Source organism: Oncorhynchus mykiss, chromosome 24 (genome assembly GCF_013265735.2).
Source record: "Oncorhynchus mykiss isolate Arlee chromosome 24, USDA_OmykA_1.1, whole genome shotgun sequence".
Lineage (NCBI taxonomy): Eukaryota > Metazoa > Chordata > Actinopteri > Salmoniformes > Salmonidae > Oncorhynchus > Oncorhynchus mykiss.
The window spans coordinates 18,045,893-18,190,071 of NC_048588.1; the positions used below are offsets into that span (position 1 = coordinate 18,045,893).

Here is a 144,179-nt window from a genome sequence, read left to right on the forward strand (position 1 = left end):
TATGACATACTTTCTGATATATCGCACGCCTTACTTGTTTCCTCCCTGCATTAGTAAAATCTTGATTATGCCTCCACTGCCATTCATTCCAATTAGACTGGTTTGGATATCTCCCTGACCAATACGGCTGCCAGTTTCACTCCATTCTAGAACTTTGAGGGTGTATGACAAAGCCGCTCTAGTAGATTAATAGAATCTCTATGGCATTACAATTTTCATTAATTCATATTTTCACGTTTCTACCAATGGTTTTGACCTACAGTATATTTACACATGGTATTGCAGGTACCAAAAGTCCAGACTATTCCTGAGCATCCAGATGAAGACATGATGTGTCAAGGAGGAGTCAGATGCGCCTCCTCATCAAAGCTCAGAGACATCACTAATACAACCCTGCTTGACACAACGGAGAGAAGATGAGTGTTGCTTGACAGTTAATGCATTTTTTTTATACATTTCTTTGAAATGTTACTTCTGTCAGTATATGTTTGACCTTATTGCCCCACAGTTTATATGATTGCTCTTTCCCCCATCCATAATCAATTTATGATGTGTGTGATAAAGTTAAAGGGGTTGCTGTTACATAAAAAAACGCAAAAGAGGGTTGGTTCACTCACCAAAAGTGGTTTTGCAGTCTTAATAACTTTCGAGTTAATGAAAATGAAACATTCTTAAACCAAAGTATAAGTAAGAGAATTTAGGCTGAGACCCAAATTACCCCATTCTCCTTCCTCAGGCACTTCGGGTCTCCATTTGCTTGTTCACATGCCCCCACCATTTGCACAAATGTCCCAAAGCTGAGGGAGTGAAAATTATTGCATGTGTATGGGCTAATTAGGCCCTTCGATAGCCTCTGACCAAGCCAGCAAGGCTGCAGGCTCCAAAGCAAAATGCTATCCCAACGGCAGGGATAGTGGTTAGTGGTTAGTAGTGGTTAGAGTGTTGGACTTATAACTGAAAGGTTGCAAGATCGAATCTCCGAGTTGACAAGATAAAAATCTGTTGTTCTGCCCCTGAACAAGGCAGTTAACCCACTGGTCCTAGGCTGTCATTGAAAATCAGAATTTGTTCTTAACTGACTTGCCTAGCTAAATAAAAAACACAGAAATACACCCCTTCAATTTGGTGGATTTGGCTATTTCAGCCACATCTGTTGCTGACAGGTGTATAAAATCCAGCACACCGCCATGCAATCTCCATAGACAAACATTGGAATTAGAATGGCCTTACTGAAGAGCTCAGTGACTTTTAATGTGGCACCGTCATAGGATGCCAACTTTCCAACAAGTCAGTTTGTCACATTTCTGCCCTGCTAGAGCTGCCCTAGTCAATTGTAAGTGCTGTTATTGTGAAGTGGAAACATCTAGGAGCAACAACGACTCAGCCGCAAAGTGGTAGGCCACACAAGCTCACAGAACTGGACCACCCGAGTGCTGAAGCGCGTAGTGCGTAAAAATCATCTGTCCTCGGTTGCAACACTCACTACAGAGTTCCTAGCTGCCTCTTGAAGCAAGGTCAGCACAGTAACTGTTGGTCAGGAGCTTCATTAAATGGATTTCTATGGCCGAGCAGCCACACACAAGCCTAAGATGTTTAACTGTTACTGAGATGTATATCTTGTAAGGTTCCCCTCCAAAGACATTGGAACTTTGGGAAAATCGAAAAAAAAATCTCACTCTAGTGTAGTATAACTGTTTTATACAGCATTGCAACCAATCATTTATACCAGCATTTCTTTAGAAAGTTTACACCAATACTGGTATGTTCAAAGCTATTGTGTAGAGTACAGGCCTTATTAACTATATTTCAAAAACAATAACAAAGACAATATTATTTTCATGTTATATTGTGATGATTATCTATCAAGGTCAGCAAAGGTATTTTATGTACAGTTTAAAATGCATTACATGAGTCTGTTATATTCTTAAAGCTTAAAACCTTAACTTCTATGAATAAAGACATTTCCCGTCTGATAACTAATGTAAAACATAGTCTTGTATGCCATTGTGACAAAGCGTATTCACATTGACTGCTTTAGAAAACAAGCACACATAAACACCACAATTACTACCATCTGACTGTTTCCTAAAATGGGGGCATTGATGAGAAAATTCATAGTATAGTGTCACATCCACCACAACAACCCCCATGCATTGCCAGATACTGTAATGACAGGTATTTCTGAATTGGAAGTTATTTATTCTCAAATTCTCTTTCGTACTGGCTTATTATTCAGTGCCCCATGAAATAACACCATATATAGATTATACAGACCCTACTGAGTACATCCAATCCCACTTTTACATGGGCACAAATCATGTTTTTTTCACTATAAGCCAAAATATATTTTATATGCAGTGATTTGCGTTGTGTCCTATGGAATGGGTCTAGTAAATTATGATCTTCTTGGCATTCCTTTGACACCGGGTGCTGTAGATGTCCTGGAGGGGAGGCAGTGTGCCCCCGGTGATTCGTTAGGCTGACCGCATCACCCTCTGGAGAGCCCTGCGATTGCGGACGGTGCAATTGCACAAAGTCATCATAAGTATCTGGGGATTCAATGTTGTTTTCCTTGTTGGTCAATGAGAATGTTGAATTTGGTTAATAAACATGTAATGGTTTATTTGCTTGGTGTGACTTATTCGACTTATACGTTTCCTAATGCTTAGGTTGTTACGAGTGTACTGATATAATTAGGATGCGTGACATCCTGACAACTTTGAGAAAAAACACTTTATATCAGAGTTGTGTCTGTCGTTCACATGCATATCAGCCATCTCATTGGCTAGAATGGACCCACCTGATTTGGCCTAGTCTCGAATGCCTTCCATTTTTAAAGAAATGTATTTCCGTTGTTAGAGCGTACACATGAGTATCTGGTCAATATAACAGACAATCTGTGTGCAAGATAAACACAGCATTCCATTGGAAATAATTGTACTTTAGGTGTACCAAAACACAATGACGTTGTCGGTCTGATCGAGGCGTCACCCTCTGAGTTTTGACAGCAACACATGACAACGTAGGACCCTCCAAGCGAGTTGGTAAGGGAGAGGGGGGTTTGGGATCATAGAGATAGATAGAAGACTCATCTTTATATCTGTGCTATTATAGCATATGTGACAGCATGGGCAGAGCCACAACCCATAGGAATCCCCACCAGTTGACTACTTTGATTACATTAAAATGGTGGAAGTATGGTGGAAGCCAATGGCGCTTCCCATGCCAAAACTGCCTTTTGGCCACTAAAGGCTTCTATCCTTATCTATGTTTGGGATTCACCAAAGTTATTTGTACGCACAGTATCTTCACATATCCACCACAAGACAGCGTTGTAAGTCTATTTAAATATTAATGATTAAAGCTGTTTGAAACATTTGTTAACTTTTAACAACATTATAGCATTAGAACTATTGAATAATTTTTGTTTTTTGTTTTATCATTACAAAAAAGCTAACTTTCAAATATCTTAGCCATATTTTAGAGTAATCTTCTGTGCTAATTGAGCGGAATACACCATATTATTGCAATAAAGATGATATTTTCATTTTAACCAATCTTGTTAACTTTTGCTCCAATTGTGTATTTCATTTAACTAAGGAGACTACATGTGAATATTGATTCTGCAATCTAAAATGTGTCTTGACATTGATTTAAACTGGATTAGGACTTTTCATTCAGGTTGCATTAACAATATCAGGGTCTAGCGCTAATGATAATGAGTAGAGCTCTGTAAGGCCTCCATGTTAGTATGTACTCTGTGGCATGGTCTACACATTGGCACACTCCCTGGAACCTGATATGGGTGGCCAGGTCAGCAGACAGATTCACAGCCCAGGCTCCTCTGCCTCTTTAACTGTGTGGACTGTTACTACAAATGGACGCGTTGGCTGTTCCAACAGACAGGGGGAAAGGCTGGTACCTTTCCCTAATGGCACCAAACACCAAAGGACCAACTTTTGCCTGGTTGGACCCATCAAGACTCTACTGTAATTCCCAGGTACTAGTGATATACCTTTAATTTCCTGGTCCATTTGTCCAAAGAAGGTGAGAGTGAGTGTTGAGTGGCTTTTAGCAGTTGTATTTCTCATTTCTGGGTCAACAAATTCTTGGGATGTATTCCCCAGGAGAGTACTTTTGCCTTTCAAGAGGGATTAAAAGATGATGTGGTAACTGAACAATACAGTGGGTATCCTAAGTATTCACCCTCCTTGGATTTCTTTACATTTCATTGTGTTACAAAGTGGGATTTAAGATGGATTTGTCCATTTTTTGTCAATGATCTAGCCAAAACATTCTGTCATATCAAAGTGGAAGAAATATTTGAACATTTTCTAAAGATTAATGAAAAATATAACACTAATACTGTATACCTTGATTAGATAAGTATTAACCCCCCTGAGTCAATACATGTTAGAAACCCCGTTGGTAGTGATTACAGATGCAAGTCTTCTTTGCACACCTGCATTGTGCAACTCATTATTATTTTTAAAATTCTAGCTCAGTCAAGGTGTTGCGGATCATGGCTAGACAGCAATTGTCAAATCCTGCCATAGATTTTCAATTAGATTTAAATCACAACTGTAACTTGGACACTCAGAAACACTGTCTTCTTGGTAAGCAACTCCATTGTTGATTTGGCCTTGTGTTGTAATTTATTGTCCTGCTGAAAGGTAAATTCCTCTCCCAGAGTCTGGTATAAAGCAGACTGAAGCAGGTTTTCCTCTAGGATTTTGCCTGTGCTTAGCTCCATCCTGTTTCTTTTTACCCTGAACAACTAGCCAGTCCTTGCTGATTTCAAGCATACCCATACCATGATGCAGCCCCTGCCATGCTTTAACATAAGGAGGCAGTTACTTAGTCATGTGTTGCGTTTGCCACAAACACAAGGCTTTGCATTTAGGCCAAAAAGTGTATTCCTTTTCGGTGTTTTTTGAAGTATTACTTTAGTGCCTTGTTGTATATGCACAGGATTGTTTAATATTTTTATTCTGTAGAATTGTATTCTTATTTTTAACTCTGTAATTTAGGTCATTATTGTGGAGTCACTACAATGTTGTTGTTGATCTATCCTCAGTTTTCTCACATCACAGCCATTGAACTCTATAACTGTTTTAAAATTACCAATGACCTCAGAGTGACATCCCTGAGCATTTTTCTTTCCTGTCCTGCAGCTTAGTTCAGAATGACGACTGTCTTTTTGATGTCTGGGTGGTTTAATACATAAATCAACAGCATAATTATTAACTTGACCACGCTTAAAGATATATTCAATGTATGATTTGTTATTGATAACCATCCACCAATCACTGCCCTTCTTTATGAGGCTTTAGAAAAGCTCCCTGGTCTTTGTAGTTTAATCTGTGTTTGAAATGCAATACTTCACTGAGGAACCTTACAGATAAAATGTATGGGGGGCATAGGAAGGGGTAGCCATTCATAAATCATGTCAACCCCTATTATTTCACATCCCGAGTAGCGCAGCGGTCTAAGGCACCGTGCTTGAGGCATCACTACAGACCCGGGTTTGATCCCAGGCTGTGTCATAGCCGACCATGACCGGGAAACCCATGAGGCGGCGCATAATTGGCCCAGCATCATCCGGGTTAGGGGAGGGTTTGGCCGGCTGAGATTTTCCTTGTCCCATCCCACTCTAGCTACTCCTTGTGGCGGGCCAGGAGCCTGCAAGCTGATTTCGGTCACCAGTTGGAAGGTGTTTCCTCTGAGACATTGGTCCGGCTGGCGTCTGGGTTAAGCAAGCATTGTGTCAAGAGGCAGTGTGGCTTGCTACTGTAGGGTCATGTTTCAGAGGACACATGGCCCTCGACCTTCGCCTCTCCGGAGTCCATAGTGGTGTTGCAGCGATGGGACAAGATGGTAACAACCAATTGGATATCATAAAATTGAGGAGCAAAAGGGGTAAACATTTTTTTTATGTTTTGTTATATATATGTATATATTATTTCACACAGAGTGAGTCCCTGTAACTTATTATGTGATTTGTCAAGCCAAATGTTACTCCTGAACTAATTTAGATTTGCCTAAACAAAGGGGTGAATACTTATGCAACAACTATACACTCATCAGCCAGTTTATTAGGGACACCCATAGAGTATCAAATCAAATCACATTTTATTTGTCACATACACATGGTTAGCAGATGTTAATGCGAGTGTAGCGAAATGCTTGTGCTTCTAGTTCTGACAATGCAGTAATAACCAACGAGTAATCTAACCTAACAATTCCACAACTACTACCTTATACACACAAGTGTAAAGGGATAAAGAATATGTACATAAAGATATATGAATGAGTGATGGTACAGAACGGCATAGGCAAAATGCAGTAGATGGTATCGAGTACAGTATTTTCATACGAGATGAGTAATGTAGGGTATGTAAACAAAGTGGCATAGTTTAAAGTGGCTAGTGATACATGTATTACATAAAGATGCAGTAGATGATATAGAGTACAATATATGCATATACATATGAGATGAGTAATGTAGGGTATGTAAACATTATATTATGTGGCATTGTTTAAAGTGGCTAGTGATACATTTTTTTCCATCAATTTCCATCAATTTCCATTATTAAAGTGGCTGGAGTTGAGTCAGTATGTTGGCAGCAGCCACTCAATGTTAGTGGTGTCTGTTTAACAGTCTGATGGCCTTGAGATAGAAGCTGTTTTTCAGTCTCTAGGTCCCTGCTTTGATGCACCTGTACTGACCTCGCCTTCTGGATGATAGCGGGGTAAACAGGCATTGGCTCGGGTGGTTGTTGTCCTTGATGATCTTTATGGCCTTCCTGTGACATCGGGTGGTGTAGGTGTCCTGGAGGGCAGGTAGTTTGCCCTCGGTGATGCGTTGTGCAGACCTCACTACCCTCTGGAGAGCCTTACGGTTGTGGGCGGAGCAGTTGCCGTACCAGGCGGTGATACAGCCCGACAGAACGCTCTCGATTGTGCATCTGTAGAAGTTTGTGAGTGCTTTTGGTGACAAGCCACGCAGTCGTGGGTGAACAGGGAGTACAGGAGAGGGCTCAGAAAGCACCCTTGTGGGGCCCCAGCGTTGAGGATCAGCGGGGTGGAGATGTTGTTACCTACCCTCACCACCTGGGGGCGGCCCGTCAGGAAGTCCAGTACCCCCCAGTTGTACAGGGCGGGGTCGAGACCCAGGGCCTCGAGCTTGATGACGAGTTTGGAGGGTATACTATGGTGTTAAATGCTGAGCTGTAGTCGATGAACAGCATTCTCACATAGTTATTCCTCTGGTCCAGATGGGTTAGGGCAGTGTGCAGTGTGGTTGCGATTGCGATTGCGTCGTCTGTGGACCTATTGGGGCGGTAAGCAAGTTGGAGTGGGTCTAGGGTGTCAGGTAGGGTGGAGGTGATATGTTCCTTGACCAGTCTCTCAAAGCACTTCATGATGACTGAAGTGAGTGCTACGGGGCGATAGTCGTTTAGCTCAGTTACCTTAGCTTTCTTGGGAACAGGATTAATGGTGGCCCTCTTGAAGCATGTAGAAACAGCAGACTGGGATAAGTATTGATTGAATATGTCCGTAAACACACCAGCCAGCTGGTCTGCGCATGCTCTGAGGACGCGCCTGGTGATGCCGTCTGGGCCTGCAGCCTTGTGAGGGTTAACACGTTTAAATGTTTTACTCACGTCGGCTGCAGTGAAGGAGAGTCCGCAGGTTTTGGTAGCGGCTGTGTCAGTGGCACTGTATTGTCCTCAAAGCGAGCAAAAAAGTTATTTAGTCTGTCTGGGAGCAAGACGTCCTGGTCCGCGACGGGGCTGATTTTCTTTTTGTAATCCGTGATTGACTGTAGACCCTGCCATATACAGTGCCTTGCGAAAGTATTCGGCCCCCTTGAACTTTGCAACCTTTTGCCACATTTCAGGCTTCAAACATAAAGATATAAAACTGTATTTTTTTGTGAAGAATCAACAACAAGTGGGACACAATCATGAAGTGGAACGACATTTATTGGATATTTCAAACTTTTTTAACAAATCAAAAACTGACAAATTGGGCGTGCAAAATTATTCAGCCCCCTTAAGTTAATACTTTGTAGCGCCACCTTTTGCTGCGATTACAGCTGTAAGTCGCTTGGGGTATGTCTCTATCAGTTTTGCACATCGAGAGACTGACATTTTTTCCCATTCCTCCTTGCAAAACAGCTCGAGCTCAGTGAGGTTGGATGGAGAGCATTTGTGAACAGCAGTTTTCAGTTCTTTCCACAGATTCTCGATTGGATTCAGGTCTGGACTTTGACTTGGCCATTCTAACACCTGGATATGTTTATTTTTGAACCATTCCATTGTAGATTTTGCTTTATGTTTTGGATCATTGTCTTGTTGGAAGACAAATCTCCGTCCCAGTCTCAGGTCTTTTGCAGACTCCATCAGGTTTTCTTCCAGAATGGTCCTGTATTTGGCTCCATCCATCTTCCCATCAATTTTAACCATCTTCCCTGTCCCTGCTGAAGAAAAGCAGGCCCAAACCATGATGCTGCCACCACCATGTTTGACAGTGGGGATGGTGAGTTCAGCTGTGTTGCTTTTACGCCAAACATAACGTTTTGCATTGTTGCCAAAAAGTTAAATTTTGGTTTCATCTGACCAGAGCACCTTCTTCCACATGTTTGGTGTGTCTCCCAGGTGGCTTGTGGCAAACTTTAAACAACACTTTTTATGGATATCTTTAAGAAATGGCTTTCTTCTTGCCACTCTTCCATAAAGGCCAGATTTGTGCAATATACGACTGATTGTTGTCCTATGGACAGAGTCTCCCACCTCAGCTGTAGATCTCTACAGTTCATCCAGAGTGATCATGGGCCTCTTGGCTGCATCTCTGATCAGTCTTCTCCTTGAATGAGCTGAACATTTAGAGGGACGGCCAGGTCTTGGTAGATTTTCAGTGGTCTGATACTCCTTCCATTTCAATATTATCGCTTGCACAGGTGCAGGTGCATTTATACGGAGACTTGATTACACACAGGTGGATTGTATTCATCATCATTAGTCATTTAGGTCAACATTGGATCATTCAGAGATCCTCACTGAACTTCTGGAGAGAGTTTGCTGCACTGAAAGTAAAGGGGCTGAATAATTTTGCACGCCCAATTTTTCAGTTTTTGATTTATTAAAAAAGTTTGAAATATCCAATAAATGTCGTTCCACTTCATGATCGTGTCGCACTTGTTGTTGATTCTTCACAAAAAAATACAGTTTTATATCTTTATGTTTGAAGCCTGAAATGTGGCAAAAGGTTGCAAAGTTCAAGGGGGCCGAAAACTTTCGCAATGCACTGTACCTTTTGTGTCTGAGCCGTTGAATTGCGACTCTACTTGGTCTCTATACTGACGCTTAGCTTGTTTGATTGCCTTGCGGAGAAAAAAGGTACATTGTTTGTATTTGGTCATGTTTCCGGTCAGCTTGCCCTGGTTAAAAGCAGTGGTTCGCGCTTTCAGTTTTTCGCGAATGCTGCCATCAATCCACGGTTTCTGGTTTGGGAATATTTTAATCGTTGCTGTGGGTATAACATTGTCAATGCACTTTCTAATGAACTCCCTCACCGAATCAGCGTATTTGTCAATGTTGTTGTTGGACGCAATGCGGAACATATCCCAATCCACGTGATCGAAGCAGTCTTGAAGCGTGTAATCAGATTGGTTGGACCAGCGTTGAACAGACCTGAGCGTGGGAGCTTCTTGTTTTAGTCTCTGTCTGTAGGCTGGAAGCAACCAAATGGAGTCGTGGTCAGCTTTTCCAAAGGGAGGGCGGGGGAGGGCCTTATATGCGTTGCGGAAGTTAGAATAACAATGATCCAGGGTTTTACCAGCCCTGGTTGCGCAATCGATATGCTGATAGAATTTAGGGAGTCTTGTTTTCAGATTAGCCTTGTTAAAATCCCCAGCTACAATGAATGCAGCCTTAGGATATGTGGTTTCCAGTTTACATACAGTCAAATAAAGTTTTTTCAGGGCCATCGATGTGTCTGCTTGGGGGGTAATATATACGGCTGTGATTATAATCGAAGAGAATTCCCTTGGTAGATAATGCGGTCGACATTTGATTGTGAGGAATTCTAAGTCAGGTGAACAGAAGGACTTGAGTTCCTGTATGCTTTTTATGATCACACCACGTCTCGTTAATCATAAGGCATACCCCCCCGCCCCTCTTCTTACCAGATAGATGCTTATTTCTGTCGGCGCAATGCGTGAAGAAACCAGCTGGCCGCACCGACTCCGATAGAGTCTCTCGAGTGAGCTATGTTTCTGTGAAGCAAAGAACGTTACAGTCTCTGATGTCTCTCTGGAAGGCAACCCTTGCTCGGATTTCGTCTACCTTGTTCTCAAGAGACTGGACATTGGCGAGTAGTATGCTAGGGAGTGGTGCACGATGTGCCCGTCTCCAGAGCCTGACCAGAAGGCCGCTTCGTTTGCCCCTTTTACGACGCCGTTGTTTTGGGTCGCCGGCTGGGATCCGATCCGTTGTCCTGGGTGAAAGGCAGAACACAGAATCTGCTTCGGGAAAGTCATATTCCTGGTCGTAATGATGGTGAGTTGACGTTGCTCTTATATTCAGTAGTTCCTCCCGACTGTATGTAATGAAACCTAAGATTACCTGGGGTACAAATGTAAGATATAACAGAAAAATCATATTGTATCATACAGTACCCCCCCCCCCCCCCCCCCCCTCTTCAGGGCGTGGATGCTACAAGGTGTCGGAAACGTTTTTTGCTCAATTGGTATCAAGGGATCTAACGTGTACCAGGGAAACATTCCCCACACCATTACACCACCGCCACCAGCTTGTACCAGCCAGGATGGGTCCATGGATTCATGCTGCTTATGCTAAATGCTGACTGTCATCAGCATGGTGCAACAGGAACCGTGATTTGTCAGACCAGGTAATGTTTTTCCACTCCTCAAATTGTCCAGTGTTGGTGATCGTGTACCCACTGGAGCCACTTCTTCTTGTTTTAGGAAAACACACAATCTCAACCAATCTGGTCATGTGTTGTTGCTGAAGTGTGGCTCTATGCTACTTACTTGATACTCATTTTATTTCATATCCAGCAAGCTCCACTGAAAGGGCAGGAAACCTAACCCCCTTGGCAATGACACTTAATTTAGGGGTAGTACACATAGGTCCTGCTTGGAGAATTGCGTCACCAAGGACACACTTTAAGAGTACGATATCACACCATGCAATTCAAAATAAAAGCCTTGCTAAATCAATCACAGTATGTGTGAAATGGATCTGTATGCATTGATCTATGTGGAATGCTGCTGTCACTTCAATCACTTCAATTTCTTCTGAGAGAAAATTGATTGGTGAAATGAACTCACAATCTCATCAATACAATAACAGTGCATCTGTGCTGTTTCTAAGATGTCATTTTTATCTTGGTGGTTTTCAGGATCGGCTGTGGCCACCACCCTTGGAAAGGGCTTTCTGGCTATCTGCAAAGCAGGACACCTGCGCATACAAACCCAGAGCCAAGAGTACAGTGACTACTCAGACAGAGAGAAGATGGTGGAGGTTCGCCTGGATGTGTTATTAAGGCCAGGTGAGTCACCATCACAGTCTGACAGGATAGCTTTCCTTGGTGAATAAGTCACAATTTTGAGTCTATGGCCAATGAACGGACACTACTCGTCTAAGGTTTCAAGAGTCCTGCCTTGTTTGTAGAATCTTGAGGTGAAGGCTAAAGAGACATACTCATTAACATGAATGTAGCAATGGACAACATACAGTGTGATAGACAAGCTCAATGAACCCACAAGCAAAGAGGCAGTATGGCCTGTTTTGGCTCTGACTTTGTATTTGTTTCAATGAATGCAACCATGGCCTCATTCCCTCCAGACATAACCACTCTTATTTCCTGTGACATAATGCCCTCTAGTGTTGGTGCAGGAACCAAGGGCCCTACTCTGTATAGCAAATATTTAAGGAAACATTTGCCCTTCAAGGTGATTATCTGAATGTGTTTTGTACTGTATCTCAGTAGGACTGCCAGTGTGCATACTGTGAGTTAGGAGTTTGAATAGAAATGCGGTGTAGATCCCAAATGGCACACTATTCCCTTATTTTGACCAGTGCCCATAGAGCTAGTAATGCACTATGTAGGGAATAGGGTGCCATTTGGGACACAACCACAACCACTAGTTGGTCTGTCTCTGTGCTTCAGGGCTCCAGGTGCTGATAGTGGACCAGTGGATAGAGACCGGAGGAACCATGAAGGCTGCTATAAAACTGGTGGAGCCGCAGGGAGCGACTGTTGTAGGTCAGTGTGTAATCACAGTGCCAGACAATGTGTCTCATTGTAGGTAGGCTAGACTTGATGTAACTTGTTGTACCACTGAGAAGTGCAAAAAATACATACTTTAATCACAACGGTATACTTCAAAGTTTTCTTCTACCTTAATTATTATCAAGTAAAAGTAATGCATATTTGCAGGTGTTGCTGCTGTGGCCATTGAGAAGAGCGAGGGAGTGACCAGTCCCATGATCGCCACGGTAAGCACGGGGAGATGGCTCAGGTCTCCAACCTGACTCTGCCACACTTCTTGTGTGCCCCCAACATTTTTGGGGGGGCAGCTGCCTCTCGGGCTTCCTTGCCAGCAGTATTCCCTCGTATCGCCGGTTCCCTTTTCCTGCTGCCTCCGCTCTCCTGGCTGTTCCCATGGGAGGCGATCCCTTCCAGCCTGGATCTCCTCCCATGTGTATGATCCCTTACCGTCTAGAATGTCCTCCCATGTCCAGTCCTCTTTTCCACGCTGCTTGGTCCTTTGGTGGTGGGTAGTTCTGTAACGGCCGTTGGTGGAAGAAGGTGAGGACCAAGGTGCAGCGTGGTACATGTTCATCTTTTATTAGTTGAACTGAACACTGAACACAACCGAAACAGTTCTGTCTGGTGCAGAAACAAAAACAGAAAGCAACTACCCACAAACACCCAGTGGGAAAAAGCTACCTAACTATGGTTCTCAATCAGAGACAACGATAGACAGCTGCCTCTGATTGAGATCCACACCCGGCGAAACACACATAAATAGAAACACATAGAAAAAGAACATAGAATTCCCACCCCAACTCACGCCCTGACCAAACCAAAATAGAGACATAAAAAGGATCTCTAAGGTCAGGGAGTGATAGTTTGTTAGGATTTTTAAAAAAAATGTAATGTAAGCATAGCCCATTACATTACCTCAGTCTTCCGAAAACCTAACCCTGGGATTAAAAAAATTACCCAAAATGTAATGCCAAATATGTACAGAATGGCCTTCCAGGAAGTGTTGACTGTTTCTAAATAGTCCAGTCTCAGTCCTGACTTAAATCTGTTTAAAGAAAAACAAGGCAATGTTTGAATATTGCTGTCCATCAATGATTCCCAACCAAATGTACTGAGCTTGAGCAATTTTGACAAAAACAATGGATATACAGTATGTTACCCTGATAGTTGTGTAAGGTTGGTAGAATCTTATTAAAAATGATTTACATCTGTAATAGCTGCCAAAGGTGCTTCAATCAAGTACACTCAGCAACAACAAAAAAACATCCCTTTTCAGGAGCATGTCTTTCGTAAAAATCCAAATAACTTCACAGATCTTCATTGTAAACGGTTGAAACACTGTTTCCCATGTTCAATGAACCATAAACAATTAATGAACATGCACCTGTGGAACGCTCGCTAAGACTGAGGGCTTGTAGGCCTGTTGTAAGGCAGGTCCTCACCAGACATCAGCGGCAACAACGTCACCTATAGGCACGAACCCACCATCGCTGGACCAGACAGGACTGGCAAAAAGTGCTCTTCACTGATGGTCGGATTCACATTTATCGTCGAAGGAATGAGCGTTACACCGAGGCCTGTACTCTGGAGCGGGATCGATTTGGAGGTGGAGGGTCCGTCATGGTCTGGGGCAGTGTGTCACAGCATCATCGGACTGAGCTTGTTGTCAGCATGACAATGCCATCAGCCATACTGCTCATTCTGCGTGTCATTTCCTGCAAGACAGGAATGTCAGTGTTCTGCTATGGCCAGCAAAGAGCCCAGATCTCAATCCCATTGAGCACGTCTGGGATCTGTTGGATCGGAGGGTGAGGGCTAGGGCCCTTCCCCCAAGAAATGTCCAGGAACTTGCAGGTGCCTTGGTAGAAGAGTATGGTAACATCTCACAGCAAGAACTGGCAAATCTGGTGCAGTCCATTAGGAGGAAATGCACTGCAGTACTTAATGCAGCTGGTGGCCACACCAGATACTGACTGTTACTTTGAGTTTGACCCCCCCTTTTTTCAGGGACACATTATTCAATTTCTGTTAGCCACATGTCTGTGGAACTTGTTCAGTTTATGTCTCAGTTGTTGAATCTTACGTTCAAACAAATATTTACACATGTTACGTTTGCTGAAAATAAATGCAGTTGACAGTGAGAGGACGTTTCCTTTTTTTGCTGAGTTTATTAACATACAGTATGCAATCAATGCAGATTTGACACCAATGCTCCTCATAGGACACATCACTGCACTCTAAACTCCTGTAAACTGGTCATCTCTGTATTCCCGTCGCAAGACCACTGGTTGATGCTTATTTATAAAACCCTCTTAGGCCTCGCTCCCCCCTATCTGTGACATCTACTGCAGCCCTCTTCCTCCACATACAACACCCATTCTGTCAGTCACATTCTGTTACAGGTGTAATGAGTATGATGGGAGACAGAGTGCTGGTTTCAAGCGCAGGGCACAGCAGGTGCTTGTTTAATAAAGGACGACAGGAGAAGGCAGGTACCATGATCCAGGGAAGGTCAAACACAGGGAATCCAAAAGGGCAACAGTACAGGCAGGGGGAAAGGCTAATAACATAGTCCGGGAGATTAGGCAAGAGGTTGATGACAGGAAATCTGATAGGCAAAAGTATAGGCAGAGAATAGGCAAAAACGTTGTTAGTGAGGACAGCCAAAAACTACGTCACACGGGAGGACTAATATGTCCATAAACAGCACTCCGACTAGACTGTGGACAAAATCAAACAATATCTCACAATGATGGGGTGCAATGAACTAAACTAAATAGTGTGTGTAAATGACATACAGGTGTGTGAACAGGTGATCAGAATTCAGGTGATTGGGATCTGGATAGTGAGCTGCGTTCAGGGGATCTATGTGTTTGAGAGTGTGAGCTGAAAAGTGAGCTGTGTTCATAGGATCTATGTGTTTGAGAGTGTGAGATGGAAGCAGACATTATAAAAGAACACACATCCCTGGGTCGCTCCTCTTTTCAGTTCACTGCAGCTAGTGACTGGAACGAGCTGCAAACACTCAAACTGGACAGTTTTATCTCAATCTCTTTATTTCAAGACTCAATCATGGACACTCTTACTGACAGTTGTAGCTGCTTTACGTGATGAATTGTTGTCTCTACCTTCTTGCCCCTTGTGCTGTTGTCTGTGCCCAATAATGTTTGTATCATGTTTTGTGCTGCTACCATGTTGTGCTGCTGCCATGTTGTGTTGTCATGTGTTGCTGCCTAGCTATGTTGTTGTCTTAGGTCTCTCTATATGTGGTGTTGTGTGTTTTGTCCTATATATACTGTATACCTATTTTTTCATATATTTTTTTAATCCCAGCCCCTGTAATAAGAATGTGTTCTTTTTATTTAACCTTTATTTAACTAGGCAAGTCAGTTAAGAACAAATTCTTATTTTCAATGACAGCCTAGGAACAGTGGGTTAACTGCCTGTTCAGGGGCAGAACGGTTACTAGTCCACCGCTCTAACCACTAGGCTACCCTGCCGTTCTTAACTAACTAGCCTAGTTAAATAAAGGTTAAATACAACAACAATACTAATGTTGTATTTCTTAGTCATTTAGAAACAACAACAAAAATAACTTTGAAAATGTGGAGTAGGTCGTGTAGATTGACAGGAAACAATATTTAATTGAATAAATGTTTTTGTATTTGTATTTTAAGGAAGCAAAATGTGAAGATTGTGCAAAGGGTGTGTAGACTTTCACTAGCGACCTTATGTATTATTGTTTCATATTAAGAGTCCCTGGCTAATATGACAAACAGTTATAAAACTTGAATAACAGACTAGTGACTCATCCTATATAGGACTTTTAATAATAACTTTGAATTAGTCTAATTAAAGGTAAACAGCAGTTTGATTTGATACAGAGCAGTGATTTTAAAGCTTATATCTTATAGAGCTAAGTGTAGCAGTTTTTCATACACAGTATATCTTTATAGAGTCAAAACTTACATCTGCAATTAAACATATTAGAAAAAAAACGTAAATAATCTTTATTGTCTATAAAGGACAACTAGACATATGTATGCACATTTCACTCTGATTATGATATTCAACTAGAGGGATAATATAAGATCAGTCATTCAAATATCGCATATAATTGAAAATGAATAAATCTCAGTTATATTATTGTCTATAACGTAGATGAGGTACATCTGACTAAAACACATCTCTCATATTGTATGAACGCCTCTGTGCTGCTAAAAATAGGACTATCCAAACAATGAAATCATACTCCTTAGCTAGCATAATATAACCTCCCAGGGTGGAGTCATGAGTTTCCATCTATGCTATAGTTACAAATTGTGCAAAACACATATAGCATGCAAACAACACTAGACAAAACACTGTAAAAACTCGAATAGGCCTAATGGTGGTGTCTTACAAATATCCATATTAGGTATTTGAAGACATCCATGATTGTCCATACTCCATAGCCATTTAAGCAGTGACGCGATAATCTGTCAACACTCAAAAACTGGAATTGTACAGTATGGAGTGCAATGACATAGAGGAAATTCTATTCCGAAACAATAGATAGGCAAAAATAAGCCAAACACCACAGGAATCTACATCCAACCAAGGAGCTGTTCTTTCTGGGCCAGCAGAAATGAAAATCAAATGCACGTGGAAGCAAAAGTCTCTGTCCCGTCTGCTAGCTCTCACTGCAAATTCCATGTGTCTGGGAGTGGTCCGTGGTCCTCAGTTTCTCTTCTGAGTAAATTATGCTTTTTGCTTTGGTACCTTTTAACTGTAGTATTCACGTGCTTGTCTTCATTGACAACAGTTTGACTGTTTCTTCTTTGATGTTGCATACACGTTGTTTGAATTACTGTTAATTTCTGAAACAAACAAATAAACTTGCATGAAAAAAGGCTCTTATGTGTTTCTTATGTTACTCATACAAGGGCCTGTCTGTAACCTAGTTAGGGTTAACATGGTGAGAGAAGTGATGTTATTAATGTTACATACAGTGGCTTGCGAAAGTATTCACCCCCTTGGCATTTTTCCTATTTTGTTGCTTTACAACCTGGAATTACAATTTTTTTTTTGGGGGGGGGGGGGGGGGGGGGGGTTGTATCATTTGATTTACACAACATTCTTACCACTTTGAAGATACTAAATATTTTTTATTGTGATACAAACAAGAAATAAGACAAAAAAAACAGAAAACTTGAGGTGCATAACTATTCACCTCACCAAAGTCAATACTTTGTAGTGCCACCTTTTGCAGCAATTACAGCTGCAAGTCTCTTGGGTATGTCTCTACAAGCTTGGCACCTCTACCCACTGGGATTTTTGCCCATTCTTCAAGGCAAAACTGCTCCTGCTCCTTCAAGTTGGATGGGTTTCGCTGGTGTACAGCAATCTTTAAGTCATACCACAGATTCTCAATTGGATTGAGGTCTGGGCTTTGACGAGGCCATTCCAAGACATTTAAATGTTTTCCCTTAAACCACTTGAGTGTTGCTTTAGCAGTATGTTTAGGCTCATTGTCCTGCTGAAAGGTGAACCTCCGTCCCAGTCTCAAATCTCTGGATGACTGAAACAGGTTTCCCTCAAGAATTTCCCTGTATTTAGCGCCCTCCATCATTCCTTTAATTCTGAACAGTTTCCCAGTCCCTGCCGAAGAAAAACATCCCCCACAGCATGATGCTGCCACCACCATGCTTCACTGTGGGAATGATGTTCACGGGTGATGAGAGGTGTTGGGTTTGAGCCAGACATAGCGTTTTCCTTGACGGCCAAAAAGCTCAATTTTAGTCTCATCTGACCAGAGTACCTTTCCCCATATGATTGGGGAGTCTCCCACATGCCTTTTGGCGAACATCAAACGTGTTTGCTTATTTTTTTTCTTTAAGCAATGGCTTTTTTTCTGGCCACTCTTTAGTAAAGCCCAGCTCTGTGGAGTGTACGGCTTAAAGTGATCCTATGGACAGATGCTCCAATCTCCGCTGTGGAGCTTTGCAGCTCCTTCAGGGTTATCTTTGGTCTCTTTGTTGCCTCTCTGATTAATGCCCTCCTTGCCGTGAGTTTTGGTCCGTGAGTTTTGGTGGGCGGCTCTCTCTTGGCAGGTTTGTTGTGGTGTCATATTCTTTCCATTTTTAAATAATGGATTTAATGGTGCTCCGTGGGATGTTCAAAGTTTCTGATATTTTTTTATTACCCAACCCTGATCTGTACTTCTCTACAACTTTGTCCCTGACCTGTTTGGAGAGCTCCATGGTCTTCATAGTGCCGCTTTCTTGGTGGTACCCCTTGCTTAGTGGTGTTGCAGACTCTTTGGCCTTTCAGAACAGGTGTATATATACTGAGATCATGTGACACTTAGATTGCACACGGGTGGACTTTATTTAACTAATTATGTGACTTCTGAAGGTAATTGGTTGCACCAGATCTTATTTAGAGGCTTCATAGCAAAGGGTGTGAATACATATGCTAGCACCACTTTTCCGTTTCTTATTTTAAGTATTTTTATTTCACTTCAACAATTTTGACTGTTTTGTGTATGTCCATTACATGAAATCCAAATAAAAATGTATTTAAATTACAGGTTGTAATGCAACAAAATAGGATAAACACCAAGGGGATGAATACTTTTGCAAGGCACTGTAACGCTTGTTTCTATATTTTAACAGTGTATAGCTGTATACTCACTGATAACGTCCCCAATGTGCCTTGATCCACTCTTCTCTAGCTCTGCCAGAACGTTGGCCTCAAATGCCAATGATGCAATACGGAAGAAAAATTCCCTCACATTTTCCCCTACAACAAAAATAGGTGAAAAACATGAAGTCACATTTGTTCCTTAGATGTTTAAACAATTAGTTTATGATAATTGATAATACCGCTTTACAAACAAGTAGGCTGCATCCTATCATATTGCTACCAATCTCAACATTGATTTGATGTATTAGCCCACCCACCAGTCAATGATGACAAGGCCCAATATTCTGCTTTGATTTCCTCCGCCAGTTCGATGGCATCCTGTTCAATCTGAGAGTACTGAGCAGGAGACTGAGGAAATAGCATAGAGAAGAGGAAAATACAAACCCAATAGAAAAAAACATCATGTATAATAATAATATACAGTATTCCATGCATTTTATACAGAATCGTTTTCAATATCTTAGTATCCAGTATATAGTCTGAACTTTGACTTCTGGAAAAATGCATTCCTGTGGTACGGTGTTTAATAAGACATGGATACTTGATGCCGTTGGCCTTTATCCAAAAAAATCCACATTTGACCTTCCCCTAAAGCAACAACATACCACTGGAACAGAGGTGAATACTGGAACAGTGGTTAAGAAGTGGCTAAGTTGTATCCTCATCGTGAAGTATGATCTTGAAATGGAGAGACTAAAACGGATCAATTGGGCCTCTGAAGAATGTATATCAAAAGAGTAAACACATACACTTAGGTCTTTCTTTGTGCCCACCAGGAAAAGCTGGACATTGGTAGGATCATTCTCCTTCAAGGCATCTTCAAGCCACTGCCTGTGGATAAACACAGTGACATTCAAATATGTTAAATAGAGTTCACAGAGCACACGTGCAGCTGAAATGCACATCCATAGTCATGTCAGGTGATTCTAATGTATTTTACCTTGCATGGCCCAAAGATGCCACATCATTTACATCGAACACAATAACGATAGCTGGAAAACAAAATGACCTTCATTAGTAAACTCAATCCTCCTCACATCTGTCCCTAAGAACATGGCAACACGTTATAGGTCATAATGAATGATGTGGAAACATAAAAACTGTTCAAAAGAGAAACACCCCTTACTCTGAGCTCCCCTGTAGTATGTGGAAGCAATACACTTGAACCTCTCCTGCCCCGCAGTGTCCCACCTGTAGAGGAGAGAGATATTGGTGAGGGAAGGGACACAGGTTAGCTCTGGGGATTAATACTGTAGAACACACCAGTAGAAAGAGACTCACAACTGTAAGCTGAAAGGCACCCCCAACACTTCAAACCGCTCCATCTCAAAGTCGACGCCAATGGTCGCCTTGTAGTTCTTGTCAAATGCATCCTTGCAAAACCTAATGATAAAAGCGTGAAATATTAGGAAAATTGGCTGACAATCTGTACTTTACAAACAACCTAGAAAAAATACAACCTACGGTATTCAAGTTTGCTGTACGCTGTGCATTCCATCTGGTTATTAATTCACCAAAACTGCCCAGTTGACTCATACTGCAATCAAGTACTACGCATCAGCAGTATCCAAGCTTTGCTTACCTATTAATCAGACATGTTTTTCCCACAGCCAGGTCACCAACCACTATGACCTTAGCAATTTTAAACCTACTGGAGGAGAAGGAGACTTTTACAGAGAGACAATCAAAGATTCCAATGAGACACAACATACCACCCTCATCCCCATAATGCCATAAGGTATATATCTAACCTGTATAGCTTGAACATGAAAAGGTTTTGTGGCCTACCCACCCTACTGTGCCAGTGCGTTGCTCCTGGCAGGCAGTCTTCACTTTGGAGTTGAACTCATCTTTAGTGTGCACAGCAGCCTTCTTACTGTAAAACTAGATTAGAACATAATGAACACAGCTTTATGAGATTGGTGGCTTGGTAACACTTTACTTGACACCCAGTGTCATAGCACATTATGACATGGCCATAACCATGTCATAATGTGTCATAACAGCTGACATAACCTGTCATAACACTGTCATGACCCATATATTTACACCTGTTGTGACATATGTTGCATTATTTTATGGCTGGTTATGACACCTACATAAGAGTGTCAAAACTCACATTTATTCAAATTAGTTTTGCCATGCCAAGACATTTCCTTTCGTTTGAAAGTTTGTTTCTTAAATCCTTAGTTTCGTTGATGTTGTAATGAATTCTTCAGTCATGTTTTTTTCATAATATTTTTAATAACTTGTAGAAAATGCACTTTATGACACTGTCAAGAAGCATTATGACCATCATAATCATATAAGCCAGATAGGCCTATCACGTACTGTACATGCCCTTATGTCAGTTATTAGTCTAAAAGTGGGTGTCGGGTCTTGCTCCTGAAATCACCTCCTGCATTCATCCCACTCATCAGCAACAGAACATTGGGGTAGGTGAATGTCTGACATCAACGTGTGCGCAATTACAATGACAATTTAATATGGTCAATTGCAAAAAAACGTATATAACATAAACATACTGTTGACACATAGGCTATGGTGTAATATAATGTTTGCCTTGTGTGGTAGGTTTTGTGGGTTTTGACACTCTTATGTAGGTGTCATAACCAGCCCTAAAATAACACAATATGTCACAACAGGTCTAAATATTGTCATGATAGTGTTATGACCATATTGTTACAGGTTATGACAAGTTATGTCAGCTCTTATGACATGTTATTACATGGTTATGACCATGTCATAACGTATTATGTCGCTGAGTGTCAAGTAAACTGTTACCGGTGGCTTTGCAAGCTCAGACAAGGTTAACACATTCAAATGATTGTTTTACTGCTAGCATGTAAGATGCTTACCTGAGGAAGCTGGGCAATGATGCGGTCCCTTCGAACAGGAGGCAGCACACTCATGGATGGCACCCGGACAGACATTAGGCCAAGATAACAGTGATCAGAGAGACCTACAGGGTAAAAAACAAATAAGGGGAGAGAGAGATTTAGGTTTTATTAACATGAAAATTATTAGCAAGAGTAGCCTATGCCACGTGGTATGACAAGCCACTACATGTAACTCCTACATTCTGGAGATGATCCACTAATCTCTGTTTTAATCCTATTGTTCTGTGCACAAAGACAAATATTTACTGGAAGCTATTTACAACAATATAGCTAGTTCATATTGAACCGAGAATAGATTGCAAAAAATAGTCTTGCTGCTTTTTTATAATTGTAATCATGCTCTCCAAGAACCAAAACACGGGGACACATTGAAACATGACCCCCCAAGATGGTTAAACCAAACCGAAGTTGTCTACAAAGGCTAAATAAAAAAGCTGCTAACTGCAACAGAGTCCAAGCGGGGATGTCACTGGACTTACATACCTTGTAACGGGACGGGACGAAGTTCTTTCGTCACGGAGCAGAAACCGTTTTTCAGTCAATAAAAACAATGCTTTGACTTTTAGTCTGGTTTCTAGATTTGAGGATTTCACATAAATTAACCCCAATCTTTCCAAAACACTCAACGTATTTGCTTACACCAAATAGACTCGATCTACGGAAGTGAGTGGGGAAAAACGTAGTCTGCAAATGATTTCGTTTTTTAGGCGGACCACTGACTCTGACTCACCTCCAGGTTCGAGTTGGAATTTGGGAAGTATGTTCAGCGCGGGTCGAGTCCCCCTGGCGGCAGATATCTTTGGACACAGTGTAGCACAAACAGGCAATTTTATTTGCAATATTGTTTATTATACAGAATCATGTAGGCTACAAACCAACATTAAAGTCATTGGCACCCTACTCCGATGATAGAACGCTGGGTTTTCTGACCTTTGATAATTACTGTAGACCTACGTTGCTTTGCCACTTTTTCTATATGCTATGCTCATCGACACTTCCTGTCTCGTGGATACAGGGAGGTGACTGTTGTCTTACCAGTAGTAGCCAATGGAAAATTACAATTAGGCAGGATTTTAACTCAAAATCTTGCAAAACACAGTACATTTAGTTTTGAAGCTTCATTTCTGGAGGTGGTCTATTCGTCTTGCATTTGCACCAGCATTCATAAACTATTTAGTTCAGACTTTCTTAAAGTGGGTCGCGACGAGTGAGAGTAAATGTATAATTATTTCATAAATTATTAGAATTGATTTAGCCAAGTGCATCTGCGCTCTCTGTTCGGTGCGCTCTCTGCTTAATCTTAAACAGGAGGTCTTTGCTCAGTTTGGCAGCTGCGCGAGTGTGCTTCGCGGTTTACCGGATCTTTTTTTCTGCTGTATTCTTGAAGATCACTCCGCGACACACACGATGCAGCGCTGTGGGTCAACAGCAGATGATGCGCTGTCTGCCATCGACTTGTCATTCCCACTCGCCATCACTCGCCGCTGTCATCAAATGGACTCATGCTAGCTACAAGTTCTGACTTACTGAGCTCAATTGTCATGAAACGCATATACAGCGATTAATTTCTTTCTCTTTCATACAAACGTATAACGAAGAGCGCCTACATTGTGTTTTGTGTGTGGAAGGGCTTAGTAATGAGTCTCTTCACGAACAAATTAATAAAATGACACGTCTTGACCATACATTCACAGCATGATGGTAAACTGGGAGTTATTTCAAAACGGCATAACGTAAATTCACGTAAGCCTTGGTCCGTACAATTGCCCTTATTTTAGCGCCCCAAAAACGTAATACTTCCAGATCAACTGTAATGTCAATACCATTGTAAAGCACAATTTCTCCCCTTTCCAACAGAATCAATTACATGACCTAAACGCTGCCCGTTTCTGCATAATTCAAACAGGCAATGAGCCCGTTGGGTCTTTTTTTAAATGGCGGGTGGGGAAGCGAAACTAATGTGTGATAGTGAGAAAGAGAGATGATGTGTGGGAAAATTGCTTTTTTTCCACTGAGCTGTCCAACTTATCACCTTATCGCCTCTGAAATGTAAATATAACACTATAAAGAGTTTATATAATGTGTCATTACATACCTATTTGAATGTTTGTGTCAAATTTGAAACGGGTTTTTAGGGCGGTGCTAAAGTGATCTTCGAAAGTAAACAGCGGCTTTGAGAATGATGATCGCATGCAATGATGACGAAAAAAATTACTAGCTATCCCCCCCTTACCCCCTTCACTGTCCATTTCTTGTTTTTAAAGGGTGATATAAGTGCTACACCTGGTGGAGAGAGGCTGTAAGACAGAATTAGTTGCCTAATGCGTGCTGTATGTTACGACATGAGACATCAAGATGTAACGAAGGGTCAGTTTTTTCAACTTTTCTCCAATACTATAGAGCCATTACCATTTCGATCAACGCTTGAATGGAAACCTAGTTCACACCCCCGATTTTGACGTCAACACAGTCGCTACAGTCCCATTAGTTTTCTTTGTAGCCTCATTTGAATGTTGCGGTTGCGCACATTTGTACTGAATGGGGTGAGTTTACATTAATGCTTCAGGAAACAGTGCTTCGACAGTGGAAAAGTAAGTTAGCTAGTAAGCTATTGCTGTCATTTTATAACAGGTGGTGAATGATAAGCAGAAATAAGGGAGTACTAACTAACTCTCATAGTAGTAGATGTGAGTTTCTCTTTCAAACAATCCGCTGGCCTTGTACACAGCTAATAGCCAACATTCACCAAAGCAAGCTAGCTACTGATAGTGTAACCCTAGTAACGGTACAGATGAAGATGAAAGATGATAAGGCCAGTACATCTTACTGTATAAATTATTGTTGAAAAGTACTCTAGGTTGGAACTGTTGCTGTTAAAATACAATAATAATTGTTATTCTTAACTGGAATTAACTGATTGAAGCAAAATGCTTTTGAGGCAAACACAGTTCTGGGTTGCTCATCTACAGCAGGAAGCGGTCTCCTGACTGACTGAGAAAGCAGTATATGTATATGTTCTGGGCCAGTTTGTCACCACATATAGTTGAAGTCGGAAGTTTACATACACTTAGGTTGGAGTCATTAAAACTTGTTTTAGTTAAAGCTTGATCGCAAATGGGTCTTCCAAATGGACAATGACCCCAAGCATACATCCAAAGTCGTGGAAAAGTGGCTTAAGGACAACAGAGTCTAGGTATTTGTATGGACCATCTCAAAGTCCTGACCTCAATCCCACAGAAGATGTGTAGGCGGAACTGAAAAAGCATGTGTGAGCAAGGAGGCCTACAAACCTGACTCAGTTACACCAGCTCTGTCAGGAGGAATGGGCCAAACTTCACCGAACTTATTGTGGGAAGCTTGTGGAAGGCGACCCAAAACCTTTGACCCAAATTAAACAATTTAAAGGAAATGCTACCAAATACTAATTGAGTGTATGTAAACTTCTGGGAATGTGATGAAATAAATAAAAGCTGAAATAAATCATTCTCTATCCTATTATTCTGACATTTCACATTCTTAAAATAAAGTGGTGATCCTAACTGACCAAAGACAGGGAATTGTTACTAGGATTAAATGTCAGGAATTGTGAAAAACTGAGTTTAAATGTATTTGGCTAAGATGTAAACATCCGACTTCAACTGTACATATGCGAGTCATGGTTCTCAACTCTAACATACTTTTAAAAAAACAAGTACACAAACAGTTTCAAGGCTGAGCATAACCTCAGTGTTGTACTGTTACTTAGGGTTGCACTATCAAAAACTGAGCCTGTGTGTGTGTTCTGTTTTTCATCTGTGTGATGTGATCAATCCGTTTATTCCAGTACAGATTGAAAATGATTTATTGTATTTTAACAGCAACAGTTCCAACCTAGACCGATATGTAAGAGTGTTTTTAATGGAGGAAAATAAACATTTATAGATATTTATATGGATATTTAATTTCATTGTTGTTCGTTTTTGACTATATTGCATTTGTTTTAGGCATACGGGCAATGAAATGTACCAATATTTATGTATAGTTGCATATTTTCTTAAACTTGGGTCCCAGGAAAACACTGAATTTCTCACTTGGGTCCCAGGCTGAAGTTTAAGAACCCCTGCTTTAGTTCATACAAAACAGCTCTAGAGGGCAGCATAGATCCATGAAGTATTTTATCTTTATGAATGGGACTATAATTCAAAACAGTTAGGCAAAGTATTCCTTCCTTAACAAATTGTCTTTATTTGTTTAACAGATCATAAAGTTGCATTCAACAAACAAATGGCTTTTACAAAGCTTTAATAAGGTACATAAAATAAACAATTAAAATCAGATATGTAATCTTCGAGTCACTCAATTACTTTATAATTTATTTTTTCTTAAGCTACATTAGACTTTTTACAGTAAGTAACCGTAAGGCATGTTCTGTAAATGTTCACGGCATACCATTACATTTCAACATCTGTTTGGTTGTATTCTGCAATGTTTTTATTTTTTTTACTATTTGGAAAAAGCCCATATAGCTCTTCAAATAAAAAAATAAAAAGGTATTTATTTAACCTTTATTTAACTAGGCGAGTCAGTTAAGAACAAATTCTTATTTACATAGACGGCCTACCCTGGCCAAACCCTAACCCGGACGAAGCTGGGCCAAATGTGCGCCACCCTATGGGACCCCCAATCACGTCCGGTTGTGATACAGCCTGGAATCGAACCAGGGTCTGTAGTGACACCTCTAGCACTGAGATGCAGTTCCTTAGACCGCTGTGCCACTCATGAGCCCCCCCCCCCCAAAAAAACAGGCACTGACCATTTATTGTACACAGTTGTTCTACATATATTTCTGTCCACATCATTCAGTCCAGCCAGCCCAGAGTCACATCTATACAGTGTTTGGGAGTAGTGAACTAACTATACTGAATAAAAGTATAAATGCAAGATGTAACAATTTCAAAGATTTTACTGAGTTACAGTTCATATAAAGAAGTCAGTCAAAATAAATAAATAAATTACAGATACCTTTAAAATTAAAAAGGCACTCGCACATTTGAGTTATCTTTGTTGCAGGTGCATGATAACAATTGAATAACATGAGAGAAAAAAGAAGAAACCTGCACACTGCTCTTGCTTGTACCACTGCTCTTTATTAAGCCTTACGTATCAGCTTCATCAGAGCTTTTGTGAGTGTTTTTAATTTGCACTCTTATGTAGACATTGCTCCACCCACATCCGTTCAATGCATACCTTTAAAAAAGGCACGTCAATGGTACTCTGGATCTCGTCACAGTATTTCTGTGCATTCAAATTGCAATTGATAAAATGTAATTGTGTTCGTTGTCTGTAGCTTATGCCTGCCCATACCTTAACCCCACCGGCACCTTGGGGCACTCTGTTCACCACATTGACATTAGCAAACCGCTTGCCCACATGGACATACTGCCAAATTCTCAAACAAAGTTGGAGGTGGCTTATGGTAGAGAAATGCACATTATATTCTCTGGCAACAGCCCTGGTGGACATTCCTGCAGTCAGCATGCCAATTGCACGCTCCCTGAAAACTTGAGACATCTGTGGCATTGTTTTTTGTGACAAAACTGCACATTTTAGAGTGGCCTTTTATTGTCCCCAGCACAAGGGTAATGATCAAGCTGTTTAATCAGCTTCTTGATAGGCCACACCTGTCAGCTGGATGGATTATCTTAGCAAAGGAGAAATGCTTGTTAACAGGGATGTAAACAAATTTGTGCACAAAATGAGAGAAATAAGCTTTTTGTTTGTATGGAACATTTCTGGGATCTTTTATTTCAGCTCATGAAACATGGGAGCAACACATGTTGCGTTTACATTTTTGTTTAGTGTACATGTAGTTCAACTTGTAATTTAACTACATTTTGCAGCAACTTGGTGGCAGTCAAATCTATGTAGTGTTTTCAGTAGTTTATAACTTTTTTGCCATGTAGCGGTGCAGCTACAGTTGAAGTCGGAAGTTTACATACTTAGGTTGGAGTCATTAAAACTTGTTTTTCAACCACGCCACAAATGTCTTGTTAATAACAAACTATAGTTTTGGCAAGTCGGTTAAGACATCTCCTTTGTGCATGACAAGTCATTTTTCATCAATTGTTTACAGACAGATTATTTCACTTATAATTCACTGTATCACAATTCCAGTGGGTCAGAAGTTTACATACACTAAGTTGACTGTGCCTTTAAACAGCTTGGAAAATTCCAGAAAATTATGTCATGGCTTTAGAAGCTTCTGATTGGCTAATTGACAATTTGGGTCAATTGGATGTGTACCTGTGGATGTATTTCAAGGTCTACCTTCAAACTCACTGCCTCTTTGCTTGACATCATAGGAAAATCAAAAGAAATCAGCAAAGACCTTAGAAAAAAAAATTGTAGACCTCCATAATTCTTGTTCATCCTTGTGAGCAATTTCCAAACACCTGAAGGTACCACGTTCATCTGTACAAAGAATAGTACGCAAGTATAAACACCATGGGACCACGCAGCCTTCATACCGCTCAGGAAGGAAACGCGTTCTGTCTCCTAGAGATGAACGTACTTTGGTGCGAAAAGTGGAAATCAATGAAAGAACAACAGCAAAGGACCTTGTGAAGATGCTGGAGGAAACCGGTACAAAAGTATCTATATCCACAGTAAAACGAGTCCTATATCGACATAACCTGAAAGGCTGCTCAGCCAGGAAGAAGCCACTGCTCCAAAACCGCCATACAAAAGCCAGACTACGGTTTGCAACTGCACACAGGGACAAAGATCATACTTTTTGGAGAAATGTCCTCTGGTCTGATGAAACAAAAATAGAACTGTTTGGCCATAATGACCATCGTTATGTTTGGAGGAAAAAGGGGGAGGCTTACAAGCCGAAGAACACGGGGTGGCAGCATCATGTTGTGGGGGTGCTTTGCTGCAGGGGGGACTGGTGCACTTCACAAAATAGATGGCATCATGAGAAAGGGAAATTATGTGAATATATAGAAGCAACATCAAGACATCAGTCAGAAAGTTAAAGCTTGGTCGCAAATGGGTCTTCCAAATGGACAATGACACCAAGCATACTTCCAAAGTTGTGGGAAAATGCCTTAAGGACAACAAAGTCAAGGTTTTGGAGTGGCCATCTCAAAGCCCTGACCTCAATCCTATAGACAATTTGTGGGCAGAACTGAAAAAGCGTGTGCGAGCAAGGAGGCCTACAAACCTGACTCAGTTACACCAGCTCTGTCAGGAGTAATTGGTCAATATTCACCCAACTTATTGTGGGAAGCTTGTGGAAAGCTACCCGAAACGTTTGACCCTATTTAAACAATTTAAAGGCAATGCTACCAAATACTAATTGAGTGTATGTAAACTTCTGACCCACTGGGGATGTGATGAAAGAAATAAAAGCTGAAATCAATCATTCTCTCTACTATTATTCTGACATTTCACATTCTTAAAATAAAGTGGTGAATCTAACTGACCTAAGACAGGGAAGTTTTACTACGATTAAATGTCAGAAATGGTGAAAAACCGAGTTTAAATGTATTTGGCTAAGGTGTAAACTTCCGACTTCTACTGGAACTATATACTACTTTTATTTGCAAAAATATAAGATTGCCTACTTCACCAATCATTTACTTTCTTTTTCAGAATCAGACCTGCCTCATTCACACTTGAAACATGGTTGCGTTTAATGTTAAATTACTCTTTGTTACCATATGACCCCAAAGTGATAATCTGTTCTTGCAATTTGTAGAGTCTATGGCATTTCAAATTTACATAACTTCATCTAAACTACTTCATGAAAAATGTACTTAAGGGTAGCTTTAGTCTACCTTAACTTCTTCTAATGTGAAGTAATTGGTGTCTTCTCCAACACTGCATCTATAAACATACTGTAAGGGCTATCTAGGGAAGGTTGTTGAGAAGGAACTGTGGTATAGGCACTACTATAACTTACCAAAACCCATTGCTAACCCATCCTCTGGACCTGTCTGTTTTGGTTTGGTTCACTTTGATAAATAATTCAAAGATAAATATAAGTGATTCTTGTAACCTCAAGAAAATGTAGACCTGGTCGTACATTCAGCTACTTTCAATGGGATACATGCATTTCACTATGTTGGATTTATGGAATGAATGGTCGCTGTTGTAAGAATGCTGGTCACCCACGTATTGGTGTTGACCTGTTGAGACCAAGCAGGGAAGAATGAAAGTTTGTTACAATGTCAAGAATATTGACTGTACTATAGTTATGAATAGTATATATAACTAAATCCTATTAGTGGAAATTTCAATAAAACTATGTTGCTAAGCTACAGCTGACAGAGTTTGTGGGGTGGGATGTACAACACCAAGGTGATGCCTGATATATCTTTGGCAGTTTGTTTCTCTACTGTATATATTCACAAAATTATGTTTAAAATGTATAAGTATTTTTTCTGTTAAAGAGCATTCCACATGAATCACATACAGTTATTTAAAATATAAGAATGTATTAGCCATGATCAGAAGCAAAAGTGGCACAGTATCCTGGAGGTAAGTTAGTAGGATTCTCCCAGCCAGTGTGAATGGACCAGTCTCTAACTCTATGCTGCCCTGTTTGGGTGTCTGTGAGAGATCTTCAGCCACAGTGGGCATAATCATCAGTAGAGAAGCATCACTATAGTGAATGTACCACTGTCCCCATCCTTTCCTGGCTGCCTCTCACTACAACACGAGCTGTTGAGAGACAGAGCTCTGTTATGGTTGTTGTTGTGAAGACACAGCTTGACAATGCAACCAGATGAGACGTCTTGATGAGGAATGATATCAGTAAGCGAACAAAACAAAAGGCAAACACAACCGTCAGTTTACAGCCATCTCGCTCTCGGTGTCAGTCAGTGAGGAACTTTTTGACGTTGTTGTAATGGGTGCCATTTAGCGCCATGCTAGGCCTGCTCCGGGGGAAGAAGTCGGCACGGAGAAGACGATAAAAGTAGATCAGGATCATGGTGTTCATGAGGGTCATGGTAATGAGGAAGTAGCCTCCTTTGTCCATCCAGGAGTAGTTCTGGACGATGTAATACGTGAGGTAGAACTGTGCGCTGAGGCGGAAGACGACATATGTGAAGACGTTGAGGAACTTGTTGATTTGGTACAGAGGGGACGACTGCTGCGATGCTAGCTTCAGCATTAGCCTCAAATGCAAGGTGACACTGTTAACCTCCACAAAGAGAGCCACCACAGCACCGGCCACGTAGAGGTGCGAGTACAGAGAATACAGGAAGCACCAGAGCACCTGAGGAAGGGAAGGACAGAGAGAAAGGGGGTAAAAATATATACCAATGGCACTCTGCCACCTTACAGCAGTAAGGCTATTGGGATACCGTAATCTTTGCAATAGTAAAACTGGGGGGAAAACTATTTATATTGAATTTATTGAATATATTGTATGTTTAATGGATCGCCAGAAAACACTATCAACCAACTAGTGGTCTTTAGGTGTTCCAGTATGTGCCATGTTAGAGAAGTTGGGACATACATGCCCACTGACTGATCAGAGACACAGGGAAGCGCAGCTCAGTGTGTGCCTCTGATCAGTGGCAAGATACACTGTGTTGAACACAACACAGATCCCCCCCACACAATGGTGGGTGTTGTTCCCCTGCAGGGGACAGGCACACAGGAGCATTCATTTAGAATAGGCCCTCGCTGTGGCACCTTTAAAATTCCACTACTGACATATTAAAATCCCCCAAGGAGGAGTGTGATATCTCTTAGCACCATACAATATTAAAATTCCTTCACAGCTCACATTGTTTCACTTCCATAGGAGTGAATTGAAACAAAGTGTGAGCGCAGCGATCAGTCTGGTTTCACAAGGCCATAAAACAACATTTAAATACTGTTTTTCTAACCTTCATACACAATCTACCAGTAGCTGCTATAACAATTTACCTATTGTCTCTTTTTTTAAATTATCTTACCAGGTAGTAGGTACAAACTGAAACAATAAAAAGTAAATTATCTTACCAGGACATGATGAATTAAGAACTCCCAGGATCCTCTTGCGTGTCCAGTTAGGATGATGTCACCTGCATCCTGAACAAAGTATCCTGTCAAAGGAGAGTAAAAATCAATGCTTCAGTCTCTCTAGGCCTTTTGGAGTGCCCTAAATCAAATTTTATTCATCACATAAACAGGTGTAGACTAACAGTGAAATGCTTCATTATGGGCCCTTCAAAAAAATTCTGAGAAAGAAAATGGAGAAACAATAGAAAAGTAAAACGTGTAATAATAAATACACAATGAGTAACGATAACTTGGCTATATACTGTACATGGAGTATCAGTACCAAGTCAACGTGCAGATATATTACATAGCTCTTAGATACAGTATCTAATCTTAGGCCACGTTCCAATGTGCATACCAGCATACCCATTTGAGTGCATGCCCAATACATTGCTTCAATCCAAATTCTATGCAGTGTAGATATTGGAACAGAGCCTGAGATTCTATTTCTATGGATTACTTATCAAGGTCCAAACAACGGATGAAGGCCATCTAAATGGTTGATAACAGTGGTACCAGAAAGAAATGGTCAGGACTTCCCTGTCCTATGTACATCAGTGTAGAGAAATATATTGAACTGTACTGGCATAGTCCATCCTAGTTATCATATGTATTACACTTGATAGGCAAACACAGAGAAACCGCTTTAGACTGGATTTCAAAATGAGTGTTGTGTGAACCTCTATACATGCCAAACTGTCTCAATGGAACGGAAGGTTTGTGGTTGTCAGGCTGGCTCTCCTTAGACCTGCATGCATGCGAGACACACAGAATAATAACACCCAACACTAGTCACATCTTGTCATCGCATCTTTCAGCAGTGCTCTTGACTGCTGGGTCTTTAGGGGATTAGTTTTGGTGCCCAGAGCGATCTGAGGGTGTGGCCCATCCCCTATTTGAGCCCGGTGAGATGGGCGGATCTGCATTGTTCATTCTCTCAACCTGGCTGCCACTTAAATGTGGGAGAGTATCTAGTTTCCCAGGATATACCAGCTTTTACTAGAAAAAAAGGGAGGGAGGGAGATAGTATAGTATGTTCTGTGTGAGCAAGTGCTCCGAATTCATTCCATGCCTTTTAACTTATTTTTTTTATTTGATCAAGCCAGACTGAAGCCTTTTAACAAAGTTCAACATTGGAGTGAGAGTCTCAAAATAGCATGTTTACAGATTCTCCACGATGAACCCTACTCTCCCATGCCAGTGGTGGTCAATGTTCATAGTTCAATAAAGGTGAACTGGGAATGAATGAACTATTTCACACACAGCTCTTTTAGCAGCCATCTTAAAGGGGTAGTGACTGACCTGATGAGATGCAGATGAGTATGTAGGCTGGGGCCGTGTAGAAGGAGTGAATGTTGGTTGCCATCTCAGGCCAGATAAATACACTGGAGAGGACAGGGATACATGGTTATGGACAGTTAGGTCTGAGTTCTTCTCATTCAGACGCACATGGCTCACTCCTGTAGCAAATGGTTTCCCAAACTCAGTCCTGGGGCCTCCCCTGAGTGTAAAAACCAAAACGTGCATCCAGGGGAGGCCCCAGGACCAAGTTTGGGAAACCCTCCCGATGAAGCACACACTTAGTATCACTATCTGGTAACATATTCTCCTGCTTCTTTATGAGATGATACATGCCTTAACAAGGTCTATAGCAAAGTCTATGGTAAGACATAACATTCCCTTGTTATTGAGTAACCTGGTGCTTTCTAGCAGGTCAGGGTAAACATGTGTATGGCAATAATCAGTGAACTACATGAACAGCTTGTCCAAGCAGCTTGTTGAATATAGCTGCTTTCACTTTCTTATGAAACAACTGTTGATACATCTGTTAGTACACTATATTGTATAGCCTGCCAATGTATGTATGTGTTGTAGTCAGCTAGCTATACAAGTAGCATAGCTATAAAAAAAATATTTAAAAAAGAATGTATACTTGTACTACAAAAACAATGTGTGTAACAATTAAATAACAGCTTTTACTACAGTCTAGCCAGCAGGTATTTCCAGTTCACCTACTTGCTCTCTTTGAAATAGGCTACTTCACAAGCTTATGATTGAATCGTAAAAATAAAAAAAATGTCTATGGCGTGACACTAAGGTAGGCTAATTGACTTCGGTGGATTCTCAAGAATTAGGCTATTTTTCTAATGTCAAAACAGATGTGCTTTCTAAACTGCCACAATCTGAATCTGATTAAGGCGCCATTGTTGCTGACTCAATATTTGGCTAACCTCTGACACATATTGATAGTTATTAACTACAAAGGGGAACATTTACTGCCCTAATCAGCTACTCCAAACTACAAGCATGACATTAACACATCACCATGCTCATCTAGACCACAGCCTGTCGTTTTCAAATGGTAACAAATTAGTGATAGTGGGCAGAATAAGCAAGGAGGTGGGCAGAGCCAAGCACGAGCTAGCGAGATCCTACTGGTGTGTTCTAGCATACATTTGCATATTTCCATTAGGGAATGCTTTCTCTGTGAAGTGCGTGTGTGCAATAACTCAATTAGCCTTTGCACTCATAACTAGCACAATTTCTAAAACCTTTGGTAAAGTCTACAAAACTCAGTCCACTCTGTTCGTAACAGATTCTAGTTTTGTGAAAAGAAAACTGTAGAGATCAAATGTTTCGTCGTTGAGAAAATTTGCACAATGTCGGACAAAATCCATCTCATTCCATCTTCCATATTTGGTAGTGAGTGAAAACGCCAAGCGGATGCTTCACATTTATATATCTGTCTCATTGTTCTATCTGTGGTATTGCAGAGCTCAACAAGTATTTATTTCCCGAGGATGCCATTTTGTAAACTGTACTGTGGTATTTAACTCCCCACTTGAGAATGCCTTAGTCTCCCCACCCCTTCCCCGGTCTCCCCCATCTCCCCCGCCAGTGAGTGTTACTGCTCTGCACCACACACCCTTAAATAACACAACATCATGTGGATGCACTGTGAATGAACAATGGTGTCCCAGTGCAGAGAGTGACTCACCAGGTCACAGCCCAAGTCCCTGTCAGGAGAGAGTGAACCATAGAGACCGAGAGGTTCCTCCACTTCCAGGAGCGGAAGTCATCCACTGCCACCACTTTGGGAACAGGCAGGTTCTGTAGTAGTCGGTGGGCCACCCGGAACATCAGAGCGCACACCAACACAGACAGTCCAGGGTGCCGCTGCAACACAGGAAGCAAGGCCTCCATTTTCTTCTCCTATCCCTCTCTCTCTTTTTACTCTCTTCTTCCTTGTTCTTCGTTTGTTTCACGTCAGCTGCTTATCGCCACGGCTCTTCTAACACCTCCACGGTCGTCCGTTGGCGAGTACGTGTGAGGGGAGATTTCTCCTCAGGACAGTCACAGCTCCAGGTGTTTGAAGGGAGTCAATGTTCTAGATATGGTATTTCCCCCTTGTGCTTTCAGAACTACTCACAGAGAATAGGTGCAGCTTGTCTCACGTTTCACACTTCCTAGGCTCAGAGGGAGGCAAGCTAGGGCTCCCTTAAACAGCTCATTCCAATTCCACAGATTTGTTCCCCCTCTCGTAGTGTGTTGCCACTCAACCAGTCTGTTCGTGTCTGACTGTGACTAGAGGGAAGGGGGAGTGGTGTGGGTGGTGGCCTACTTCCAGAAAACCAGAGAATCAAGGGAGGGGCCACTCATCTTACTTCACAAAACACAAACAAGAAGATTGAACTATATGACAGGGCTAAAAACATTATCAGGGTATATATTGTTAACTTACTATGAAACAATGTTCTTTGTTTCTATGGAAAATTATCACCATCACAGATCAGGCTGTATAAAATGTCAATTTATGAGGTTTGATACAAAGAAGGAATTTCTCAACTTCAATTTAATTTGTTAGCCAATGAGAGCACAGATCTGAAACAAAATAATTTCTCACTAAAATGTAAATACAAATCCAGCAACTAATTTGTTTAGACTAACAGATAACTTTGAAAAGACTGAAACTCGATTAGTGAGAAACTGTGCTGCTCCATAAACCACTGTCTTGTTCTCCCACCACTTTTTCTATAAACAGAGCACACACTCCCCACAGCTGGCCTCTCTGGCCCCTATGTGGGAAGGGGAAATGGAAGTGAGGAGGAGGGTAGAACAGTGGCAACATCCCAGGGCATGCACACTCAAATCAAATCAAACGTTATTTGTCACATGCACCGAATTCAACAAGTGTAGACCTTCCCGTGAAATGCTTACTTACAAGCCCTTAACCAACAGTGCAGTTCAAGAAAGAGTTTAGAAAATATTTACCAAATAAACTAAAGTTAAAGATAATAAAATGTAACAATAAAATACCAATAACGAGGCTATATACTGGGGTTACCGGTACAGAGTCCATGTGCGGGGGTACAGGTTAGTCGAGGTCATTTGTACATGTAGTTAGGGGTGAAGTGACTATACATAGATAATAAACAGCGAGTAGCAGCAGTGTACAAGACAAATGAAGGGGGAAGGGTCAATGTAAATAGTCCAGTGGCACATTAATTGTTCAGCAATTGTATGGCTTCGGGGTAGAAGCTGTTAATGAGCCTTTTGGTCCTAGACTTGGCGATGTAACTTTTGCGATGCGGTAGCAGAGAAAAAAAGTCTATGACTTGGGTGACTGGAGTCTCCGTTAATATTTTGGGCTTTCATCTGACACCGACAAGTATTTAGGACCTGGGATGGCAGGAAGCTTGGCACCAGTGATGTACTGGGCTACACGCACTACCCTCTATAGCGACATATGGTCAGATGCCGAGCAGTTGCCATACCAGGCAGTGATGCAACTGGTCAGGATGCTCTCGGTGGTGTAGCTGTATAACCGTTTGAGCTCTCTTCACGACTGTCTTGGTGTGCTTGGACCATGATAGTTCATTGGTGATGTGGACACCAAGGAACTTGAAACTCTCGACCCGCTCCACTACAGCCCCGTCGATGTTAATGGAGGCCTGTTAGGCCCACCTTTTCCTGTAGTCCATGATCAGCTCCTTTGTCTTGCTCACATTGAGGGAGAGGTTGTTGTCCTGGCACCACACTTCAAGGTCTCTGACCTCCTCCCAATAGGTGGTCTCATCATTGTCTGTGATCAGGCCTACCCCTGTTGTGTCATCAGCAAACTTCATGATGGTGTTGGAGCCGTGTTTGGACACGTAGTCATGGATGAACAGGGAGTACAGGAGGGGACTAAGTACACACCCCTGAGGGACCCTGGTGTTGAGGATCAGCGTGACAGACATGTTGTTGCCTACCCTTACCACCTGGGGGTGGCCTGTCAGGAAGTCCAGGATCCAGTTGCAGAGGGTTTGGTCCCAGGGTCCTTAGCTTAGTAATGACCTTCGTGGGCACTATGGTGTTGAACGCTGAGCTGTAGTCAATGAACAGTATTCTCACATAGGTGTTCCTTTTGTCCAGGTGGGAAAGGGCAGTGTGGAGTGCATTTGAGATTGCGTCATCTGTGGATCAGTTAGGGCGGTATGCGAATTACAGGCCTCTCTCATCTTTTTAAGTGGGAGAACTTGCACAATTGGTGGCTGACTAAATACTTTTTTGCCCCACTATACATATGAGATGAGTAATGTAGGGAATGTAAACATAAAAGTGGCATAGTTTAAAGTGGCTAGGGATACATGTATTACATAAAGATGGCAAGATGCAGTAGATGATATAGAGTACAGTATATACATGTACATAATCTAGGGTATGTAAACATTATATTAAGTGGCATTGCTTAAAGTGGCTAGAGATACATTTTTTACATCAATTTCCATCCATTTCCAGTATTAAAGTGGCTGGAGTTGAGTCAGTATGTTGCAGCAGCCACTCAATGTTAGTGGTGGCTGTTTAAACGTCTGATGGCTTTGAGATAGAAGCTGTTTTTCAGTCTCTCGGTCCCTGCTTTGATGCACCTGTACTGACCTCGCCTTCTGGATGATAGCGGGGTGAACAGGCAGTGGCTCGGGAGGTTGTTAGTCCTTGATGATCTTTATGGCCTTCCTGTGACATCGGGTGGTGTAGGTGACCTGGAGGGCAGGTAGTTTGCCCCCGGTGATGCGTTGTGCAGACCTCGCTACCCTCTGGAGAGCCTTACGGTTGTGGCCGGAGCAGTTGCCGTACCAGGCGGTGAAACAGCCCGACAGGACGCTCTCGATTGTCCATCTGTAGACGTTTGTGAGTGCTTTTGTTGACAAGCCAAATTTCTTCAGCCTCCTGAGGTTGAAGAGGCGCTGCTGCGCCTTCTTCACAACGCTGTCTGTGTGGGTGGACCTATTCAGTTTGTCCGTGATATGTACGCCGAGGAACTTAAAACCTACTACCCTTTCCACTACTGTTCCTTCGATGTGGATAGGGGGGTGCTCCTTCTGCTGTTTCCTGAAGTCCACAATCATCTCCTTTGTTTTGTTTTGTTGACGTTGAGAGTGAGGTTATTTTCCTGACACCACACTCCGATGGCCCTCACCTCCTCCCTGTAGTCCATCTCGTCGTTGTTGGTAATCAAGCCTACCACTGTAGTGTCGTCCGCAAACTTGATGATTGAGTTGGAGGCGTGCATGGCCACGCAGTCGTGGGTGAACAGGGAGTACAGGAGAGTGCTCAAAACGCACCCGTGTGGGGCCCCAGTGTTGAGGATCAGCGGGGTGGAGATGTTGTTACCTACCCTCTCCACCTGGGGGTGGCCCGTCAGGAAGTCCAGTACCCAGTTGCACAGGGCAGGGTCGAGACCCAGGGTCTCGAGCTTGATGACGAGTTTGGGGGGTACTATGGTGTTAAATGCTGAGCTGTAGTCGATGAACAGCATTCTCACATAGGTATTCCTCTTGTCAAGATGGGTTAGGGCAGTGTGCAGTGTGGTTGCGATTGCGTTGTCTGTGGACCTATTGGGGCGGTAAGCAAATTGGAGTGGGTCTAGGGTGTCAGGTAGGGTGGAGGTGATATGTTCCTTGACCAGTCTCTCAAAGCACTTCGTGATGACGGAAGTGAGTGCTATGGGGCGGTAGTCGTTTAGCTCTGTTACCTTAGCTTTATTGGGAACAGGAACCATGGTGGCCCTCTTGAAGCATGTGGGAACAGCAGACTGGGATAAGGATTTGAATATGTCCGTGAACCCACCAGCCAGCTGGTCTGCACATGCTCTGAGGACGCAGCTGGGGATGCCGTCTGGGCCTGCAGTCTTGCGAGGGTTAACACGTTTAAATGTTTTACTCACGTCGGCTGCAATGAAGGAGTGTTGCTTGCCTCGAAGTGAGCATAAAAGGCTTTTATCTCATCTGGTAGGCTCGCGTCACTGGGCAGCTCGCGTCTGGTTTTCCCTTTGTAATCCGTAATAGTTTTCAAGCCATACCACATCCAACAGCGTCAGAGCCGATGTAGTAGGATTCAATCTTAATCCTTTATTGACGCTTTGCTTGTTTGATGGTTCGTTTGAGGGCATAGCAGAATTTCTTATAAAGGTCTGGATTAGTGTCCTGCTCCTTGAAAGTGTCAGCTCTAGTCTTTAGCTCGATGCGGATGTTGCCTGTAATCCATGGCTTCTGGTTGGGATATGTACATAAGGTCACTGTGGGGACGACGTCGATGCACTTATTGATGAAGCCGATGACTGAGGTGGTATACTCCTCATGGCCATTGGATGAATCCCGGAACATATTCCAGTCTGTGCTAGCAAAACAGCCCTGTAGTGTAGCATCCGCATCATCTGACCATTTCCGTATCAAGCGATTCACTGGTACATCCTGCTTTAGTTTTTGCTTGTAAGCAGGAATCAGGAGGATATAATTATGGTCATATTTGCCAAATGGAGGGCGGGGGAGAACTTTGTATGCATCTCTGTGTGTGGAGTAAAGGTGGTCTAGAGTATTTATTCCTTTGGTTGCACATGTGGCATGCTGGTAGAAATGAGGTAAAACTGATTTATTTTGCCTGCATTAATGTCCCCGGCCACTAGGAGCGCCGCTTCTGGATGAGCAAATCTTGATCCATAGAATTTGGACTAAAGTACACTGCCCCTACTCTCATCCTCCTTTCACAGAATAACCTTCACAAGGTGAACGGGGGCCTCCTGAATGGCCAAGATTGTGTGCACAAGGTAGGCCTACTTAGAAGCCCCACCCTTAATTACAATTGCACACACCTGCTGCTTACAGGGCAACAGATGTGCATTCATAACAGATTTTATAAGGGCAAATAAAATAAAACCCATAGAATAAAAAGGAAAGTTGTACATCTTCCTAAGTCTGAGGGTGTTTTCAACCTTCCAGACATGGAATTGTATCAACTCCCTACCCAAGGCTTTTATTTGCGACATTTAGTTAAATGCACTAAAGAGGAGCAATGGGTACATATTGAAGTTGCTCATGCTCATCCCCAGAATCTTTTCAAGTGTCTATTTTCAAAGGATAAAGCTCTGAACATTAACAACTTCATAGTTAAGAACAGTGTAAATAATATGGATGAAAATTAAATGTATTCTACAAGAACCAATATCACTCCCTAAAAACACAATCCTATGGAACAATCCTTGGAAAGCTTTTCAGAATTCACAGATAAATTGGTCTGCATGGAAAACTAAAGGCATAGAAACCATAAATGACTTGGTAATATGAAATACATTTATTTCCATGACAGAATTAAAAAGCATTTTTTTTTATTTTACCTTTATTTTATCTAACTAGGACTGACCAATGTAGATATTTCAAAATACACGCAACCTAAAAAAGTTTCATATCAAGACATCAGAAGAATCTGAGGTTATCTTATTTGAGTCAGATAAGGATAATCATGTGATAGGTCAGATACGCTGTATATACAAAACCTATCCAACAGACAATCTCTTAGAAAAAAAAATGATTGGAACCCAGACCTAAAAAGAACTGATATTGGCATAAAATGGAGGGAATGTTGGAGCATGACTAAAGAAAGTACAGTTAACATACATGTACGCTTAATCCAGTGTAAACTAATGTATAGAATTTATTACACAAGAGACAAAACTTACAAATTCTACAGCACAACGGCAGTCATTCCTTAACTGCCAAACTAACAATGACTCAATAATCTATGCTTTCTGGGAATGCTATGAAATCCAAAACATTATGGGCAGAATGGAACAGAAAATGTAAATATTGACACTAATACTTTATTGTTCAATTTGAACGAGTGCATTAGGTCATTACATTGATAAGCGTTATACGGGCCCAGGTGACAGCAAACCCACAAGTGACGCAAAGTTTGAAGGGAAGTTGTTGCATTGTGAAGAGGATGCCGCTGAACATGGATAAATTCGGAAATGAACCACTTGGGGGCACTTCATGCTTATGTCTACAGGACAAATATTTTTTAAACTCACTTTTAGAGCTTTTAGGCTTAGAGGAATCCTTTTGACAGGTATAATTAAGTGTTGTTATCCATTTTTACATCAAAAAGAGGGCATGTAATAAAACAATGCAGTTATGTTTTTATTCATCTTGTTTGATCAAGGTCTACTGTGTGTCTGTCTGATGAGGCAACCCCACACCTGTCCTCAGTCAACTTCATGGATGAGCGTGCCCTTCTCCAATCGAACAGTAGGCCTAATCTGCGCCTCTCTGTAATTTTGTCAACAAGGACAAATAAATGTTCGAATTTTCTTGCATGTTTTAATTGAGAAGTCAATGCGTTTTTATCAAAAGGAATCCATTTTGCATGGGAACAAAACAATAGTGATTTCTACAAGTGCTTAATTACATCACTTTTGTTTTGAGACGACTTCCCAGTGGGTTTTGAAATGGGCATCTGGCTCACACCTGGGAGTCAGCCCGGTTTGGCAGTTCCAAATCGCATGCAAATGACCTTTCAGACAATGCATAACAAGCCTACACGGGCGCCCGGACTGGATTAATCGACCCCCACCATACTTAATACAGGCTCCAGTAATGTAGCGCAGGGCCAGGATAGAAGTAAGGTAATGTGGTGCCCACAACATGCTCATAGTCAGGAAGGTACAGGAAGCAATTGATTAAGTCGAGTTGTGGCGATTTCATGTTCTCAAGAGAACTCAGACAGTGTTGTTTACCAGGAGGAAGGTGAGGTATGCTTGAGATTAAATGGGAGAAACTTGGAGAGGGTGGGGACCTTCAGGTTTTTTGAGGTATATTTTGACACTAGACGTTCTGGGCAGAACACATCGAGAGAGTGGTGTAAGAAGGTGCTAAATGTGATGTCTGACGGGGAAGGAGAGGGGGGCTGGGCGTTCCTAATTGAAGACCATGTATGTTGTATTGATCTGATCTTTAGTAGACTATGGCAGTATAGCGTATGGTTCTGCAGCCCACACCTCATTGGAAAGGCTAGATGTCATACAGGGGCAGGGACTCAGAATATGTAGTGGGGTGTTTCAGGCCTCCCCAGTGGCTGCACTACAGGTGGAGATGGAGGATATGCCATTGCTGATTAGGAAACATCAGCTGGCAATTAATTATTGGGTCAAACTACAGTGACATGCGGTGTCTCTTCCTGCGAAAAGGATTTTACAGACATGCTGGGAACATGAGCGAGGACAGAACACAAGCTTTGGGTGGGTGGGTAATACTCAGGCGAGGGGACTGTATGGAATGGAGTTTAGTTCAACAGTAGATATTCCTGTAAAACCACCATGGCTACTCCTGCCTCCAGTAGTTGATCTAGAAGTGTTGTAAAGACTACAGAAAGATAGGGAGGGTGTTGATCCATCTGATTTGTTTAATAGACACCTGAATACTGTGCATCAGGATTTTGTGGCCATTTACAAAGATGATTCAAAAGATCTAAGGACATGTACTGGGTCAGTATTCGTAGTGAAGGAATGTGAGATAGCAGTCAGGAAACGTATTACAGATTATCTGGCTGTATATATGTGAGAATGTTATTCATTGACTACAGCTCAGCGTTCAACACCATAGTGCCATCGAAGCTCATCAATAAGCTAAGGACCTTGGGACTAAACACCTCCCTCTGCAACTGGATCCTGGACTTCCTGACGGGCCGCCCCCAGGTGATAAGGGTAGGTAACAACACATCCGCCATGCTGATCCTCAACACAGGGGCCCCTCGGGTGTGTGCTCAGTCCCTTCCTGTACTTGCTGTTCACTCATGAGTGCACAGCCAGGCACGACTCCAACACCATCATTAAATTTGCAGACGACACAACAGTGGTAGGCCTGATCACCAACAACGACGAGACAGCGTATAGGGAGGAGGTCAGATACCTGGCCGTGTGATGCCAGGATAACAACCTCTCACTCAACGGGATCAAGACAAAGGAGATGATTGTGGACTACAGGAAAGAGAGGACCGAGCACGCCCCCATTCTCATTGACGGGGATGTAGTGGAGCAGGTTGAGAGTTTCAAGTTCCTTGGTGTCCACATCTCCAACAAACTAACATGGTCCAAGCACACCAAGAGAGTCATGAAGAGGGCAGGACAAAACCTATTCCCCCTCAGGAGAATGAAAAGATTTGGCATGCGTCCTCAGATCCTCAAAAGGTTCTACAGCTGCACCATCGAGAGCATCGTGACTGGTTGCATCACTGCCTGGTATGGCAACTGCTCGGCCTCCGACCGCAAGGCATTACAGAGGGTAGTGCGTACGGCCCAGTACACCACTGGGGACAAGCTTACTGCCATCCAGGACCTCTATACCAGGCGGTGTTAGAGGAAGGCCCTAAAAATTGTTAAAGACTCCAGCCACCCTAGTCATAGACTGTTCTCTCTCCTACCGCACGGCAAGCGGTACCGGAGATACAAGTCTAGGTCCAAGAGGCTTTTAAACAACTTCTACCCCCAAGCCATAAGACTCCTGAACATCTAATCAAATGGCCACCCAGACTATTTGCATTGCCCCCACCCCCCCCTTTACACCGCTGCTACTCTCTGTTGTTATCATCTATGCATAGTTACTTTAGTAACTCTACCTTAGTACATATTATTAGTACATATTACCTCAACTAACCAGTGCCCCCGCACATTGACTCTGGTACCCCTCTGTATATAGTCTCGCTATTGTTATTTTACTGCTGCTCTTTAATTACTTGTTACTTTTATTTCTTATTTGTATTTTTTAAACTGCATTGTTGGTTAGGGGGCAATCCTCAGACACTCTAGATGGTAACCAAACGTGTTTCATCATTCTACATTATGGATTGGCAACACGTCAATTAGCCCATGAAGGTCAGCCATCATTACGCACCACTGAGACGAGCGGTGTTCACTTGATTGACAGTGTCTTGGTCCAATGAGCACCTATCGTTTTGAAACATAGCTAGCTAGATAACCAATGAGCTGGGCTTTCCAGCAGTATGTGAACGACAAACAGCCATCATGCTAGAGCTGTGCTCAACAGTGTACATTCTCAGGTGAAAGGAAACAGGAAGCACGGTAGTTTACGTTACACAGCAGTTCCTTCTCTTCTACAAACTTTTCTCAAAACTGATAAAGTAAAACATGGCTACTAAGAGTGGAAAAGCTAAATCGAAGTCCAAGTATACAAATTTGGAGGAGATTATTGCAGATATTCACTGGGAGAGTGACCCATGAATGAATGGATGAGGACTCTGAGTGAACACAGTTTTGATTCCAGCGGGGAAGAAATGTTTTTGGAAGGAAAATATACACTTTTAGATTAGTAAGTAAAATATGTTCTTGCTTCTCATGCTAATGCAGTTGTTTAAATGGTTGCATATTCATTTGAGATTTTTCTTTGATATCTATATACTGTATATAGGCCTGAGGCATACAATGTATTAGCATAACCTATGTATGTGTATGTTATGTTGGCTATGACATGCTGTGGGTGTGATTTTTGAGTGTCTTAATGCCTATTGGTCCACATATTTCATTATAGTGATTGTGTTCCCCGTACTTGGGTTCCCGAGTGGCGCAGTGGTCTAAGGCACTGCATCTCAGTGCTAGAGGTGTCACTATGGTTTAATTCCAGGCTGTATCACAACCAGCTGTGATTTGGAGTCCCATAGGGTGGTGCACAATTGGCCCAGTGTCGTCAGGGTTTGGCTGGGCTAGGCCGTCATTGTAAATAAGAATTTGTTCTTAAAACAATAAATATAAGGTGCCTTTTCAAGTGTGAGCAGCCGTGTAACCTGATGCTTGAGTTTCCTGCTTCAGGACACTCCCTTTGTCATCAGCCTTCACACAGCGAGAACTGCAGTATTGCTCAGGGCAGATCTCACACTGATAGTATCACCGAAACCTACCGGTGCTGGCTGTCTGTCTGTCTGTCGGCGCATTTCCATACAGGATTTACCCTGTTATCGTTACTCAATGTGTACTTTTCTATTATTTCTCCATTTTCTTTCTCTCAGCATTTTTGGGAAGGGAAGTGGCTGCAAGTAAGCATTTCACTGTCAGTCACAAAGTATGTGATGAATAACATTTTATTCATTTTTTTTTATTTAAATCGGCTTATGTTTAACATTTTAATGTCACATGCACATGTAGAGTGAAATGCCTTTATTGCATGCTATTTTACAGCAATGCAGTAATCAATAAGAGTAGTGCTATGAAGTAAAGTAGAACATAAACATACAAGAAATAGAATTAAGAATACAAGAAACCCAAAAGGCTCAACACTTTTCTTTTTCCATCTACGCAGGCCAGCACTCGTGTCTCACTGGGCCAGTGAGACCTGCTCTGACTTGAAGCCAAAGCCAGGCCACTGGTACTTTTCAGCTTTCATTTACTTAACAGGGGCTCCTGAGTGGTGCAGCAGTCTAAGGCACTGCATCTCAGTTCTAGAGGTGTCATTACAGACCCTGGTTTGATTCTAGCCTGTATCACAACCATCTGTGATTGGGAGTCCCATAGGGCGGTGCACAATTGGCCCAGCTTCGTCCGGGTTAGAGTTTGGCCAGGGTAGGCAGCCACTGAACATCCAAGATGGTGTAGCAGTCAGATGTCTTTGTGCTGTCTTGTCCCGTCCCATGGATAATCGTTTTCTTCATATATATTTCTTATATATTAAAAATCGAATATACAAATATTAAAAGTCTCAACATACTCTCCTGCAACCTGCCTCAACCAATGTGGTATGGATCTGCTATTTTTTATACTTTAGAACCGGAACCCCAATCAGCAGCTAGCCAGCTAACTAGCTACTAGCTAGTAGTCAGTTAGCCACTGCTAGTGGTCATCACCGTTAACTGGGACATCAGCCAGCCTTTTGTCACGAAGCAAGCACCAGTTAAGCCTGGAGCTAGGCCCATCTCCCGGCTAGCCGAAAATATCCATCAGACAATTCCTGGGTTTCAATACCTCTTTTATCAATTGGCCTGGACCCTTTGCTGCCGACACGGAGCCCACCGATCCATCACGACTGGTCTGCCGATGTAGCCATTCGAGGGGGTTTCAACAGGCTCTCCAGTTGCGATGTCACCCTGAGGCCTGCTAGCCCCGGCCTGCTAGCTGTCTGAATCACCATGTCTCCAGCTCGCCTAGCTACTCACTGGACCCTATGATCACTCGGCTACACATGCCTCTCCCTAATGCCTTGTCTATTGCTGTTTTGGTTAGTGATTGTCTTATTTCACTGTAGAGCCTCCTGCCCTGCTCAAAATTCCTTAGCTAGCCCTTTTGTTCCACCCCTCACTCATGCAGTGACTTCACCTGGCGTAAATGGTGCCTCTAGAGACAAAACCTCTCATAGTCACTCAATGCCTAGGTTTACCTCCACTGTACTCACATCCTACCATACCCTTGTCTGTACCCTTGTCTGTGCCTTGAATCTATTCTTCCACGCCAAGAAATATGGGCAATTTTACTCTCTGTTCCGAACGCACTAGACAACCAGTTCTTATAGTCTTTAGTCATACCCTTATCCTACTCCTCCTCTGTTCCTCCGATGATGTAGAGTTTAACCCAGGCCCTGCAGCCCCCAGCATCACTCCCATTCCCCAGGTGCTCTCATTTGTTAACTTCTGTAACTGTAAAAGCCTTGGTTTCATGCATGTTAACATTAGAAGCTTCCTTCCTAAGGTTGTTTTATTCACTGCTTTAGCACACTCCGTCAACCCGGATGTCCTAGCAGTGTCTGAATCCTGGCTTAGGAGGGCCACCAAAAATCTTGAAATGTCCATCCCTAACTATAACATTTCCCAACAAGATAGAACTGCCAAAGGGGGCGGAGTTGCAATCTACTGCAGAGATAGTATGACAGAACTCTGCAGGCTATCCAGGTCTGTGCCCAAACAATTCGAGCTTCTACTTTTAAAAATCCACCTTTCCAGAAATGAGTCTCTCACTGTTGCCTCTTGCTATAGACCCCCCTCAACCCCCAGCTGTGTCCTGGACACCATATGTGAATTGATCGCCCCCCATCTATATTCAGAGTTCGTACTGTTAGGTGACCTAAACTGGGACATGCTTAACATCCCGGCCGTCCTCCAATCTAAGCTAGATGCCCTCAATCTCACACAAATTATCAAGGAACCTACCAGGTACAACCCTAAATCCGTAACCATGGGCACACTCTTAGATATCATCCTGACCAACTTGCCCTCTAAATACACCTCTGCTGTCTTCAAATAGGATCTCAGCGGTCACTGGCTTATTGCCTGCGTAACGTAATGGGTCCACAGTCAAACAACCACCCCTCATCACTGTATAACGCTCCCTAAAACACTTCAGTGAGCAGGCCTTTCTAATCGACCTGGCCCGCATATCCTGGAAGGATATTGACCTAATCCCGTCAGTAGAGGATGCCTGGTTGCTCTTCAAAAGTGCTTTCCTCACCATCTTAAATAAGCATGCCCCATTTAAAAAAAAAATGTAGAACTAAGAACAGATATAGCCCTTGGTTCACCCCAGACTTGACTGCCCTTGACGAACACAAAAACATCCAGTGGCATTCTACATCAGCATCGAAGAGCCCCCGCGATATGTAACTTTTCAGGGAAGTCAGGAACCGATATACTCAGCCAGTTAGGAAAGATAAGGCTACAGACAGAAATGTATTTCCTGTAGTACTAATTCTAAAAAGTTTTGGGACACTAAAGTCCATGGAGAATAAGAGCACCCCCTCCCAGCTGCCCACTGCAATGAGGATAGGAAACACTGTCACCACTGATAAATCTACGATAATCGAGAATTTCAATAAGCATTTTTCTACGGCTGGCCATGCTTTCCACCTGGCTACCACTACCCCGGGACAACATCTCACGCCCCTTGCAGCAAAATTGGCAGTCTCTGGCAGTCTCTATGGGGGTGCCATAGGGTTCAATTCTCGGGATGACTCTTTTCTCTGTATATATCAATGACGTTGCTCTTGCTGCTGGTGATTCTTTTGATGAAGAAGTTGGTGGTGAAGTTTGTGAGTGCTTTTGGTGACAAGCCGAATTTCTTCAGCCTCCTGAGGTTGAAGAGGCGCTGCTGCGCCTTCTTCACGATGCTGTCTGTGTGAGTGGACCAATTCAGTTTGTCTGTGATGTGTATGCCGAGGAACTTAAAACTTGCTACCCTCTCCACTACTGTTCCATCGATGTGGATAGGGGGGTGTTCCCTCTGCTGTTTCCTGAAGTCCACAATCATCTCCTTAGTTTTGTTGACGTTGAGTGTGAGGTTATTTTCCTGACACCACACTCCGAGGGCCCTCACCTCCTCCCTGTAGGCCGTCTCATCGTTGTTGGTAATCAAGCCTACCACTGTTGTGTCGTCCGCAAACTTGATGATTGAGTTGGAGGCGTGCGTGGCCACGCAGTCGTGGGTGAACAGGGAGTACAGGAGAGGGCTCAGAACGCACCCTTGTGGGGCCCCAGTGTTGAGGATCAGCGGGGAGGAGATGTTGTTGCCTACCCTCACCACCTGGGGGCGGCCCGTCAGGAAGTCCAGTAACCAGTTGCACAGGGCGGGGTCGAGACCCAGGGTCTCGAGCTTGATGACGAGCTTGGAGGGTACTATGGTGTTGAATGCCGAGCTGTAGTCGATGAACAGCATTCTCACATAGGTATTCCTCTTGTCCAGATGGGTTAGGGCAGTGTGCAGTGTGGTTGAGATTGCATCGTCTGTGGACCTATTTGGGCGGTAAGCAAATTGGAGTGGGTCTAGGGTGTCAGGTAGGGTGGAGGTGATATGGTCCTTGACTAGTCTCTCAAAGCACTTCATGATGACGGATGTGAGTGCTACGGGGCGGTAGTCGTTTAGCTCAGTTACCTTAGCTTTCTTGGGAACAGGAACAATGGTGGCCCTCTTGAAGCATGTGGGAACAGCAGACTGGTATAGGGATTGATTGAATATGTCCGTAAACACACCGGCCAGCTGGTCTGCGCATGCTCTGAGGGCGCGGCTGGGGATGCCGTCTGGGCCTGCAGCCTTGCGAGGGTTAACACGTTTAAATGTCTTACTCACCTCGGCTGCAGTGAAGGAGAGACCGCATGTTTTCGTTGCAGGCCGTGTCAGTGGCACTGTATTGTCCTCAAAGCGGGCAAAAAAGTTATTTAGTCTGCCTGGGAGCAAGACATCCTGGTCCGTGACTGGGCTGGATTTCTTCCTGTAGTCCGTGATTGACTGTAGACCCTGCCACATGCCTCTTGTGTCTGAGCCGTTGAATTGAGATTCTACTTTGTCTCTGTACTGGCGCTTAGCTTGTTTGATAGCCTTGCGGAGGGAATAGCTGCACTGTTTGTATTCGGTCATGTTACCAGACACCTTGCCCTGATTAAAAGCAGTGGTTCGCGCTTTCAGTTTCACACGAATGCTGCCATCAATCCACGGTTTCTGGTTAGGGAATGTTTTAATCGTTGCTATGGGAACGACATCTTCAACGCAAGTTCTAATGAACTCGCACACCGAATCTGCGTATTCGTCAATGTTGTTATCTGACGCAATACGAAACATCTCCCAGTCCACGTGATGGAAGCAGTCTTGGAGTGTGGAGTCAGCTTGGTCGGACCAGCGTTGGACAGACCTCAGCGTGGGAGCCTCTTGTTTTAGTTTCTGTCTGTAGGCAGGGATCAACAAAATGGAGTCGTGGTCAGCTTTTCCGAAAGGGGGGCGGGGCAGGGCCTTATATGCGTCGCGGAAGTTAGAGTAACAATGATCCAAGGTCTTTCCTCCCCTGGTTGCGCAATCGATATGCTGATAAAATTTGGGGAGTCTTGTTTTCAGATTAGCCTTGTTAAAATCCCCAGCTACAATGAATGCAGCCTCCGGATAAATTGTTTCCAGTTTGCAAAGAGTTAAATAAAGTTCGTTCAGAGCCATCGATGTGTCTGCTTGGGGGGGGATATATACGGCTGTGATTATAATCGAAGAGAATTCTCTTGGTAGATAATGCGGTCTACATTTGATTGTGAGGAATTCTAAATCAGGTGAACAGAAGGATTTGAGTTCCTGTATGTTTCTTTCATCACACCATGTCACGTTGGCCATGAGGCATACGCCCCCGCCCCTCTTCTTCCCAGAAAGATGTTTGTTTCTGTCAGCGCGATGTGTGGAGAAACCCGTTGGCTGCACCGCTTCGGATAGCGTCTCTCCAGTGAGCCATGTTTCAGTGAAGCAAAGGACGTTACAGTCTCTGATGTCCCTCTGGAATGCTACCCTTGCTCGGATTTCATCAACCTTGTTGTCAAGAGACTGGACATTGGCAAGAAGAATGCTAGGGAGTGGTGCGCGCTGTGCCCGTCTCCGGAGTCTGACCAGAAGACCGCCTCGTTTCCCTCTCTTTCGGAGTCGTTTTTTTGGGTCGCTGCATAGGATCCACTCCGTTGTCCTGTTTGTAAGGCAGAACACAGGATCCGTGTCGCGAAAAACATATTCTTGGTCGTACTGATGGTGAGTTGATGCTGATCTTATATTCAGTAGTTATTTTCGACTGTATGTAATGAAACCTAAGATGACCTGGGGTACTAATGTAAGAAATAACACGTAAAAAAACAAAAAACTGCATAGTTTCCTAGGAACGCGAAGCGAGGCGGCCATCTCTGTCGGCGCCGGAAGTACGTACATACGCACATACTAAGTGATTTAACGTCCGTAGTTTCGGTGTGCACCCAACACTACACCTTCAGATAGTGCATTCCTGGACATTGACATCCATCCATCCAGTGACACACACAAACACCCCCAGTGATAGCACACAACTCAAAACAAAATATGTCACCCAGCAGGTCAAATATGTCACCCAGCAGGTACAGGTAGTGTGAGAGAGAGTGCACATTTCAGTTAAGCAAGGTCAACAAGCAGTGTAAACAGACATTGATTACAATGATTTTCACCAGTGCCAAGGTACAGTGATGTATAGTTTAGATCAGCATGTGGTGTTGGAAGATGAACCTGAGAATAAGCAGAACATTTGCTGCTTCAAATGAGGGCTGTGATGTGTAACCAGCACATTACAGACCTGACAAGGCCTTGTCAGAGAGACTACAATATGTTTGTTATGGCCTGCATTAGAGCAGAGACGGAAGCAGAAGGGACAGGAGCAAAGCTTGCCAGCTGCCTGCTTATCTCAGCCAAAGGGAAGGCGCTCCATAATTACATGCCGTCTAGACACTGTTATCTACAGCCCTACCTAGGAGAGAGATAATATGGGAACTAACACTCACTCACACACACACACACACAACAGTATTTATGATGACAATGTCTAACTTAGTAAAATTATATGAAGGAGCATTCAATAATAGCCTACAACAAAAAGCCTTTGTGTAACCACAAATTGCCCTAGACTCAAGGCTCAAGGAAAACAGAAGAAGCTCGCTTTCAGACTTGCGTGCCTTTTGTCCCTAGTTGATCTCTATAGGAGCAGAGGAAGTGTTACCTGGAGACGAATTTGGATGTTTTTTTACAGCCTTGTCTTTACAGAGATGGAGAAGTATGAGAAAATCAAAGTGGTCGGAAGAGGAGCTTTGGGGTAATCCGAAAGAATTAACTTTTAACTTCTTGATGAAACTGCATTGCTAAGGCACAGTACTCTTATTCATACTGTAATGAAACAGCAAGGAACAGGTCTCGACCCCCAGGTCGGGTGCGCTATCGACTGTACCGCAAAAGCATGCTCGAGCGGCAGAGTCGATTTCCGCGCTTAAAAAGCCAGGGTCACTACTCCCTCCCTTCAAAGAGCGCGTCCTCGCACTAGCTTGCGACTCTACGTCTTACAGGAACGCGCTCACTGTCGTGGATGCAAGGTCCGATCACTTCTGATACCAATGTAATGAAACAGGCAGGGAGCAGGTCACGAACCCTCGACCTTCTAGCCCGAGGTCCGGCGCGCTATCGACTGTGCCGCAAAAGCATGCTAGAGCGCAGAGTCGATTTCCGCGCTTACATCCAAACCCAGGGTCGTTACAATACTTTGTGATGTTTAATTTCTCTTCCTGTCAAACTTAAATCACGGAAAGCATGTACATTGGTTCAGGCGCGCCCATCTTTAATTAAATGTCCGGCGCTCATAGAATTCGAATTATGCGCTCATTGTATTTCTATCGCGGCCCTAATCAATATTGTACAATACTAGTACATGACGAGTGCAAAGCTACTGTGTTGTCTTTTTAGTCATAACTAACTGTGATGTGTAATGTTATTTGCCCATTATATAAATTGTCAAATTCTAGTTCTAATGCCCACATGCATGAATGCATTCGTATTTATTACCCCATCTTCCTGGGGTCCAGCAAAATTAAGGCAGTTTATACAATTTTAAAAACGTTACAATACATTCACAGATTTCACATTACATAGCAATTTTCAATAACATCTGCTAAACACATGTGACAAATACAATTTGATTTGATTTAGCATCCATATCAGTAGCAATAATGTACAATAGCATACAAGCAAGTAGGCCCACTGTAAGGGGATAGCCTACACCAGAACACACCAACTCCCAACTCTTCACCACGCCACTCATTCTCCAACTTCCCATGTCATGTGTGACAGGATAGTGCACCTGTGTCGCCTGCGCAGTGACGGGGCCTTTGTGATCCTGAAGGAGATCCCAGTAGAGTAGATGTTCAGTGATGAACGCCTCAATGCCCAGAACGAGTGCCAGGTGCTAAAGCTGCTCAACCACCCCAACATCATAGAGTACTATGAGAACTTCCTGGAGGACAAGGCTCTGATGATCGCTATGGGTCACATTACCCCCCCCCCCCCCCCCCCCCCCCCCCCACACACACAATTGTTTGTTACATAACACATAAGGTACATAGCTCACTGTTCTCATGAAAGTCTGACACCTATGCTGTAACATAGGGTGTCATATGTTTTGCTTGTCAGATGTTCCCCATGAGGTCTCATCAGATGTCAGTCCCTGTTATAAAGCTTCAGGAGATACAGTGCCTTGCGAAAGTATTCGGCCCCCTTGAACTTTGCGACCTTTTGCCACATTTCAGGCTTCAAACATAAAGTTTTAAAACTTTTTTTGTGAAGAATCAACAACAAGTGGGACACAATCATGAAGTGGAACGACATTTATTGGATATTTCAAACTTTTTTAACAAATCAAAAACTGAAAAATTTGGCGTGCAAAATTATTCAGCCCCTTTACTTTCAGTGCAGCAAACTCTATCCAGAAGTTCAGTGAGGATCTCTGAATGATCCAATGTTGACCTAAATGACTAATGATGATAAATACAATCCACCTGTGTGTAATCAAGTCTCCGTATAAATGCACCTGCACTGTGATAGCCTCAGAGGTCCGTTAAAAGCGCAGAGAGCATCATGAAGAACACGGAACACACCAGGCAGGTCCGAGATACTGTTGTGAAGAAGTTTAAAGCCGGATTTGGATACAAAAAGATTTCCCAAGCTTTAAACATCCCAAGGAGCACTGTGCAAGCGATAATATTGAAATGGAAGGAGTATCAGACCACTGCAAATCTATCAAGACCTGGCCGTCCCTCTAAACTTTCAGCTCAGACAAGGAGAAGACTGATCAGAGATGCAGCCAAGAGGCCCATGATCACTCTGGATGAACTGCAGAGATCTACAGCTGAGGTGGGAGACTCTGTCCATAGGACAACAATCAGTCGTATATTGCACACATCTGGCCTTTATGGAAGAGTGGCAAGAAGAAAGCCATTTCTTAAAGATATCCATAAAAAGTGTCGTTTAAAGTTTGCCACAAGCCACCTGGGAGACACACCAAACATGTGGAAGAAGGTGCTCTGGTCAGATGAAACCAAAATTGAACTTTTTGGCAACAATGCAAAATGTTATGTTTGGCATAAAAGCAACACAGCTCATCACCCTGAACACACCATCCCCACTGTCAAACATGGTGGTGGCAGCATCATGGTTTGGGCCTGCTTTTCTTCAGCAGGGACAGGGAAGATGGTTAAAATTGATGGGAAGATGGATGGAGCCAAATACAGGACCATTCTGGAAGAAAACCTGATGGAGTCTGCAAAAGACCTGAGACTGGGACGGAGATTTGTCTTCCAACAAGACAATGATCCAAAACATAAAGCAAAATCTACAATGGAATGGTTCAAAAATAAACATATCCAGGTGTTAGAATGGCCAAGTCAAAGTCCAGACCTGAATCCAATCGAGAATCTATGGAAAGAACTGAAAACTGCTGTTCACAAATGCTCTCCATCCAACCTCACTGAGCTCGAGCTGTTTTGCAAGGAGGAATGGGAAAAAAATTCAGTCTCTCGATGTGCAAAACTGATAGAGACATACCCCAAGTGACTTACAGCTGTAATCGCAGCAAAAGGTGGCGCTACAAAGTATTAACTTAAGAGGGCTGAATAATTTTGCACGCCCAATTTTTCAGTTTTTGATTTGTTAAAAAAGTTTGAAATATGCAATAAATGTCGTTCCACTTCATGATTGTGTCCCACTTGTTGTTGATTCTTCACAAAAAAATACAGTTTTATATCTTTATGTTTGAAGCCTGAAATGTGGCAAAAGGTTGCAAAGTTCAAGGGGGCCGAATACTTTCGCAAGGCACTGTATATGATATAGGGCACTGCATTATGTTATAAAACTCGGTGGCCTGAGAGCATGATCTATTCGACTGTAACTATTATTTCCCTGCTTTCTTACTGTAGGTGGAGCCCTAGCCGACTACATTCAGAAGCACTGTAACTCCTTGCTGAATGAGGACATCATCCTGTAGTTCTTAGTCCAGATCTTGCTGGCCCTGTACCATGTGCACAACAAATCCATCCAACACCGCAAGCTAAAGACCCAGAACATTCTGCTTGACAAGCATCAAATGATTGTCAAAATAGGCGACTTTGGAATCTCCAAAATCCTTGTCAGCAAGAGCAAAGCCTACACTGTGAGTGGACATGATCTAGCATTGGTCACCTGACTACATAGTAACAGCAAAATGCTTACGCTGATGATAAGCATAGTCATAGGCAGCACTGGCAGTAGAGTTTATCCTTTGTTTTATTTCCATTCAGGTGGTGCTGGATCCATGCTGCATCTCTCCGGAGCTGTGTGATGGAAAGCCCTATAATCAGAAGAGTGATATCTGGGTCCTGGGCTGTGTTCTATATGAGCTAGCCAGCCTCGAGAGCTTTTGAGACTGCTGTACACATTTCTTTCAAATGCACTTCGTACATTGCCATTACAATTTCAGAAACTGTCCTTGCACAGGATCCAAAAGATCAAAAAATAGCATTAAAGTGAATCATATCTCACATTAGTTTTGGAAGCACGTATCTTTCCATCTCCATGTAAAATGTATTTAATTTGTTGGATGATGCATAAAGCTTACTGGTCCAAAAGTAAACCCATAAAGAAATCAAGGCATTAGCATTGTTTTAATATTTCATTCCTCAACTTGGGCTTACTCACTCTTCCTACTTTTACAGAACCTACCTGATCATGAGCGGTACCTTTGCCCCCATCTCAGACCGGTACCGTCCAGAACTCAGGAAGTTCATAATGAACATGCTCAACCTGGACCCATCCAAACGCCCACAGCTCAATGAGATCATGACCCACCCTGTTTGCATCAAACCCCTGCTCAACCGCTTCACTGATATAGGCAACGCCACAAAAGTCTATCCCAAATGGCACACTATTCCCTATACAGTTTACTACATAGGGAATAGGATGCAATTTTGGACTCAGACAAAGCCTCTAGCTTCTAGTCACCAGACTCATCGTAAGAAAACAACAATTTATCTCATGTATACATATACATTACCATTGATGGAAGTGTATGTATATAATATTCAAATACATTTTGATTTCTGGTCCATAATTGAGAAACCACTGTCCACCGTGCAGTCAGGAGGTCATGGTAAACCGGGAGGGCGAATGACCGGCACAAGGTCATTCAGAGGTCAGTGACATTCCTGCCACATCTATGATTGAACCGGTTCTGTAATAATTAACACCCTTTAGTATCATGTTTTGTCCTGTACTAGACAGACAGATGGGAACAGGAAAATTGCACTCCCTCCCGCTGTCATCAGTGTACACATGGGGCAGTGGCATCCCTGCGTCTGCCCATGCTCAACACAGAGGTGCTGCAGGTGGCCCTGGGACGCACGCAGAAGATGGGCGTCACCAAGTCAGGCTGACTTATCACCTAGGAGGTCAGATTGGATTTCTTGATACACATTTCCCTTCTCTGTCTGAATTAGCCTTGTCAACCTCAGTTAGGTTTCATAGATAAATATTGCCCGTAACCATCTAAGCTACTAGCTGCCACTTTAATACCCTCAGATTATGCATTAGAATGGTTACAAGATGAAGGATTTGTTTTTAACGATATGAGAGTGTTAGCTGGATAGTCTTTAGTATCAGCAGTATTCACACATTTCCTAACCACATCCTAATGGTACGGTGCCAGGCGATGTCAGTAGGAATTGGTGAGCCCACTCTGCCTGGTGCAGTAGAACAGATGCAGCTGCAGTTCAGCTCTCGCTTCCTGGAGGGACAGTCTGGAGTCACCATCAAGTCTGTGTCCTGTGGGGATCTCTTCACCACCTGTATGACAGGTACAGGCCATAATAGCATCTCAACTGGCACCCTATTCCCTATATAGTGCACTAATTTTGACCAGGGTCAATAGGGCACTGGTCAAAAGTAGTGCACTAAGGGCCCATAGGGCTCTGGTCAAAGTAGTGCACTATATAGGGAATAGGGTGCCATTTGGGATGTACGCCATCGCTTATTGTTTCCTGCTGGGGGGCACAGCATCTGTGTCAGGTCAGCCTCAGTAGGGGAGCTTCACTATAGGAAATCAATATTTATTCACTGTGTGTTTTTGCTACCGCACACACACACTGCAGTATATAGTACTATCATAAAGCACTGGACCAGCATTGGAATGTAAGCTGCACTTACAAAAGTGTGGATGTAATCACCTCTTTTACAGAACATTCATCAGTGTTTGTCCTCCCCTACAGAATGTAATCTCCACACTGCTGACCTGGCGTTTAGTAGGTATACTTTCTCTAACTGGGATACACCGTTAGTCACAGTCATAGTCTTGAGTGAGCTGTCATTAGTCCAAAACCAAAAGCAGATAACACAGGATTAAAGTCCCAGCTTTATTTCCTGCTCCCTTATCACCATTTATCACTGTGGTGGAGCAGATTAGTATTCCCTTGTTAGGGATTAAAACACACACTATGCTATAGCCACACCCATCAGCTCATCGTACCTATAATCTCCTCTATTTATTTTCAATTAGCAGAACGAGGTGTTATTATGACGTTTGGAAGCGGAAGCAATGGCTGTCTCGGACATGGGGAATTTTAATGATGTAACACAGGTAAATGTCTATGATTTTGAGGTTTATTATAAACGTTGTCAGTCGTTCTGGGGGAAAGCTTGATATTATTTCTCTATATGTATTTATGCCCAGCCCAAGATCGTGGAGGCCTTACTCGGATACGAGCTGGTCCAGGTGTCATGTGATGCTTCCCATGTGCTTGCTGTGACCAATGACAGAGAAATATTATTCTGGGGAAGAGGTGACAATGGTAAATGAGCAAGTTTATTTTGGGGGTCGTCAATCACTCTCTGTCTTCTTTGATTATGTCAGCAGTGGCTGTGGGAGAGCTTGGCATTCTAACAGAATGTTTTGCTTTCTGCACCCTCATGTTCCCTATCTGTTCCCCTCTGTGGCAGGTCGCCTGGGGCTGGGCATCCAGGACTCCCACAACTCTCCCCAGCAGGTGTGTGTGCCAGGGGAATTTGAGGCCCACAGGGTGCTGTGTGGAGTGGATTGCTCCATGGTTATCAGCACCCATAACAGCATTCTGGCCTGTGGCAGCATCGGGTAAAGTTACCTTCTCTTATAGGCTACTTAGTAGAATATTTGAGTTCCAATTAACCAGTAAACAAAAATCCTCTAGTAGGATCAAGATATGAGCTACAATGCATGTAACAAACTAGTCCACATTTAAAATCAATTTCCTCTTCTGAACAGATGCTTGTTTTCTAGCCTAAATATTGTGCATTCATTAGGATAAACATTCCCCTGGAATGTAGTAACAACATAATGAACATATTCAGTCATTGCATGAAAGTGCTGTGAAATTGTACTGGCATTCCACAGAGGTTACTATTAATGCGAGCAATCCTTTTCATTAACAACTCACTAAAGAGCAGCGCTCACGTTAAAGGTGAAACATGCCCTTTATTTCCACTGCACCAACACCCTGCTTGCTTAAGCACTGACATAGGTCTTCATTGACATGCTTTTTTGTGTTACACTAATGCATGGGTTTATAGAGGTGGTGTATGCCATTTTCTTCTGGGCCAATATCCAGTGAGGCAGCATTCTCTTACGGTGACAAACACTTTCTCTAATAGTTAACCCATCTACCAGAAATCCTCATGGGCAGGAAGCAGGGTTCTATTAGAGCGAGGTTTAGGAGAATGAGCACAGTGCTATCTGATCTGGGTTCAAATACTATTTGAAATAATGTCAAATACTTGATCTGTGCTTAATTGAGTTTGCATGGTTTAATGGTCCAATATAATATTCTCAAAACTGCTAACCTTGCCTATCTGTCACTACAGACAGGTTAAAGCTTACAGTCATAGTATTTGAAAGATTTCAGATAGTATTTGAATCCAGGCCTGCATAGTGTGATGCTGAGTGGAGACAGAACTGCCCAGATACCTGTGGTTTACCTACTTCCTGCCCTCCCTAACTCTCTTACTCACTCTACTCCGTACTGAATATTTTCTCTGCCTTGAACACAGAACAAGAAACTCCCCCTCAATGAATTCTTACAGAACATGACACAGCATTTCTTCCTTACACTTTTGTAGTGTGAAATTGTAGAAAACACATTTCAGCTGATAAGGTCAACTGGATCTAGTTTACTTTTAAGATATCAATGTTTCCCTTTTGATACGATTCAAACATTATTTTTAATTAATTGACCAGAATAGTAGATTGATATTTTCTTCTAAGGCTGTGTTTACACAGGCAGTCCACTTCTGTTAGTTTTCCAATAATTGGGTTTGGACCAATCAGATCAGATCTTTTGCATGCCAATAATTGAGCAAAAGATCAGAATTTGGCTCCCCATTATCATTTACATTTAAGCCTATAAATGTGTTGCCGTGAAAACAATTGCGACTCCTCTAAATGTGCTTGGTTAGGTTCAACAACCTGCGGTTGGATAAGATCAACGCTGCAAAGGAGCCAGCCCCCTGTGACCAGATTGAAGAAGTCCACTCGTTCAGTCTTGTCCAATCAGCACCACTGAACGTGGACAAGGTTGTTTACATTTACAGTGCCTTGCGAAAGTATTCGGCCCCCTTGAACTTTGCGACCTTTTGCCACATTTCAGGCTTCAAACATAAAGATATAAAACTGTATTTTTCTGTGAAGAATCAACAACAAGTGGGACACAATCATGAAGTGGAACGACATTTATTGGATATTTCAAACTTTTTTAACAAATCAAAAACTGAAAAATTGGGCGTGCAAAATTATTCAGCCCCTTTACTTTCAGTGCAGCAAACTCTCTCCAGAAGTTCAGTGAGGATCTCTGAATGATCCAATGTTGACCTAAATGACTAATGATGATAAATACAATCCACCTGTGTGTAATCAAGTCTCCGTATAAATGCACCTGCACTGTGATAGTCTCAGAGGTCCGTCAAAAGCGCAGAGAGCATCATGAAGAACAAGGAACACACCAGGCAGGTCCGAGATACTGTTGTGAAGAAGTTTAAAGCCGGATTTGGATACAAAAAGATTTCCCAAGCTTTAAACATCCCAAGGAGCACTGTGCAAGCGATAATATTGAAATGGAAGGAGTATCAGACCACTGCAAATCTACCAAGACCTTGCCGTCCCTCTAAACTTTCAGCTCATACAAGGAGAAGACTGATCAGAGATGCAGCCAAGAGGCCCATGATCACTCTGGATGAACTGCAGAGATCTACAGCTGAGGTGGGAGACTCTGTCCATAGGACAACAATCAGTCGTATATTGCACAAATCTGGCCTTTATGGAAGAGTGGCAAGAAGAAAGCCATTTCTTAAAGATATCCATAAAAAGTGTAGTTTAAAGTTTGCCACAAGCCACCTGGGAGACACACCAAACATGTGGAAGAAGGTGCTCTGGTCAGATGAAACCAAAATTGAACTTTTTGGCAACAATGCAAAACGTTATGTTTGGCGTAAAAGCAACACAGCTCATCACCCTGAACACACCATACCCACTGTCAAACATGGTGGTGGCAGCATCATGGTTTGGGCCTGCTTTTCTTCAGCAGGGACAGGGAAGATGGTTAAAATTGATGGGAAGATGGATGGAGCCAAATACAGGACCATTCTGGAAGAAAACCTGATGGAGTCTGCAAAAGACCTGAGACTGGGACGGAGATTTGTCTTCCAACAAGACAATGATCCAAAACATAAAGCAAAATCTACAATGGAATGGTTCAAAAATAAACATATCCAGGTGTTAGAATGGCCAAGTCAAAGTCCAGACCTGAATCCAATCGAGAATCTGTGGAAAGAACTGAAAACTGCTGTTCACAAATACTCTCCATCCAACCTCACTGAGCTTGAGCTGTTTTGCAAGGAGGAATGGGAAAAAATGTCAGTCTCTCGATGTGCAAAACTGATAGAGACATACCCCAAGCGACTTACAGCTGTAATTGCAGCAAAAGGTGGCGCTACAGTACAAAGTATTAACTTAAGGGGGCTGAATAATTTTGCACGCCCAATTTTTCAGTTTTTGATTTGTTAAAAAAGTTTGAAATATCCAATAAATGTCGTTCCACTTCATGATTGTGTCCCACTTGTTGTTGATTCTTCACAGAAAAATACAGTTTTATATCTTTATGTTTGAAGCCTGAAATGTGGCAAAAGGTCGCAAAGTTCAAGGGGGCCGAATACTTTCGCAAGGCACTGTATATTGGAACAGCCCACTCTGTTGCTGTCAGAGGTTAAATTATATTTTGTCTTCACCTGAAATGTCACCATGCAGTTCCTCAACCCATTGTAATTAGAAACCCAAAGTTCCTATAAGCTGCAAGGACATGACATCCCCGTGTCATGCCTAAATAGTAAAACATCTAGATGTATTGTAATACTATTATCTACTATAGGATGCTTGTGCTTCCATGTGTCTTTTGACAATACAAAATAACAATCTTCTTCACACATTTAATTCCCCTGTTCCGTGTGTCCAGAGAAGGGTCAGTGTTTCACATTTGGTAGTAACCAGCATGGTCAGTTGAGCTGTAGCTCCCGTCGGACCAGTCGTGTGCCCTTCCTGGGCCTACAGGGCATCACCATGGCAGCCTGTGGGGAAGCCTTCACTCTAGCCATTGGATCAGGTGTGTAGGGGGCATTAGCAATCAGGGAATATGCTTTAAGCGGACATTTTCAATTTATATAAAGTATTGGAGAAATGTGATGTCCTCAGCAAACTTTGGATGTTAGATAACGCACTTTATTAGAAGAACTAATTGAACACTGTACCAATCGGTTTCTGTAATGTCTATGGAGATGTGCTTTCAGCAAATGCTTTAACAGATGTGTATTAGACATTTTCCAAAGGGTAGAAAGTTGTGGAGAATGTCAGAATGTGTCAATGATCAGCATGACCTCCCATAGGGAGATTGCAGGCACAGTCACCTCATTGTTTAGGGCTGGCTTTGTTCAGCTCTGCTCTCCCAGGGATAGAGCCATTATTGCTGGCATGGCAGGAGCAGGGAGGAGAAGAGAGGGCAGGTAAGACGAGGGAGAAGAGAGGGCTGTCTGTTAAGGATTGTGCAGATTCATGAATCCTGGGGTGTGCGCTGAAGAACGTAACTATTCTCTTCACTCTATCTTGGTGTAGAAGGGGAGGAGTATGTCTGGAGAAAGGGGGCCCATGGCCGCCTCGGAAGAAAAGAGGTGGATTCTGGGATACCGAAAGCAGTGCAGCTCGACGAGAGCCACCCGTTCACTGTGACGGTGGCCTGTTGTCATGGCAACAGTCTGCTGGCAGTGAAACATAATATTTTTCCTATTACCTTTTTGTTAAACAAAAGTATGTGAAATTGCTAGTAGCACATACTGTTTGTGGTGAAATCAAACAGAAGTCAAAGGTGAAACTTGAGACAAGCTCCCTTAGATGATGCTGACAGAGATCCATGTTTTTTTCCTTGTAGAACAGAAGGTCTGAAAGAGCCTATTTGTTAATAGCTTGATAATTAGCTAACCCCACCATGCAGATTTTCCTGTAGCTTTCTCACAGTCAGTTAATTCAAAAGTGACCAACAAGCCCCATGTTTGGCTTTTTGTGTCTCCATCGCCTCAGGGTCTGTAGTAACAGAGGCTCATTAACGTGGATGAGGCAATCAGTTGTGCCTTGCTCTCCACAAGCAAGAAAATTAACAACAGGGGCCTGCCTCCCTGTCATGCTTAGCTCGTTAGGCATTGGGGAGATGAGCTGGGGTTAGCTCTGTTTATAAACCTGAATGTAACAAACCAGTGTCTCTGATAATAGGCATCCTCTGCCATCTCCACAAAACCAGGCAGAGGGTTGGTTAGGCTGAATGTCTGCATCCATTTACACCAGTAATCATTTACTCACATTTCACTATTTACCATACATAGTGCACATTTATAGTTATTGATTTCAGTTTGCTTGCATGCAGTGTATGGATCTTCATGTAATGTGAATATTTCCCCAACCTCAACAAGAGAATGTATTATCCAACCTGTGAGTAATGGTCCCTCTCATAAGGAAAAGCGAACAAGCTAGCAATTCCTCTGCTTTAAAACAATGATGGTTTCGCAAATGACACCCTATTCCCTTTGTAGTGCACTAATCACTAGTACTGCACTATATAGGGAATAGGGTGCCAAATGGGACACACCCAATATCTATTAAAATGCAACCCTCCCATTGAAAATATATACAGATTTAGGAAAGATTAAATTGAACATAAAATCTGATCAGTATGTAAGAGAGACGTCTCTAATTTTTGGAAGAGACCCAAGTTACAGTCCTGTTCCAGTGTAACTCGGACCTGGCTGCTTACCATGTGGTAATGACCTGAAACGCCAACACAGTAGCCAGAGTGCCCTCACACAGGTCATTTCACCCACATTTGACTTCCATGGCTTTTGTTATTTTATCAGTATATGAGTAGTACATTAGTCCAGATACAGTATGACTAAATCCATGGTAGACAATGGCAGTGTGTGGGCATTCAAAACATTCTTGTGCCACCACACCTACTGCATTGTGAAGTAACCAAGAAGAAATGTGGGTGTATCTATATCTAAAATACAAGAGGGAAATAATTAAATACCTGTCCTGAAACCTTTTACAAGACTCAGACCCCTTATTGCATGTAACTGTACACATGCATGCATTGGGTAAGATGGTATATTCTTGTCTGTCTTTAGTGCTAATATAAGTGATACGTTGATGGCTTCTCTGTTTACTTTTCTTTTTCTCAGCTTTGCTTGAGGAGCCCGTCCCCAGATGATACAGCTCTGTAAACCATTCCACCACCATCCAGCCCCTCGTTAGCTGTCAGGAGAGAAACAGTGGCACATGGTGAAGGACTACTAGCCTCCCCTGAATAACTTCTTCCAGTGGCCTGTCCTTTACTAAGCTTTTAGAGGACCCCTGCACATCTTAAATAGTTTCAGTTGCTCTGTCTCAAGTCAGTTTGTATTAACTTTTAATGTTAAGTTTTTCATATAGTATTATGTAAATGTTGGTACCTTATTAATGGCACAATTTATGGAACAAATGCAAATCATTCCATTTTAGAAGCTAAACGTAGCAAAAAAAGAAATGTCCCCTTTTCAGGACCCTGTCTTTCAAAGATAATTCGTAAAAATCCAAATAACTTCACAGATCTTCGTTGTAAAGGGTTTTAACACTGTTTCCCATGCTTGTTCAGTGAACCATGAACAATTGATGAACATGCACCTGTGGAACGGTCATTAAGACACTAACAGCTTACAGACGGTAGGCAATTAAGGTCACAGTTATGAAAACTTAGGACAGTAAAGAGGCCTTTCTACTGACTCTAAAAAACACCAAACGAAAGATGCTCAGGGTCCCTGCTCATCTGCATGAACGTGCCTTAGGCATGCTTTAAGGAGGCATGAGGACTGCAGATGTGGCCAGGGCAATAAATTGCAACGTCCGTACTGTGAGACGCCTAAGACAGCGCTACAGGGAGACAGGGCAGACAGTTGACCGTCCTTGCAGTGGCAGACCACGTGTAACAACACCTGCACAAGATGGGTACATCCGAACATGACACCTGCGGGACAGGTACAGGATGGCAGTAACAACTGCCCGAGTTACACCAGGAACGCACAATCCCTCCATCAGTGCTCAGACTGTTCGCAATAGGCTGAGAGAGGCTCGACTAAGGGCTTGTAGGACACGCACAATCCCTCCATCTTGGGGGAATGTCCTACAAGCCCTTAGTCGAGCCTCTCTTGGGCCTATTGCGGACAGTCTGAGCACTGATGGAGGGCTTGTGCGTTCCTGGCACGCACAATCCCTCCATCAGTGCTCAGACTGTTTGCAATAGGCTGAGAGAGGCTCGACTAAGGGCTTGTAGGACTGTTGTAAGGCAGGTCCTCACCAGACATCACCGGCAACAACGTCGGCTATTGGCACAAACCCACCGTCGCTGGACCAGACAGGACTGGCAAGAAGCGCTCTTCACTGTCGAGTCAAGGTTTTGTCTCACCAGGGGTGATGGTCGGATTCGTGTTTATCGTTGAAGGAATGAGCGTTACACCGAGGCCTGTACTCTGGAGCAAGTGATCGATTTGGAGGTGGAGAATCCGTCATGGTCTGGTGCGGTGTGTCACAGCATCATCGGACTGAGCGACCCTCCAGCATGACAATGCCACCAGCCATACTGCTCGTTCTGTGAGTGATTTTCTGCAAGACAGGAATGTCAGTGTTCTGCCATGGCCAGCGAAAGGCCCGGACCGCAATCCCATTGAGCACGTCTGTGATCTGTTGGATCGGAGGGTGAGGGCTAGGGCCATTCCCCCAAGAAATGTCAGACAGGTGCCTTGGTGGAAGAGTGGGGTAACATCTCACAGCAAGAACTGGCAAATCTGGTGCAGTCCATGAGGAGGAGATACTGCACTGCAGTACTTAATGCAGCTGGTGGCCACACCAGATACTGACTGTTACTTTTAATTTTGACACCCCCCTTTGTTCAGGGACACATTATTCAATTTCTGTTAGTCACATGTCTGTGGAACTTGTTCAGTTTGTCTCAGTTGTTGAATCTTATTATGTTTATACAAATATTTACACATGTTAAGTTTGCTGAAAATAAACGCAGTTTACAGTGAGAGGACATTTCTTTTTTTGCTGAGTTTATTTAGCTTCCTAAGCTTGTGTAGCTAATATAATGCTCTACCAAAAGTATTGGAGTGAGATTGCAGGAGGAGGTCATTGGGGAGCTGTCGTGCAGTAAGGTTTTATCTCAGCATGATACAACACACAGTCCCAGGATGTCTAACTGGTTTGGTAGCTTTATTTACCCAGTATTTAGTTAGACAAAACAATGTTTAGGACTGCCACTACAGTGTGAGCCTACTAACTGACTCGTCAGTCAAATGAAGCAAACAAGTACGACACTTTAAATCTTGAGCACATTATCAGTGGCTCTCATTGTGCTTTTAGGATTAGTCCTCATCAATTGGATTAGTAACTTTTGTTTTCATTTACAATAACACGTGGTTTGTTTCGTGTCATAGTAAGGCACTTTTACACAACACATGAACAGTGAAAGTTTCTTTAAGGCTGACTAAAGGAGGCCACTGCTATAGTAAATGTAATTCAAGACACATGGATCTTTCAATCCTCAAGTGTTCATAGATTGTTTAAGATTTTTGATGTGGAAGGGTCACTAACAAAGCATGGCACAGGTAGGAGAGACACATTAAGAGTCAATCTTGTCTCTTCAGCTGTGTGTGTCATAGGCATGAGTCCGTTTGATATGATGTGCTTAATTATAACACTGGCTTCATCCCGAAGGGCACCCTATTCTCTACATAGTGCACGACTTATGAACGGAGCCATATAGGCCCTGGTCAAAAATAGTGTACTATATAGGGAAAAGGGTGCGATCACTGGCTTGATTTTACGTTGGAAAGCCTCCAAACAGGCTGAGATGGAGAGTAAACTGTAGTGCAAAAAAGGTGGGTCACTGTCTAGTATAGAGAGATTTACATGGTTATTAACGTCACGCCAGGGTAAACCAACACAAAACACAGCCCTGATTTTAAGTGTTTCTAAAATCCCATATGGGAAAAATGAATGCTGGAAAAAACGATTGCAACCATTTCCCTGTTTGACCGCTAGGTTGTATGGGTATTATGATTCATACTGTGGTACTATATGGTTGAAAGGGTCTATGATTTAGTAATACTACAATGCTGTAGCAGATTTTCGCCAGTTATTTGAAGAAAGCGTATGTGCCTGTGTGATGATGTAATCCTGAAGCAACAAGGTTGGTGATGACAACCTATGGCTATTGAATATTTGTAAATGGACACAATTGTAAAGGTTTTAAAGACAAGTTATTGTCCTGTCATTCGAAACCACTTCCGACAATTATCGAATTCAATGTTTCATATTGATGATCATATTTATCTGCAACTCCATGAATAGCAGGCTCTTCTTTTTCAGTTTCACCACCAGAGGGCAGTTTTTCCTAATTAGTTCTTAATGTGTCTACCTAGGGTCAATTCATCAATACATGTCATGTTTTCTGTGCAGACTTTAGGATGTCAAACCATTTCACTTTGTGATTGAACATTAGATACTGTATCTGTACCCTTTTTTAAGTGAACATGCTCCTTTCAAGCTATTTAATTAAAGTCCCAATTTGCAGGTGAAACCATACATTATTTCCATTCATTTTAGATTATCATTCATTTAATAAAAAAGAGAGTTGAATTAAATAGCTGACAAATAAATCAAATCAAAGGAGGAGATATCATTGACCCATAGCATAGAAAAGCAGATAGGCTATGTTGAGTTCACTTTCGACTCCTCCCGCAAGAAAAATAGTAGGCGGGGGTATGTACCTAAACAGATGGGATGAGAGCATTGTCTTTAATCTGTCACTGTTACCTCTGCATGGAGACATGCGGACGATTTTCCTGCATTTATAGACCCAGATTAATATTGTCAGAAGAAGACATCGCCAGGTTTTGATGCAATAACGTTTATACTTTCGAGGATTCCCTTTGTTTCCATGCACTCGGTCACCCGGTTGCTGGAGAGACGGCGGAGCTGAATCGGTCAATAATTTCGTCTCGCAAACCGATCTGTCGCTGGCTGGCGAAGGGGACATATATATCTGAGAATCTCTCTGGTGACGGCCATCAGAAGAGAGACATCGGTGGCATCATACCACAAATCGCATAGGTGGACAGGACACAGGGGCGAAGGGAGAGACATTAATCAGCAGTGTATTTCTACACATCCTGCAGCAATGCCGGGGTTTGATTACAAGTTTCTGGAGAAACCGAAGAGACGGTTTCAATGTCCCTTATGCAGTAAAGCCATGCGAGACCCTGTTCAAGTTTCTACGTGTGGCCACCGATTTTGTGACACCTGTCTACAAGAATTTTTAAGGTAAGCTGTTGGTCTATGTCTGTGTTTCTGTATGTCTTTCTGTGTGTGTCTGTCTCGCTCTCTCTCTCTCTCTCTCTCTCTCTCTCTCTCTCTGAATGTATATGTGTGTGCGTGTCATATTCCAGATTCAGAGAGATTAGCCTATTGGATTGTCATAATGGTATTACATTGTAATGTGTTCTGTATACACAAAGCCTTAAGGGTAAGTCAACACCACTTCCTTTTACCTATAATATTGTTTCACCTGTGAGTGCAAAGGCCTTACAAAGGAAGGACACACCTACAGGATATGTTTACATATATACTTTCCAATTGAAACTGAACATTTATGATTAGTTCCTAGAGTGTGAGACAAGACATGTAGCCTATAAACACAGAGAGAGAGAGAGAGAGAGAGAGAGAGAGGTCTGAAAGCAAGTTTTTTCAGTGTTCTTTAAACCAGTGGTTTTGAAAGTCTATGTCGAAAAAAAAATTAGATATATATACATTGCATTCAGAAAGTATTCTAACCCATAAACTGTTTTCACATTTTGTTACATTACAGCCTTATTCTAAAAATTGATCAAATTATTCCCCCCCCCCCCCCCCCCCCCCACATGAATCTACACACCATACCCTATAATGACAAAGCAAAAACAGGTTTGTAGAAATTTTGACAAATGTATTAAAAATAAAAAACGGAAATATCACATTTACATAAGTATTCAGACCCTTTATTCAGTACTTTGTTGAAGCACCTTTGGCAGTGATTACAGCCTAGAGTCTTCTTGGGTAAGACGCTACAAGCTTGGTACACCTGTATTTGGGGAGTTTCTCCCATTCGTCTCTGCAGATCCTCTCAAGCTCTGTTAGTTTGGATGGGGAGCGTTGCTGCTCAGCTATTTTCAGGTCTCTCCAGAGATGTTTGATCGGGTTAAAGTTCTGGCTCTGGCTGGGCCATTCAAGGACATTTAGAGACTTGTCCCGAAGCCACTCCTGCATTGTCTTGGCTGTGTGCTTATGGTTGTTGTCCTGTTGGAAGGTGAACCTTCACCCCAGTCTGAGGTCCTGAGCGCTCTGGAGCAGGTTTTCATCAAGGACCTCTCTGTACTTTCCTCCGTTCATCTTTGCCTCGATCATAACTGGTCTCCCAGTCCCTGCCGCTGAAAAACATCCCGACAGCATGATGCTGCCACCACCACCATGCTTCCATGTATTGATGGTTCCAGGTTTCCTCGATGTGACGCTTGGTATTCAGGCCAAAGAGTTCAATCTTGGTTTCATCTGACCAGAGAATCTCGTTTCTCATGGTCTGAGTCCTTTAGGTGCCTTTTGGCAAACTCCAAGCAGGCTGTCATGTGCCTTTTACTGAGGAGTGGCTTCTGTCTGGCCACTCTACCATAAAGGCCTGATTGGTGGAGTGCAGCAGAGATGGTTGTCCTTTTGGAAGGTTCTCCCATCTCTACAGAGGAACTCTGGAGCTCTGTCAGTGACCATCGAGTTCTTGGTCACCTCCCTGACCAAGGCCCTTCTCCAATAAAGTTGTAGAAACATCTCAAGGATGATCAATTGAAACAGGATACACCTGAGTTCAATTTTGAGTCTCACAGCAAAGGTTCTGAATATTAATGTAAATAAGATATTTCTGTTTTTCTTTAAACTTGTTTTCACTTTGTCATAGTGAGGTATTGTGTGTAGATTGCTTATAATTTATATATTATAATTGTTTTACTCCATTTTAGAATAAGGCTGTAACGAATCAAAATATATAATATATTTTAGATTATTCAGTGGCCACACTCTGCCTTGATGACAGCTTTGCACACTCTTGGCATTCTCTTAACCAGCTTCATGAGGTAGTCACCTGAAATGAATTTCAATTAACAGGTGTGCCTTGTTAAAAGTGAATTTTTGGAATGTCTTTCCTTAATGTGTTTGAGCCAATCAGTTGAGTTGTTTCAAGGTAGGAAGATAGCCCTATTTGGTAAAAGACAAAGTCCATATTATGGTAAGAACAGCTCAGATACCCGCAAAACACCAGTCTCAACGTCAACAGTGAAGAGGTGACTCCAGGGTGCTGGCCTTCTAGGCAGAGTTCCTCTGTCCAGTGTCTGTGTTCTTTTGCCCATCTTTTCTTTTTATTGGCCAGTCTGAGATACAGCTTTTTCTTTGCAACTCTGCCTAGAAGGCCAGCATCTCGGAGTCGCCTCTTCACTGTTGACATTGAGACTGGCGTTTCGCCTGTGCTATTTAATGAAGCTGCCAGTTGAGGACTTGTGAGGAGTCTGTTTCTCAAACTAGACAGTCTCATGTACTTGTCCTCTTGCACAGTTGTGCACCGGGGCCTCCCACTCCTCTTTCTATTCTGGTTAGAGCCAGTTTGCGCTGTTCTGTGAAGGGAGTAGTACACAGCGTTGTATGAGATCTTCAGCTTCTTGGAAATTTCTCGCATGGAATAGCCTTCATTTCTCAGAACAAGAATAGACTGACGAGTTTCAGAAGAAAGTGGCCATTTTGAGCCTGTAATCGAACCCACAAATGCTGATGCTCCAGATACTCAACGACTCTAAAATACAGTTTTATTGCTTCTTTAATCAGAACAACAGTTTTCAGCTGTGCTAACATAATTGCCAAAGGGTTTTCTAATGATCAATTAGCCTTTTAAAATTATAAACTTGGATTAGCTAACACAATGTGCCATTGGAACACAAGAGTGATGGTTGCTGATAATGGGCCTCTGTACATCCTATGTAGATATTCCATAAAAAATCAGCCGTTTCCAACTGCAATAGTCATTTAAAACATTAACAATGTCTACACTGTATTTCTGATCAATTTGATGTTATTTTAATGGACCAAAAATGTATTTTTCTTTCAAAAACAAGGACATTTCTAAGTGACCCCAAACTTTTGAACGGTAGTGTGTGTATTTTTAATATATTTGGATATATATATATATATATATATATATATACACACACACACACACACACACTACCGTATATATACATAGACTTCGAGCGCCAGCTATCCTGGGGGAAACTTCGGAGGGAACCAGCTACTAGATGGTTCGATTAGTCTTATAAATATATATATTGGAACAGAAAATTAAGATGACAGATTATTCTATGTGAAAATATACAAGCATTTAAAAAACTTAAATGTTATTGAGTAAATGTATTTATTGGTTACTTCTAATTTTGATAAACTCATTACATTTGTATCTCGTAAGGTTATTTGTTCATGTAAAAATCTAAATGTACAGATTTTAAGGTTGTCATTATATTTGAGGTGGGGTCACAATAAATTATTGCTGGGAAGTAGTGGTGTATAAATGGGGAAAGAAATGGGGTCCCCATTGAAAAAGTTTGAATACCACTACCCAGCCTATGGTATTGAAAATGTTTATAACATATTTCAACATTCACTTCTTGGAAAGTTTCACCCATGTCAACTTTATTCCTTTAGATTAGCCAAATGTAGCCAGCCGTTGGGGGTGTTCTTTATACATGCAAATCTCTCATGAAGTCAGTTTTTTTAAATTTTCCATTACTGAATTCAAATTGGCCCAACTGGCAGTATTCTGGGAGCCACCAATGAGAACTCAAGCTCCAAAAGGCCACAAAACAGAAGAGAAAACAATTGCTTGCTTGTATCATCATTTGGCCCAATGCAATTGTAATATTATACATGTATGTTTCAGGTAATAAACTGTCAGAGATTCAGTGCTGTGATGAGGGAGAAATGTTTCAGACTTTGCTGCCATTCTAGCTGTAGTCCCCTACCATGACACATTATCTAATGTTAAGACCTCAGGATCAGGGACAGAGAGAGGGGAGAGGCACTTTGTCTGTTTATGTGTGTGAGTCTGCATGGAAATATGTCTGCGTGTATTTGTATTTGTCCACGTGTGTATGCTTGTTAATATCTGTGTGTTTTCACCCAGGCAGGCAGAGGGGATCCTGGCCTATCTTCCTTGTCTTCTTGTCTGTCTTTTTGCCCTTAGGATGTATGCCTGCCTGACTGCGTTTCGGGCCAGGGGAGGGTGCAGGGTGGTAGTAGTGCTGGGTCCGGGGCAGTCAACAGTGGCGCTGCCTTGGATGAGGGGGGATTAGACAGATTCCTTTATTGGAATCAGGGAATCAGTGTGCTGAGAGATTGGCGGACCATTCACTCGGAGGTCACCAAATTCAAATCTCTTTGTAATCATTTTATTTGTCACTTGCTTCATAAACAACCAGTGAAATGCTTACTTACAGGCCCTTCCCAACAATGCAGATAGAAAAATAGAGAAATTGCACCCTATCCCCTATATAGTGCACTGCTTTTGACCAGGGCCCCTTATGGCTCTGGTCAGAAGTAATGCACTGCAGTATATAGGGCAGTGTATCCAAACCCTGGTCCTCGAGCATAACAGTACACCTTTTCATTGTAGCCCTGGACAAACACACCTCATTCAGCTCATTGAGGGCCTGATAATTAGTTGACACGTTGAATCAGGTGTGCTTGTCCAGGGTTACAATAAAAATGTGTACTGTTGGGGGTACCCAAGGACCAGGGTTGGGAAACACTGATAGGTAGGGTAGGGTGCTATTTGGGAGACATACAGTATTTAATTTTGGCAACTATTTTAGATTTAGTTTTGTGCCACTTGAGGTTCTCATACCCCTTCACCCCTACCACATCCCTTCCAGCCCCCATTGAAAGATGGCTGAAATACTTGGGGGTCCTACTTTATGTATATTTAATTGGATTTCAATTAAACCCTCGTAGTTGGTTATTGCAGGATGCAGGAAGCAGAGGTGGGTCTACCTGAATTTTGTGCTACGTCATCTTGGAACACAGCTTCTGTGTTATTGTTTGAGTAGACAATGGCTGGACATATTTCAGTTATGGCAGTTATGGTTCCCCTTTATGTTTTTGCGTTTCACTTCATTGCCAGAGACAACCAGAAGTTGGAGGTTTTTTTCACCGTATAGGTCTTATCTAGTTCTCTACACATATTTAGACTATCTTGGGCTATGTCCTAAATAGCACCCTGTTCTCTACATAGTGGAATACTTTTGACAAGAGACATTTGCGCCCTGGTTGAAAGTAGTGCATTATGTAGGGAATGGGGTGCCATTTGGGATGCGTACCAGGAATGACTTGTCTTCCTCCCTCCCAGCTGCACACTGTGAACACGGCTGATGTTGACGCTCTGTGTCAGTCAAATAAATCAGACTCCTAGTCGTAAGCACAGGTTTGCAGCTAGATTGACCACTAGCAATGCCATGCTGCTTATTCATGGTGCTTATTCATGGTCCATGTCTTGTCAAAAAGGAAATTCAACAAAAAGATCAAGGCATTATTGCACTTTTTTATTTGATCATTTCTGGCACTATTATTTTAACATATGCAGTGTCCTCCACTAATATTGGCACCCTTGATAAAATGAGCAAAACAGGCTGTGAAAAAAAAGTATGACTGCCTCATCTCTGTACCCCACACATAAAATTATCTGTATAGTACCTCAGTCGAGCAGTGAATTTTAAACACAAATTAAACCACAAAGACCAGGGAGATTTTCCAATGTCTCGCAAAGAAGGGCGCCAATTTGTAGATGGGTAAAAAAAATTATTAAAGCAGACAATGTTTATCTCTTTGAGCATGGTGAAGTTATTAGTTACACTTTGGATGGTGTATCAATACACTCAGTCACTACAAAGATACAGGCGTTCTTCCTAACTCAGTTGCCAGAGAGGAAGGAATCCGCTCAGGGATTGCACCATAAGGCCAATGCTGACTTCAAAACAGTTACAGAGTTTAATGGCTGTGATAGAACTGAGAATGGATCAACAACATTGTAGTTAATCAACAATACTAACCTAAATAACAGAGTGGAAAGAAGGAAGCCTGTACAGAATACAAATATACCAAAACATGTTCACAACAAGGCACTAAAGTAATACTGCAAAACAATGTGGCCAAGCAATTCACTTTTTGTCCTGAATGCAAAGTGTTATGTTTGTGGCAAATCCAATACAACACATTACCACTCTCCATATTTTCAAGGATATTGGTGGCAGCTGTATATCATGCTATGGGTATGCTTGTCATCGTTAAGGACTGGTGAGTTTTTCAGGCTAAGAAAGAAACGGATGAAGCTAAGCACAGGCAACATCCTAGATGAAAATCTGGTTCAGTCTGCTTGCCACCAGATACTGGGAGATTAATTTACCTTTCAGCAGGACAATAACCTAAAACCCAAGGCCAAATATACACTGGAGTTTCTTACCAAGAAGACAGTGAATGTTACTGAGTGGTCTAGTTACAGTTTGACTTAAATCTACTTAAAAATCTATGGCAAGACCTGAAAATGGTTGACTAGCAATGATCAATAACCAATTTGACAGCGATTGAAGAATTTTGAAAAGAAGAATGGGAAAATGTTTCACAATTAGGTATGGAAAGCTCTTCAAGACGAAGTATTGTCTCAGGGGTGTGAATACTTATGTACATGAGATATTTCTGAATTTCATTTTCAATAAATTTGCAAACATTTCTAAATGGGATATTATGTGTAGATGGGTAAAAAATAAATAAATGAAATGTATTTTGAAATCAGGCTTTTACACAACAAAATGTAGAATAAGACAAGGGGTATGAATACTTTCTGAAGGCACTGTATATAAACATATTTTAATACATTTTTTTTATTTAACTAGGCGAGCCGGTTAAGAACAGATTCTTATTTACAATGACGGCCTACACCGGCCAAACTCGGATGACGCTGGGCCAATTGTGTGCCACCCTATGTGGCTCCCAATCACGGCTGGTTGTGATACAGCCTGGATTCGAACCAGGTTGTCTGTAGTGATGCCTCTAGCACTGAGATGCAGTGCCTTAGACCGCTGAGCCACTCGGGAGCCCATCTTAATAAGATGTCTGAAGGCAAAGCTCTCCAAATATACTGTATCAGGATGACAAGCTCGTATATAGAAAGAGAGAGACCGTTGAAGAGTAAGAGATCATTGGTGGTCAATGCCTTTTGCCTGCGGCTTTGTGTCTACCTCAGAGGCCTCCCTGTCTGTGTTCAGAGAATACAAATCCTTTACTCCCTGCATCCCACGCAATGACTCTTTTTAAAACACAAAGACGCACAGAATATAGATTTTTTTCCAGACAAAAAAAGACCAAGCCAGTGTTTTTGTAAAGTAGTGACGACTCGTGATCATAACAGACAAAGAGAGCACGATTCAACAGTCAGTTGCAGCTGCAGTATACTGTGAAGTGGGGACAACCAGACTATCAGGGAGAGCAATCATCTGCACCTATTTTGTGGATGCGTAGAGTGACTAATGTTACTACCAGTTATATTCAGAGTTAATGGGGAATTGATTGCACTATTTGTTCAGCTCAAGTTTTTATCGCTTTCCATTTCAATGTTGGGGACCTAGGATGCTTCCCAAATGGCACTCTATTCCCTACATAGTGCACTACTTTTGACCATAGCACTATGGGCCCTGGTCAAAAGTTGTGCCTATATAGGGAATAGGGTGGCATTTTGGACACACACAATGTCAGTGACTTACAATGTCAGTGACATTATTGACTTGGTAAGCTTGCTAAACTGTAGCGCAGCCAAGGGGAGGGGGGGGGGGGGGGGGGGGGGGGGGGGCTCTGTTTTCATAACACATTGTTTTCTCAGGTAGCCTAGCAAACATCACACTGTTATTCTGAATGGTATTTTGTCTTCTAAAACATTTCAGTGCCTCAGAGGTCTGTCCACAATGACTTTACTATTCATCTGTCGGGATCCTATTGGTCCAGCTGACAGGGGTTTAGGCTATTTGACAGCCACTTCACCCTTCCATCGATCTCACACAGAAATGAATCTAGTCAATTGATTAACACAGTAAAAAGCCACACGTAGCAGAGTTCACCGAGTGTGTTTCCATTTTTCCATTGGCTTCATTAGAACACTGTTCAAACTGAGGACTGAGACAGTTGCGCACGCAGGGATTGCACAAAGGGCAGTTGGGATCATTCTGAAGCAAGCACAAGTAAGCCTATACCGAAGCTCCCTGAGGTAATTTGTATACATTTTGTACACAGAGTGGATCCCCTCCCAGTGAGTCCCAGATTTTGTGTTCAGTATGTGAAATCAGTCCAGGCTTGCCAGCCAGCTTTCACTTTGACACTGATAGCTCTGCCAGCGTCTCTGGGACCCACCTGGATTCGCCACTCCTGTGTAACAGGCCATAAAAATAGCTTATTACTTTAGAGCATAAATCACCAAATTGACACTTCCACTTACTCATAAGTATGAATGATCTATGGTTACATCTCAGCAGGTCTCTCCTTCATCTCTATCCAAGTTGAATCTTATCTTCAACTTTTCCTCATGGTATCCCTTGAAACAAGTGGCCTCCACACCCTCGCTTCAGGTTTGACGCTTTTCATATGCTATCGTACAATAACTTTTCCCTTTTCTCTGACAGACACACTACTTTTGAACTAACACAATCTTTTTTTTTTTTGCTGAATTATGCCAAAATCTGTCATTCTGCCCCTGAGCAAGGCAGTTAACCCACTGTCCTCCGGGCGCCGACGACGTGGATGTCGATTAAGGTAGCCCCCGCACCTCACTGATTCAGAGGGGCTGGGTTAAATGCGGAAGACATATTTCAGTTGAATACATTGTTGGACAACTGACTAGGTATCCCCCTTTCCCTTTGTGATGAAAAGACTTAGCTTGTCTGTCAGCGTGTTAGCATGTGATGCTAATGGGCTGTTTTCTCCGCCCATGGAGAGAGCGAGGGAGTGGAGGAATGTTTAAATACAACAGGCCAACAGGCAGAAGCCCTGGAGGCTCCCTGGCCCAGCCCTGATGTAGAGTCATGGGGTAGTAGAACGAGTACAGCCCTGAGGCTTATCACTTCTGCAATCAACTGTAAGTCACATGCCTGTATGCTGATCTTGGCCTGCGTCCCAAATGGCACCCTATTCCCTACTTTTGACCAGGGCCATAAGGCTCTGATCAAAAGTAGTGTACTGTATAGGGAATAGGGTGTCATTTGGAACGCAGCCCTGGTTGCTAACGGCAAACCCCTTATCATAGGCCTTGGCAATTAGCTCAATGCTCATTAGCAAAGGAGAATAAAAATAATTCTCCCCAATAAAAATTATTCTCCCCATGATATAGGGTAAGAGCGGCCTTACATGCCAAACCCATCCCATACATGGTGTGATACATGGAGTCATGTATCTTGGGTTAGTGTTTGTGTGAGCCAAGGCAGGGTCACACTTGCACAACTGTGTCATCTCTGTGGGAATACTACAGTACTCCGGCCTAGCCTTGACTGGATCTGGATCAGTAATTGGTTTATTCTGCCCCATAAATTCTTCCTGGATGTGTTTCCTCAACAATATGATAGCCTACTGTAACTTCTTCCTGGATGGGCCTCCCCAACACTATGGTAGCCTACTGTAACTTCTTCCTGGATGGGCCTCCACAACACTATGGTAGCCTACTGTAACGTCTTCCTGGATAAGCCTCCCTAACACTATGGTAGCCTACTGTAACTTCTGACTTCCTCTACTGTCCCGAGGCGCTAACGGTCTAATTGTTATGCCATTTTGGAACATGGTGCCATTTGGATAATTGCCATGGGGTTTATACATGTGGTGATTAATCATCCCCACCGGCCAAGGAAGTATGAGTTTGAGTGTTATGAGAGGGAAGATGATTAATTTAACATTGGCAGCATAGTGTCCATGAGATGTGGTGATTGTGCTGTTTTACTGATGCAGGCTATAGGCCTACTCATCTATTCTCTCTGCTCCCTGACTTGTCTGTATGGCTTCTCAGTCTCCCACACATGTAATAACACTGAAGTCCATTTTGATGCAGCATCACCAGCATTCTCAGTGCCTCCGCAACCTCCAACTTCCTCTCTCCTTCCCCACATCGCTCTTCTTCCCTCCATCCCTTCCGCCGTCTGGGAAAGCGAGTGCACAAAAAGCTTATTGTGAATGAGGAAAGAGTTTGGAGGGAAGAAAAGGGGGATGATTGATGTGGTCTGAGACAGTGGAGAGATAGAGGTCAGGCTCTCGTCAGCCAAGGGAATCTGGATGAGTGTCATTGGTCTCCATTAAAGCCAGATGAATTGACTTCTGTCTATTGTGTGTGCAGTTTGATAGGGAAATGCAGAATAGAGGCACTTTTGGCCAGGGATTTAGCTAGTGTCTTTTAAAGGACTAAATGGGGTCCGGGAGCACTGGTGCCTTTCTCTGTGTGTAAGCCAGGCCTGCTCTGTCAGCTGGGCCATAGAAAAAGTGTGTGTGTGTGTGTGGGTTCAGCCGGACTAATAATGAATGGCTCAGTGAATGAGGATCTCCAGTTCCAAGCCCCACACCCATCCTCTAGTCTCTTCACATAGGCCTTCATAGACCCTCACAGGTGTCCAAAGACATTCTTGTATGTATGGCACACAGGGATACAGAAGGGGATGCAGAAGGAATGTTTTTATTTTGCTTCGTCTATTGCTGAGCAAAACGTAGTTCACTGTGCTTCGTTGAAGGGGGTTTAGTTAGCGGAGTGAAAGCCCCCAGGCCTCTGCTCTGGTCTACTCTGATCTGCTCTGTTCTCTGGGTGGGTGGTGACGACCTCTCAAAGCTGAGTAGTGCTGTTCAGGCCAGCTGATGAACTGGGAATGATGAAGTTTAGAATCCTTCTAGAAACACTGAGGCAGTAGTAGCTCATACAAAGGAGTAGGGTGAAGTTGCTCCTAGACAGTGATCTTGGTTCAGTTTCCCCCACTAATGGTTCCGGTTAAGATTGACGGAGGGGAAGCTGATTATTAGACCTGTACCTAGAGGAAACTTCAACCCAGAGCTAGTACACAGAGGCAGTTCCTAACATACAGTAAAAGGGAGGCAGGGTAGACACACCATGACATGGAAGTATCCCAATGTAGGCTGTCACTATTGAGAGAAACTAAACCAGTACTTCCTCACACATGCATGGACTTTGAAGTAATCCATTGTGTGAAAGTCCACTGATCTTTTAAAGTTTAACATGTCAGTTACACTTCCCCACTACCTGAGCTAAGAGGCGTACTGCACCTGGTGAATCACAAATAGAGCTCTGCAAACATACAGTATGAATTATAGCTCTGCCCTTCAGAATAACTCAATGACCTATATGGTGCTCATTCACCCAAATCAACTGGTACAGTAGTCGTTACTGTACATGAATGGACACACTGATTTGATGGCTTTGGACTCTATACATACACTACCGTTCAAAAGTTTGGGGTCACTTAGAAATGTCCTTGTTTTTGAAAGAAAAGCACATTTTTGGTCCATTAAAATAACATCAAATTGATCAGAAATACAGTGTAGACGCTGTAAATGACTACATTAGCTGGAAACAGCTGATAAAAAAAAAGTGGAATATCTACATAGGCGTACAGATGCCCATTATCACCAAAAAACACTCCTGTGTTCCAATGGCACGTTGTGTTAGCTAATCCAAGTTTATCATTTTAAAAGGCTAATTAATCATTAGAAAACACTTTTGCAATTATGTTAACACAGCTGAAAACTGTTATTCTGATTAAAGAAGCAATAGACTAGTTGAGTATCTGGAGCATCAGCATTTGTGGGTTCGATTACAGGCTCAAAATGGCCAGAAACAAAGTACTTTCTTCTGAAACTCGTCGGTCTATTCTTGTTCTGAGAAATGAAGGCTATTCCATGTGAGAAATTGCCAAGAAACTGAAGATATCGTACAACGCTGTGTACTACTCCCTTCACAGAACAGCGCAAACTGTCTCTAACCAGAAGTCCTCAACTAGCTGCTTCATTAAATAGTACGCACAAAACACCAGTCTCAACGTCAACAGTGAAGAGTCGACTCCGGGATGCTGGCCTTCTAGGCAGAGTTCCTCTGTCCAGTGTCTGTTCTTTTGCCCATCTTTTCTTTTTATTGGCCAGTCTGAGATATGGCTTTTTCTTTGCAACTCTGCCTAGAAGGCCAGCATCCAGGAATTGCCTCTTCACTGTTGATGTTGAGACTGGTGTTTTACAGGTACTTTTTAAGGAAGCTGCCAGTTGAGGACTTGTGAGGCATCTGTATCTCAAACTAGACAGTCTAATGTACTTGTCCTCTTTCTCAGTTGTGCACCGGGGCCTCCCACTCCTCTTTCTATTCTGGTTAGAGACCGTTTGCGCTGTTCTGTGATGGGGTAGTACACAGCGTTGTACGAGATTTTCAGTTTCTTGGCAATTCTTTGCCGCCATTTTGAGCATGTAATCGAACCCACAAATGCTGATGCTCCAGATACTCTACTAGTCTAAAGAAGGACAGTTGTATTGCTTCTTTAATGAGAACAACATAATTGCTAACATAATTGCAAAAGGGTTTTCTAATGATTAATTAGCCTTTTAAAATTATCAACTTGGATTAGCTAACACAACGTGCCATTGGAACACAGGAGTAATGATTGCTGATAATGGGCCTCTGTACGCCTATGTAGATATTCCATAAAATATCAGCTGTTTCTAGCTACAATAGTCATTTACAACATTAACAATGTACACTGTATTTCTGATCAATTTGATGTTATTTTAATTGACAAAATTTGTTGCTTTACTTTCAAAAATGAGGATATTTTTTTTTTTTTCTCCCCAATTTCGTGGTATCCAATTGTTAGTAGTTACTATCTTGTCTCATCGCTACAACTCCCATACGGGCTCAGGAGAGACGAAGGTCGAAAGCCATGTCAACGTCTTCCGAAACACAAATCAACCCAACCAACCCGCACTGCTTCTTAACACAGCGCGCATCCAACCAGGAAGCCAGCCGCACCAATGCGTCGGAGGAAACACTGTGCACCTGGCGACCTGGTTAGCGTGCACTGCGCCCGGCCCACTACAGGAGTCACCAGTGTGCGATGAGACAAGGATATCCCTACCGGCCAAACCCTCCCTAACCGCTAGTTGTGCATCGCCCCATGGACCTCCCGGTTGTGGCCGGCTGCGACAGAGCCTGGGCTTGAACCCAGAGTCTCTGGTGGCACATGCAGTGCCTTAGACCACTGCGCCACCCTGGAGGCCAAAACGAGGATATTTCTAAGTGACCCCAAAGTTTTTAATGGTAGTGTATATGGGTCAATAAAAAAAACAATTGGTCTCTATTCCATTAGGTTATTCAACATTCGTCTTACTCAGGTATTCTGGGAAATGCGTGAACCCTTTGTTTGTTGTTCGTTTTGAATGACCTCACTAAAACAACAAACCAACAAGGTTGTATTTTGTCAACATCTATGGAATACAATACTTGGAATGGAACTTACAACACCAGGATATTTCTATTGCCCTGATAAGAGGTTTCTGTTGTGGGTGTGACTGTAAAACACCGTCTACACTTGCAAGGGTGACGTGTGCTTGTGTTCACGTGTGAGTGTGTGTTTGAGAGAGTATTGTATACTCACTGAACATTTGTGTCACTCACGTGGCGTGATATACTGTGTATGCTAGAACCTGAAGTCACCCATCCATTTAACTTAAAGGCACCATCTTTTCTCATTCAGCTCCTTGGCAGAACATGAGCCTTACTGTTCTCTAAGGGTTTTCCGATAAGACCTACTGTACCATGAGAGGAGTTATATGGGTGTGAGCCAGGACGTTGCAAGATGATATCATTGAATGGGGTCTCATGGGAGGAAGCTGAGGCGCTTTAGAGGTCCAGCTGTGATGATGACATCGCTGAGAGAAAGTTATCGGGACTGTTTCACACAGCTGCAAAGTTGCAGAGTTCCTTCACACAGACTGTCTCCACATGGACCGGACAGCCCAGTTGTTATTGTCAAACTCCCTTAGCGGGAACTGGGGGTCATTTGGTTGAATGTTGAATGGCATAAGGCCTTGGTGGTGCTAATTGCTGGTCTAAGCTAGGCAAATGTGAGCAAATCTATGCACTTATTCTGGGACTAAATTGCACACCTCTCAAAGAGGGAAAGCACTTTAAATTCTTTGCTGGATTTTTCTCCCCCATTGAAATGTCCTTCCTCTCCAAACGCGCTGACCACATTCCTGAGTCAATGCCCCTATGCCATTGTTCTCTGTATGTCAACTCTTTATCAACATTGTTGGTTTTATACAAAAGGAGAGTTTACAAACAAAGTGTGCACAAAGCATCCCTAGAGCAGGTTTGGGACTTGCTGAGACTTGTCTGTGGCTATGGGAGGTCTTATTCAAAGGACTCAGAGTCTGGCAGCTCTTTAGGCCAACAAAGGCGATAGGCATTCCAGTTATGCAGCAGAGCACCTTGCCCCTCAAACAGAGAGCATGTTGGGGCCAAGCTGCCAGAGTCCCAGCCTTGTCGCTGGAGCCTGGCCAGTTGGCAGCCCTCCCCAGCATGGCCAGTGCCTACATGTGCATGGGTATGCATGTAAGGTGTTTATTGTGAAACATACTAGCCCTCGCCTCAGACTACGCCATAGCCACTGTCTGCCTCACAACATAGTGTCATCTGCTGGAGCCTCTTCAGATCAGACAGAGCAGACCCAACCCAGGATGTGTTAGCCTACACAACAGCAAATCCAGAGAGCGCCATCTTCTCTGGGCCAGTAGTTTTTACGATTTGTACCATTTAATTGAGATCAGGATTAATGGACAATGTAGAGCGGAGAGAGACTGGGTTAAGGATTGTGGGAACTGGGAAGCGATGAGGGCTGTTAGGAGGTGGATGGATAGGAAGATTACCCAAGGTTACACAGCGGACATGGGTGGGTCTGCTCGGCCATGGCACAGCTTGTGCTTAGGTGTTCGAAACCCATTCCACTGCTCGGCAGACTCGGCTACATCTGTGCACTGCATCCTGTTGTGCTAATTGATTCCCCCCAATCTGTCTGAGTAGTCACTGCACTGGCTGTGAAGCTGACAGCCCCTCTGTACACGCGCGCACACATACTCAGACTCCCACATATATTAAGCTAGTATAATGCATTCATTTAAATTCAGTTAACAATTTCTTCCCCCAAGAGAGGCTACTGGCTACTTTCTATTAAACCCAGTAGTCCTGAGAGCTATTAGAAACGTGTCTGTGAGGGATTGTTTATGTTGTGAGGCTCATTAGCAGTAGGCAGGCAGGCAGCTGACTGACTGACTGACCGACCGACTGACAGACCGACCAACCGACCGACCGACCACTGGGTCTGGTTGCCGAGTGGATGCCCAGGCATGTGAGGAATTTGTGTCTGGGCTTTGAAAGGAGAACAGGGGGACAGGAACATGGGGAATGCAGCGGCCCGGTCCTGCGAGGCACCTGTCTCAGTGAAAGGCTCCACTATGGAGCAAAACAGGTGTTTGCAGAGCAGTTGAGCTCTTCACTAAAAGCATACACACATCCTGAATTCTAGTATTTATTTGGGAGAGGCCCCTTCAATGTTAAGGTCATTGCCATTCAGCCCTAAGCCATTCTGGCCTGCCCCCCTCCCTCTGGCCAGTGAAAGGGCCATTGTGATGATGGCTCCCTTCCTTCCTGCCCTAAGTCTGCTGTCTCTTAACATCAGCTAGCTGTACTTATTGTGTTGGTCAACTAACTAAAAGCTCAATGACCTTCTCAAGTCCACCACTACCACTCTCTGTCTTTGTGGTCTCGTCCCTTCTCTCTCACAGCTCATTTCAGATATGTCAACACGGCACAATGCTCAGCCTCCTCCCGTCCTCCCATCTCCTTCCCCTGCACAGACGGGCTATTGATCCTATGAAAGAGCAGAGTGGAGGAAGTGACTAACTCACGTGTGCGGCCAGATGCATCATTCACTACCGCTCTGTTCGGGATGAGAGCGCATTTGCCTCGTTGTAGCCTCTCGTCTCATTCATATCTTAATTAATTTCCAATTTCATCCCCTCTCAATTTAGCTTTGGTTCCGTGTCGTTCCTTTCAGTCGTCATCCGGACCCGTAAATCAATACCGCTGACCAAGAGAAACCTGCCGAAGTGTTCTCTCTCACACTCACTCACTGACTTATGTACAGGAATAGTGTCCCACCAAACTGGGCCATTGTGCTTTGTTTTTGTTTAGTAAAATCCACATGGCTAATCGTCCACTCTGTTCTCCCTTGTCTCTGTCCCTCTGATTCCAAAAGCTTTGTCATTTACCTCAATGGTGTCACTCCTGGCAACAGGAGCAGCTTTAAAGAATGCATGCAACAGGAGCAGCTTTAAAGAATGCATGCAACAGGAGCACTGCTTTCGTTTCGAGACAAAGGAGTCTTTTTGACGTCACTGCCTCGCCTGGCTAAACAAAGAAAATGCATCCTCGAAATGAGGAGTGGACAGCAGCTTGAGCTGCAGCTGAATGCTGGTTTCAAACATGTATGGCTCAAGGAGAAGGGGACAGAGGGAAGGAGAGGATTGGATTTCTCTGGCAGGTTGTTTTTGTCTCTGTCTGAATGTATATGGGCTTCAGATTCAGGCTGATAAGGGAAACAGGAGCAACAGCATGTCTGGAGACAAGCTACTGGGTTTATCGTGTTTGTGTTTGCAGTCGGTGTGTGTGTCTACGTCGCTGTTTAGATCACAGACAGCAGCCCTCTGTCGTCTTTCTGAGCACACTTCACACAAGAAGCCTTCCTTCCCTCACTGTTACCATGGCCACAGCCAGCACAGGGCCCTCCCAAACTGTCACCATCAGCGAGGTGCACAGCTCAAAGACACCCACTTGAAATGAATTGGTTTACTGAAAAAATAAGAAAAATAGCTTTTTCCTTCATGTCAGATCAATGGAAATGCAGGTAGAGCAGAAATATAAATTACTATTATGTAATGCTGTTTTTACTCTGAAGTGTCACTGTAGAAAAGCCAGGATAAGGCGTCCTTTTGATCACCTTTTTGAAGGCAAGCAGCATTTAGCGAGGGTGTTTGAAGAAGGCGATGAGGAAAGTTTGGACAGTTTTGTGGCTGTGAGCGAGGAGGAAGCCTGTGATGAGCGACTTATGGCGGATGAGGGAAGATGGTTGTATTCTGTGCCATCCGCCGCAATGATGACTGGGTGCATCCCAAATGGCACCTTATTCCCTTCATAGGCCACTACTTTTGACAATGTCCCATAGGGTCTACGGGCTCTGCCCGAAAGTAGTGCACTACTGTTACTTATGCAGAGGCAGGTCACATTGCCAGGCAGGCACAAGGAGAATCCACGATCATTAACTTCTCCCAGTGCACTCCTCCTCAGATCACCACGCCCTCACACAAGTTCTTCACAGCTTTACTTCTGTGGAGATGTTGAAGAAAAGTAAACTGCATGTTATCAGTTATCTACAAGCTACACCTTCAAGGCACATTAGGACATAAGTTTCAGCAGTTGGGGTTTATCATTTTGCCTATTTATTTGTCATGGGGAATCTTTGTGGTGTTTTCCTGATTGAAAACTCTCTCCTTCTCTTACACAACCTGCTAATGAATGACTTCAACAACATTAAAGGCTTGGCAGAATTTTTTTATTCATCTCCCAGACACCACATGACATGAATGAAAGTAGTGTACACACACCTGGTATCTCACTCACACACATTGGCCTACTGTACAGTCAGGAAGTGAGATCAAGGGACAGAGAACAAACCCTCTGACCTCACTGTTGGTTTTATCCATAAATAATATCAATCTCTATGGGTAAAGCATTAAGCTATGGGTAAAGCATTAAGCTATGGGTGAAGCATTAAGCTATGGGTAAAGCATTAAGCTATGGGTGAAGCACTAAGCTATGGGTAAAGCATTAAGCTATGGGTGAAGCACTAAGCTATGGGTAAAGCATTAAGCTATGGGTGAAGCATTAAGCTATGGGTGAAGCACTAAGCTATGGGTGAAGCACTAAGCTATGGGTAAAGCATTAAGCTATGGGTAAAGCACTAAGCTATGGGTAAAGCATTAAGCTATGGGTGAAGCACTAAGCTATGGGTGAAGCACTAAGCTATGGGTGAAGCACTAAGCTATGGGTGAAGCACTAAGCTATGGGTAAAGCATTAAGCTATGGGTGAAGCATTAAGCTATGGGTAAAGCACTAAGCTATGGGTAAAACACTAAGCTATGGGTGAAGCACTAAGCTATGGGTGAAGCACTAAGCTATGGGTAAAGCATTAAGCTATGGGTGAAGCACTAAGCTATGGGTGAAGCACTAAGCTATGGGTAAAGCATTAAGCTATGGGTGAAGCACTAAGCTATGGGTAAAGCATTAAGCTATGGGTAAAGCACTAAGCTATGGGTAAAGCATTAAGCTATGGGTGAAGCACTAAGCTATGGGTGAAGCACTAAGCTATGGGTGAAGCACTAAGCTATGGGTAAAGCACTAAGCTATGGGTGAAGCACTAAGCTATGGGTGAAGCACTAAGCTATGGGTAAAGCACTAAGCTATGGGTGAAGCACTAAGCACAGTAGATCACCTATATTCTATGTAAACCGTATCAAGGTGAAGAAAGGAGAGCAAATTGGAACTTGACCTTGGAGCTATCTCTTTTAACATAACTAGACATTTAATGGCAACAGGTTCTATTTCAGTGCACCCATTCAGGCTTTTTGTATCAGCAACTCCTAAAAGGTGACAAGAAGGTAATTCCTTTTCGCCATTGTTCCCTCCAGACACAAATACACCCTGCAATGAACCCCTCTGGTCTTTACAACCAGCAAAAGGCTTTATGGTTGTTGTGGGAATTGAGTATGAAATGGGAGCACGTGAATCACAGGTCAGATAGGTTAGACACAGAAAAAATATTGCTTTCAACAGTCCTCAATTGTATCTTATTTGCCTAACTTACTCCTCATCTATTGATGTGCCATAGAAGCAAGGTATAAATAGCTTGATGCTAATTAATTCACTGCCTTTTCTCAAAAGCCATTTGTTGCATTTTGCTGACATCTCACACAGTGAATGTTTTAAAAGAAATGAGTGGTGATGAGAAGTTCTTATACTAAAATACGTCTTACCAGTGCCGTCTTTAGCCAACGCTAGCATACTGCTGCTACATGTTGCATGTCTCTGTGCAGGCTTGAGAGCAGATGCAGGAAAATCAGAAGATATGTAGTCCATAAGACATTATTGGTAGCAGGGAGGGATTTTGTGTCCAGCCCACCTGCTGTCCCTGGGACAGTGTGCTGGGGGAAGCAGTATGGAGTTGGTGAGGTAATCCGCCTTTAGCCACCAGCTTCCTGGATTAGCACAATGCTAATGTGGTCTTGCCACCGTGCGATCCTGTTGGCAGGCCATTGTTGTTCTCCCTAATTTGTGTCAGTTTTTGTAATCGCCTAAACTTCTCCATTGACCGGTGTGACGGAAGAAGTTGACGAAGGATTAGAGGGTCAGGACACTTCAGATTGGGTTTTCTGCTTTCCTCTGTATGGTCTCTTTCTGCAGAACCTCATTACATTTACATTTTAGTCATTGTAGTTGTGGTAAGTACATTTTTCCTCAATAAAGAATTTATCAGCAAAGTCCGTGCTAGTAGGAAAAGACACAAAAAAAAGTGCAATAAAGTAAACATTTGTTTCTGACTCCTTTCTCTGTGTGAGGAGTAGGAACAACAGTCACTGTTGTGTGCATTATTTCAGTGATGGACGAAGCACTGATTTCAACTCCACCATGGAGCAGATGGCTTGGCTGTCCAGGCATTCAAAGGGGTTCTGCCTGCCCGGCTCGCCTTATGCCCCAGTGAGAACAGAATAATGGAAGGAGTGTGCTCAACCAACAGAATGACTAAATGACTGTAAAATGTGCTCTGTGATGTCAGGGAGCAGGTAAATCACAGTGAACTGGGCTGGAGGGTCAATGAACCGTCACTGGTCACTAGTGGCACTGACTGTAGTGTAGAGCCTTGGACTAAGAACATTTCAAGGATGCCTAATTTAGAAACTAAACCGCTACGTGGCTTGTGATAGATATATTACTTGTAGTTGGACAGCTGCCAGTAATACTTTATGGAGAGAATATTTTTTCTTGTCTTGGGAGTAACAGATCTTAGTGTGGTTTTAAAACTCTTCACAAGCACTCAGGGGGAGGATTACTCTTTGGGGATACATGCTAATGGTGGAAACGAACTAGCCATGGGCATATTCATCACTCTCAGTTCTGTGTCCCTGGTATATTATAACTGGGCCTTGTTTATAGTTATGGACTCGAGGCTTTATCGAGATTGTATTTCACCAAACACTCCCCATGTCTAGAGCTGTTATGGTGACCGTATTACCGCCACACCGGCAGTCACGAGTCACGACGGCAGTCAAATTCGATGTGACCGTTTAGTCATGGTAATTAGGCTTCTCCAAGCTCTGATGCTGCTGATGGTCATTGGTAGCCTACCAAACTTGCTAACTGCCTGGTACTCAGCACTCTATTGTCCCTCGAATCACTCTGACATCAATGTAAATGTCATCGAAAATCTAATCAAACACTTCATGAGAGCCCATGAGCTCATGTTGCGCAACATTTCTATAGGCTATGCAATTGTGTGAGAAAACAGAGTGATGGCCTCTATTAAAAAGAGGAGGATCCCATCAGCTTTCTATAGGCCAGGCCTACTATATTTATTTCTCAACTTTCCTAATATTATGCACATTGCTTCTCTTTACAATAGGAATATAGCTTACGTGGCTGGCATGAAAATTAACCACGGGAAAGGAGTCCTCCATTCTCTATTTAAGTGCATAGATGACATGTATTTTTTCCCCGGCCCCTGTTTCGAGACAGGTGCATAATAATGGTCCATTCTAAATCTAAACAAATCTCACACATATATTATTTAGTATATGTAAAGAGAAAATTAAATCAAGAATAATGTGATGGGTGACAATATTAGCCTATCACGTGTGAATGATATATTAACGCTTGTGAATGATGCCCATCTTGTGTGCAGTAAGGCAAGAAAATATGCATACTTTTTTCTGCAACTTTTTCAAATCATTATTGCATACCTCATGTAGCCTAGCCCATAGGCCTATACTGTATGCTTTGATAAAGTGGCCAAATAACTTCTTAAAATTAAGCATATTAATCCGCTTTACAACGGTTGTAGAGCCTAACTGGCACACATACGCAGTGCGTGAGTTTCAAGTTTGGGGGAGATCATTTTCAAATTGTGAATGAGAGAAGTGTGTACAGCCTGTACAAAAAAACAAAGCAGAGCTCATGCCTTTCAAGCGACTTCTTTCAAATCATCATTAGAGTCTCATCATGCAGCCTTACAATGTATTACAAATCTAAACATATAGCCCAACGTTTGTATCACAACTAAAGTTACGTAACTTTAAATTAAGCATATAGGAGGACCTATTTCTTTGTTAACCGCTCAACACAGAATAGCCGCATGTCCGCACTCCCTCAAATCGTTTGGGGAACATATCCTTTCTTTTTTATTCAGCTTTGTTCAATTGTATTTTTCATACTATAACATATAAAATAATACCATGGAATGCTCAGCAAATCTTGTCTGCTAAATGACCTAGTGTGGCCCACAGCCATCTGGCATAGCCAGATCAGGACCCCACATAAGGACCACTCAGAATATGCTATTCTGTTCTTCTGAAATAGACTCCATTTTCTTCCTATCATGTTTCTTAAGACCTGTCTAAAACAAATCATGGAATTATTGTAATGGTGTAGGCTATATTACATGGATTTATTAGACTTTTTAAAATGTAGATGTTCCAAAGGTCTACATCAGTGGCTTGTAGGCTAGCCAGGAGATGCTAATTGTGTTTATGTTAAAGAACGGTCGACTACTGTGAGACTGGCAGTTATTTGCTTGACAATCGGCTGACGGAATTACAGTACATGATTGCCACAGCCCTACTCATGTCTAGAGGATGATAGACATTCTACTCACAGTACTCTGACTGTGTTTTTTGGTGGTGGGATGCCTTCTGGGGGAAACCTCTAGTCTACGGTATGATATGTGTCTGCTGATTACGTCATACTTCAGTTTGGCTCGAAAGTATCAAGGCAACTTTTGTGGTAAGTAGTGAAAAAGTGCCATTTTAATCTCTGGCAGTCTTACAGCTTTTTGCCTTTGTTAGAATGTGCAGAGGATTTACTTACGCTCTCTCAGGGATGCTGCAGTCTTTATCCCTAAAGTAGGCTGTCCCATGAGGTCTAGATTTCATTTCCCAATGAGGAACCATCTCACCTCTGCATTAAGGAGCTTATACCTCCAGCAGTGTCTTAACTAATCACAGGCGGTGCTTTAAGAAGCAGGGATGGAATAGTACTCTTCTGTTTCTCTCATCCCTCAGGATTAAGACCAAACCTGTACTCCTCTCCTCTGCCGGATATCCTGCCGGTGAATACCAGAGATTAGTGAGGTGTTTGTAAGAGCAGTCTGAATACCTCCTGTGAGTTTGAGAAGGGGGCAGGATGTCACCTTTATGTCTCAGATTTACTGTATTGATGTATGCTTTACTTTCTGGCTCCATTAGCTCACTCAGGTTGGGCCCTGGTCAAAAGTAGTGCACTACATAAGAAATAGTATGCCAATTGTGACACATCCTCAGTGTTTGAGGGGTGATGGCAGGACAGTCTCTTAGTCCTATGCTATGTGTTTATAATAAGACAAAGTGCCTCTTTTAATAAGCCAATCAGTGCTTGGGCTAGTCATAAGCCAGTCTCTGAGCCCCTCTGCCCAGCGTTGGTTGGCATTCTTCAGGATTACTGTGGCGGCACCACAGCCCTTCAAAGGCAGCAGACGTCGCTCGTTGCGGATCACCCCCACAGCAGACATCTGCCCCCTGAAAGCAAAGCTATAATTAGAACTACCATCTGTCATTAAAACGTCAGGAAATGCATGTGTGAGGAAATGCATTTACTGTGTGTGTGTATGCTAATTTGAGTCCAATATGTGTAAACTGAAGATTAAGCTTCTGCTCTGTTTTATAGTGCCCCAGTTTACCAGAGTTGTGTGGGTGTGAGAAGTAAAGAGAGTAGAAGCAGACAGTACTGATCAGAGTGGGGAGTTTCACACCTCTAATACTTTGACAGGAGCTCTTAGCACTTCTTCAGAGGCTAGTGGCTCCTTCTCACATGTGTGCCATGTCAAAACCAGAACCTTCATTGGCCCCTGGTGGTAGCCAAGCCCTGTGAGAAGCAAATGGCACCCTATTCCCTTTATAGGGCCCATAGGGCTCTGGTCAAATGTAGTGCACTATATTGGGAATAGGGTGCCATTTGGGATGCAGCTCAAACTTAAGATCAAAGACAACCTTCTCCTTTTTATTCCCTCATCAAGTCCCCATCCTTAGATGGGTTTTCATGGGTTCAACTGAAGTGCTCAGAGCAGTGATACTGCTGGTCCTGCTTGGGGGTGTGTGTACAGTGTGTGTGGCTGTAAGGGGTTTCTTGTCTGTTTGTACTTTATCTGTGCTGCGAATGTGTTGAGTATGAGGGCGGCTGCAGTCATGCATGGTGTGCAGCCAGAGCCCAGCTAGCTCCCATTAGGATTGATGGGACCGCTCTCCATCTCAAAACCCCACCCTGGACCCAGATCAACAGGAGTTAATGAAATTGAATTGATTCACTTGTACCTCCTGCATGCAGGCAGCATATACAAAAATGTGGGTGGAAAAATGATCTGGCAATGCATTCAGGGCTCTAAAGTGTGACCAATTTGGCCGCATATCTGGCAAAATATTTTGCTGTGCGACCAGGAATTTTATTTTGGGAGCACGTTGCAACTATAAAAAACATCTCCCAGATAATAATTGTTGTAATGACAAGGCTTGGCTGTAGGGATGTTTCAGAGTGCCCTGGAGAAACAAGCGAGAGCAGATCTGTTAGCATCATGGTTGCACCATTACTACAGCGAAAGGGACTTGCTTCTAACCCAACCAGGTCAAAATATCATTTTTATCTTTCTATAGCGCAGGGTTTCCCAAACCCAGTCCTGTGGCCCCCTCTGGGTGCATGTTTTGGTTTTTGCCCTTGCACTACACAGCTGATTCAGATGACTTGGTTATGGGGGAGGGGACCAGGACCGAGTTTGGGAAACCCTGCTATAGCGGATCGCAAGGATAAATCATAAACCATGTTGTGGGCCGTTCCAGAACTACTTACGTGTTATTAACCATTTGTTAATACTTTGTTCAGTCACTTTGTTCAGCCATTAACATCGACAGTGGAGTGGGTTGGCTGGCTAACAACCAGGTAAATGTACCGGTACATCAAAACATTTGGGGTCACAGAAAGAAAGGAAAGGGGATAGCTTCTTCAGGAGATCAATGTAGAGAAATTGTAATGGCATCTTTTTGTAGGCACTAACTGTACCATGGTTCGTTGGACAAAGCTAATGGGAAAAATGACTGCGTTTTTTTGTAGGGTTTTTGGATAGACGCCGAAAATAAGGTCTGTTGTAAACACAGGCTTGGGAGATCTTATACGTTTTGTTCTATGAGATAATCTTCATCAGCTAACTTTTGAATTTATGTAATAAAAAAACACAAAGGCTTCATCATTCATAAAGGTCATATTACCTGACTGATATCTCATAGAACAAAACGTATACGATCTCCTAAACCTGTGTTAACCTCAGACCTTATTTTCGTCCTTTATTCCAAAACCCTATTCTTTCCCTATCCATTTTTCCCATAGGGATGGCTGAACTAACCAGAGGTAACTCATTTCCCGGTTTTAGGACTACAAGCTGATGAGCTCTAATGGGCAGTCACTACAATCATGGGACTTGTATAATTTTTTAAATTATGTGTTGTTAACGTGATTCTTTTTTAAATAATCAAACCAACCTCAAAAAGCTGTAACCAACACTACGAGATGGCTTTGCATATATTTATGGCATAAGGCTAGTAGCATAGCATCTCTCTTCATTGAATAGAGGTGGTTAACGTCATCAACCCTCATTGAATATTAAAAAAAGGATTACAAAAATGAAATGTATCCACCAATCCAAAAAAAGAATAGGTGGGAGATAGACCGCCGCTTTGTGGACAACTCCCATTGTTACGACGGAGAGACATGTAATCTTGTCAGTATGTCCATGATCTTTGATCATAGCAATAAATGATTGACAGTTCTCTTTCATCTCATCATCACAAACCTGATGTTTTTAAAGTGACGGTGTACAATTTTCAATTTAATGCATCTCGATGGGAAAATAGTGCTTCTACACAATGTAGAAATCTAATATTCTACAAATGACTTTGTAATTGCAATGACAGGTATTCTTATCAACATTTTAGCTTTTATAATAAACCAGTGTGTTTGCAGTGTTACATATTCGTTTCTGGAGCACAACATGCTTCAACAGTTGCTAGAATTCATACAGGTCCGATATAGGCTGTACCTAAATAAATTTTAAAAATATTATTTTCTGGTGCTCCTAAATTTCATGTATGCACAAGTGCTACCAGTGAAAAATGTTAATTTAGAGCCCTGGAACGCATTACATTTGCTAATTTATTTATCCTATTTGAGCACCATCCAAGTACATGTAGGCTAAACAGTACAGTTAAATCCAGCCTTGTATGCAGTCCATCCCATTGGAGAGGATTCATTGCCAACCCAATGAAGCACTTAACTCTGCCAGCTGAGCTATCGATCACCAGTGAAGGTTTGCCAGTTCAAGCGAGTTCAACGAAACCATACATTTACTCAGTTGACAGTATTTTCATCCGATTGACTATTACAAAAGTACAAAGTCGACAAGAAAGGTTGTGCTGGGTTGGCAGTTGGTTTGGCAGTTTGCAGGCCACGTGAAGATTCTGAGGCCCTGGTTCCCCTGATGAAGACTCCATGTCTATAGCACAGTCACATTGATGGAAGGAGACGGCAACAGGGATTGTGAAGGAGTGTAAGCCCCGTCTCCCCTCCTCTCACACAGTTAAACATGGATTATGGCGTCTCAGAGACTTGAACCCAATTTGCAGATGGCCGCATCCCTCCCTCTCTCCTCTGTGCTCTGGCAGGTGGCTGGACCCTTTGGGGGGTCTGTGTTTTCTGTTGCGCCAGAACACAGTCGACTTGCATCAGAGCTGTGCCACTATGAGTCACAGTGTAGGCTAACGGTGTAGAGCAGACGCTCCTGGTTTCCAACCGATCAACCACCTCAGATCCCCCTCTGAATAGTGTGCAGAACCTATTCCATGATGTATTCTCAGAGAACTCCCTGTGACTCAGAACATACGTCTGATATCATAAATGTCAGAGAACTATCCGTCTGTTCCTTTTCTTACAAGGATGTCAGAGAACATAACTTTGCCCTTTTTTGTTGTCAGGTTTTGATGTGCTAGCTTGTTCCCCTACGCTCTACTCGGGGGGGGGGGGGGGGGGGGGGGGGGAGCTGCTGCCATGCAATTCGTAAGCTTGATTATGATTATGATGATTATTCAAAAGCTTGATTATGATGCAATTCTAAAACCCTTGGAAAATATACGTTAACACATTATTACCCTTCAACAACTGCCTGCATTAGTGCTGCTAAACAAAGATGGCATTTGAAAACAAATTGATATTTCGCTAACCTTTGAACGTGGTAGGACTGTGTGAATTAGCTCACAGATGGCTTGTGCTCACAATTGCCAGCTCACTCGGAGAACTGCAAAGAAAAATGTATTTTGTTAAGTAAGCGGTGCAAACTAGTGCCGTCACTTGCATCTGAAGAACTTCCATCTTTGTACATTTTTCTAGAGAGCTGTCCCATGATCAATACCTGCGTCCGTAATGCCACCATTTCCCCAATATAGTGGTCTACTTTTGCCCAGGACACATAGGGCTCTACATGTGAATAGGGTGCCATTTGGGACGAAACCAGGCTCACCCCAGCCCTCTTCTTTGTCCCTGGGAGGAGAAGGAACTTCCTCCACTTTCTCTGTGCATGATCGGCATCACCGAGACACACAGTGGTAGTGCACTATATAGGGAATAGGGTGTTATTTCGGACGCACCCAGTGAATCTTTATGGTTCACCTGACCCCCACCTGAGTTATGGGAAGCTCTCATTAAACACAACATTGCATCCTTACCAATACTGTTTATGAATCAAAGCGCTTCCTATAGCCATCAATGAGCTTCCTGCACCATTTTAGTGGCAGTTTGGCCCACTCCTCTTGTGCAAACTGTTCCAGTTCTCCCAGACTTGAAGGGTGCCTTCTCCCAACTGCTGTTTTCAGATCTCTCCAGAAGCTTTTAATGGGATTTAGATATGGACTCATTGCTGGCCACTTCAAAACAGTCCAGCGTTTTGTCTTGAAACATTCCTGAGTGCTTTTTGAAGTGTGTTTTGGGTCATTGTCCTGCTTGAAGACCCATGACCTGTGAAGGAGACCCAGGTTTCTGACACTGGGTCTGACATTGCACTCCAAAATGCCTTGGTATTCTCCTGATTTCACGATACCGTGCACCCGTTCAAGGCACCCAGTGCCAGAGGCAGCAAAGCAACCCCACAGCTTCACTGAACCTCCTCCATGTTTGACTGTAGGGAAGGTGCTCTTTTTGTTGAAGGCTTCATTTTTTTCAGTAAACATAGAGATGGTGAGGGGCCTCCCGGGTGACGCAGTGGTCTAAGGCACTGTATCGCAGTGCTAGCTGTGCCACCAGAGATTCTGGGTTTGAGCCCAGGCTCTGCCGCAGCCGGCCGCGACCGCAAGGCTCAGGGGGCGACGCACAATTGGCTCAGCGTCGTCCGAGGTTAGGGAGGGTTTGGCCGACAGGGATGTCCTTGTCTCATCGCACACTAGCGACTCCTGTGGCGGACTGGGCACAGTGCACGCTGACCAGGTCGCTAGGTGTACGGTGTTTCCTTCGACACATTTGTGTCTGGCTGGCTTCCGGGTTGGATGTGCGTTGTGTCAGTGCGGCTTGGTTGGGTTGTGTTTCGGAGGACGCATGGCTCTCGACCTTCGCCTCTCCCTAGTCCGTACGGGAGTTGCAGCGATGAGACAAGACAGTAACTACTACTAATTGGATACCACGAAATTAGGGAGAAAAAGGGGTAAAATAAAAATATATATATATATATATATTTACAAAAAGCTCAAATTTGGTCTCATCTCTCCACAGAACCTTCTCCAATAAGGATTTTGGCATGTTCAGGTGTATTTTGCCAAATTGCAGATGGGCGTTCTTATGTCTCTCTCTCAGCAGTGGGGTCCTCCTATGACAGGAGTATCATGGTGCTTGTTGAAACTGTCGTACCTTGTGTCTGAAGGTCAGCTTGAATCTGTGTGGCAGTTGATCGAGGTGCTTTCTCCACCATTCAGATAATCCTTTGCTGCAATCTTCCATCAACTTTTCTCTTGCAGACACGTACAGGGAGGTAGGCTACAGTGGGCTTTGGACTTAAACTTCTTGATAATATTACGTACGGTGAAAATATGAACATCAATGTCTCTGGAGATGGAGTTCTAGCCTTGAGATTGATTGTCCATGCTAGGCTACAATCTTGTGTCTGACCTCTTCAGATAATTCTCTGGTTTTCTTTCTTTTCTCCATGCTCATTGCGGTACACACAGTGACACAGAACAGGAGAAGGAGTCCTTTTCTCTGATCAAACTGGTTAAATGTGTGATTTTTATATTGCAGGCACCTGCAACTCACTACAGGTGAGTTCAATTCCAAAGTAACCTGCTTGAAATCAAATGATTTTTAACTACTTATATATTTTAGAAATGGTGTATTATTTGAAAAAAGTGCAAGGGTGCCAATATTTTTGGCCACAAGTGTATATTTTGTGTTCACGAAGCTCATCTCTTGGATGGGAATGCTCACTGTCTGAATGCTATGTCTGTCTGTGGGCTATTTAAACACAGTAGTTTTCCCCATGGGTTTCTTCTACCTTAGTCAATATCTTTCATCCTAGTGAGGAGAGTGGTTGTGTCCCAAATTGCACCCTATTCTCTTTATACTGCACAAGGCCCATAGAGCTCTATGCACTATAAAGGAAATAGGGTGCCATTTGGGATGCATCCAGTATGTTGACGGGAGAGCAGGAAGAGAGAGAGAGAGCCATGGAAACGCTGCCAGACAACCACCCACACACTTGTCCTTGTAGTATGAGGCCTAGTTGGCTTTCCTCCACTTGCATCATTTGTGCTATTGTAGCTGAGAACAACAGTAGAAATACTCATGAAAATGTATTAAGAGTGTCTGTAGTAGAGTAGATACAGAATACATACTGTCTGGGTCCAGGCTTGAACAAACTGGATCTTGAGGAACTAGGCCTAATACCCGAGGCTGAATCAACTCTTGTGGTGTCCGTGACATTCAGATAGTCAGACATTGTCAGTTCACATTAAGCTGTCACTGACTGGACATGGACAATTCCAACACCAATTATGTGAGTCAGATATGATTTTACAAATGACATTTGCTGTACAAGCATGTCCTCTATGCATCAGTCAATCAAACCCCGATTTAAAAAAGGCAAAACAAAACAAGATGTACAGTACCAGTCAAAAGTTTGGACACAGCTACTCATTCCAGGGTTCCTCTTTATTTTTACTATTTTCTACATTATATAATAATAGTGAAGACATCAAAACTATGAAATAACACATATGGAATCATGTAGTAACCCAAAAAGTGTTAAACATATAGAAAGTGGAGGTAGTTCCTTCTCCTCCCAGAGACAAAGAACAAGTCTGAGGTGAGCCTCGCTGCTTCCCAAATGGAACCCTATTCTGATATAGAGCCCTATGAATCCTGGTCAAAAGTAGTGCACTATGTAGGGAATAGGGGCTGCATATTTGGGCTGCTGCCGCTGCCTTTGTCCAGGCTGTAAACTGAGTCCGCATTCAGCAGGAGCAGGGAATGCTACCCTCCCATCGTATCAGGTTCCATAGATAGAAACACCTGCTTCACCCTGTGTCCTCCACCTCCTTCCTCATCCCGGGGATCCCTCTCGATGTGTCTCAAATGGCACCCTATGCCCTATATAGTGCACTTATTTTGACCAGGGTTTAAAGTAGAGGTCGACCGATTAATCGGAATGGCCGATTAATTAGGGCCGATTTCAAGTTTTCATAATAATCGGAAATCGGTCATTTTGGATTATTTATTTTTTGACACCTTTATTTAATCTTTATTTAACTAGGCAAGTCAGTTAAGAACACATTCTTATTTTCAATGATGGCCTAGGAACGGTGGGTTAACTGCCTTGTTCAGGAGCAGAACGACAGATTTTTACCTTGTCAGCTCAGGGATTCAATCTTGCAACCTTACAGTTAACTTGTCCAACGCTCTAACCACCTGCCTCACGAGGAGCCTGCCTGTTACGCGAATGCAGTAAGCCAAGGTAAGTTGCTAGCTAGCATTAAACTTAATCAATCATAATCACTAATTATAACTACACATGGTTGATGATATTACTAGTTTATCTAGCGTGTCCTGCTAATTGATGCAGTCGCATTCGCGAAAAAGGACTGTCGTTGCTCCAACGTGTACCTAACCATAAACACCAATGCCTTTCTTAAAATCAATACACAGAAGTATATATTTTTAAACCTGCATATTTAGCTAAAAGAAATCCAGGTTAGCAGGCAATATTAACCAGGTGAAATTGTGTCACTTCTCTTGTGTTCATTACACGCAGAGTCAGGTTATATGCAACAGTTTGGGCTGCCTGGCTCATTGCGAATTAATTTGCCAGAATTATGACATAACATTGAAGGTTGTGCAATGTAGCAGGAATATTTAGACTTATGGATGCCACCCCTTAGATAAAATATGGAACGGTTCCGTATTTCACTGACAGAATAAACGTCTTGTTTTCGAGATGATAGTTTCCGGATTCGACCATATTAATGACCCAAGGCTCGGATTTCTGTGTGTTATTATGTTATAATTAAGTCTATGATTTGATAGAGCAGTCTGACTGAGAGATGGTTGGCACCAGCAGGCTCATAAGCATTCATTCAAACAGCACTTTCATGCGTTTTGCCAGCAGCTCTGCAGTTTATGACTTCAAGCCTATCAACTCCCGAGATTAGGCTGGTGTAACGATGTGATGTGAAATGGCTAGCTAGTTAGCGGGGTGCGCGATAATAGCGTTTCAAACGTCACTCGCTCTGAGACTTGGAGTAGTTGTTCCCCTTGCTCTGCATGGGTAACGCTGCTTCGAGGGTGGCTGTTGTCGATGTGTTCCTGGTTCGAGCCCAGGTAGGAGCGAGGAGAGGTACGGAAGCTATATTGTTACACTGGCAATACTAAAGTGCCTATAAGAACATCCAATAGTCAAAGGTATATGAAATACAAATGCTATAGAGAGAAATAGTCCTATAATTTCTATAATAACTACAACCTAAAACTTCTTACCTGGGAATATTGAAGACTCATGTTAAAAGGAACCACCAGCTTTCATATGTTCTCATGTTCTGAGCAAGGAACTTAAACGTTAGCTTTCTTACATGGCAAATATTGCACTTTTAGTTTCTTCTCCAACACTTTGTTTTTGCATTATTTAAACCAAATTGAACATGTTTCATTATTTATTTGAGGCTAAATTGATTTATTGATGTATTATATTAAGTTAAAATAAGTGTTCATTCAGTATTGTAGTAATTGTCATTATTACAAATACATTTCAAAAATAATAATCGGTATCGGTATCGGCGTTGAAAAATCATGATCGGTCGACCTCTAGTTTAGTTTAAAGGTCTCTAGACAAAAATAGTGCACTATAGGGAATAGGGTGCCATTTGCGAAGCAAATTCTGTCTGTTCTTTGGCTCAGGGCTCACTACCAAGTTCCAAACTACATCTGGAAGCAACGTCTGCACAAGAACTGTTTGTCGAGAGCTTCATGAAATGGGTTTCCATGGCCGAGCAGCCGCACACAAGCCTAAGATCACCATGCGCAATGCCAAGCGTCGGCTGGAGTGGTGTAAAGCTTGCCGCCATTGGACTCTGGAGCAGTGGAAACGTGTTCTCTGGAGGGAGGAATCACGCTTCACCATCTGGCAGTCCAACGGACAAATCTGGGTTTGGCAGATGTCAGGAGAAAGCTACCTTCCCCAATGCATAGTGCCAACTGTAAAGTTTGATGGAGGATGAATAATGGTCTGGGGCTGTTTTTCATAGTTCGGCTGTGCCCCTTAGTTCCAGTGAAGGAAATCTTAACGCTACAGCATACAATGACTTTCTAGACAATACTGTGCTTCCAACTTTGTGACCTTCCCCAACAGTTTGGGGAAGGCCCTTCCCTGTTTTAGTATGACAATGCCCCCATGCACAAAACAAGGTCCACACAGAAATGGTTTGTCGAGATCGGTGTGGAAGAACTTGACTGGCCTGCACAGAGCCCTGACCTCAAATCCCTCGAACACCTTTGGGATGAATTGCAATGCAGACTGCGAGCCAGGCCTAAACGCCCAACATCAGTGGCCAATCTCACTAATGCTCTTGTGGCTGAAATGAAGCAAGTCCCCACAGAAATGTTCCAACATCTAGTTGAAAGCCTTCCCAGAAGAGAGGATGCTGTTATATCAGCAAAGGGGGGAACCAACTCCATATTAATGCAGATGATTTTGGAATGAGATGTTCGATGAGCAGGTGTCCACATACTTTTGGTCATGTAGTGTATTTAGGCAAATGTGATGGAGGCTCTTTATCTTTTGAAGGAGAGCTGTGATTTAGAGTCCTTTCATTAGCTCCAACTGCTACTAACATCAGCAAGAAATCTCCCAATCTGTTGTTGGTTACTACTAGGCATCGTATAAACAACAGAAAATGTAGTTTTACGACAGGCCATTTAATTCAACTGGAACGGGTTTACATTTTCTCCCTTTCAGCATTGCATAGGATAGGTTTATTGTGCATATATTATATTGTGCAAGCCAGAATGGCCCTTAGGGTCATGTTTCTGTGGTGTACAAGTACAAGTACACCTCCTGGACAGGAGGCTAGTCTGTCAACGGGCTTGTAAAGGGCAGTTATAATGACAGACTCATTACTGTTGGAAACAAGAGGCTGATAATTTGATGTCAGTTATAACACATACACACACACATTCATATACACACAAAAAAACTGTTGGATTTCGGGGATTACGAATCTCCTGCTGAGATGAAACAAGATTCCTGTTTTCTCCCAACATTCTGGTAGCAGAAGCATGGAATTGGGATCAGCTGGGAGACTGAAAGCCAGGAAGCCTGAATAAAAGGAACTGATGGCATTTAAGATCTTGTTTGTGTAGAAGAGTTAATCCACTTCTTTACTTCAAAATAAAATGATTTTGCATGAGGATGAACATTAAACCTCAGGGTAAGCTTCCAGAGAAGACAAGCAAGCTTGGCCTGATACATCTACTTGCCAGACAACCCAGTCAAGTGTCTTGATAAGATCTCTGAGTTTGAAAATACCTCCTCTGAGTCCCAAATGGCCTATGGGCCTTGGTCAAAAGTAGTGCACTATTTAAGGAATAGGGTACTATTTGGGACACAGTCAACCTCTCACAGCAATAGCAGAACTCTCTTTTGGACGTTAACAGGTCACAGACGTCCTGCTCTCCAGAACTCTCATAAACTCCTCTGAGTTGTTTGTTTAGCTCTACACAGCCATGCCCTTTACTATTGTAAACCTGGTTAGGGTCTGGGGTCTCCCTGGCAGCTTTCTCTGTGTGTGGTGGCTGTACTGTACTGTCCCTAGACAGCCTGTCTGCAGTCTTCTGCAGACCAACCAAACCTGGGGGATTTGTCTTGTTCTTCTCGGCGGCTGTCTGCCTGTCACAAGGCATATGGAGGGTGACGGTACAGTGTTGTGATTGCTGTCCTCACGTTATCACTGGGCTCAATGGATAGCTGTTTAATCTGCTCTCAGGGCCTACAAGAGGATTTGAGGGCAAGAGAGAGGGTGCAATTAGGGGCTGGGGAGGGGGGATGGGTCAGGGGGGTACAGGGAAATAATAGGGTAATTCTGGGGGGGGGGGGGGGACTTTCACCCATGGAGGGGAAATGACCCTAATTAGAATTGGGGAGAAGGCTATTGTCTTACCAGATAAGTGGGTGATTTTGAACATGTAATTAGGTGTGGGGCATACTCATCCAGCCTTCTGCTGTTTTGGTCCGCGGGCCTGCTGGATCGGATTTTGGCCTCCCTGCACTGCAGCACAACAGCTGTGGAGCCTAGGCTACTCTCACGGTATTAGAGACAGGGAAAGGATGGGAACCCATTGACATTTTAATGTGGTGATTATATTAAACACGCTATGTGGTTACCGAGCAGTTCTGTCTGCAGTGCTTTCCCAACATGAGTGATTGGTTAGTTTGTAGTTTATCAGCCACTCACCCTGTATAATCATTGACTTTGCTTGTGAGAGCTGTGTTCAAGTCAGGCACTGTTATCTCTGACCTGTGTATCGTAGTAGGCACATATTTGTCTCCTGTGAAACTGTAGCCTAGTTGGAGTGAAACTGTTGGTATCAGTAATGCCGTTGGTTTGTGAGTGGACAGGGTGCAAGGTCTCTGCGGGTGACCAGGCTGTACTATATGTATGCAAAGTAATTTCCCTTTTTTCAGTGTTACAATAACAATATTGTTGATCCTCTCACAGTGCTGAGTGATTGGAGGTGGGCATTGAAGTAGTCAAGGGCATTGAACAGTCATTAGTGCAACCTTACTCTCCACTGTAAGAAGGTCTTCAAGTAGTCATAGAAATGGTTTGTCAAGAGAAGGGGAAGACTTGTATAGAAGCTATTATTAATCCAATGCCCCCTCCTCTCTGCTAATGTGCTGTCACAAAGCGGCAGTGGGCTCCACAAACAAGCGGGCTGTAGAGTCGGGGAGCATTATGAACAGCGGGCCAAGCAAATGAATGCGTGGCTGCAGGACGTTCTCTGCAAAGCAGGGAGGGAATAATCCTGACAGGCTGTGACTACGTTTTTTCGACTGTCTGCCTCTCTGTGTCAGACAGAGCAGAGGAGCAGCCTGGGTGGGTCCTTTACCTGTAAGCCCTTCTTTCCTGCGCTGCTTACATCTCAACCGTCTAGTCCAGCAAGGAACCCCTTTCTGTCTGTTCCTATTTCCTTTCTCTTTATGGGGAAAGAGTCACTACACAGCCCCACGTGCCAAATGGCCCCCTATTCCCTATACAGTGCACTACTTTTGTGGGCCCTGGTAAAAAAAAAAATAGTGCACTATATAGGGAGTAGGGTGTTGTTTGGGATGTAGCCCACAGCTCTGCGTCATGCAGTCCGGCCCTGTGGCTCTAAAACGCATAATCAACATCAAATAGATGAGGCTCTAATGATGGAGATTAGTAAATTATTTCACAGTACATATGAGATGTTCTGCTGACTGGGCTCTTTCACCTGGTGATCGATAGATTATATATTTTTTTTACAGATGCATTGTTTATTAATTGCTCTCCAGCTCCCTGCTGACAGAGTGACCCTAATGGACTGGAATTACTGTCGTCTCGTAATGCATTAACCTCCCCCTCCCTCCCTCCCTCCCTCCCTCCCTCCCTCCCTCCCTCCCTCCCTCCCTCCCTCCCTCCCTCCCTCCCTCCCTCCCTCACCTCTCTCTCTCTCTCTCCCTCCCTCCCCCTCCCCCTGTCATCCCTCTGGTCTGTTGTTCTGCATGCAGCTGATTCCACAGCAGCTGGAGAGGCAGGCCAGGCAGCCCAGCCGGGGCAAAGTGCAGGATGATCACTGATCATGTGTTCCACCACCACATGGCCCTGGGTCTCTGGTCCACTCCCTGGGGGCCTCAAGCTCTGTCAATTGACATTGAGGCCAACTAGATTCCAGGGTGTAACAAGGGCCACGGGGACCCTGGTCAATAGGGACGTTGTATGCATCCCAAATGGCAACTTATACCCTACATAGTGCAAAAGTAGTCCCCATAATGGGAGGCACCCATTGTAGGACCCTGGGAGCAGAGACCACTGCCCTCCCTGCCCCCTTCGGGCTCTTTGTTTTCCTATTAATCTATTAATGTACTTTAGAGAATGGAGAGGTCAGCTTTTTTTTCTGTTGCTTACCTCGTACATGGTGATAGTAGGACAGATGGAGCTTCAGGGCCTTGTGGCTTCAACCCAAAACACTGAGGTTATTTTGGTCCCCCTCTCACACCCGTGGGTAATGAAAACGTATGCAAAGCAAAGGAGCATTTCACCATGAGTGTTACAGTACCTCTATCAATTGTTGCAAAATTCTTGCCTGGCTGCTGCGGCCTATGAAAATGACATTACGATCCCATATATGTGCACTGGGCCACGAGGAAAGGGAAGTACATTCTCATCTCATGTCACTGACTGACTGACCCTCTTGATCCATGTCCCAGCCACCACTATGGCTCAGCAGGGGGCCTGCAGCCCACCACTTCACTACAGACACATCTCTTTAAGGGGTGCACACATCCCACCGAATGTGGATTTCCCGTTCGTCTACCATTCATTTAGCGCGCTGTTGATGTCTGACTGCTGACATTTTCACGCAATTGTACATATAAAATCAGTTTGCACTCGGTTCCCCCTGTACTCTCGCAAGGCAAAATCTCAGAGGATCTGCCACTGATGGCCCTTTTAAAGTTGCTCTTTGTGTCACTTATTGACTCGCTTCGCTGTAAATCAAATAAAACGTCATTGGTCACGTACACATATTTAGCAGATGTTATTGCAGGTGTAGCGAAATGCTTGTAAGAAATAACCAAAAAAAAACAAAATACTGCAAAGTTGCTCTGTCAGCGCCTTCTTTGTAGATCTACTGCATAGTACATCTATGGGCTCAACATGGTGAGCCCCCCCCCCCTCCCCCCACTGCCTGCCTACACTACTGACGTCACCTGTATTATTTACTAGAGTGAATATTTCACGGTGGCATCAGGACTGGGGACGTGCTGCGTTGTTACCCATCTCATGGCAGGCCACCCATCTCTTCCTGCCCTTGGTAAAAGGCAGCTAAATCAAGGCAGGCAGTGAGTGTTTCATTTTTGGCGCTGCCTGTGTGATAAAACCAGAGATCTCAGATCTTAATTTGGGTTTTATTGCCGCTGGAGAAAATAGAGAAGGGGGGAGGGTACAAAGTTACCGGCCTCCTGCTCTTTATAGGAAGCAGGAAGCTTCTTCACACACGCTCAGATTGTCATCCCCCTGCCTTTAAAAAGAGGGGTAAAAATGAACACCTTTGACATGACAGCAAGAGAGAAAGGGAGGGGTAGGGGCGGGGGAGAGAAGCCCTTAATGTATTATAGATAGACAGATCAGGCTGCAACGTCTTCTCTTTTCCTCTCCAGTAATACAACTGAATTTGTGGAAATAAATCCCTGGAGGGAGGGAACATGATAACTTCATAAAAGTTAGTGGCTGAGATAAACTAAGCTGGCTTTATTGTACAGTGCAGTGTGGTTGGGATGGGTGTGTGAGAGCAGAGGATGGGTGTGTGAGAGCAGAGGATGGGTGTGTGAGAGCAGAGGATGGGTGTGTGAGAGCAGAGGATGGGTGTGTGAGAGCAGAGGATGGGTGTGTGAGAGCAGAGGATGGGTGTGTGAGAGCAGAGAATGGGTGTGTGAGAGCAGAGAATGGGTGTGTGAGAGCAGAGGATGGGTGTGTGAGAGCAGAGGATGGGTGTGTGAGAGCAGAGGATGGGTGTGTGAGAGCAGAGGATGGGTGTGTGAGAGCAGAGAATGGGTGTGTGAGAGCAGAGAATGGGTGTGTGAGAGCAGAGGATGGGTGTGTGAGAGCAGAGGATGGGTGTGTGAGAGCAGAGAATGGGTGTGTGAGAGCAGAGAATGGGTGTGTGAGAGCAGAGAATGGGTGTGTGAGAGCAGAGAATGGGTGTGCGGGTGCTTTTTGAAGGCAACTGGAGTAGAGGCAAGGGCACTATGTGTGGACCTCTTAGGACAGTGGTACCCTATCATAAAAATGGATTGTCAATGATTATTAACGTGTCCTTTCCTTCTTATGTCTTACAGTGAGGGGGTCTTCAAGTGCCCAGAGGACCAGCTGCCCCTGGACTATGCCAAGGTACGGTTAAAACTCACTTATCCACTTTCTCACATGTCCCTGACAGTCCCACCCATTCAAGTTTGAATACGATCTATGTGCCAGTTAACCAATACTTAAGCCTACAACCATAGTTAAGCCTACAAACACGCCCCAATCAACAGAATTCACCCTCACTTTCTGATGTGCTCCTTCTTACAAAATCACGTCTCTGGGCTACCCAGTAACTTACAACACACGTATTATGAATGTAAATCTGTGTGTTGTACCACGTCCTGGTCAGGCTGAGATGAGGCCTTATTTTAACTGTGAATCTGAAGTGGTGTGACCTAAATGGCACTTTTGACCAAAAGTAGTGAACTATATAGGGAATACGGTGCCATTTGGGAAACCGCAAGGGCACATGAGTCACCATGTCCCTTACCCCAGACCCATAGACCAACAGACAGAGGGCTCAGGCAGCTAGCTAGCCATCCTCGTATAGGCCCACTAATTGCGCTAACGAAGGACCACAGGCTACTCATTCCCCTTGGAATGTCAGGGTTGATGACGGTCCGTTTCTCAATGCACCAAACAGTTCACTCTCGCACACTACTGTCAACATGGAAGTTTTACAGTTTTATACAGTACCCATGAAAAACAAATGGGCAGACATGATTACACAACCGGAGAGTGGCTGGGGAGTGGTAATAGCACTCTCCAGCCTAACAGCCAAAGTCAAAGGTTGTGGTATATTTTTAAGTATTTCATTGCTGGAGAAAAGCAGGGTATTGGGTTGATCTGACAGAAAAGAGAGGCAAAATCACTACAACAGTAGCTCTCCTAAAACTCTTCATCCCGGTCCAGAGAAAGAATACCACATCTAAATCTCTTTAATTAAACTTTTGGCTTCTTACTCCGTCTTTTATTTTAAGCATTTAATCAGATTGTACATGGGGTGTATGGTGGCAGTCTATTCGTAATGAAAGAATGACTCTCTCACAAACTTGATTTCCCCACTGTGCCAGAGTGTGCAGCGAAAGGATAAGGACTTAATTCTGCTCTGTGCATGAGAGGACCCCAAGCTTAACGCTTAACAAAGGAATTAAAACACCAATGACCACTAATTCATCATCTCAGTTACTGTACAGTCTCACTGGCTAGTTTTCCCATGAACTAATGAATTGCCCATACAGTAGGCCCATCATGCTCTATACTAGAACATTAGCATGCTAAAGTGTGTTAGGAGTTCAGAGGCAGTCCAGTGAGGTGGTGAGATCAGTGGGGTAGCGCTGCTTATGCCGAGCTGCGAGCGCTAGCGAAGCTCTTAAGGAGAATGTAGTCATGACAGAGAAGAAGTACACGGGTCCCCACTGGGAGGACGTGCTCATTGCACACCTGTCAGACACTGGTATTTACTGATACCTTCACAGCCTCCCAGTCACCTGTAAAATACACCCTGCTGGTGACTAGGGTTGCGTGCCAAATGGCACCCTATTCCCTATATCGTACACTTCTATTGGCCAGAACCCTGTGAGCCCTGGCAGTATATAGGGAATAGGGTGCCGTTTGGGACACAGTCCAGCTCCCTGGGTACAGCTCATTACACTATGTCCCTGTCCTTGCCCTCCCCTGAACACATCTCAATTCTAATAATGCTCTCATTTCACCCAGGCAGTGCAACATGTCATTAAAATATGGCCCTGTTGTCAAAGAGAGGAAGCAGAACATCAGTAATGTAAAGGGATGGGTTCTGCTGTGAGACTGCAGCTGACTGTCTATTCCAAAACACACACACACACACACAGACAGACAGACAGACAGACAGACAGACAGACAGACAGACAGACAGACAGACAGACAGACAGACAGACAGACAGACAGACAGACAGACAGACAGACAGACAGACAGACAGACAGACAGACAGACAGCTTTAGTTCCATGATCCTCCGGGGACTATGTTATTAAAAGGTCTTTATTGCAGTCCCCCGCAGACTCCCAGGCTGGAACAATAAGGGAGTGTTAAGGTTTACTTTAGAGGATTGGTTTCTTTGTCATCTTGGCTCAGCACGTGATTTCCAGTAGGAAATAGTATTGCAGTTATCTGCTTCAATCACTCACCATGCATTATTATGCTGCATACATGCTGCAATACATTGTAAGAGACAGTGTTGTTCTGTAGCACAATACAATACTTGCTTTATTGGTCCATTTGCACAGATAACCTATTCTTTATTTGTTGCTGTCATAGTACCCAACCTGACACACAACACACACATCACAGACTGGGAGCAACACACACATTCTCTGCCGTAGTGCTGAGCTCTTTTCAAATGGAAAGATTCTTCTCTACTTTATATTTTGGTGACTTGAAGGCAGTTTTCATTACAGCATGGTGAATGTGATATATCATTCATCCTCACTAGTTAAACTACTGTAGCACACAGCTTTTATTTGAGATGACATAACGGTTCATGTAAGTTAATGGACCAGTAAATGTTGCCAAGTCAGGAGAGTGAAAAGTTTTACCTCAGATCTATTTTTGGCCCTAATGTATTATTCACTGGACCCTTTTTAATTCCACTGCACATTTACCTTTTACAATTCTGACTTTTACCGTTCTAATAGGGTGACGAGAACATAAACATTTACAGACTACTTATTTATGTCTAAAAAAAATGTAGGCTATGGTAAAACCATAGTATCTCAATGTTTTGATTCATAGCCTATAGAGAAAGAGACCTCCTCTTGTATGAAGGCGTGTGACGACAGTTGAGCTGTTATTTGTTTTAGGGACAGCTTTGACATTTTGAGGAAGTTCCTTTTCTCCTTGTGTGACAGAGGCAGCCTGGGCAACATATGGACGGAGATTCATGCAGTGCTGCCTCACAAGGGTTGTCACGGAGAGCGTGTGTGTGTTTGTGTGGCCTAAATCTGTAAATCCAGAGGATACTGTTCTTTAGGGAGCAGATTTGGTTTGATTGGATAGAGAAGGACCTCATCCTTCTTGATCAGTGACTATGGGGTGTTCGCTCCCTCCGTCCTCACTTTAATTCTCTCTCTGATGTTTTCTACATTTCATGAACTATAATTCCATAAACATTGCAGTATGTGTTCTTGTGTTCACAGAAGTTCAATTGTTATTCCTAATTTTGGGACTGATTCATTCGTCAGTCATGTCCAGGACTAGTACTTTGAACTTCCTCTTCTGCTGTTTTGCTGTTGGTCGCTAAGACCCTCTTTGTCAAGGCTACATTGTATTATTAATACACTTAGTTAGGCATCAACATGATAATCATTCCTAACTGCTGGAAACACCCTTTGTCTTAATCAGTGACACACTATATTAGTTTGAGTGTTGCCCTGGGTGCGGCCACTATTCCCCCATACTGTCCTCATAAAATAACCACACCATCCAGGGTTTATACTGCAGTTATCCCAGTGTGACCCGATGCCTGTGTTTTGCAGTCAGTATTAAGGAGATAGCTTCCTGTACAGGCAGTGTACTTGTACGTCAACCTGCCTCATGCTACAGAAACAGGAGATAGGCTGGACAAGGCCAGTGCTGATCATGTCCTTGTGGTTGTGTCATGGCTACAGATCTACCCTGACCCAGAGCTGGAGCAGCAGATCCTGGCTCTGCCCATCCGCTGCATCCACAGTGAGGAAGGCTGTCGCTGGACCGGACAGATGAAGCAGCTCCAGGTCAGTAGCTGCCTGCCTGGCTTTCTTACCCTTTTTTTACCTCTCTCACTCATCCTCTCCCTCTCTCATCCTGTCTAAGATACCTTTTTTTAAAGCCAATAGCCCTGTGTCTCGTGCCTCCAGTGTGTAGGGTTATCTGCTAGCGCAGGCCTGGCTAAATGCAGGCTGAGAGAGCGTGTTGGTGTCTTGCTGCTGACACATTCCTCTCCCCCCTCCCTCCGTCTCCCTCAGGGTCACTTCTCCACCTGCGCCTTCAATGTGATCCCCTGCCCCAACCGCTGCTCCATCAAGCTGACGCGCCGTGACCTGCCCGACCACCTGCAGCACGACTGCCCCAAGCGCAAGGTCAAGTGCGAGTTCTGCGGGAGCGAGTTCACCGGGGAGGCCTATGAGGTAAACAACAACAAGCAGAGACCTACTTTTTAATTTTTCTATTTTTACAGAGTAGCACTAGCAAGTAAACAACCTGGTTAAGGCCACATTTTTCACTGAGTGAATAGTAGTCTTTGTAGTGTCTACTCCAGGAAGCCAAGTATGTAAATTACACTAGCTTTTGATGGTGGCAGTGTATTTAGAAATAACACGTTTGTTGGCGTGAGGGGAGAGACATAGAACTGTGCACCTTTCATACTGTGTTTTTCTCTCCGTCCAGAGAAGTGGTGCCTCAGGGTTAAAGTTAGCCTCTCTCCCTCTCACTAACACCTCTGTTACTGTTTACAGGCTGCCCCTCCTCTGTTTATACAGGCCCAATGTGGCCTTTCCACCATAACAGAATCATTAATATGGCTCCAGCTTTTTATAGGAAAGTCCGTTGTTCATTTTCAGTGGCAGTGGGATCATAAAATTGGCCCTTGAATGTTTTGGTACACCTACTGGAGAGCTCTTCTTTGACTACACCTATTCAGCAATCGTTCACACCCTCTTAAGCCTTACACGGGACCCAAACCGTCTGCGTGCGTGCGCCATCGTGCATAAATTCATTTTGTCCACCTACACCAAACGCAATCACGACACGCAGGTTAAAATATCAAAACAAACTCTGAACTAATTACATTAAATTGGGGACAGGTCAAAAAGCATTAAACATTTATGCCAATTTAGCTAGTTAGCTTGCACTTGCTAGCTAATTTGTCCTATTTAGCTTGCTTGCTGTTGCTAGCTAATTTGTCCTGGGATATAAACATTGAGTTGTTATTTTACCTGAAATGCACAAGATCCTCTACTCCGACAATTAATCCACACATAAAAAGGCCAACAGAATCGTTTCTAGTCATCTCTTCTCCTTCCAGGCTTTTTCATCTTTGAACTTATATGGTGATTGGCAATTAACCTTCATAGTATTACCACGACGACCAGCAACACAGTTTATCTTTCAATCACCCACGTGGGTATAACCAATGAGGAGATGGCACGTGAGTACCTGCTTCTATAAACCCATTAGGAAATGGGAGAGGCAGGACTTGCAGCGTGATCTGCGTCAGAAATAGAAATTACTCATATTTTAGCCCTTGGCAACGCAGACGCTCGTTGACGCGTGCGAGCAGTGTGGGTGCAATAATTGAATAACATAGATTTCTAAATGTATTATGCAACGAGAGTGGTTATTCATGGTATTTGCCCCACCCGTTAAGGATTCACATAATCCCAACCAATACTACTAGTGATGCAAACTGCAGGTAGCTAAAGTTAACCAACTAAGTTCAATATTAGCTAACTAGCTAACATTAGGCTATAACTAGCAATGATAATGGCTTTCTGAGATACAAATAATATTACTACACAGATCATACACTTAACGTTAAATAGTGAGCCAGCCAGCTAACTAGCTAACAGTTTGCTATAATTTGCAACGAAAATTACTTTCTGACCAAATTAGAAAACAAAAGATAGCTAAAAATGTTGCTAGATTCTTACCAGTATACAGCCTGTGTTCTCTTTTCGACTTCCTTTGCATTTGCAATCATACTGTACTGGGCATTCCACTGATTTCAAAACTTAGTCAACTTCTTCCATGACAACAACACTGATCGCTATTTCTTCCCTATTACTTTCATCATTTGCAAACTGGAATCCATATATCCGGAAGCTGCATTCATTGTAGCTGGGGATTTTAACAAGGCTAATCTGAAAACAAGACTACCTAAATTTTATCAGCATATCGATTGCGCAACCAGGGCGGGAAAAACCTTGGATCATTGCTATTCCAACTTCCGCGACGCATATAAGGCCCTGCCCCGCCCTCCTTTCGGAAAAGCTGACCACGACTCCATTTTGTTGATCCCTGCCTACAGACAGAAACTAAAACAAGAAGCTCCCGCGCTGAGGTCTGTTCAACGCTGGTCCGACCAATCTGATTCCACACTCCAAGACTGCTTCCATCACGTGGACTGGGATATGTTCCGTATTGCGTCAGACGACAACATTGACGAATACGCTGATTCGGTGTGCGAGTTCATTAGAACGTGCATTGAAGATGTCGTTCCCATAGCAACGATTAAAACATTCCCAAACCAGAAACTGTGGATTGATGGCAGCATCCGCGTGAAACTGAAAGCGCGAACCACTGCTTTTAATCAGGGCAAGGTGACTGGAAACATGACCGAATACAAACAGTGTAACTATTCCCTCCGCAAGGCAATCAAACAAGCTAAGCGTCAGTATAGAGACAAAGTAGAATCTCAATTCAACGGCTCAGACACAAGAGGTATGTGGCAGGGTCTACAGTCAATCACGGATTACAAAAAGAGAACCAGCACCGTCACGGACCAGGATGTCTTGCTCCCAGGCAGACTAAATAACTTTTTTGCCCGCTTTGAGGACAATACAGTGCCACTGACACTGCCCGCAACTAAAACATGCGGACTCTCCTTCACTGCAGCCGACGTGAGGAAAACATTTAAACGTGTCAACCCTCGCAAGGCTGCAGGCCCAGACGGCATCCCCAGCCGCGCCCTCAGAGCATGCGCAGACCAGCTGGCTGGTGTGTTTACGGACATATTCAATCAATCCCTATCCCAGTCTGTTGTTCCCACATGCTTCAAAAGGGCCACCATTGTTCCTGTTCCCAAGAAAGCTAAGGTAACTGAGCTAAACGACTACCGCCCCGTAGCACTCACTTCCGTCATCATGAAGTGCTTTGAGAGACTAGTCAAGGACCATATCACCTCCACCCTACCTGACACCCTAGACCCACTCCAATTTGCTTACCGCCCAAATAGGTCCACAGACGATGCAATCTCAACCACACTGCACACTGCCCTAACCCATCTGGACAAGAGGAATACCTATGTGAGAATGCTGTTCATCGACTACAGCTCGGCATTTAACACCATAGTGCCCTCCAAGCTCGTCATCAAGCTCAAGACCCTGGGTCTCGACCCCGCCCTGTGCAACTGGGTACTGGACTTCCTGACGGGCCGCCCCCAGGTGGTGAGGGTAGGCAACAACATCTCCACCCCGCTGATCCTCAACACTGGGGCCCCACAAGGGTGCGTTCTGAGCCTTCTCCTGTACTCCCTGTTCACCCACGACTGCGTGGCCACGCACGCCTCCAACTCAATCATCAAGTTTGCGGACGACACAACAGTGGTAGGCTTGATTACCAACAACGACGAGACGGCCTACAGGGAGGAGGTGAGGGCCCTCGGAGTGTGGTGTCAGGAAAATAACCTCACACTCAACGTCAACAAAACTAAGGAGATGATTGTGGACTTCAGGAAACAGCAGAGGGAACACCCCCCTATCCACATCGATGGAACAGTAGTGGAGAGGGTAGTAAGTTTTAAGTTCCTCGGCGTACACATCACAGACAAACTGAATTGGTCCACCCACACAGACAGCATCGTGAAGAAGGCGCAGGCTGAAGAAATTCGGCTTATCACCAAAAGCACTCACAAACTTCTACAGATGCACAATAGATGCACAATCGAGAGCATCCTGTCGGGCTGTATCACCACCTGGTACGGCAACTGCTCCGCCCACAACCGTAAGGCTCTCCAGAGGGTAGTGAGGTCTGCACAACGCATCACCGGGGGCAAACTACCTGCCCTCCAGGACACTTATACCACCCGATGTCACAGGAAGGCCATAAAGATCATCAAGGACAGCAACCACCCGAGCCACTGCCTGTTCACCCCGCTATCATCCAGAAGGCGAGGTCAGTACAGGTGCATCAAAGCTGGGACCGAGAGACTGAAAAACAGCTTCTATCTCAAGGCCATCAGACTGTTAAACAGCCACCACTAACATTGAGTGGCTGCTGCCAACACACTGACTCAACTCCAGCCACTTTAATAATGGGAATTGATGGGAAATGATGTAAAATATATCACTAGCCACTTTAAACAATGCTACCTAATATAATGTTCCCTACTTTACTCATCTCATATGTATATGTATATACTGTACTCTATATCATCTACTGCATCCTTATGTAATACATGTATCACTAGCCACTTTAACTATGCCACTTTGTTTACATACTCATCTCATATGTATATACTGCACTCAATACCATCTACTGTATCTTGCCTATGCCGCTCTGTACCATCACTCATTCATATATCTTTATGTACATATTCTTTATCCCCTTACACTTGTGTCTATAAGGTAGTAGTTTTGGAATTGTTAGCTAGATGACTTGTTGGTTATTACTGCATTGTCGGAACTAGAAGCACAAGCATTTCGCTACACTCGCACTAACATCTGCTAACCATGTGTATGTGACAAATCAAATTTGATTTGATTTGATTTGAGAAGACTCTATAATGTCTGGTTCAATGAAAAGGTTTTTACCTAAATCAGGTATTTCCTCATCGTCTGATTCATTTTTAGAGTCCGAGAGAGTCAGCATGGCACGATAGTTCTCCAGAAAGTAGTCCATCAGGAGGCCTCCTGAGTGGCGCAGTGGTCTAAGGCACTGCGGCTAGCTGTGCTACCAGAGACTCTGGGTTTGAGCCCAGGCTGTATTTACAGATGGCGTACACGTTTGTTATTAAGGCACATGAAAGTTCACATGTTCCAGAAAACATTTATGCAAAAATTTAATAATTTTGATTTAAAAAAAAGTTGACTTTCAAATGCCTCTCCTGTGAAGTAGTGACGTGTGACATACGACTAGCTTCTTGAAACGGGTCACAATAATGATGAACTGCGCTGGAAGCTCGCAGGTTTTACTAGTAGTTTTGCTGGTATTTTAGTTGGTTGTGATGATGTCACTGCTTGTGTTGTGACCTGTGTGTGTGTCCTGTCTTCTCTCCCAGAACCATCAGGGTATCTGTCCCCAGGAGAGTGTGTACTGTGAGAACAAGTGTGGTGCGCGGATGATGCGCCGCCTCCTGTCCCAGCACAGTCTGGCTGAGTGTCCCAAGCGCACGCAGCCCTGCAAGTACTGTGGCAAGGAGTTTGTCTTCGACACCATCCAGGTTAGTCAACAACATCAACACACCTCCTCTGACCGAACAAGCTCTAGGACTTCTTCCTTCTTCCTTCCCTACATTCTCCTGCATATCCTGTTTTACAATCACATTTGTCATCACTTGATTTTATTTTCCATCAATGTAGTATTTGTATTACTGCTTGGAAGGCCAGACCTAAATTAGTGCCCAAACTCAGACCTGTGAGAATGAAGTGTTTTGAAGGTTTATTCCGGAGGTTTGTTATGAGTCCTTCCCCTATTTCACTGTGTGTGATGAAGGAACAGTGCAGTCTGTCCTGGATGAAGGAGGGTTCTCAGTCTCTGTAGAGTGGGATGGCCCTGGGCCCACAGCTGCATGAACACTGGCTTTCATGGTGCCCACTACTCTGTGCCAGCCCGCTGTGCCTGCTGCTGTTTGTGCTGGCATTGCCCACCCCCGGCAGCACCTGTCACCTCTCTGCACACATCCTGTCCTCAGGCCCAGCGGCCGGCCAGCCACTCTCCTCTCATACCCACAGTTTATTCATCATGTCTCCCTCTCAGAGCACATGCTTTATGAGTTCAGCTCCATAATCAACTCGTTTATCTCATTCATACATTTTAATAGACAGCCATTAGTTCAATATGATACACTGCGTTTCTTAATCACTCATACAGTGATTTTGCTGTGCAAAGGGCTTCATGTTGTCTTGTCGATGCTCTTTCTCTTAATTGGTGGCAAAGATGCTTGCATGACACACAGAGCGCATTTTGTTGATAAAGAAATTCTGATCCCAATATATTTTTTATCTATCTGGCTGTCTAAATCTGGTACATTTCCAGAAATGTTGATTGATGTGCACTGTCTATGTCAAATGAATGTAATAAATGTAATAACTTTTTTCTACCCTCCAGAACCATCAGTACCACTGCCCTCGGTTTCCAGTCGCATGTCCAAACCAGTGTGGCACCCCCAACATAGCCCGGGAGGACTTGGCCAATCACGTGAAGGAGAACTGTGGCAGTGCCCTCATCCTCTGCCCCTTCAAAGATGCCGGCTGCAAACACAGGGTAAGGCTGACCTGCTGCTCTCTAGCTGGTTTTCATTACTTCAGACCCTCAAAGAGAAAAACTTTGATTCTAGCTTTTTGCAAGAGGCATAGTTTTATTTCTCATTACTGCCCACTGCTTTATTGATGTTACGTTTAATCATTTTTCCACTCTCGGGTAGTTTTTTGTGCATATTTCCAAAATTATATTTGGATTATTATGCTTCATGCTCCGGTTGAGTTGAAACCCTGTAACTTATGTCCAAGGGGATGATTGTCTTCAACATACAGAGCCGTCTGCCTGTCCTGCCTCTAGGCTCTATTTTAATGAGAGTCACACGTTTTCTCTGCTATGACAGCGCATTTTAGTCTATTTTTGAAACTGACGTCAATCTGAGAAAATATGGAGAGCTCCCAGAGTCAGAGCAGACAGGCTTCATGCTTTGTGTTTGAAATGGGCGTTTGGAAAGCTCAGTCCATAGCAATGCAGATGGTCTGACAAAATGCATCAGGATAGAGAGTACAACCAAGCGTGCAGATGTTCAGTACACCAAACACAAATGTGTATGGCAGGGCTCCCAAAAGAGCAGCTGATTAGCAGACGGCCACAGGCTTGAATGTGAAACTCAAACAGACAAAACAATCTAGTGTGCTGTGCCACATTATTAAATCCAACATATTTCTATACAGCGTTTGTACTATACAGAGTTTCACCCTCCTTGCTACACACAGTGAGTGACGTCTCCCTAACTAGTCTCTCCTCTCTTCTTGCAGTGCCCAAAACTGGCGATCGGGCGTCACCTGGAGGACACGACCAAGTCCCACCTGACCATGATGTGCAGCCTGGTGGGGCGCCAGCGGCAGGAGATCCTTGAGCTGCGGAGGGAGATGGAGGAGCTGTCAGTTAGCAACGATGGAGTGCTCATCTGGAAGCTCAGCGATTACTCCCGGAAACTCCAGGAGGCCAAGCTTCGGAACAACCATGAGTTCTTCAGCCCGCCCTTCTACACCCATCGCTACGGCTACAAGCTGCAGGTGTCTGCGTTTCTCAATGGTAACGGGAGTGGGGAGGGCTCGCACCTGTCTATCTACATCCGGGTGCTGCCGGGGGAGTACGACAACCTGCTCGAGTGGCCCTTCTCATACAAGGTGACCTTCTCCATCATGGACCAGAGCGACCCGTCGTTGTCCAAGCCCCAACACATCACAGAGACCTTCAACCCTGACCCCAACTGGAAGAACTTCCAGAAGCCGTGCAGCACCCGTAACTCGCTGGATGAGAGCACCCTGGGCTTCGGCTACCCCAAGTTCATCTCCCACGACGAGATCAAGAAGAGGAACTATGTCCGAGACAACTCCCTCTTCCTCAAGGCTTCCATAGAGATCCCCCAGAAGATCATGGCCTGAGGGATAGCTGGTTTTGGTTTATCAGGAGGGACGGGAGGGTGAAAGACAGGCTTGAGACTGATATGACACTTACCTTGAGAACTTCTCCACACTTATTCTTTAGACACTGACTGACTGTCCATATCCATATAGCCACTCCACTGTAGGAGCTGCTTGTCTGTTGGCTTGTGTTGGAGGACTGGACTAGAGGATCCCGCTATATTTAAATGGTAGAGAGTTCTAAGTGTTAGGTCTGCAGAAACCATCACTCTCTGATTCTTATTTGTAAATGTTTATTTTCTAACATTTTTCTTCTCAATCTGCAACAAAAAGCCTTGGAAATCGACAGTGCCTAGAAAGTTTATTTTAAGTTATATTTTGTTGTTTTTCTACAGCACAGATGTAAATATTAAGAAATGATTGAGAGATGTTCTGGGGCTGGAAGGCGTTCTTAAGCCTTTGCACTTAGAAATAATGTTTGGCTCTGGTTCGAACCATCCCATCTAATCACGAGCGGTCCAAAGAATAGGGCAAAGCTCAGGCTAGTGGAAGAAGCTCATCACACTCTCAAGCCCAACTGCCGTTTGTTTACATGCTCTTATAGTATCTCCCACTGATCCTTTAACAAATTCAAAGCTCTTGGTTAGCAAATTTGAGATTGCTGTTAAGCCCTTTGTCAGCAAACAATATTACAGCTGTGAATTAAGTGTGTTTCTTCTTGTCACTCTTCTATCACTCTTTGTCTACAATTCGTAATTTGGCACATTCTATAATGCTTAGAAGGAGAGGATCATGATCTTTAGACAAAAAACAATTTGTCACAGGCAGATTTATAAGCCTCTAAAATACATCTCCTGTGGGGTCCTGAGAAGATAGATACAGTAGATGGGTTCCTATACTTTGCTGGTCAAAGATGCTAATGTACAGTATGACGGTCTTTGAATGGGTAGAATTGAATCCACTCAGTCCTGTCAAGGGGTGATATGGTACATGTGCACTAAAGTGTGAAGGGAAAGCCATGAGGTCTTGGTATGTAGGTTGGGGAGAGATGAGCTCAAGACATCAACAGAAAAACATGCATCTGTCAATGCGATACAACGTGGACCACATTTGTGTACTGTAACCTGTATTCTTGAAATCTTCTCCCTTGATACTGAGAGCTTTTTTGCAGTGGAGGAACTGTTAAACGGAACCAAATTCTTTTTATATTTGAAAAATGTGAGCAACATTTGTGAATAATGTGTCATGGACAGAAAGACATTGGAGTAAATTATCTTAACGGAGGGCTGTGAACTGAAGTGCATTCATTGTTTTTACTCAGCTCAGGTGGGCATAGGGGCTGTTTGAAAGATGCTTTTTGCCTTGATCCTCTCCTGAGAATGACGTGTGGGTGCCTTGGAAAAGACTGCATCTTAATAGTGTGGCGCTGCTTGTTACCATGGCCACCAGCGGGCATCTTCACTTCAGCACGTAAGCTTGCCATAAGGAGAGGTTGAAGAGGAGCAGCCATGTGCAATACACCAGTCAGAGGCTCCATCAGACCAGTAACACCCGCAGTGGAGAACTTGATCAAACATTCATGACATAATGTGAATAATACTGATGTAAAAAATGCAGAAGCACATTCTGTCGTTTTTTTTATTCTACATGAAAATACCTGGTTTCTTGTTATAATACCAGCCAATATTTTACAGTGATTTTAAAGTAAAAAAAAAAAAAAAACATTTTGTAAGATTATGTATTTTGCAAAGTACTTTAATGTTTAATACAACTTTTTGTTGGCGAGTTAGGGTTGAGCTTGGGGATTTTATGGACAGTTTTTAAAGTTGAATCTCTTCTGAATCTGAATAATTGGTTTGTTTGTTTCGTTTGGATCTCACATATATTGTGTCTGTATTTCGTTTTTAAAGTATTTATTTTAAGGCGGCCATCACGTAAGCTTGATTAACTAGATGGCAAAAATGTTTTAATATGTTGATTGATGAGTGCTTCTCAATTTCTCTTTTAAAATAAAATACTATCTATTACCTCTTTCTTCACAATGCTGCTATATATACTCTTTATGTAGTTGTATGTCTGAGTGTTTGCATCACCTACTGAGCTCTCCGCTTTCATCCACATTTTGTCAGGCAGTTTGGCCTCTCGTTGTTTACATTTCCCCCCCTCAAAATGTTTTACTGATCGCATTGATGATTCTGCTTGGCTTGTAGCACATACAGTAGACCAAACTAGATACAGTTCCTGGCTCAGCTGTCTCATGGGCAGATACCTTCACTTGTCTGAAACTACAGCAAATGTTACATTAACTCTTGCTTCCTTGATGAAAAGGTGCAATTTATGTCTGAAATTCCTGCCTTTCTCAGCACTTTAAGTTTTTTCTGAGAGAAATGTCTTGCCTCACTGTGTTTCGGTTGTTTTATTTAGTCTCATGCTGAGCACCCATCATGCATCATAGTCTGAATTGACTTTTCACAGTAGAGCTGTCTGAGGAGCAGGCCCCATCAGATTACAACACACAAAGCCCTCCTGGTCGCCTCCCTCCCTCGCTCCCTTCCTCCCTCTCTGTTCCGACACCTCCAGAGATGGAGGGAACAGAGGAAAGGGGGCAGAGGGAGAGGAAGCAAGGCAGACACTTGCCCTGCTTTGATGTGGTGCCAGGAGTTTGCTGTAGCTCTCAGCTTGAATGATGTTCAATGTGGAGTTTAGGGAAGGGGATAATAAGCTTTTACCTCCATTACTCAAATGTCCCTCAGGAAGGATACTGTCTTTTTTCACTTGTTTAGAATAGTTTGGGGAACTCTTTTCTCCAAAGTAAAACATTTGAAGTTACACAAAGGGTGATGTGTAATGGCACATACACTCCGCTGTCAATTCTCCAGGATATTTGGTCATAGTCCTACTTACATTTCTCTTTAAATGGCTACTTAATTATCATTATGGGAAAATTGTTCCCTTGACAAAATATGTTTCCCTGCTGTGGGTAATGTATTCAGTGGGATGATTCATCTGTGGAAGGGAGGGGTTCTCTGGGTAGGACAATCCCCTCTCTGTCTGTCCACAGACTAATGGCTTTCCACAGAGAGTGGCTTCATTCTGAGCTGCCTTCTATATAGTTAAGCATAATAACCAAAAGCCATACTGACAGCCTCAACATTTCCTGGTGCTGGGGGTTCAAACAACAGCCTAGCTTGTGCTGCTTTGGGGCTGTACAGCAGCATTAAAATAGAAATGGCTAATTGCATGTTAGCTTCATGTTTCCCATGCCGAGAGTAGCGGAGCAGAGTAGTCACGTGTCCTGCAGTCAATGCTCAACGTACTATACAGTACTGACCTTCTCTCTTGCTCATGTGACGGTTCGCCCGGTAAATGAGTCCTCGGGTAGCCTACACCCAAGCTCTCACACTACAGTGTTGTTCCCTATAGGTTAGCACACCCAGACTTTGGTCAACGTGAATACATGAGTGGAGTGTCCGAGCAGGTTGGGTAAAAGAGGCTGAGTAAGAGGGAGGACCCAGCCCAGCCCATAAGGATTTCCTCTGCCATACAACACATCAAAGAGTTGTGGTGTGGGTTTGTGTAGCGTGCCATGCTGTCGTCTCATGTTGAAGTTAAACCATGACTGGTGTGGAGCGGGAGGGAGGGTAAGTGGAGTGGTGTGTGTGGCTCGGCCTGGCTGTGTCCTCAGAGCAACAGTGGTCTCCTCAGGACTCTGGCTGACAGATGCCATGCACCTTGGCTACAGATAATATAGTTGAAGAGTCAGCTGATCGAACAGAGCTTTACTAGCAGTTATTCTGTACAGTACTTTACTATACCCACAATGTCAAGTGCTGTTAATTATAAATAATCTGATTGTGGATATCATGCCACTTAACTAAGTTGATTCTCTCTCCCTCTGTCCCACATGTAAATGTTGTGCTGTTCAGTGTTGTGGCTGGCTCTCCTTATTAGCACACTGGCTCTTTTTCAGTGGCAGCTTTCAGATAGATCAGATAACTGCCCCAGGAGCACAGAGAGCAGCCCTCTCACTCCATACTGTAGCCGAGCAGCGCTCCCAAGGCCAGAGACCTCGGGATAGACACTGCTTTGATTCAGGGAGTCATTCCATCCAGATGCCTCCTTTCACTCAACGTTGCCCTTGATCCCAAACAAACCGGACAATCTTTATCTATAATGGACGTGGTAAAGGGCTGCGCCACACAGACCAAACTGATAACAACCACAATCATGATGGCGCCGTACTGGATGGCCGCCGTTTTCGAGCTCCAACTAAACTTAGCTATTTTCTGATTCTTCTGGCATTTAACTTTACTTTCACAAAATGTATCCATTATCATTAACTAGGAAAGTCAGTTAAGAACAATTTCTTATTTACAATGACGGCCTACCCCAGCCAAACCCAGATGACGCTTGGCCAATTGTGCACTGCCCAATTATAGCCAGATATGATTTGAACCAGGTACTGCAGTGATGCCTCTTTCACTGAGATGCAGTGTCTTAGACTGCTGCGCCACTCAGGAGCCCCAAGATCTTTTGAACATCAGATCAGCAGTTACTTATCCCAATTCCGGCTTCAACTTCGACTTATCTAACCTGGGCGCTTTCTGCAATTCCGACACAATTTTTGATGTTTTCAAGAGGAAACGCCAGCATAACAGAGGCAAAAGAGGAGGGAGAGTACTGGTGAGATTGAGGCTAAGGAAAAACCGGCCACCACATCCCTCCATTCTATTGGCCACTTGATAATAAGATGGAGGATATCTGATCGCGGATTTGCTAACAACGGGACTCTTGTAATTGCAATATGCTCTGCTTTTCTGAAACACAGCTGTTGGACAAAATACCCGACATGGGGTATCCAACTAGATTCTCCATTCAGCAAGAGGACAGGACAGGGGAGTCACACACACTCACATACAATCTCAAATACAATCATCATAAATGCTGCATCATATACGCTGCTACTCTGTTTATCGTGAGATCATCAAGGACAACAACCACCCGAGCCACTGCCTGTTCACCCCGCTATCATCCAGAAGGCGAGGTCAGTACAGGTGCATCAAAGCTGGGACCGAGAACCTGAAAAACAGCTTCTAACTCAAGGCCATCAGACTGTAAAATAGCCATCACTAGGCGGGTTCCACTCGGTTAGGTAATCCTGCACCTTAGAGGCTGCTCCCCTATATACATAGACTTGAAATCACTGGCCACTTTAATAATGGAACACTAGTCAATTTACTAATGTTTACATATTTTTGCTTTACTCATCTCATATGTATATATTCTATTCTACTGTATTTTAGTCTATGCCACTCTGACATTGCTCATCCTAATATTTATATATTCTTTAATTCCATTATTTTACTTTTAGGTTTGTGTATTGTATGTATTATGAATTGTCATAAATTACTGCACTGTTGGAGCTAGAAACACAAGCATTTCGCTACACCCGCAATAACATCTGCTAAACATGTGTATGTGACCAATAAAATTTGATTAGATTTTATCCTGATGCCTAGTCACCTTACCCCTATACATATCTATCTCTATCACTCCAGTATCCCTGCACATTGTAAATATGGAACTAGAACTGACTGACCCTGCATATAGCTTACTTACTGTTGTTCTTATTTATATATTTAAAAAATATATATATACAGTGCCTTGCGAAAGTATTCGGCCCCCTTGAACTTTGCGACCTTTTGCCACATTTCAGGCTTCAAACATAAAGATATAAAACTGTATTTTTTTGTGAAGAATTAACAACAAGTGGGACACAATCATGAAGTGGAACGACATTTATTGGATATTTCAAACTTTTTTAACAAATCAAAAACTGAAAAATTGGGCGTGCAAAATTATTCAGCCCCCTTAAGTTAATACTTTGTAGCGCTACCTTTTGCTGCGATTACAGCTGTATGTCGCTTGGGGTATGTCTCTATCAGTTTTGCACATCGAGAGACTGAATTTTTTTCCCATTCCTCCTTGCAAAACAGCTCGAGCTCAGTGAGGTTGGATGGAGAGCATTTGTGAACAGCAGTTTTCAGTTCTTTCCACAGATTCTCGATTGGATTCAGGTCTGGACTTTGACTTGGCCATTCTAACACCTGGATATGTTTATTTTTGAACCATTCCATTGTAGATTTTGCTTTATGTTTTGGATCATTGTCTTGTTGGAAGACAAATCTCCGTCCCAGTCTCAGGTCTTTTGCAGACTCCATCAGGTTTTCTTCCAGAATGGTCCTGTATTTGGCTCCATCCATCTTCCCATCAATTTTAACCATCTTCCCTGTCCCTGCTGAAGAAAAGCAGGCCCAAACCATGATGCTGCCACCACCATGTTTGACAGTGGGGATGGTGTGTTCAGCTGTGTTGCTTTTACGCCAAACATAACGTTTTGCATTGTTGCCAAAAAGTTCAATTTTGGTTTCATCTGACCAGAGCACCTTCTTCCACGTTTGGTGTGTCTCCCAGGTGGCTTGGGGCAAACTTTAAACAACACTTTTTATGGATATCTTTAAGAAATGGCTTTCTTCTTGCCACTCTTCCATAAAGGCCAGATTTGTGCAATATACGACTGATTGTTGTCCTATGGACAGAGTCTCCCACCTCAGCTGTAGATCTCTGCAGTTCATCCAGAGTGATCATGGGCCTCTTGGCTGCATCTCTGATCAGTCTTCTCCTTGTATGAGCTGAAAGTTTAGAGGGACGGCCAGGTCTTGGTAGATTTGCAGTGGTCTGATACTCCTTCCATTTCAATATTATCGCTTGCACAGTGCTCCTTGGGATGTTTAAAGCTTGGGAAATATTTTTGTATCCAAATCAGGCTTTAAACTTCTTCACAACAGTATCTCGGACCTGCCTGGTGTGTTCCTTGTTCTTCATGAGGCTCTCTGCGCTTTTAACGGACCTCTGAGACTATCACAGTGCAGGTGCATTTATACAGAGACTTGATTACACACAGGTGGATTGTATTTATCATCATTAGTCATTTAGGTCAACATTGGATCATTCAGAGATCCTCACTGAACTTCTGGAGAGAGTTTGCTGCACTGAAAGTAAAGGGGCTGAATAATTTTGCACACCCAATTCTTCAGTTTTTGATTTGTTAAAAAAGTTTGAAATATCCAATAAATGTCGTTCCACTTCATGATTGTGTCCCACTTGTTGTTGATTCTTCACAAAAAAATACAGTTTTATATCTTTATGTTTGAATCCTGAAATGTGGCAAAAGGTTGCAAAGTTCAAGGGGGCCGAATATTTTCGCAAGGCACTGTATATATATATATATATACAGTGGGGCAAAAAGGTGTTTAGTCAGACACCAATTGTGCATGTTCTCCCACTTAAAAAGATGAGAGAGGCCTGTAATTTTCATCATAGGTACACTTCAACTATGACAGACAAAATTAGAAAAAAAAATCAAAAAAAATCACATTGTGGGATTTTTTATGAATTTATTTGCAAATTATGGTAGAAAATAAGTATTTGGTCAATAACAAAAGTCTATCTCAATACTTTGTTATATACCCTTTGTTGGCAATGACAGAGGTCAAAAGGTTTTCACACACTGTTGCTGGTATTTTGGCCCATTCCTCCATGCAGATCTCCTCTAGAGCAGTGATGTTTTGGGGCTGTTGCTGGGCAACACGGACTTTCAACTCCCTCCAAAGATTTTCTATGGAGTTGAGATCTGGAGACTGGCTAGGCCACTCCAGGACCTTGAAATGCTTCTTACGAAGCCACTCCTTCGTTGCCCGGGCGGTGTGTTTGGGATCATTGTCATGCTGAAAGACCCAGCCACGTTTCATCTTCAATGCCCTTGCTGATGGAAGGAGGTTTTCACTCAAAATCTCACGATACATGGCCCCATTCATTCTTTCCTTTACACGGATCAGTCGTCCTGGTCCCTTTGCAGAAAAACAGCCCCAAAGCATGATGTTTCCACCCCCATGCTTCACAGTAGGTATGGTGGTCTTTGGATGCAACTCAGCACTTTTTTTCCTCCAGACACGACGAGTTGAATTTTTACCAAAAAGTTATATTTTGGTTTCATCTGACCGATGGCATTCTCCCAATCTTCTTCTGGATCATCCAAATGCTCTCTAGCAAACTTCAGACGGGCCTGGACATGTACTGGCTTAAGCAGGGGGACACGTCTGGCACTGCAGGATTTGAGTCCCTGGCGGCGTAGTGTGTTACTGATGATAGGCTTTGTTACTTTGGTTCCAGCTCTCTGCAGGTCATTCACTAGGTCCCCCCATGTGGTTCTGGGATTTTTGCTCACTGTTCTTGTGATCATTTTGACCCCACAGGGTGAGATCTTGCCTGGAGCCCCAGTTCGAGGGAGATTATCAGTGGTCTTGTATGTCTTCCATTTCCTAATAATTGCTCCCACAGTTGATTTCTTCAAACCAAGCTGCTTACCTATTGCAGATTCAGTCTTCCCAGCCTGGTGCAGGTCTACAATTTTGTTTCTGGTGTCCTTTGACAGCTCTTTGGTCTTGGCCATAGTGAAGTTTGGAGTGTGACTGTTTGAGGTTGTGGACAGGTGTCTTTTATACTGATAACAAGTTCAAACAGGTGCCATTAATACAGGTAACGAGTGGAGGACAGAGGAGCCTCTTAAAGAAGAATTTACAGGTCTGTGAGAGCCAGAAATCTTGCTTGTTTGTAGGTGACCAAATACTTATTTTCCACCATAATTTGCAAATAAATTCATTAAAAATCCTACAATGTGATTTTCTGGATTTTTCCCCCTCATTTTGTCTGTCATAGTTGAAGTGTACATGTGATGACAATTACAGGCCTCTCTCATCTTTTTAAGTGGGAGAACTTGCACAATTGGTGGCTAACTAAATACTTTTTTGCCCCACTGTATATATATATATATATATATATATATATATATATATATATATATATATATATTTAGATTTATTGTGTGTTTTATTGTGTGTTTTCTGTTTTCTTTTCTGTTATTTTTAGTGGGACATTGCTATTGATTACTGCATTGTTGCGTTTACAGCTCACAAGAAAGGCATTTCACTGTACTTGTGCACGTGACATTAAGACTTGAAACTAACCACTCTCCAGCAGACATTACCAGCTGTGTTTCTCTGACATGTGCGTGTGTGCACGTACGCAATGTGTGCACTGTGCATTGAAAGGAATGGGGGTAGTTGCCTGGAGATGGGAGTCTGCCTGTAGATGATAAATCTTTTAAAGCCCTCTGTCTGAACGTAGGAGTGGGGAACGGGAACGGAAGCCTGAAGCCTCTGATGTATTGATCTCCCTATGCAGACTGTGATTCATCCAGCAAATGAGTGGTTGACCTGCTGTTTTCTACCTCTCAACAGCCAGCGGAGCAGGACCAGAGGCAGTGACCTGGAACCAGAGGCCACAGAGTGAGTCCCAAATGGCACCCTATTCACCTTTGGACTTATGTCAAAAGTAGTGTACTAAATAGAGAATAGGGTGCTATTTGGGACATAGCCAAGGGTTTCACTGACAGCCTCTCCTCTCAGCAATGCCTGCCTGGATCAATGACTGACTTGCTTTACCCATTGGGGGATGGGGCTGGGAGAGGAGGCTGTGAGAGGGAGGGGAGAGCTCTGAGGCCTCCCACTCCCTCCCTCACACTCCCTGCTGATCTCAATCAATACACTGCTAATCCTGTTCTGAGTTTTGGTTCTGCGTGATAGGTTAGGTGAGGGATTTGTGAAAATACACATGCACGGTGGGTACATTGTGTGGTTATGATTTTAAAAACCATTGTAATTTGTTTGTGTTTTTATGTGTATAAAGCGGTGAATGATACTCTTCATTCATGGGTGGAACATGTTTTTTGTGCTCATTCTAATTCCCCTTGTATATTGCAAATATCTGCATTAACAGCCATAGGGGGAAGATGTGGGGGGCAAGGCTGGGTGGTAGTCCATGTGTAAGCATCTCACATACTTGTCCTCCCGACCTCACACAAAACTGTTATGTTTAATCTTACCACTGTTTCTCGCCCCAGTTAGAAACACTAACACAGATTACTGAAGTTTCTCTCCTCACTTCCCTCTGTACAAACACTGTACAAAGACAACGCATACGCACAGAGGTCACGACCAACCTGCTCCTGTCACCTGCTCCTAGTCTGCTCAGGGTACTGGGTGGTCAATGGCAAACACTAGGGATACACGACGCGCAGCCCAGGCCTCACTGACAGTTATGTGGACTGAAGGCTGTGAGAGGCGCTCTCTCTCTGTCTCCTGTATGGTGGTCAGAAGAACCAGTATCTGACACCTATATGAGGATTCCCCAACTGCTCAGATGCAAACAAGCAGTGAGGTGTCTGACTGGAGAGAAGCCATACAGCCCCTCAGGTTTAGAGACAGATAGGACTGGAGAGAAGCCATGCAGCCCATCATGTTTAGAGACAGATAGGACTGTAGAGAAGCCATACAGCCCATCATGTTTAGAGACAGATAGGACTGGAGAGAAGCCATACAGCCCATCATGTTTAGAGACAGATAGGACTGGAGAGAAGCCATACAGCCCATCATGTTTAGAGACAGATAGGACTGGAGAGAAGCCATGCAGCCCATCATGTTTAGAGACAGATAGGACTGGAGAGAAGCCATACAGCCCATCATGTTTAGAGACAGATAGGACTGGAGAGAAGCCATACAGCCCATCATGTTTAGAGACAGATAGGACTAGAGAGAAGCCATACAGCCCCTCATGTTTAGAGACAGATAGGACTGGAGAGAAGCCATACAGCCCCTCGTGTTTAGAGACAGATAGGACTGGAGAGAAGCCATACAGCCCATCGTGTTTAGAGACAGATAGGACTGGAGAGATCAGGGTGGATAGATATACAGTACTGTTCAAAAGTTTGGGGTCACTTAGAAATGTCCTTGTTTTTGAAAGAAAAGCACATTTTTTTGTCCATTAAAATAACCTCAAATTGATCAGAAATACAGTGTAGACAATGTTAATGGTGAAAATTACTATTGGAGCTGGAAATGGCAGATTTTGGGGGGAATATCTACATAGGTGTACAGAGGCCCATTATCAGAACTAAAAATGAACCCAACTTATTGTGGGAAGCTTGTGGAAGGCTACCCAACACGTTTGACCCAAGTTAAACAATTTAAAGGCAATGCTACCAAATACTAATTGAGTGTATGTAAACTTCTGACCCACTGGGAATGTGATGAAAGAAATAAAAGGTGAAATAAATCATTCTCTCTACTATTATTGTGACATTTCACAAAAGACAGGGGATTTTTACTAGGATTCAATGTCAGGAATTGTGAAAAACTGAGTTTAAATGTATTTGGCTAAGGTGTATGTATACCTCCGATTTCAACAGTACATATTTTATGCTGTTTAGTTTATTGGGGAATAATATTTTATTCACACCATAAACAAACCATAAACAATGAACATAGTTACAGGCAGTACATTCTCTGCACATAAAAGAGAGTCCCTACATCCCAAATATATTAAGACGATCTCACAGTAATTAACACAAAAGCTAAAGCCCCGTAAAGACACAAAACTGACAATGGTGTGATTAAGGACCGCTCTGTGAAGACAATAAGGCTGTGATTCGGAGGGGCTGCTGTGTGTGTGTGTGCTGAGATGACAGGGAGGCTCTGAGAGATCCTTACAGAGGGAGTATGTGTCCCATTCAGAGGAGAGGCCTGGGCTGTCATAGTCAGGGAGGACTGACTGCATTATAGTCCATAGAGAGAACACTTCATCTCAGCAGAGAGAGGGGTTGTTCCCCAAATGGCACCCTATTCCCTATATAGTGCACTACTTTTGACCAGGGCCTGGTCTAAAGTAATGCACTATATAGGGAATAGGGTGCCATTTGGGGCATGCACAACTTCATCTCACTAGAAAGAGAGAGAGACAGAACAGCACTAGTGTCAGGCACAGAGGATATACTGTAGCCTGAGAGAGAGACAGAACAGCACTAGTGTCAGGCACAGAGGATATACTGTAGCCTGAGAGAGAGGCAGCTGCATAAGTGCATACAGTAAGAACCTTCACTGTCAGGACCACCATACCAGGAGCTCCATACCAGGAGCTCCGTACCAGGTTCTCCATGAAGCTATGCCCTGAAGCTACTGAAAGGAGAGAAACAGACAGTGCAGAAAAGAACGGGTTTTTCCCAAATGCAAAATGCTTCTCTGAACCCCACACATACAATTATCTTTAAGGTGCCTCAGTAGTGCAGTGAATGTCAAACACAGATTCAACCACAAAGACCCGGGAGGTTTTCCAATGACTCACAAAGAAGGGCACCTATTGGTAGATGGGTAAAAAAAGCTGACATTGAATATCCCTTTGAGCATGGTGAAGTTATTAATTACACTTTGGATGGCATATCAATGCACCCAGTCTCTACAAAGATACAGGTGTCCTTCCTAACTCAGTTGCTGAAGAGGAAGGAAACCGCTCAGGGATTTCACCATGAGGCCAATGACGACTTTAAAACAGTTAGAGAGTTTAATGGCTGTGATAGCAGAAAACTGAGGATGGATCAACAACATTGTAGTTACTCCACAATACTAACCTAAATGACAGAGTGAAAAGAAGTAAACCTGTGCAGTATATCATATTCCAAAACATGCATCCTGTTTCCAATCGGGCATTAAAGTAAAACTGAAAAAAATGTGGCAAAGAAATTAACTTAATGTCCTGAGTGCAAAGTGTTATGTTTGGGGCAAATCCAACACAACGCATCACCGAGTACCACTCTTCATATTTTCAAGCATGGGGGTGGCTGCATCATGTTATGGGTATGCTTTTCATCGGCAAGGACTAGGGAGTTTTCTGGGGATAAAAATAAATGGAATGGAGCTAAGTAAAGGCAAATTCCTGGAGGAAAACCTGGTTCAATCTGTTTTCCAACAGACACCAGGAGACAAATTCACCTTTCAGCAGAAAAAACACCTTGAACACAAGACAAAATATACACAGGAGTTGCTTACCAAGACGACATTGAACGTTCCTAAGTGGCCTAATTAAAGTTTTGACTTAAATCAGCTTGAAAATCTTTGGCAAGCCTTGGAAATGTCTGTCTAGCAATGATCAACAACCAACCTTGCAGAGATTGAAGAATTGTAAAAATAATACTGTGCAAATATTGTACAATCCAGGTGTGCTAAGCTCTTAGAGACCCATAAAGACTCACTGTCAAAGGGGATTTTAACATGTATTGACTCAGGGGTCTGAATACTTATGTACAGTGTAAATAATTTGAAATGATCGGGCATTGTGTGTAGTTATGAGGTATTGTGTGGAATTATGAGGTATTGTGTGGAATTATGGGGCATTGTGTGGAATTATGGGGTATTGTGTGTAATTAATTATGAGGTATTGTGTGTATTTATGGGTGAGATCATATTTTTGTTATCCATTTTTAATTCAGGCTGTAACACAACAAAATGAAAAATAAGTCAAGGGGTAGGAATACTTTCTGAAGGCACTACAGTACACTACTTTTGACCAGAGCCAGGCGGCCAGGTCAAAAGTAGTGCACCATGTAGGGAATAGAGTACCATTTGGGACACAAGCGAGGTGAAATTGGGGAAATGACCTTCAGTGCTGTGTACCATGAGGATGCACACTACATGATTGCTTGACAGGGAGATGGGATAAAAAATGAACGGTGGGGATGATGGTTACACAGTACAAGCATGACTGAGTAATGTTGTGTTTATTCCCTACTCGACTGCACACATCAATCCACAGCGTGAGGCAGTTTTTATTTGTCACATGTGCCAAACAACAGGTAGACCTTACGGTGAAATGCTTACTTACAAGCTCTTAACCAACAATGCAGTTTTAAGAAGAATGTGTTAAGTAAAAAAAAAAGAGATAAGTAAAACATAGAAATAACAAATCATTGAAGAGAAGCAGTAAAATAAAGCAGCGAGGCCATATACAGGAGGTACTGGTTCAGAGTCTATGTGCGAGAGTCTATAGATTAGGGCCTAATTAATTTATTTCAATTGACTGATTTCCTTATATGAACTGTAACTCAGTAAAAAGATGGTCTGCTACAGCATGACTGCATGGGATGCCCTTGAAATGCTTCTCACCCTGCTTTAGCTCTTGTGTCTGTAATCTGTGTGTTTAGGTTTAACCATTGTCACGCTAGAAATCTGCTGTGTAGGATAAATCTCTTTGGGTGGAAGTCAGTCGTCCTACTGTCAGTCAATCTTAACTCTGGGCTTTAGCGTTTAAGTGACATCTCTGTAGTTCTGACTCAGGTCCGGCTCTAGCCTTTTGGGGGCCCCACACATTGCGGAAAAACATTTTAGTGGCGCTCCTCCTGACAGTGGAGAGAAAAATATACATTTTAAAGCAAGTTTTCTACAATTCTACACATTTTGCCATGGGTGGAGAGAAAACTGCAATTTTATAACAAATTTCATGCAATGATTTTGCGATGGGGCAGCGAGAACAAACGTGCAGTTTTACAGTTCATTTCCTACAATTTTACCCATTTTGCCATGGGATGGAGAGACATTTTTGCAGTTTTAAAGTGAATTTCCTGTAATTCTACACATTTTGTAACGACTTATGCCATGATAATATGATATCTGAGTGAGAGTGACTAACAAAACCAATGGGTGCCATCTGGAGGTCAGGGCCCCTGGGCACGTGCCCTTCGTGCCCGGTCGGTAATCGGCCATGATTACTACAAGTTTAGATAGCTGGCTAGACTAACTACCAATCTAAACAAAATGTAGCTGACAGGGCTAATTGAATGACTGTCAGTGACTGTTAGTGACTGTAATAACAAGAGAAAACTGATGATGCACAACCAAATGTCTAAATTGTGCCTGGTGTATTCTACTATTCATACTCTCAATAATAAGTTTAGACCCTTCTGAGTTCCTAAAAAATACATATATATATATTTTTTTGTGGTTGTAACTGCCGGGGGCCCTAAGTGAACACTTATGCCTGACACCGGCCCTGTTCTGACAACCATAATCTGGCGTTACAGGGAAGACAGAGCAGCATGTGGTCACACAGAACAAAGACACACAGCAGATGTTTTACAGCAGCCAGCAGTAGCATAATATTGATGCATAGTGTTCACTCCAGACAAAACAAGACTACTTCCCAAATGGCACCCTACAGTATATCCTACATAATGAACTACTTTTGACTAGGGCCCATAGTGCTCTGGTCAAAAGTAGTGTGCTATATATGGAATAGTGTGCCATTTGGAATGCATTCTATGAGATGTTCTAAGGACTCTACTGTAGCTGTCTCCATTCCTGATTATCTTTTGTCTCATTGTTTCTCTTTCAAAAAGTCTGGAATGACAGGATTAACTATTTAGGCCCTATTTGTTAAAGGTGCAATATGCATAAATTGCTCAGCCATTTCCTGTTTGCTAAAATTCGAATAGTTCGCCTAATTTCAGTTTATCTGACAAAAAAGCAATGTGTAGTGTAAAGACTCATCTATACTGCTGTGAAATATATTTCAATAACCAAATATATCGTATGTTCAGCTGTTTGAAGCTGGTGTACAAAAAAAAACGAAAGTAAAAGACGCAAAAATCAAACTTAAGAATGGGAAGCATGGAAAAAGATCACATAGAACAGATCTACCACTTCTTAGACTTGCGTTCAATAAGAATGACAGATCTATAACTCACATTTCTATGTGAATTTGGTCAGGTCACCCCAAAAGTTACATATTGCATCTTTAATAATAATAAAACGTTTTTGCAACGGAAAACAAAAACAAGTGTTTCTTATTGGACATCTCTCTCTCTCTCTCTCTCTATCTCTCTCTCTCTCTCTCTCTCTCTCTCTCTCTCTCTCTCTATCTCTCGCTCTCTATCTCTCTCTCTCTCTCTCTCTCTCTCTCTCTCTCTCTCTCTCTCTCTCTCTCTCTCTCTCTCTCTCTCTCTCTCTCTCTCTCTCTCTCTCTCTCTCTCTCTCTCTCTCTCTCTCTCTCTCTCTCTCTCTCTCTCTCTCTCTCTATCTCTCGCTCTCTCTCTCTATCTCTCTATCTCTCTCTCTCTCCCTCTATCTCTCTCTCTATCTCTCTCTCTCTCTCTCCCTCTCTCTCTCTCTCTCTCTCTCTCTCTCTCTCTCTCTCTCTCTCTCTCTCTCTCTCTCTCTCTCTCTCTCTCTCTCTCTCTCTCTCTCTCTCTCTCTCTCTCTCTCTCTCTCTCTCTCTCTCTCTCTCTCTCTCTCTCTCTCTCTCTCTCTCTCTCTCTCTATCTCTCTCTATCTCTCTCTCTCTCTCTCCCTCTATCTCTCTCTCTATCTCTCTCTCTCTCTCTCTCTCTCTCTATCTCTCTCTCTCTCTCTCTCTATCTCTATCTCTCTCTCTCATATAACCCTGAGCCTTTTTTCCTGGAGACATTAGAAACTTTAATCTCATTAGTCAATTCAGGTCAAGTAGACAAACAGGAGCAGTGTCAATGCTCCACAGGTGTCTGAGTCCTCAATATAACCCAGTTTCACTTATAACCAGCAGCAATAATGGCTGCTTTTCCAGGGAAATTTTATTTAGGTATTTTTGCTATTCAAATTTGTGTGTGTGTGCACGCACGCACACAAACACACACTCACTGACACCACAAAGACAACAGCTAGACACCTGCCAATCCATGGTATGTAGTTTTTGGCCTGTTCTATGCTAATTACCAGTGTTTTCATGCTCTGTGAGTGATGAGCTGTAGTAAGTTTATTACACTTCTGCTGCACAGAGGTTAATCCTATTACAGCCATTTTCATCATAACCATAACATCTAGAGTAGATTTCCTCGTCTCTCCCCACTACACACACACACACACACATCTTCCTGTGTGGCGTATCTGTAACTAACAACACTAATATTACTCTTCTCCTACAGCTGGGAATCAAGCCAGCCAGCGGTGTGACATGTTCAGTATGCCACCAGAGGATATGAGAGCTCTCCAACCTGTTCTCCCACCCTGCCTGCCTCAATTACACTTTCAATTTCACTTGTCCCAAATGTTGTAGTTGTTCTCCTGCAATGATAGGAAGAAGAGGTCAATCTAATCCCCGCTGGCACTTGAAATAGTTTCAAATTGCTGTCAGTGATTACAAAGGGAACATTTTATTTTCGTTTTGGAAAAAGGGAGGGAACCAGAAATACAGAGAAAATAGAACATCTTGAGCAGATGTTCAAAGGAAGATTATCCACAGAACATGGCCTGCCTGGCTCTCTGAGCCCCTAATGGGAATACTGTCATTCAGAGCAGGGATATGCTGAACTCATCATGAAGGGCCACAGTTTCTCGCGGGTCTACGTACCCACATCCACATTTCTAAATTGCACCTTGTGTATTCTACTTTTCTAACTTGTGACCCCGACTGGGTTTTTTTCCAAGGGCCCATCCCTGATTAGAGTAATCAATAGAGGAACAGCCCACTCCACTATTGGCCAACAATGAAGAGATGGCACAGTGCATGTTATGTTTGTTCGTCTGTGAGTGTGTGTGTGCTTGGAATCATGCGTGGGATGTATGTGTGGGCATATGTGTGGAAATGCTTAGATCATTGTGTGTGTGTGTATGTGTGTGTGTGTGTGTGTGTGTGTGTGTGTGTGTGTGTGTGTGTGTGTGTGTGTGTGTGTGTGTGTGTGTGTGTGTGTGTGTGTGTGTGTGTGTGTACATGCATGCGTATGTGTTTGGTAAGAGAGGAGTTACATCAGAAGATAATGATTTGATGTTTAGATGTATTGAAACATGCAGCACCACCCATACTTGTCTTGAACAGTTTTCCTACGTCTGTGCTGAAGCTCAAATGTCACATCTTCCCCCACGAGCATCTGCTACAGGCACTGAACTCACCCAGCCCTGTTTAAATCTGCCTCAAATCTCACATTATCCCACAGTATCAGTCTGAAGCCAAAAACAAAGTTATCAAAACATAATAGTGTGGATTATGTATGATGTAGTTTTCTGACGGATGACATATAAAAATATCCATCTTAACTTTAAATATACAGTCATACAATGTGAAAATAAAAAAAGCTTTTATTTCCACAGATGGAGGGGGGGGGGGGGCAGCTACAGTTTTCATAAATGGGTTAATTCAATGGTAAATAGTGTGTTAATAAATTACCACCCCCCCCACTCTGCCACATAACCTGCCCTACAGGATCGCAATGCTACATGAATCAGTCTTCTGCTCCTTTCCCTGCCAGCTCTGCCTTCAGGGGGTTTTGGTTGGCCAGTGTGTGTTGATTTTGACCATCTGACAGAGGGAGTGGGCTGACTGACTGTGGGAGAAGAGAACACATCAGCTGGGAAAAGGTAGAGTGGAGTGAGTGGTTGCCAGGGAGAGCATAATCTCTTTCACAAAGATGGCCTCTGATAGGCCAGAGCTGCCACTGAGGGAAAGAAATCCCGCCAATTGAAAACAATTGATGTTTTGTTGCCGTGCCAAGCAGTCCCGACGCAAAACTGACATTTATTGGCAACAGGGCTGGCCTTCAGTGTGACACTTCAAAAACAACACTGGTCATTCAGCTCATTAGTTAACTCTGTGAGAAGCAGACAGCCTTTTCTCCGCAGAAACTGCACAGTTACCTGTGTCATCTTCTTAGAACCAACATCATCTTTTAACTCTTAACATTGTTGATCTGTGCCATTTGGGAGGCACCCCAAGAGCGCAACACCGGACTGGGCGCAACTCACAACCTCCCAGCAGCCAGCAGCCAATGTTACTAAAAGGAGGAGATTGTGGATATTATTACAGATTTAACAAGAGTATGATGCTTGTGAAAAGGATGTAGCTGGACCTCCTTCTACCTCAAACAGAACAAGACTACGTCAACAAAACCACAGTGTGCTGTGGAGCATTGGATTGGCTCTATTTACATATTTTATTGAATCAGAGCCCCTTTGCAGACAGACCCCCTCTCTCTCCATGTATAAAACAGAATTAACAATACCCCCCCCCCCCCCCCTTTGATTTCCTGCTTTCAGTCACAGGACTGTTCTTAGGGCTCTATTCAATCCGTATTGCAGAAGGTCAGCGTTACAGCGTGATTGAAATTTAAAGGCAAGGTTCCCCCTTAAGCGGACACTGCATTCACGGTAAAAGCTGCATATGCCGGCTCAATCGAAAATTACCTTTACATTTCTAACGCGATGCAGATTGATTAAATCCCTTAATCTAGTCAGTGAGGGAATCCAATTGCAGTACACTGTGACATTATGACGTGTACAAAGCAGATCAAAACAGTCAGCACGTTCCTCTCTGAGCTTGGTATCCATCAGCATTTTTCAGTTTTGCTTCTACAAGTGTCTCGCTCGCTCACCCAAAAAGAGGATGCAATCAAAAATACCGCAATCTCCTTCTTGTGGTAAGAATTTATTGTACGTAGCTTACGTCTGGGTGCAAACGTCAGTAGCTGTGCTGTAGCACTGTTCAAATGCTCTGTATTACTCAACCATTCTCATTACAGCACGATGCTAGCTGACATAGCAGAGAGAGCATCAAAGCCAACTCTATCTCTCTGATAACAATCCTCAGTACACACAACAACACCCAACTACATTACACTATCTCTCTCTACATGTAATTGACCTCCTGATAATGAGCAGTTGTATTTTAATGAATACATCGGCTAACAACCCTAATCTAACACGAGGTGGCAGTGCATCCTGATTTGTGCATCTCAAATTGCCAGACAGTAATTGTCAGCTGCGCATGAGTAATTTAATTGAGCATGCACACTTAAACAATGGGCTTTAATTGCATTACTCTGTTGGGCCATGACAACAGTGGGTAGGCTGTGCTAATTGCATATGTAAATCAGAATGAAGAGAATGAATGCCCTATAGACAGACTACTCTGATCCATGTAAAGCAGGACTGGCAAGCCTTCATTTCTTTTTTTTCCCCACTTCCCCCCCAATTTCATGATATCCAATTGGTAGTTACAGTCTTGTCTCATCGCTGCAACTCCCGTACGGACTCGGGTGAGGCGAAGTTCGAGAGCCGTGCGTCCTCCAAAACACAACCCACTTAACCTGGAAGCCAGCCACACCAATGTGTCAGAAGAAACCCTGTACAACTGGCCACCATGTCAGCGTGCATGTGTCCGGCCCGCCACAGGAGTCACTAGAGTGCGATGGGACATGGACATCGCTGCCCGCGAAACCCTCCCCTAACCCGGACGACGTTGGACCAATTGTGTGCCGGCTGCAACTGAGCCTAGACTTGAACCAGGATCTCTAGCAGCACAGCTAGCCCTGCGATTCAGTGCCTTAGACCACTGCGCCACTCGGGAGGCAAGCATTCCTTTCACTGGCGTTTAGTGTGAGAGAGTGAGGCTGAGCCAGTTCCAGCTATCATCTGTGTTTAACTTGATCTGATTGTCACGTACATCGTCACATGTTCAAAGGGCAAGAATATTTTATGAGCTCCATTTTGAATGATTTAGTGAACTAATCCAAACTTTCCAGGTTTGACTGGCACACGTCTGACTAATGTGTCACACTAGGTGAAGAGAGAGAGACAGTGGACCAATGGGGAGTAAGAGGGCACAACTCTCCATGAATTCCCCATAAGAATTCTACCGCTCTCTCTCTTCCTCCTCCCTAATTTTTCTTCTTCTCCTTCTCCTTTCAGCCCTGCTTGGAGCCAGCACCACATGCACACACACACAAGTCACTCGACCCACAAGTCACTGATGCTACATGGCGGTGACACTGACTGGTTGGGTTACCATTCAAAACATTATTGCGTCCCAAATGGCACCCTATTCCTTATGTAGTGCACTAGGGTGCCCTTTGGGACACATACATTGATTCTGGGTTTTAATATTCACACTTTATTCATAATGTATGAAAGCAGCAGTCTGGAACTTCTTGTATTTTTGGTCAAATAAGGAGGACCCATTTTCATTTAGCTTAAAAAGGCAATAAAGCACACACTTACTCACTTGCTTCACATAAACATACACTGAAAGTACCCCTAAAAGCTTCTCTGATTAAAACATTTACCTCAGCTTAACAAGCCAATATACACATTAAGAGAAGTACTATTCCTAGATCTTTTAGGCCAGTCAGACCCACATGCATGTTAATTGTTCACAGCTTTTATATCAAATCAAATCAGATCCAGTCTGTTTTAGATTATGATGCAGCCATGTGTCTCTGGTGTTGTAGATACAGGATCTGCATCTCAAATGGCACTCTATTCCCTATAGCGCACTACATTCGACCAGGGCCCATAGGGAATGTGGTGTGGGAGAGTCTTTGGCTTGTGGGATCCAACACCATTGTCTTTGTGGACTGACTGACTGTATCCTCCCTCCTTTCCACAGAGCTGTGATTACTGCTAATTCGCCGTACAGAAGGAATACATGGCGAAGATAACTCTATAATTAGTCCTGTGGAAAGATGGACTGAATTTTCACTTCTGAAGATAATATATTGGATGTTCATAGTGCTTTTTAATGGCACTTGCCACTCTAGACTTTTAATCCTACACCTCCCGTAATCCTCAATGCCGTTTGGAAATTAAATACATTTGTCAATTGAAATGGTAGTGTCCATGTCAGTCTATGCCTTTGTTTGTCAGCAATTAATTTGGAAGGCCATTAGAAACTAAAGAGGAGGGAAGATTGCAAGCTGTGCTAGGAAACAACACAACTGCCAGAGAGGTGTGTCTCTGTGTCTCTGTCTCCCAAAAGCCTCTACAGAACCACAAATCAGCCCTCTCACTCCCTGACAGTCAATGGAAGAACATCGAGGAGACACAAGAGGAAGCCACAAGGAGGGAGAATACACAGCCCTCTATCCCCCCAGCCAAGGCCCTCGTCTTTTACAGCCCATTTTACAGTTAATTTGGCTGTGGTGCAGCCCAGACAGACGGCTCTGAATCCAGGCTCTCTGCGGTCCCTCTACCTAGTTCCTAGTTGCGTCCCAAATGGCACCATATTCACTATATAGTAGTGCACTATATAGGGAATAGGTGTCATTTGGGAATAAGCCCCATTGTGTATGGGTCCAGGGTAGTGTAACGGGTGCTGGAGGCTGGATCAGACCAGGCTAGGGGAGGACGGGGGGGAGGGGGGATGGAGACGGGGACCTGGTGGTTAAGCAGCGGCCAGCAGTTCTCAGGGCTGATGGGACACCAGGGAGCCCTCCATCACTAACATGGCTCCCCATCCTGTTGTGCCTCAGTACTCCCTCCCGCCGTGTCTGTGTGTGTCAGGTTTCAAGCACATGGAGTGCATTATCAGTGTGCCACTAACAGGGCGTCCACCACACACACACACACACACACACACACGCACGTGCACATGCACACGCACACACACACACACACACACACACACACCCTGCCCGCCCTGAGCCTGGGCCTCCCAGTGCCTGGTCTGACAACCCCCTGTGTGAGGATGTCCCTCTCTGTTCCCTCTACAAACACAGAGTAGATTCAAGACTTGTTGTTGCAGGACAGGGCAGTGTTTACTACCGCTCAAACCGTGTGGTAAAAATCACTTGAGGAATGTTATTGGAATGTGGAGACACTCATTAATGATGGTAAATTGTTTCATTTGGAGTAAACATTTCAAATTGAGTACAGTAGTGATGGATATTATCATTAAATACTCTGACTCAGAGGTCAGTTCATTTGGCTAACAGCTGTGGACAAAAAAGGAAGAGCTCAAAACCCCTTGGTTGCATTCTCTTGTCAGTTTTATGTCATAACAGTGAAATCCCATCTGATTCCTGTCGCATAACAGCCATGTTCATCTCACAGTATCAACAGGCACTGAGGCACCACTCCCTCTCCTTGGCTCCATCCCAAATGGCACCCGATTCCCTTTATAGTGCACTACTTTCCACCAGGGCCCGCTGATCAAAAGTAGTCCACTATATAGGAAATAGGGTGACATTTGGGACAAATCCCTTGATTCTAATGTAATTGAATAACTCTCCAATGTCCTCCCCCTCTTCCTGAATAAGCTGCCGTCGCCACAATCAGTAACTCAAGGGAGGAGAGTAAACCCCTGTAACATGTGGTCCACTACTCAGTTACTTGTGTACATTACTCATATACTGATTTAGCCTTTTATTAGTGGAGGGAAAAGTACAAAGGTGTCTCCATCCATCAGCTTGGATTGCTCCCAACACTCTCCCTCTTTAGCTAATGACTTCACTGTCCTTCGTTGTATACTCTCACCTTGATTCCATCTGATTCCATCACATTCCATCTGCATAGACTCACACTTCATCAGCAGGAGAACAGTTAAACATTGAACCATGTTAAACTTAACAGGGGAAAATCAGGGACTGTTCTGCTCTTGTCAGTTACCCTGACCTTGATGCACACCTATAAACTCACATCATTACACCAGTGACCCTCTCCCTCTGTATTCAAATGCTTGGCATGAACCCCAGGTACCTCACTGTTCTTGACTCTGGTCAAAGTAGTGTACTATATTGGGAATATGGTGGCATTTGGAACTCAGAATGTACCTGTAGCTGAAAAAGCAGCACTTTAGCAGTGCATTATGAAGAGGTTGATACAGGAATATGAGAGCTCGGTCAGCTTACACAGGAGGTAACACCTGTTCCCCTAGTCTGCAGCACTGAGGAAGGAGAGGGGTGGAGGGATGTGACTTTGAGAGAGAGGCCATTGTGTTCCAACCCAAAGCCTACAGTGTAACGCTAAGTGTCCAATTTCATGCTGTAAACAGTGTGCAGCTGAACACAACCCCGTCTCTGCTTTGGGAGTTAAACGGAGGGAGGAAGCGGTCTTATGAATGCTGTAAGGGGTTTTACTTCAGTAATGTGTAAAAAGCACCAGGAAGCCATGCTGTCATTATCAGAACGAGGGCAAAATTCAGAAGTGGAAGAATGGGGACCAAACCTCGGCAAGTGACTAAGTACTGCAATTAAATCATCATCCTGCACATGTCAGCCTCAGACTGTTGCTGTTTAGCTGCCTATCTGGCTGTAATCATTGTCGTATTAGAGGAAAACAGTGTGGTGATCTGATCTCACCTGAGAGGCAAACTGATCAGACTTCTGCTATTCTGCCCCTAGAGTGGAGAGCTGTGTCTCTGAAACATTTCCTCCGCCCGCCTAGATCCCTGTCTCTCTCTCCGTCTCATGAATGCCTGTCTCTCCTCTCCTCTGCATCGCCGCTCTAAATGCATAATCATAGGGTGGCTTATGCAGAGCCCGCTCAAAATAGATAATGATGTGTAATCTCTGTCGTGATGGGCACCTCAGCAAGAATGTACATAATGATGCCAGTTCCTACGGGGAACGTGGGTGAGGAGAGGAAGGCTGCCACTGGTTTCGCCCAGCGCTGGATGACTGGCTATCGTCATGCACATGTTCTGTTCCTTAACCTGTTGAGTGTAGGGGGCAGTATTTTGATGTTTGGATGAAAAACATACCCAAATGAAACTGCCTAAATCTCAGGCCCAGAAGCTAGAATATGCATATAATTGTCAGATTAGGATCGAAAACACTCTAAAGTTTCAAAAACTGTCAAAATATTGTCTGTGAGTATAACAGAACTGATATTGCAGGCAAAAACCTGAGAAAAATCCAACCAGGAAGTGCCTCTTATTTTGAAATCTCCCTGTCCCATTGCATGCCTTCCCTCCATTTAAATGGATATCAACCAGATTCCTTTCCCTATGGCTTCCACATGGTGTGAAAAGTCTTTAGACATAGTTTCAGCCTTTTATTCTGAAAAATGAGCGAGAACAATCACATCACGTCAGTGGATGGCTGGGTGCCCCCAGCGTTTTGCATGCGCCAACAGCTTGGAGCAGACATTTTCTCTCTCTCTCCTAGCTACGGTCCGATTTAAATATGATCGATTATTTATTGTAAAAACAACCTGAGGATTGATTATAAAAAACGTTTGACATGTTTCTACGAGCTTTAAGGATACTATTTGGAATTTTGCCCGTCTGCCCATTGTGACCTGCACGAGCCTGTGGATTACTAAACAAAACGCGCCAACCAAATGGAGGTTTTTGGATATAAAAAGAAAAATAATCTTTATCGAACAAAAGGAACATTTATTGTGTAACTGGGAGTCTCGTGAGTGCAAACATCCGAAGATCATCAAAGGTAAAATATTCATTTTTATTGCTTTTCTGACTTTCGTGACCAATCTACTTTGCTGCTAGCTGTTTGTAATGTTTTGTCTGCTGAGAGAGATGTCCTCACATAAACGCTTGGTCTGCTTTCACTATAAAGCTTTTTTGAAATCTGACACGCCAGGTGGATTAACAACAAGCTAAACTGTGTTTTGCTATATTGCACTTGTGATTTCATGAAAATTAAATATTTTTAGTAATTTAATTTGAATTTGGTGCTCTGCAATTCAGCGGATGTTGACAAAAATGATCCCTCTAACGGGATGGGTGGGCCAAGAAGTTAAGGCTGCCTTTTTAGGTCTTCCCTTCTCCTAACAACACCTCCTCCTATGTCACAGTGAAAGGGTGTATGTGTGGATGCGGAGAGAGCTAATACGGTTGATGTGGGACATCAGGACTTAGTAATGAATGACTCAGACAATGTTATCTTTAGTATGACAAGCAGTGGTTGAGGTCAGCCTATTTTCTACCCCTCATTCTCTTACACTTTCTTCTGCAACAATGAGTCTGTGTGGGACTTTTGTTTGCTGTGTGAGATGTGGGGGCATTTGTTTTTCATTTCTTGGGTTGATGATTAAGAAGTGCTGCTTGCATACATCAGGAGGTTTGTTTTGTCAAGTGCTGAAAAAGTTCCTGTATTTTTCCTGGGCAGAAACAAACTCCCATGTTGCTTGCGTGATACCACCATACCAATTGTAACTGTTGTTCATGGGCCATTAATAGTTTCTTAGAACTGAATTCAAAGTTAGTAATACCAGGGTGTGCTATAACGTTGATATCATCTTACAGCTCGTAAAACATTGCAGGTTTTTACGACCTGAAAGTGAGAGTTAATGCCCACCACCCCATAACTATATAGTGGAGAGACATGAGGGTCAGTGCAGGGCAGAAACCATCCAATTAAATCACCCTGCATATTTTTGGGAGGCAGGTGTTAAATTTGATAGCTTTTCTTGGGTTGGTTGAACACAAGTTATAACAGATAAATCAAAGGGGATTAATCTAGCTATTATGTTACTGCACTACTTCTTTTTTCGAATACACCATAGTATATATTTTAAAGGTCCCACGGTTTAATTTTATTCCTCACTCAGACATTTATATTCCCAATGCCAACTTGACAAGCAGTATTGTCTGGAAACTGTGCTATTTCAGCAATCAATATACAACAGACAATACATTTCTATGCATTTCAATAGAAAATGTTGGAGTAAGTAGAGAGAGAGAGAATGAGAACATGTTATGTTCTGCTACAGCTGCAGTCTCTGAGCCCTTTTCAATATAGCTACAACTTTGCCTACTACCAAACCCACAGCTGAATTAATTAGCATTTTTATAGATTCATAAACAGGCTGGATAAACTGTCAGGGAGGATCGTAATTATTGTGGAAGCTTCAATTACTTTGGGAGGAAACGCAATACCTTGACCTTTCAACTCTCACTGCCACCTTCCATGTGTTTCTCTCCCTCTCTCTCTCTCATGTCAACTTCCTGCTCGGTCTCTTTTCACACAGAGATAATCTATGTTCACACTGTAATCATAATACACCAATCTCTCAGGGGCGCTGCAGATTATAGCAGTTCTGTGATGAGACAAAGTTCTGAAGTATGTGAGAGAGAGAGAGAGAGAGA

General features: G+C 43.3%; 4 protein-coding genes and 1 pseudogene across 11 annotated transcripts; 3 read left to right on the plus strand and 2 right to left on the minus strand.

The window, feature by feature from the left end:
• Positions 1 to 3,722: 3,722 nt before the first annotated feature.
• On the plus strand, positions 3,723 to 12,770 carry LOC110503360 (purine phosphoribosyltransferase family protein). Of its 2 annotated transcripts, XM_036962120.1 has the most exons (4): positions 3,723 to 4,000; positions 11,431 to 11,580; positions 12,202 to 12,297; positions 12,472 to 12,770. In XM_036962120.1, the coding sequence occupies exons 2-4, from the start codon at positions 11,544 to 11,546 to the stop codon at positions 12,564 to 12,566; spliced, it is 228 nt and encodes a 75-aa protein (XP_036818015.1). In that variant the 5' UTR covers positions 3,723 to 4,000; positions 11,431 to 11,543; the 3' UTR covers positions 12,567 to 12,770. The 2 variants fall into 2 exon arrangements, with proteins under 2 accessions (XP_036818015.1, XP_021437396.2); XM_021581721.2 differs by lacking the exon at positions 3,723 to 4,000 and having other exon boundaries at positions 10,718 to 11,580.
• Positions 12,771 to 16,104: 3,334 nt separating this feature from the next.
• LOC110503908 (RAB34, member RAS oncogene family a) lies at positions 16,105 to 23,668 on the minus strand. 7 transcript variants are annotated; one of them, XM_036961744.1, is made up of 12 exons: positions 22,926 to 23,668; positions 22,621 to 22,687; positions 21,849 to 21,952; positions 20,783 to 20,874; positions 20,573 to 20,641; positions 20,272 to 20,373; positions 20,117 to 20,181; positions 19,931 to 19,982; positions 19,596 to 19,821; positions 19,248 to 19,338; positions 18,979 to 19,086; positions 16,105 to 17,162 (listed from the first exon to the last, which is right to left on the minus strand). In XM_036961744.1, exons 1-12 carry the CDS (start codon positions 22,992 to 22,994, stop codon positions 17,095 to 17,097), a joined length of 1,113 nt encoding a protein of 370 aa, XP_036817639.1. In that variant the 5' UTR covers positions 22,995 to 23,668; the 3' UTR covers positions 16,105 to 17,094. The 7 variants fall into 7 exon arrangements, with proteins under 7 accessions (XP_036817639.1, XP_036817640.1, XP_036817644.1 ...); XM_036961745.1 differs by having other exon boundaries at positions 20,573 to 20,638; positions 22,926 to 23,378; XM_036961749.1 differs by having other exon boundaries at positions 22,821 to 23,369.
• A 5,655-nt stretch (positions 23,669 to 29,323) lies between these two features.
• LOC110503909 (TLC domain-containing protein 1) lies at positions 29,324 to 35,533 on the minus strand. Its single transcript, XM_021582545.2, has 4 exons — positions 34,927 to 35,533; positions 33,231 to 33,313; positions 31,890 to 31,972; positions 29,324 to 31,155 (listed from the first exon to the last, which is right to left on the minus strand). The coding sequence occupies exons 1-4, from the start codon at positions 35,130 to 35,132 to the stop codon at positions 30,751 to 30,753; spliced, it is 777 nt and encodes a 258-aa protein (XP_021438220.1). The 5' UTR covers positions 35,133 to 35,533; the 3' UTR covers positions 29,324 to 30,750.
• An 8,596-nt stretch (positions 35,534 to 44,129) lies between these two features.
• On the plus strand, positions 44,130 to 63,882 carry LOC110503911 (annotated as a pseudogene).
• Positions 63,883 to 67,373: 3,491 nt separating this feature from the next.
• On the plus strand, positions 67,374 to 119,416 carry LOC110503912 (TNF receptor-associated factor 4). Its single transcript, XM_021582546.2, has 7 exons — positions 67,374 to 67,975; positions 105,844 to 105,895; positions 109,455 to 109,559; positions 109,791 to 109,952; positions 114,821 to 114,982; positions 115,870 to 116,025; positions 116,778 to 119,416. Exons 1-7 carry the CDS (start codon positions 67,833 to 67,835, stop codon positions 117,408 to 117,410), a joined length of 1,413 nt encoding a protein of 470 aa, XP_021438221.2. The 5' UTR covers positions 67,374 to 67,832; the 3' UTR covers positions 117,411 to 119,416.
• The last annotated feature ends 24,763 nt before the right edge of the window (positions 119,417 to 144,179 follow it).

Bases quoted from the DNA above. Each gene is read 5' to 3' on its own strand.
- LOC110503360 (XM_021581721.2), top strand. From the start codon at position 11,403: ATGTCATTTTTATCTTGGTGGTTTTCAGGATCGGCTGTGGCCACCACC. The intron at 11,581-12,201 runs GTGAGTCACCAT...TCTGTGCTTCAG, and splicing joins GGATGTGTTATTAAGGCCAG to GGCTCCAGGTGCTGATAGTG. The intron at 12,298-12,471 runs GTCAGTGTGTAA...GCATATTTGCAG, and splicing joins GCAGGGAGCGACTGTTGTAG to GTGTTGCTGCTGTGGCCATT.
- LOC110503909 (XM_021582545.2), bottom strand. From the start codon at position 35,132: ATGGAGGCCTTGCTTCCTGTGTTGCAGCGGCACCCTGGACTGTCTGTG. The intron at 31,973-33,230 runs GTCAGTCACTAC...CTCCTTTGACAG, and splicing joins ACTCATCTGCATCTCATCAG to GATACTTTGTTCAGGATGCA. The intron at 31,156-31,889 runs GTAAGATAATTT...TCCCTTCCTCAG, and splicing joins TCTTAATTCATCATGTCCTG to GTGCTCTGGTGCTTCCTGTA.
- LOC110503908 (XM_036961744.1), bottom strand. From the start codon at position 22,994: ATGTACTGTGTTTTGCAAGATTTTGAGTTAAAATCCTGCCTAATTGTA. The intron at 20,642-20,782 runs GTGGGTAGGCCA...CTTCTCCTCCAG, and splicing joins CAACGCACTGGCACAGTAGG to TAGGTTTAAAATTGCTAAGG. The intron at 17,163-18,978 runs GTGAGTATACAG...TGTTTGTTTCAG, and splicing joins GCACATTGGGGACGTTATCA to AAATTAACAGTAATTCAAAC.
- LOC110503912 (XM_021582546.2), top strand. From the start codon at position 67,833: ATGCCGGGGTTTGATTACAAGTTTCTGGAGAAACCGAAGAGACGGTTT. The intron at 105,896-109,454 runs GTACGGTTAAAA...TCATGGCTACAG, and splicing joins TGCCCCTGGACTATGCCAAG to ATCTACCCTGACCCAGAGCT. The intron at 109,560-109,790 runs GTCAGTAGCTGC...CGTCTCCCTCAG, and splicing joins GACAGATGAAGCAGCTCCAG to GGTCACTTCTCCACCTGCGC.